Raw genomic sequence first — 144179 nt, forward strand, 5'->3', positions numbered from 1 at the left:
GGTTTTTGAAGAACCTGGAGTGGCAATCAAGAATCTAAACATCCTGCCAAGTAGGCAATCCAAGAGACAAAAGCTGACAAATTTTTCATCAGTTTCCTTCACCTTTTTAAACTTCATGTTGATCACATTCTTGCATTTGTCACTGCAAAATCAGCAGCCTCATTTTCAAAATACTCTTAGGTCATGTTATAATTTCTGTGATTTCAAATCACCTTGCATTAGTTATATTTTGGCCTGGTAAAACTCATGCAAGGGGCATGTTCATTACACCCGGAGAGGCTGAGAACTGGCATTAGTAAGCCAAAGTCACTGCTGACAGGAGTTTGTGTGGTCAGAGAAAGTGTTAAAGGGCAAGTTTGGAGTTAATTATTTTGCATAAGATACAGGAACAAAGGAAAGACTTTTGGGGAGTAGGTTAGTGCAGTAGTCTCCTACTGAGTGCTCTGCTTCCACCCTCATCTTCCTGTGCTCTATTCAACACAGCAGAGAGGACTTTATAAATCAGAGTCAGATTTAGTCACTCTTCTTGGCTTTCCACCTAATTCAGAGAAAAAGGGAATTCCTTACAGTGGACAAAGGCCTTAGGTGATCTGGCTCCTTACTTCCTTTAATGCCTCTACCTCCTCTCACTGTGTTCCTGCCATAGTGGCCTCCTTTTCTTCCCCAAAAAACTTGGTGCGAGCTCAGAGCTCAGAGTCTTTGCCTTTTTGATGCCTTTGCCTATAGGCTCTTCCCTCAAATATTTATTTGGCCAGCATCCTCAATTCTTTTAAGTCTTTTAAGTCTTCTGTCAAATAGCATCCCAAGAAAACTTTTCTCCTCCAAACTGACACTTTATCTTCCATCATCTTATTTTCTTGATTTTTAAATTAAACTTCTAATTAAAATTAACATTTGTAAACTTTTTTTTTTTCTAGAGAAGTGAGGTGATTACTAAAAGAAGCATAAAAATATATTACAATAGGATATGGTTCGGCTGGGCAAGTGAAGTGGAAATACAAGTTCAACAAGAAAAAAGAATAACATAAAACTTCCAATAATTTATTTTTTTAAAATTTATTTATTATACTTTAAGTTCTGGGGTACATGTGCAGAATGTGCTGGTTTGTTACACAGGTATATATGTGCCATGGTGGTTTACTGCATCCATCACCCTGTCATCTACATTAGGTATTTCTCCTAATGCTATCCTTCCCCAATGCCCCCATCCTCTGCTATCCTTCCCCTTGCCCCTCCTTCTACTACCCCCCACCTCCTGACAGGCCCTGGTGTGTGATGTTCCTTTCCCTGTGTCCATGTGTTCTCATTGTTCAACATTCACTTATGAGTGAGTACATGCGGTGTTTGGTTTTCTGTTCTTGTGTCAGTTTGCTGAGAATGATGGTTTCCAAATTCATCCATCTCCCTGAAAAGGACATGAAGTCATCCTGTTTTATGGCTGCACAGTATTCCATGGTGTATATTTGCCACATTTTCTTTACGCAGTCTATCATTGATGGGCATTTGGGTTGGTTCCAAGTCTTTGCTATTGTGAACAGTGCCACAATAAACACATGTGTTCATGTGTCTTTATAATAGAATGATTTATAATCATTTGGGTATATACCCAGTAATGGGATTGGTGGATCAAATGGTATTTCTAGTTCTAGATCCTTGAGGAATCACCACACTGTCTTCCACAATGGTTGAACTGATTTATACTCCCAACAGCAGTATAAAATCGTTCCTATTTCTCCACATCCTCTCCAGCATCTGCTGTCTCCTGATTTTTTAATGATCACCATCGTAACTGGCATGAGATCGTATCTCAATGTGGTTTTGATTTGAATTTCTCTAATGACCAGTGATGATGAGCTTTTTTTCACGTGTTTGTTGGCTGCATAAATGTCTTCTTTTGAAAAGTATCTGTTCATATCCTTTGCCCACTTTTTGATGGGGTTATTTGTTTTTTTTCTTACACATTTGTTTAAATTCTTTGTAGATTCTGGATATTAGCCCTTTGTCAGTTGGGTAGATTACAAAAATTTGTCACTTATCATATCTATTAAAAACTTTTAAGTGACTCATTAAGAACAACAACATAGGCTGTCTAAGAGTAGGGATTGTCAACAGTTTTTCTTCATGGCTCTATTAACCTAAAGACTTAAGTGCTCAAAGAATATTAGCCTAATGAAGGAAATGACTCAGAATCTTGAATGGACAGACTCTTGACTATACCCTAGGATGAAGTTTGGATTTGAGATTGAATATTTCAGTATGTATTAAAGAACATACTCTACCTCAACTTTGAAGTAAATGCTGGATTGAACTAAGTTATGACTAATCTCAATCTCATAAATTTATATTTATTAACAAAATAGACTCTCTTTAATATTTCTTTGCGTTTTTAAAATGCAATGGTAAAAACTATTAGATTTTCTTAACCTCAGCCCTGTTAACATTTTGGGCCAAATTATTCTTTGTTGTGCAAGTGTCAGAGCCCTTGAACCAGAATGACTCCACGTTGAATAGGGGCTGGGTAAATAAGGCTGAGACCTACTGGGCTTCATTTCCAGGAGGTTAGACATTCTAAGTCACAGGATGAGATATGAGGTCATCACAAGATACAGGCCATAAAGAACTTGCTGATAAAACAGCTTGTTGTAAAGAAGCCAGCCAAAACCCACCAAAACAAAGATGGCCATGAAAGTGATCTCTGGTCATCCTCACTGCTCATTATATGCTAATTATAACACATTAGCATGCCAAAAGTCACTCCCACCAGCACCATGATCATTTACAGATACCATGGCAATGTCAGGAAGTTACCATATATGGTCTAAAAAGAGGAGGACCCCTCAGTTCTGGGAGCTGCCCACCCCTTTCCAGGAAAATTCATGAATAATCTACACTTTGTTTGACATATACTGCTAGTGCTCGACTTACGACCACGATTGGTTCCGACAGACCCATCGTAACATGATTTGGTCGTAAGTTGAGTATGTATGTACCGAGTCTGGGATAACAGTTGAAATGGTGCACGCGGAGATGGTAGTGCTGCCGGAAGCTGGTCCGCACTGTCGTACGCCCAGCTGGGCAACATTTGCGCTGCCAGACGTGGAGCAGTCATGGCTAGCGATTGTGGTCGTAAAGTCGAATGGTCGTAAGTTGCATAGGTTGTAAGTCAATCAATACCTGTAATCAGGAAATGACCGTAAAAGTGGACAGCCAGCAGCCACTGGGGCTGCTTTGCTTATGGAGTAGCTAATCTTTATTCCTTTACTTCTCTAACAAACTTGCTTTCACTTTGCTCTATAGACTTGCCCTGAATTCTTTCTTGCAACTGAGATCCAAGAACTCTCTCTTGGGTTCTGGACCAGAACCCCTTTCTGGTAACAAAGGCTGTCGTATTCATTGTAAGATGTTAAACAGCATCCCTGGCCTCTACGTACTAGATGCCAGAGCGACCCCTTCCCCCAAGCTGTGACAACCAAAACTACCTCCAGACATTATTCACTTTTCCTGGAGGGAAAAATTGCTCCCAATGGATATCCACTCATGCATGCAATTTTAGTATATACCTATCTGAATAAAGGGTGATATTTTTGATATAACATATGTAATTGAGTAGAAATCATGGGAATCTTATGCTTACTTTATCAACCCTATAGAGAGCACCTCAATCAAGCCAGCATTGCTCACCTAACTGGTAGCAGTATGTTACATTTGTATATGTTAAGAGAAAGCTGAAGAACAGAAAGAAAATGGATAAGCCTTTTTTCAATGGCTTGGAAATTTTGCCCCGTTAACAAAATGCTGAGACATCTTTTTCAGTAAAGGGACTGGGGAAAATGCTAATAAAAATGATAATGTGCATTCCTCCACACTTTATACAGATGAAATCTGATTAAAACAAACACTGCTTGCTTCATGGGGAAGTGGAATCACAAAAGGAAAATAGATAACTTGAAGCCTGTGTGTAGGAGAAAGGAACACAGCTTCCTTATTTAGTTATTTCATTTGACAATTGTTTGTGGTATGTGTATGAAGAGTTTGGGAAGGGGGATAAACTGTAGGTGTATAATTGCATGTCTGATGCCATTTCTTTTGAATAGTTTGACTACTTGATTGAGTTTATAGAGCCACCTCTTTGGTTCCAGCTGACTGCTCCGTGGGACATTTTTACAGGTAGCAGTCAATATAAGAGCCCCAAATCCCTAAAAACTGCTTGCCACAACAATGCTTCTAATTTGGGGGTTTGGGGATAGCTCTAAGTAAATAAGCTACTTAATAAATATTTGTCAAATTGAAATGAAGGGATGTAACCTCAGAACTATGAAAAATGCAAGCCTATTTTACTATCAATTTGGGAGGATGCCATCAAATGATAAGCTGAGCAGTAAAAGTAAGTGAAAGGATCTAGCCAAGGAGCAGGAAAAGCTGGTAAGTAGCAGAAAATCTCGAAATTTACATTTTGAAAATGTTTGGGTAAATTTGTGTAATGTTATCTTAATCCTTTTATACAATACTTTTATCTCATCTATATCATAAATACTTACCTCTGCATTAACTTAGCATCTTTCCTCATCTGAATGAAATGAAAATTTCAGAGAGACGCAAAGCCCAGCCTCCAACTTTTACGAACCTCAGAGTTTGAGCTACATTGACGAATCCTCTAAATTCTTGGGTGTCAAAGGCATGTTACTAAATAGGTCGCTAAAGGCACCAAGGAAACCAAAAAAGGAAAGAGCTCTCCGTAAAGGTAAGTAGCACTTAATTGGGACTTTTCAGACGTCTGTCACTCTTTGTGACAATTGAGAAAAAGTACTTTGTACATTTTGTGCTTTGCAGGTGAAATGTGACTGACAGCTGGGTAACTGCCTCTGTGTATAGGGAGGGCTTTGGTGGGTGGGAAAGAAGTAGAGGCTGGTTTGAAGAGAGTGCTTTTTCATCCTGAATATCATTAAAGAATTGTGTGGGGCCAAAACGGTAACCTAAAATGCAGTCAATTGTTCATTTAAAATATCCCATTTGGCAAAGTGGCCTTGCACCATCTGAAGACTAGATCATGCATGGAGTTTGGAAAAGAAATACTGTGTTTGGTCTCTGCTAAAAACAAAACAAAATACCATCTCCTGGCCTCTTGGTTCAAATCCGTTTTCTTGCTCCACGGGGAGAGACTGCCCCTGGAGTATTCTGCTTTTAATAAGCTTCCCAATCAGCTCTGGAGCGCAAAGCGCTCTCCCTCCCTCGCCCAGCCTGCGTCCTCCTGGCCCGCTCCTCTCATCCCTCCCATTCTCCATTTCCCTTCCGTTCCCTCCCTGTCGGGGCGTAATTGAGTCAAAGGCAGGATCAGGTTCCCCGCCTTCCAGTCCAAAAATCCCGCCAAGAGAGCCCCAGAGCAGAGGAAAATCCAAAGTGGAGAGAGGGGAAGAAAGAGACCAGTGAGTCATCCGTCCAGAAGGCGTGGAGAGCCGAAGCCAGCCAAGCAGGAGCTGCAGCGAGCCACCCATACCTGGACTCGGCAGTAGCAACCTCGCCCCTTGCAACAAAGGCAGCCTGAGCGCCAGAGCGGACATTTGCAACTCAAAGTAAGTGAGAGGAACGTACGATTTCTCGGAGGGCTCTTCGAGTTTGCCTTCACCCTGTGACACTTTTCTGGGTACCAGCCGATGATGGTGGTAGGACTGAGAGAGGCTGCCTGGTGTCTTTGCTGATAGCACTGCTCTCAAAACTGACTTGCTTCAGGGACCAAGGGAGGCATATTTTGGGGGAGTCAGGTTAGGTTCGTCAGGGAGTGCTTAGGTAAACGGAGGAAGTTTTTGTGATGTTAAGCGTGCATTTGGACCATGTTCCAGCTGCCAGCTGGAGAGCGGGCCAGGGCGGGCTGGAGAGTGCATCTTTGCTTTTTGTAAAACCTGGAGCTTTAGTAGGTGTGTCTGTGGCTGGGTAGTTGGAGATAAAGTAAGGCAGGCTGAACGCAGCTCTCATTTTCCCGTCCTCTCTCCGATTCTCTGATTGCCCCAGGGCCAGCCAGCCCATGACTCTTAGCTGGCATTTCTAGGTAAACTGTGGGGTCTTGTTCCTCCCAGTGCTAGCTGTCATGGAATGTCTCTCACAGAACCACTGGCACCCTTCTTCCCACCTGACAGCCAGGAATGGTTCCAGAAATGGTTAGGTCCAAAGCTTAGAAGACGCCCCTTGAGTCCCATATAAAGAACTGCCCTGCCCATAGATCCTTAAACTTTTAATTTGACCCACATGAATCTAGGGCATATTTGTTACTAATTGACTAGATATTTAGAATTTTTAAGTTGATGTGTCTAATAAGTTAAGAATTTTTTTTTGAGAGGAATATATTGAACTCCTTTCTTACTTAATAGATGGAACGTGAAACCTTCTCTCTCTTCTCCATACACACACACCCCTTTTTCCATGACATAACATGACACAACACACACACACACACACACACAAGAACACATACAATACATGCAGTTTAGATACACTCTATTGTTACCTCACGCTTGTGTCTGTTAAGAGGTGCTTTGTAAGTTTGGGGATGCATTCAGAAAATAGGAGGGGTGGGGGTTCCTAAGAGGAGAGAATATTAAAGTTCCCGTCCTTGAGCATTTTAAGAGTTATCAAGTATTTTGCTTTAGCAGCTTGAGAAACGGATGGGGTGTTTGTGTGTGTGTGTGTGTGAGTGTGTGTGTGTGTGTGTGTGCGAGTGTGTGTGCGCGCACGCATGCGCACTGGAGTGAGAGATCTGGGAGAAGACTTGGGAAATTACCAAAAAGAGCTTTTGAACTAATAACATAATGAAGCAATTTTATGATTCAAGGCAAATGTGGAATTGATGAAACAGCAGAGCCCATTTTAGCCCCTTAATTATCTGGGGATGCATTGATATGTAGAAATATTAAAAGGTAATGAGAATGAAACAAAAGAGAAGTCTCCCAACACAGGAAATAAAGCTTGTATTTTCCATCTTCATTATGTTTCTTTTTAAGTAAATTATGCACTTTAAAGGCCAAATCATTAAAAAAAATATGTAGTTCAGTTAAATTCAGAGGCAATTAGAATGAATATTGTCTTTTTTTCTCTCTGTTTAGGACATGAGTTATTTCAGACTGGAAATATTTATACATTTTCATTTAAATTAGATGATATTTTTTAAAATTATATTTTTTCAAAATACTCTAATGTCATTCTTTTGTGCTTTAAGAAACTTGGGGCTAGAATTCTCTAATTGTACTCTAAATACATAGAAGGTGATCTTTTTTTCTGCCACCGCTCACCGATTCCCTTTGGGACATCTTTTTCTTCATTTAGTGAAAAGCCACTATAAGGAACTCCCATCTGAAGCCACATATAACAGCATTATTAGTTGCTGTGTTCCAGCTGTTTGCTTCTGGATGCAAATGCATTATGTTCTCAAAGGTAGAGCTTGAGATAAACAAAAGTACTATTTAATACATGACTTTTAAATTATCTGACTTTAAATGAGATATTATGGAGAATTAGAGTAATAAAGTATACCTAACTATATTTATAGTCTAATGTATTATGTGTATAATATATAATTCTGTTTTTTTTTCGACTTCTTTTCATGAGATCCTGAGATTTGGAATCATAAACTTCTTAATTTGTTGACATTTTCCATGTGCCTTATTTGGGCTTCACATATAGCAACATGTAGCAAGACCTACATTTCTTTTTAATGAGCATTTTCATTTTTTGAAAAATTTCAGTAAAGCTAATGGCCCTTTTATAATTATAAAATTATAAAATTTTATAAATTTTAAACATGAAACAACTGAAAACAACAGAGAGAAACAAGATGTCCAGATAGTTGAATCATTTTTATTCAGTAAAATTAATCTTAGATGTCAAATATTTTAACTTTAAATCTTTTATTTTTCCTTTGAATATATCCTTGCTTTCTCACCTACATGGCATTCTCACATGAACTCTGATCTTATTCCTATTTGTGACATGGTGTTTTCAATTACTATTCAAAAATTTCCCAGGAAACTGAGTTTAGCTGGCTTGTTCATAATGATGTGATAAATTAACAATAGATTGAGGGCCAGAGTCAGAATTCAGAATACGAATTCCCTTTCTCTAAACAATTATGCTTTTTAATATGGCGGTATAATGATATGGGGAGCTGTTCTTGACTTCTCTCCTGAAGGAGGCATCCAAACTGAACCACCCAATGTGATGAGAGTTCAGATGTGCTCCACACCTGAGTGCACCTCAGCCCGGTTTGAGGTCAACTTTTCACAGGAGTGTGAGGCTGTGTAGGAACTCTCTGATGGTCTTTGTTCCATGGCTTTGCTAGTGATGTTGAGTTGAGTTTCTCCATAAGGGTGAGGAATGTTTTCTCCTCTGGCTTCTGTTCTAATAATCGAAGAGTTTTGTCTCCTGACACAAGGTCATGTCGTTGCTGTGGGAGGGGAGGTAAAATGATACTCAGGTATGAACCTTCTTTTTATGAGCTGGGCTTGCTTTTTTCCATCCAGAGTCAATTGGCTTAAGTGGAATTTGGAGCATGGCCTTAAGGAAAGTTGTCTTTCTTTCTGGTGTTTATGGACAATTGAAGTTTCCACTCGCTGGGCTATTTTTCCATCTACTTCAAGCCAGCCTAGTATTTGGCATAGTTTTCATGGTGTCATTATAATATTTCTAGATTGTAAAATATAACAAGCTTCCTTTTCTTTCTATTTTGGCATTTAGCAAATAAGAGATTAAAACAGTAGCTTAGAAGAGTAACTATGATGAAACATTATCAGAGGGTATTATAAATATGGTAATATTTTGGATTTAATTATGTGGATCACATTCAGCACAAATCCCTATTTTACAGTGACTCCTTCATGTTTGAGACACTTTTAGAAATAAAATTTAATTCATTTTTTGGGCTTTATTTATTGAGCCTCTTTTTCATAGTGAGTTTAGATAAAATGATATCTCAAATAGAAAAGACAAGCATATCCAGTTTTCTAAAAATAGAATTCTTAGATTTTTTTCACACAGAATATAACAAAAAATCAATTGATGTATATTAATCCTGAAAAAAGTGAGTCATAGTAACTGATAATTGGGCCCATAATTCTAAGAATTGTTCTTAGCAAAAGCCAAAACATCATTTTAAAACACAAATAACATTCTGTGTCTCTAACCCTTTGTTCCCTTTCCTTCCTGCTTTTACATTTACCTGTTTCTCCTTCTTTTATCTCATTTATCTATTAATTTGGTTGCCACTATTTCCATCCAGAAGGTCCCAGAATGTCTTACCCAATTCCCTCTACTTATGATAGCATACATTTCTCTATGTACAGATGTACTAGGAATATCTTCCCATATCTTGGCATTCTTGAATACTTGGACCTTCCTAGCTGATATTGTGACATTCTTTTGGACCTGATCTGCTCCCAATCTGTTTTCAGTACCAATGCCCTCCTACTGATTCAATGGTATTTTCCTTTCTTTTTTTTTTTTTTTTTTTTTTTTTTTTGATTCAAGACCTTGGTTAAGGGTCAGCCAACACTTTCATCACTGCGATGTGTTGACCTCATTCTCTTCTCAGCTTCCCAACATAGTGTAAGGGTGCAGCTGGAGTTACGTGTCTCTATCACAGCCTCCTGGGGTCCTACTCTAACAATACAATTTTTCTTGGCTCCTATGGCCAGCTAGTTTAACAATATTTATTGTATGTATGTTGGATGCCTAATACTACATTGTGCTAGACAACGTAGCATGTTTAAGATATAGAACATGGTGTTTATCTCTATGTTCTCACAAAGTATCTAATACTTTGTGTTTGGTAAGTGATGTGAACTTGTGTAATTCTTTATTAGAGATGTCTTTAAAGGAGATCTCAATCAAAATCCATTATACCCTCACTCATCTCTGGACAAGATGCTTTAAAAGTCACAGGTTACTAATCCCAACCTTTTATGATCGTCTTGTACTGTAACATCCTTGATATGTTATCATCTTAATATTTTCCTAATTTCTTTGGATACTCCCTTTTTCACTTTTTGTTTTGCCTTTTTCCTCATCTTCCAAATGTGTACATTTATTTCCAAATATTTCAGTCACCGCCCCCCTTTCTCTCTCCTCTCCAAATGCTTCAGCATTGTCACAACTCTTCTTTGAGTTTTAACTCCAACTTTGACTAGGAAAATTCTCAGACCTCTTCATTCTCTCTAATGAGATCTAGACTCAAATTTTTAATTTTTTTTCAACAAATACGAAAGGAAATCATTTGGGCACAATTCTATTTGGAGGAGGAGATTGAAGTAAAGGACTTCTTATTATTTTATTTTTATCCCTACCAGATTTTATGGATAGTGACTGCCCTACTTTATGGTAGGTAGTGTGATGAGGCACACAGGACAAATAAATAAGTCTTCAAACAGCTAATGATCTACTCATTGCTTACAGGAGAACATTAGAACACTAATTACTACAACACAAGTTAGAGTAAGGTATGTACGATTTTCGCCCTAAGCAGTTCCAACAACAAAGGGATCACATTTTTATGAGAAAAAGAAAAATGGAGCTCACAAAAGGCTAAATGGTATTCAACATCTATTTCAAAAGCATGATGTCTGTTTGTTCCTTTAATGCTGCTTATTCTGGAAGAGAAATTGAACTCCCAATTCCTTCATGTTTTCATTTTACATTTGCTATGTAACATGGCAGAATCAAATTATTGGAAGTGCTTATCTTACGAAATCAGACTGAGTTTATTTAGAATCAATATAATTTTTAAGACATGGCGCTCACTGTGGATGTCCTTTTCAGGAAAATTTATACCAGAAGAGGAGAGAGTCCTTTAATGAATACATATACGTAAATGGAAAGAAGGCAAATCCCTATACTTTAGCTGTGAATTTGGGTGAAATCCTGAGTCAGAAATTGGAGGCACCAAAGGTTTTCCAAGCAAATGCCCCCTCTAGTGGAGCTGTACTTCTCCCCTTCTCTTTTCTTCAAAGTCTTCTCATCACCCCTTTTAGTGAGTTCAGCTCCTCCTCTCTCACCAGTTGACACCAGCCCCACCCCACCCAACTCATGCACCCTATTAAAGTAGAAACTCTCATTCTTTCAAGAACCCTAGCATGTTTAGCATAGAACCATTGAAGGTGGCAAATAACTGAGAAAATAAATAGATAGCTCTAAATACCGTTCATTCTCTTCGCCCGTGTTGATCCACTCACCTTGACCATCTGTGTTCTATGCCTAGCCTTCCTTGCCTTACCAAACAACTTGGCGCCAATTTGCTGTTTAAGCCCAGGCATTCCCATTCTCAACTTCGAACCTCTAGAAACCTCTCCCACTCTTTCCTTTTCTCCCTTCATTCCACATGTCATATTGGCCTGCCAGTTCTCCAGAGTGTCTTCCTAATCATATTTCACCTTGAAAATTTTAAACTTTTCATAGTTTCTGACCCAAGACTACCTCCAGAATGGAGAAACACTTACCCCTTCTTTAACAAACCATGTTATTAAAAGTGACAAAACTAGTGATTTGAAGCATTATTTTCATTATAACTTCTATGTAGGTCTTTTTTCTGGAGTATTTCACATTTATTTTTTCATTATATTTCTGCAACTCTACTCAGGTATAGTGAGTGGGATTTTTTAAAAAAAGATACAGAATTGTAGGCATAGAGAAGTGAAGGGGGCCACATTCAATGACATACAGATAGGATAACAAAAGTCTTAAAATTCCTAGCTTGAGTTTATTCCTCTGTAATATGATGCCATCTCTTTCTTAGGCTAATAAATTACCCATTTGTCTCTCATGTCAAACCCCAAATCCAATGTATGTGCAGTTAGAAGTCAAATAACTGACAGCAGCAGTTCCCTGTCTTCAATGATTATCAGATTAACTAGACTCATGTGTAGGTGCCAGTTGCCTGCAGCCCATCTTCAGCAGTTCTGATTTAAGAGGTGGAATCGAGGAACCTGGACTTATGACAGGGCATGTGGATGCAGATGATACACTAAAAACAGTAGCCCTAATGGCTCAATATTTGAGCTCCAAGGTCCAAAGTGTTGAGGTATAAACCACTATACCTCTTAGTAGCTCTGTGACCATGAGCAAATATTGTGGTCTCCCTTACTTCAACATTCTCCCATGTCTCTAACATGGGAGCAGACTTACATTTCAGGATTGAAGTATGAGTATAAATTGAGAAAGTCATTGTGAAGTACTGAACATAGAGTCTGATTGCTGGAAGTGTTTGAGGAGGACAGTGAAAACAATGATCACAGTGAAGCAGCACCAGATGCAAGTCCCCACTTCCTCCCCCTCTTGAATTGCTTTTCTTTCTCATGCCCACTCGGCATCTGCAACAAACATTCAAGCAGAAACCTGGGTGGAATTCCCTGCTTCTTGAAAGGCCTCACCATTTCCACATGCTCAGACCATTCTCTTCCTTCTCTCTAAATGCAGATCAAAAATGCCTTTCTTCTGGAAGGATACATACTGAGCATATGATCATGATCAAGGCCTGGGGGTTTGGCATGCAAAGTGTCCAGTTTACACTCTTTGATCTGATCCTTTCCCATAAAGTCTACAGGAGCATTTTGCAAACAGGAGGCTTCCAATCCAAGAGACAGGCACCTTATTGCTGATCTTAGTGATGCTCATAATCACACCATCTCTCACCCCTGTTGATGGAGGCTTCAGTTCAGGGAAGGAGTTAAGGTTTGGGTTCAGGAACCAGCATTTCACCACAGTCTGTCTGTTGTTTGGTATGGGCTGCTGCATGTGTCACTGAATTTCCTGGAATCTCAGGTTTTTGAGCTCTAAGTGGGAAATGATGATGATGTTATTTGTTTTACCAACCCCACAGGTGGGTGGTAAAAGTCAATGGTCCTGACGGAACATCTGTAACCTCTAAACTGTTACACTGAACGTGAACTTAATAAAGTCAGTGGGGCAAGTTCTGCCTTTCTGGTTCCCCAATCCTGCTATTGTCATTGTCATTTTCTCAGGACACCCAGAAATTGCCTAAGATGCCTGAAGGTAAGTTTGACAGACAAAGTGAGGAGGAGGTAAGATGTGTGACAGGAATGAAGCAAAAGAAATGAGTCATATTAAAAAAAAAGTGAGAAGACATCTTAAATGAGGCTAAACTGAAACAGGCATGCTTTCTTTTACTTCAGATTGTGTTATATTTCCTTCTGAAGTGTCTTAAAAGCTACATGTCACATTTTTAAAATTGGTTATTCTCACTAAATATAAGCCTTAGTAATTGGCTAGCAGCAGTTCATTTACATGATGGCTGGGTAGTTGTGCTTCTCAAACTTTCATGTGCATACCAGTCACTCAGGGATCTTGACAAAATTCAGTAGGTCTCCAATGAACTCTCAGAGTATGCTTTTCCACCCAGCTCCCAGGTGACAGCAATGCTGCTGGCTTGGGGACCTCTTTTTGAGTAGCAAGCCACTATAGTTTAATTCAACAAACTTGAGGGAACAGGAGACAAATCAGAACTCTCCAGCCATGATGGCCATAGCTTAATAAAAATGATGAGGATCATTGTCAGTAGCACTTCTTGCTCTATGTTAAAACTTCTAAAATTGCATCTTTGTGACCAAATAATATTTACAATGTATGATTATTTATGAAAGAAAATTGCAGACACCACCTGATTTGCTATTGACTTCACTGAAGTTTCTGTAAGCGTAAAAAGTCCCTGGCCAGATGTTGCACTTGGGTCTCTTTACCAGTGCTTCTGCTAGGGTCTTTCTCTGGAGAAGGTGTAAGTGATCCCAAAGTGGCTTCTTCATTTGTCTTAAAAGCTAATGAGGCTGGCCAGGTGTGGTGGCTCACTCCTGTAAGCCACAGTCTTTAGGAGGACTTTAGGAGGCTGAGGCGGGTGGATCATGAGGTCAAGTGATCGAGACCATCCTGGTCAACGTGGTGAAACCACGGTCTCTACTAAATGTACAAAAATTAGCTGGGCGTGGTTGTGCGCGCCTGTAGTCCCAGCTACTCAGGAGGCTGAGACAGGAGATTGCTTGAACCTGGGAGGCAGATGTTGCAGTGAGCCAAGATAGTGCCATTGCACTTCAGCCTGGCGAAAGATTGAGACTCTGTCTCAAAGAAATAAAAACAAGCTAATGAAAGTGTTTGAAAACTTCATTCTTAATATGGAAAAGATATACTGTAATATGCTTATTTAGTGTTGGAGTCTTCCCTTTAGAATCCTAACATCTGTAACTGCATTAGACAGACTCTTTCCTTCCGTACCGTAATGGAACTAGAGCAGGAATCATCCATCTTTGTGACTTCCTCAAAGACGTTGGGCTGCCCAGAGAAAGAGCTGGGGCTTTTTGCTTCAGAGTCCAGATTTAATCAATAAGGAACATATTGTGGTAAGAGTCTTGGGTAACAGAGGAAAAATAGAAGCTATCTTTGTCTGTTTTGTGTTGCTATAAAGAAATATCTTAGGCTGGGTAATTTATAAAGAAAAAGGGTTTATTTGGCTCATCATTCTGGTGGCTGAAAGTTTCCAGACCGGGCATCTAGTGAAGGCCTCTGACTGCATGTACTCATGGTGGAAGGTGAAGGGGCACGGGCAAAACATAGGAGGAGAGGAAGCAAAAAAGACAGGAAGGTACCAGGACCATTTTAACAATCAGCTCCTGGGGAACTAAGAGTGGGAACTCACTCACCCAGCCTTCCAAACCCCAAGAGGGAGGGCATGAATGTACTCATGAGGGATCCACTCCCAGGACCCAGACGCTTCCCATTTGGCACCACCTCCAACACTGGGAAATCAAATTTCAACATAAGATTCGGTGGGGACAAATATCCAAACTTACAGAAACTATACAAAACTTTAGAATGGTGTTTTCATGGCGGCTTTCCTATTTGGTGTGCATACGCTTTATTAAAGACCTAGCCATGGGATCATTGTACACAGTAGCGGAATCGTCTCTGAGGTTTTAACATATGGTGGCCTTCATTCATGAGCTTACGAACATCAGATCGTTGGCTTAGAAAACATACCTTGCATCTTGAAAGAACCTGATTTCAAGGGTCAAGTTAGTGCCTTCAAAAATATTTATTACAAAAAAAAATGCCCTCTGTATGCAATGTATTTCTTTAGATATGTTTCAAGGGATTCAAATGAGCAAAACTGAAGCTACTAGAGGAGAGAAAACAGGTAGTTTATTAGATTATTTTTAACAGTTATCTGTGCTGAAACCTTGAAACAATAAAATAAAGCCTTTCTTCCCATTGTCTTTTTTATTTATAATATACTTTTTTATTGAACAATGTCTCTGGGAATATGCAGAATCTCAAATACAGCACAATGCAGGTCAAATATGTGAAAAGTTTGGTTAATTTTAACCATGTGAAAAATGATGAAAGATTGTTTTTCTCATTACGATGTTTCTTATTACGAAAACACAAATGTACCTGAAGAAATAGATTACTTTCTCCCATTCTAGAAAAATAGATGTTTGTGGTACAAGATATTCAAATTTTATGGAAAAAACTTACTTATAATTATTAAAACAGGAACCACTGTTAGCACTTTGATATACCTTTACAGTTTTTCTGATGTAACTTTTAAAAATAGTTAGGTGCATAATGGGGTGTCCTGCTTTCTATCAGTGTTACTGATGCATGCAATATTTTTTAACAGCTATGCACGTGTTAACATGTGCACTTGATTCTACCAAATGAGCCAATTAGGATGGATATTCAATTTATTTAGCTTGATATGGGTAAATTAGAATCATAAAAATTGCTAAGTAAATTAATGTTATGAAGGCTCATAAAAGAGCCAGCGCTAGAAAAATGCAAACAAACAAACATCTCATAAAGCAAGCAAACAAATAAAAGTCTTTGTCCTTGCGAAGAGTGTGCTGTTTACATGGGAGCAAATAATCCTGGGTAACTTAGTGTGTGCCAATTAAAGGTCAAGCTGAGTACGCATTGTCTTTCATTCTTACTCTAAAGGACCCTTCCATATATCCAAGGGTAAAAGCCTCCCCAGGGAAGACACAGCTGCCTGGTCCCACCCAGGTTGGATCTAACCCCTTAGCGCTTCTCAAGAGCCTGAGAAACTTTGGAGTTGCTGTGGGGCCCAAGGGAGTGGGCCTGATGTGCTGCAGGTGGGTAAACTGCGAGCTCAGCAAACCTCTTTGATGCATGTCGCTCCAGGGCTTGGCATCCTTCAGCGAGTTACTTATTTGCTCTGTTATTATTTGGAATGACTAGAGAACAATTGGCTCGAGTTTAAAGTGAGTCAGATCAAATTTGGGTTTGACTACCACATTCCCAATTGCAGAGGAGGAGTGAAAGTCAAATGCATTTAGTATCTCTGCTAGTGTTGGGATTCCCACCAACTTTGGCCTAAGTGATTTTTAGCCTTTTTAAATTGCGGCTTTATTATGATGGTTTGGGAATTACAGTTAGCCTTCTGATACTTGATATCTGGGGATTTGAAGATGTACTCAAGGCTGTCATAAATGAAACTGGTTTGGAGACGTAGACTAAAAGTAATTCAGCAGGAATAAGTGGGTAGTGTGGATTGCTACCAATTTTTCTCTAAACAGATCTACATTTCCTAAAAGCAGCCTAACTCTGTGGATTTCTAATGTCTCATCCAGTGACCTTTTTTCACTAGACATTAAATGGAAACCCTTTTTGTCAAAGGCAGCAAGACCAATAAGACAAAAGAAACAGCATTGGACTTGAACTGAGGCTTTAGAGAAAACATCCAAGAATCCCATAGATAGAAGGCCTACTATACCTGGAGAGAGGAACGTCAGACCTCATAGGAAATTCTACTAGATAGCATTGAGGCTTCTGCCGCTAAGGAGGAAGTACTGAGCATGCCATAGGGTCCTTATGGCCCATCTGGCTGTGATGGTGCTCCTGAGGAGATTCCTCTCGGGTGGATTTGCCTTGTTTGTTTTCCACATCTCCTCGGCTCCAGGTGCTTCTTGCCATAAAAGTCCCAGCAAGTCACTCCAGCTCTGTGGAGCAAACCTGGCCCTCTTCTTGTTCTTCTCAGAGGAAGTGTTTGATGACAAAGCAAAATCTGCTGTTCTAGTAAAGAGTTCCTTCCCAAAACAGGACCTGAGGAATCTTGGGTACAGAGCCTGGAGTTGGACAGTCTGGTCCCTGAAGCCATCTTCCATAAACCTTTCCTTTAACCCGTTATTTTCACTCATGTCCTCCCCACCTTTAGTGAGGGATCATGAAAGCAAGAGACTGAAATGTGCTTTTCTGGAGCACATCCGTGTTCCTTCAGCCAGGGCTTTCCTGCACACGTGCCTTCTAGATTTGGGGGCTGGTTTTCTGCCTTGATTGTTATTTGCCGTAATGTGTCATGTTCAACATTCTGTTTCAATTCGGAAAAAGTTTAGGTTGGGTATTTCTTTTCTTCCTCTTCTCCTCCTTCTTCTTACTTTTTTTTTTTTTTTTTTTTTTAGATAGGGTCTTTCTCTGTTGCCCAGGCTGGAGTGCAGAGGCATGATTCTCTTGCTTCAGCCTCCCAAACAGCTGGGGTTACAGGAGCACATCACCACGCCTGTCTAATTTTTGTATTTTTACTAGAGACAGGGTGTCAACATGTTGGCCAGGCTGGTCTCGAACTCCTGACCTCAGGTGGTCCACCCACCTCAGCCTCCCGAAGTGCTGGGATTACAGGTATAAGTCACTGCGCCTGGCCAATGTCATTATTTTCATTTGGAGGTTTCCATAGGAAACGACTTCAATTGCTAATCTTGCATCACTGTCTTTTATATTTAAAGAAAGTCACTATATTAATTATGAGTTTCACGGGCTATGTTTCTTGTTGCTGAACCTCATTGTTTGTTCCCACAATTGTGTCTAGGTCTTTCACTTTATCACTTCCTGAATAGGCATTGAGTATGAATATTCCTGAGTGTGGATTGAGGACCCACTATATGCCAGTTGTGTATAGTACTCCATCCATGTTTATTGTTGCATAGAATTGGAGTAACCTTTTACTAGTTTCTATTCCTCTCTTGTCCCATGTCTGGACCTCCAAAAACTCTGGCAAGAATTACTAGTAATCGGCTGCCCTAACGCAAAATTGTGACATGAGTAATCATTTTCTTTAGCATCTCCAGCTTTTTCTTCTTCTCTGTCCTTTGCACTTAGGGAATGGTTTCATCATCAGTGCTCAGGTACCTGGAGCCCAGTTCCTGCTTTGTCTGAAGGCATGCCTTGTTCTTACCTTCACCCTGAATGGTGACATCCCTACCTTCCCTTGCTGCCCTCTGAGGACTCATGGCAATAAGTCAAAATCAAGACCTGCCAGCACCTCTAAGACGTTGTTCCTAGGAACTACCAAGAACAAGGAGACTTGCTTCCTTATCACGAGCTAGTTCTAGAAACCAAAGACCTTGCTTTCTGTTCTTGTTATTTCTCATCATTTTTTCAAATTTCTGAGCACAATTCACCAGCATTAATAATAAAATAATAGCTAATACTTATTGAGTGCTTTCTATACAGTGGGGAGCTCAATACTAGAACTTTACATTCAGTGCTGGGTTAAATGCTCCCAACAACCCTATGGGGTAAAGAAGACTTTTCTTGCTAAATGAGGGAACTATGTCTCAGAACTAACTTGTCCAACATCAAAACCTAGTAAAAAATAGAATTGATCGTGTAGTCCAAATAGTTCTAACCACAAAATTCTTAAATGTCGTATTCTTCTAGCTCCATTCCCCTATTCAATGTCAAGGACCCAGTGATTATTTGAAAAGATATTTTGGTTCACTATTCCTTTCTTTCCTCTAGTCAGTATCCGGGAATATTTCTTCACATTATGTCATTTGTTTCTACCTCCTTATGATCAAGAGAGTCCTGTGCCTGGGATAAGGGATGCTGCCATTAGATTACCCTTCTTGATTGCATATGATTGCACATTGTTTCATTCCCATTGTTTTCTCAAACACCAGTTTGCCTGGCATGGTGTTTCAACATGTCTGAGCTCAGGAAGGGGACAGGCAGGCGTATAAGCAGGAGGGTGTCTAGGAGCTGCTCAGTCTGTTTCTCTAGCCTGCTATCACCTGACTAAATTGTTTGTTGGATTGCTGTGTTCTCTCCCTGGGGGAGGCCACAGTGCTGGGTTTGTTTGTGTATGAGAGTCTCTGGCTTTGATTAGCAGCTAGCTCCAGTGCAGCTGAACATACAATAGGGACCAAAGGATGGGAAAAAAAAATCCTGCTACAGTTTCCCATTGGAAAGCATTCACTGTCAAGCTTGGACATCCAACAGTGGGACACAGATGAACAGAGGCTGGGAAAGGTTAGGTGATGGATTCTCCATGCCCTGCAGCCTGTTGTGTGTGATAGGTCATTCCTTTACATGAGTGTTGAGCCTCTATTTCTCTAAAATGTCTTTTATGATTCAGGTTTGAGACTGGTATTGATGTAGTTTGACAAGGGGCAAAACCTGGAAAGCTGCAAAGCATGAAGGGACCCCAGGATTCCAAGAGCTAGAGCAAAAGCAGTAAAAATGATGTGTCTATCTTAAAAGGCTAGTTACACAGTAAAAATTTGAAAAAAGGTCTTTAATCTGGCAGCATGGAAGAAGTTAAAATAGCTATAATTCTACAGCTGAAACAAGGAAGACACATTTCTTTTATAATATAGTCAGTGATTTCCTTACCACACTTATAATTTTTTTCTTCCTACTGAATTAAATATTAAATCTACAGCAAGTACCCATACCCATCATCCAGTGGCTGAATAACAAGGTGTCCACCTGAGGCCAAGAGCCTCCCATGTATCCTTAGAGGGCTGCTTCAGTTTTCAAGGATTTTTAATCAATAGAATAACTGTCTGAGACACTGTGCATTTTCCAACAAGACACTGTTCATGATCCTGGCCTGTAAGGATCTTAGTTGCATCCTCATAAAAGGGACAAAGTAGACTTAGAGCTAGAAAATCGAATATAAAATAAAATGATAAAAGAGTGGTTTGGTGGTTTTTTTTTTTCAGAGAAAGAAGACATTCTTGTGGTTTGGAGTGGGAAAGGGGGGCTGCATGGAGAGGATAGAATTTTCTTTTCTTTTTCTTTTAGATATGGGGTCTCGCTGTATTGCCCAAGCTGGTCTTGAACTCCTGACTTCAAGGAATCCTCCTCTTGTCCCATCCCAAAGTGCTGGGAAAGGGTAGGATTTTCAAAGGCAGGGTTGCATTGTGTATGGCAGAAATACATGGGGAAAGCATCCTAGGTAATGCATGAAGAAAGAGGAAAGCCAAAGGGATGATCCAAGGCAAGACCTCAGAGGCAGAAAACAGAAGGGCTTGATTTGTACAGAGGGTGAGTGGCCAAGAATGGAAGGGAAGGATAGAAGAAAAATGTTAGGAATGACAGCAAGACCCTTCAAGTGAAAGCTAACCTGCCTGAATCATATCGAGTTAGATAGTAAGGAATCACTGAAAGTTCTCCACAACAGAGAAGAAAAGAATTGGTAAAAGTAAGGCATAAAAAGATTATTTTTAAAGAAGTAACAGATTACAGATGGAGAGAATCAATTAGGTTTTAAAAAAGAATGCTTTGTATACAACACCTCACCGCAAGCCCTTGATGCATTCTGGAAATCCTGGGCATACTTCAATACTTTGCCTAAATATCATCACCTCTGTGAAAATTTTATCTTTATTCCCCTAGTTAAAATGATTACTTGCCCCTTTCTCTGTTTCACAACTTCCTATGGTTTTCCTTTTATAGTCATTCATTCATTCATTCGTGTATTCATTTAAAAATATGCAGTGAAACAATGAGCTAGGCTGTATGTTAAGTATCAGGAATACAGAGATGAATATGACACAGTCCCTGTTTTCAATTGGACAACCTACCTGGGAAGAGCAGGCAGGCACATGAATAGCTAATCAGTGCAATGAACTAGATATGCATTTGTGAAAACCCACTGGAGAGACATTTTAGTCAGGTGAAGGTGGATTCAGGGGAGGCTTCCAGGAGGTAGTGTCTCCTGACTTGTGTTGAAAGATTAGAAAATATAAAGAAGAAAGTGTGAGTTCTGGTGGAGGCAATGGTGTGAATGCTTGCTCATTCTTGTCATATTACAGTTACTTTAAATTACTATCACTCCCCACTTCACTATAGATCTTTTAGCCAATAGCTTATACAATAACAAGTGAATGAATAAATAAATGAATTGCTGATGCCTTGGTATAAGTAGATTGTTAAGATGAATTCTTTCTGGACACACCTTGAGGTAAAATAAAGGCTGTCTGGAGTCTAGACATTATGATGGAAGGTGGATACATGAGGGGTGAGTAAAAAAATGAGATGTTGAAACTGATCGATTTGGGAGAATATTAGTGCCATTGATAGAAAGAGGAAATCTAGAGGAAGAGCTGATTTGGGGCAAGACAGTGTTCCCAGCATGAAGGAATTGTGGAGAAGCAGGATTATCCTAAGAACTGAGCGTGAACGAGGTGCAGGCTCCTGAGGTCTCTGAACTGTGGATACCCTTAACGCCTGGGAAGCCTTTTAACAAGAAGTAGCCTCAGGCTTGTAGCACTTGATAGTTGGTGACTAGACTCCCATCTAAGCTGTAAATTGTCTAGTCTCATTACTATACCTTCCTCCTCTTGAGCATTCACACCATACTTTCACTAGGAAATGTGGTGAGACCATAATTAACTATTTTATTTTCTGAGAACAATTTTTTATTACTTTGCTTCTTACTTTAAATGTTTCTTGGATGCATCAGCTTTCAAGAAAATTCTATAATCATGTCTAGACATTTCACATGCACATGGAATGGTTTGAGGCCATGTCTTCCAAAAGCAGCCCACTGGCCAAGGAGAGCCTTCTGTAATTTCAGTAACTGCATTTTAGATTGGCACTGATTTGCCGGTGCAGAGATGCCAACTCTTTTCTTGAAACTACTCATTTTCCTGTGCTCAAATGAATGATCTGCCAATCGTGCATGGAGTCATTATTTTGGCAGCCAGTGGAAAATGTAGTTACTCATGAAACTCAACCCCAGGGTAATAGTGAAAGCCAGATTGCTATGGCTTGGTAAATATTGATTAAAATATGTGAAGAAAAACAGAATGCTGGGCTGCTATCAGAGGCAGAAACAGTCTCTTATGCTCCTTGTTGAAAGGGCCCCTGTCCTGGGTGGGTGTTTTGTGATGGTGGCGTTGGTCCTGGGTGGGTGTTTTGTGATGGTGGCGTTGGTCCTGGGTGGGTGTTTTGTGATGGTGGCATTGCTTCTTGCTGTACATAGACAGCACCTTTTCTTCCTCCACGTGCCCTCCTAGGATGTGAAGACACCCCCTTCCTTTTCTGTATTTTCTTTATCCCACTCCAGGGATCCTTCTTCCTAGGGAGAACAGAGTCAGGGGTAGATGGATCATTTTCAGTTTTCTTCCTTTAAATTATTTTTTCAGCTTTGCTAAAAGAAAAGAACACGGAGGAAGTAAATATTGTCTGGTTTCCAATCCCCAATTTAATTGTCAGTCGGAAGAGGCAGGAAATGTCCTAGGGACAGAGATCAGACAAGATCTTTTCTAAGAAAGCCGTTTAACACAGGACATATTATATTTAATGTTGTTCCAGATTCAGATTTAGTCAGCAATTCCTGGTCCAGATAATTTGGGGCCTGGGAGAATAAAATCTTGCAATTTCACTGAGACTTTGCCTTATCTGTTTCCTTTGACCAATCAGGAAGCTTCTGCAGGATGAGCTTATTACAGCACAATTAAAACTCTTTTATCTACAGATGTCCCAATTGATATTTCATACTCTGTTTCATACTCTGAAACAATTCATACTCTGTTTTAGCTTTCCATTAACAGCTAACATCCATGTAATATTTTACTATTCACAAATTTCTTCCCTATATCTTGTCTCATTTTATCCTCTAAACAATTCCAGGAGATCCATTTTAGGATTATTACCCTCGCCATAGATGAGAAGAAGGAGGCTTTCAGAATGGAGACTTCTCCAAGATTTCTTCAAAAATGGAGTGTGACAGTTGCCTCATTGACCTTACAGGATCTTTGGAGGGAATTATCATAGCCTGTGAAAGCATTTTGCATATATTTTTTTAAAGTTGCCATTTTGTTATTTTCTGTATATGTATCATTTGGCTTAAAACATCAACTTACACAATCATAGAACATTCCATCTTAAAGAACACTACCTGTTCTTTAGAATCTCATGTGGCCGTGGTCTCAAAGTGCACCATACTTCATCTATGAATCAGAATTTTTAGGTGAGAGCTTAGGAAGGTTATTTTTTTTTCTTTTTTCTTTTTTTCCTTTTCTTTCCCTTTCTCTCCTTCCTTCCTTCCTTCCTTCCTTCCTTCCTTCCTTCCTTCCTTCCTTCTTTCCTTCCTTCCTTCCCTCCCTCTCTCCCTCCCTTCCTTCCTTCTTTCCCTTTCTTTCTCTCTTTCTTTCTTTTTGACATGGTCTCACTGTGCTGCCCAGGCTGGAGGGTAGTTGTTATTCACAGGCATAATCATTGCACACTACAGTTTTGAACTCCTGGGCTCAAGCTATCCTTCTTTCTCTACTTCCCGAGTAGCTGAGACTATAGGCATGCACCACAGTGCCCAACTTAAGACTGTTAATTTTTAGCAAGGCCACAGGACTATTTTCAGACACACTAAAGTTTGAGAACCATTTCGTGTGTGTGTAATGTATTTGGCATATATCTCTTGAAAACAGGACTGAGTATGGCACTAGCAGTCTTCCAGAATTTGTTGGAATATAATAGATTCTATGTTCTAGACCAGCCTCTACAACTGGCTAATTTCTGAATTTTTCAGGCTTCTATTTCTTCATTTGTAAACAAGGGACCTACCCTAAAGGATCTCTAAGATCCCACTAAATTCTTTGATTCAGTGTCTATGTGCTTTGAGATTGTGATCTGTGGATTCTCTTCTTCTCTCTATGGAATACTCTTCTGATTGTGTTTAAGTTGGTGGCTATGCAGCATCAAGATCACCTAAGAACTCATTAGAAATGCAAATTCTTAGCTAGTACCCCAAACTCTGAGGATGGGGCCAGCAGTCTGGCCCTTTAATAAGCCCTTGTTGTGATTCTAACACATGATAAAGTTTGAGACCATTGAGATAATCCTGATTAGTAAATTCAAGCATATAACTACACAATTATAACATGTTGTTTTCTTAAACTTAGGCTATGGCTATGACTAAATATCTCCTGCTGTGTATCTCATAGGGAAAGACATTAAGGAAGCATAATCTTTCTTTGTTTTTAATATGTGACTTCCAAGGGTAAAAACTCAACTATCCATGTTTTGAAAGTAGCTTCTCTCATACATAAAGGTATTCAGATATCATTTGAAAGTTTGGCAGAGAAATGAAGTTTTAAATTACTGACAGTCTTCACTTTACCATAGTAAAATTAATTCACACTAGTCCCCCAATAGCATAATTCACTAGTATATTAACTAAAAGTATATACAATACTTAAATGGCATAAATACAAATTTCACTGCTAGCTACTCTATCTACAAGTCACCACATACATAACAAATTTGCTTTATAGTTAGTGACTGGTCACATCCCCTCTTTCATAGTCTATCTGTAATTGGTCACTGTGAATCTATTATTCACTTTAGGCACAGGCCGAAAAGCATGTACTTTTGTTGCCTCATCTCACGATGATAGATTCACAAGATATTTTCCAAAAATTGGTAATCCAAAGAAGAAATTGGCCAACAACAATGAAAGTACAGGCAATAAATGAGAATTAATTTAACACTGAAAGTGAAACTCAAATCAAACATAAGTGGAGTTACAGAAGTAACTGAAGGTGGGAACATTGATGCTGCTGCCACTTGACAGACTCTCCATGTGCAGCCAAAGGCACTTAGTAAAGGCAAATTAATAGTTATAAATAAGGAAATATAATATGACTAAGAGGATGAAGCTGTCCCGGGGGAATTGTTGCTGGCAGTAACTCACTTTAATGGATTCTTGGATTTATTTTATGACACTGAAAAAGTGAATAATAAAATGTTGGAAGCTAATTTAAATCTGATAATTGTATGATGATTTGTCAAGGCTCACAAAAAAATGCTTATTCTGTATTGTAATGTGTAGCACAAGAAAAGGAAAACAAGCTGTTCTAATGACTCTTGATAAGCATTCTATAAAAACAAAACACCTTACATCTCAAATTTATAATGATTTATGTGGCAATATTCTAAATAAATATCAATTTTACTGTATTTTAATTTTCCTATACATTTATAAATAACAGAGATTTTAATGATAGATCATAGGAAAAGCAAAATTTTCCTGTTGACAATTAAAGTTGATCTTAAAACAAGGTCAGTTTTATGGTTCTAAACTACTATGAGTAGCAAGGACTGCTGGTATATCTCAAGTTTCAAATATAAGCACTTTGAAAGCAAGTGTTTGTATTACTCCGGAACTCACATGCTACTCCTGAATAATAACTATGTGAAATAATATGTTTTATATTTTTAAAATAGGCTATAGATGTCACCAGTTGAAAACATCCATCCATTTATTCCCTCAATCAAATATTTATTGAATGCCCACATATTATTCTTCTAAGCCCTGAAAGCACAGGAGTAAACACTTATTAGTTGCCTGCTTTCATTCTCAATGAGAAGCAAATAAGTGGCCAAAATTTCAGTAAGTAATAAGAAAATAAAAGAGGATAATGAGATGGAAAATGACTGTATGTGCAAAGGAAGGAGAGGTGTTTTAGGAAGGAGGGTGTCAGCAGGCCTCTAAGCCTCAGCCAAACATGTTTCTGTTCCTGGGCTGAGATGAAATAACTGTTTCAGTGATTAAGTCCAAACTTCTTACTTTGTAATACAATGTATTTTTGAAAATTAAATAGTTATCAATATTAAATATATTGTTTTACTTATCCTAGTCACATACAGCTTATTTTAAGTAAAACAAATTTAAAAACTAGTAATTAATTCATAAATAGAACATGCATTCTAGACTATGATAACTTTCCACAATTTAAACATTAAACAATATTTTATTTTTGCTGATTACATATGTTTAAATCTAGAGCCACATATTTGAATTCCAAAGACTGTGTCCATAGCTCTACTGAGAAATGATTATTAAGTGGTGTTGGGACAAGAAGAAGAAGCTATTTTCTGGTAGTGATTAAACAGGAGAAAAGCCACCCAATCTTTAATTAACATCAAGCAAAAATCACATTGTTATAGAGTAATTATAAACCTACATATAAAATATCTCTGAGCGTCTATCATCTAAGAACTTGGCATCAATGATAAACACTATTAATGTCAGCAGAAATATTGCCACTAATTTTGCAATTAGCACATGGGCATGAATAAAGACACTGAATTATCTTTTTTAGGTGATGAAATACGAAATATGAACTGTGAGAGGGAGAAATCAATATAAAAGATGTGGTTAAAAATGATGTTAAAGCCAAAGAAAGATCCAAACCATATTTGGCTTAAAGGATTTTATTCTTTTCAAAACAAACATCTCTTTGATTCTTAGCCAAGCTGTGAGCAGGTATAAAGCCTTCCAGTAAGCCAGTTTGACAAATGGTATTAACCTTAGAGTTCAGAGGAGAGAGAATGTGGTGAACATGCAGGGTCTTTGCTTGTTTAGCTGTGCATGTGTTATATAATTCAGTACCGCCCGGAGCATGAAAACAAGCTTGGCAACAGTAAGGGAGCCCTAATAGCTGTTGAGTCGTTTCCTTCACTGTCCATTAGCCTGGATTCTCTGAATGGGACACCTGTGGACACAAAGTACATTGTTGAATATTCATTGTAGAGCCACAGCACAGTTGACCTCAAAGCTTACTTTGAGTCTGTGAAAAATAAAGCCAGAAGTTGTAACACAGAGGGTTCTTCCAATCCCAGCTTGCGCTGCAGATGAATAACCACCATATGAAGATGTTTGAAGAGGAATGACAAGGTATCCTGTGGGGCAGGTTGACAATGGGCTGCAGGACCAGAGAAGGCAGAGCAGGTTTCCATCAGGCAACTGCTGTTAGGAATAAAATTCAATTGACAAGCCAGTGTCAGAAAATCAAGAGAAAGCATATAATGCAAACTTGGAAAAAAAAAAAAAATCCCCAAACCTATAGTGTTATAAAAGTCTATTTTTCTCGGCTGGGTGCGGTGGCTCACGCCTGTAATCCCAACACTTTGGGAGGCCCAGGCGGTCAGATTGCCTGATCTCAGGAGTTTGCAACCAGCCTGGGCAACACTGTGAAACTCTGTCTCTACTAAAACATTAAAAAATTAGCTGGGTGTGGTGGCATGCGCCTGTAGTCCTGGCTACTTGGGAGGCTGAGGCAGGGGAGTCGCTTGAACCCGGGAGGCAAAGGTTGCAGTGAGACGAGATTGCACCATGGCACTCCAGCCTGGGTGACAGAGTGAGACTCCATCTAAAAAAAACCCAAAAAACAAAAAAAACAACAGTTCATTTTTCAGTATTTGGAGTCCTTTTTGATAAAAAATAACTCTAAATTTTGCTTTAGTTCTCTTTCTCCTATCTAAACACCTTCCCAGGGAATTTTTCCTGCTTTTTATTTCTGTCAAAAATAGCTTTAAATTTGCCAGGGAGCAAAAGTGCTCCAATTTCTGTAATAAATACAAGTCGCTATATATTTATTTGTGCAAGGAAGAGCATTAAACTCTCAGAGGAAAACACAGTGCTAAATTTCCTAGAAGTGTGAAATAATCCAGTTATAGTTGTGTTACAGAAGATAGGCTAGTTAGAAAATGTAGTCTTCATTTTAAAGTTGACACCAAAATGTTCTGCTTTGGAGAAAGATTTTATAGTTCTATGTGTGACTCTAATTCTTTTCATCGGGAAGAATTAGAAGTAAGTCTGAGCATTAGGAAGAGGGAGTGCATGTGAGTGTGTGGGTGAATTGTGGTGAAAGATGAGTAGAAACAGAAAAAAAATTAGAACACTGTTTTATTCTCCCATGTTATAAAGCTATAAAACAATAATCATACAATTGAGGATGCTCAGTGACTGGCATTTAAATATAAACGCATACATTTATGACTTCCAAATGAGCAGATATATATCGTACAAGGGAATTTTGGAGCTATAAAGAAACAGATTATTTTTTGCCTTTTTTTTTGAGATGGAGCCTCACTCTGTCACCCAGGCTGGAGTGCAGTGGCGTGATTTCTGCTCACTGCAACCTCTGCCTCCCAGTTTCAAGCGATTCTCCTGCCTCAGCCTCCTGAGTAGCTGGAATTACAGGCATGTGCCTGCACACCCAGCTAATTTTTGTATTTTTAGTAGAGATGGCATTTCACCATGTTGGTCAGGCTGGTCTCAAACCCCTGACCTCGTGATCCTCCCACCTCAGCCTCCCAAAGTACTGGGATTACAGGCGTGGTTTTCTGCTTTTTTGAATGTCACAGGAACACAGACATGCAGACATGCGGCCTCTTAATTAATGGAATACGTGTGGAAGGGACTACTTAGAAGTATTGAGTATGCACTGAAAAACTGACCAAGACCATGTAAGACACCCTTTGGCCCTTGATGTTACACTATAAGCTACTTGAATGCTGTCTTAAATGTACAAAACCATAATGTCAAGGAGTCCCTGCAAAGCTGTATGAAGCGGGAGTGCAGACACCCGCCCAGCCCATTCCGGCAAAAGTACACAGGTCTTGTCCCCAGCTTCTGGATCTCCAAGTCTTGCCAGCTTGTCCTGCTTCTCATCTGTATGGGTTTGCATACTCTTTGTGGACACAGAGAGACATTCTGAAATCCAGATAAAATGGAAAACAAAACCTCAGGGGGAGACATCCTGGGTTTTCCATTTTAATGACTATAAAGGAAGCTGAATGGCCATAAAAAGGTCTGCCAGCTAAACAAGGAGGACTGTGGTCTTGGTGAAATGACAAAGAGATGTTTGCTTTCAGCTTCTTGGAGTACCTTGATTCAATTTCAAGTTTTAAGGAATGACTCCCCAAAGAACTCTCTCAAAGAAAAGTTGTGGGTATTAAAGTAATGCCCTCTTTGGAGACTTAAGCTTCCTGAGAACAAATGGAAGAAAGTAAAAGGTAACTCTTTGTAATATCTCATATTTTCCAAGCTGGAGACTGATAAATGCTTTAGATGTATGACTCGATTAGTTCTCACAAGAATTCTGTAAAATGTGGAAACTGATTAATCCAATTTTATAGATGAGGAAATCGAGGCTGAGGGATGTTAAATAAACTGCAGAAGGACTTTGGGTTTCAAATACAAACACTGTGAAAACAATTATTTCTTATTACTCCAGAACGCAAGTAGTCAGTGATTGTGCAATATCTGTTGAATTACAGCTTAGGTCTTTTTAGGTGGAACTGATGGATAAAATAGAGAGAAATATAATGGATCAGCAAAAAGTATCCCTACAGAAATTTAAAAAGGAAGAGACACGACAGTAGTCACTAAAATGCCAGAACGCAGACAAAGAAACTTGGTGTTGGTGATGGTGGTGGATAGGGAGAGTTTATTCTACTTATTGAGGGCAATGCTTACTGCTTTTACATACCTTATCTCACTTGAGGCGCTACTATTCCATTATACGAATAAGGAAACTGAGGTCTCAGGCAGGTAAAGTAGATTTCTCAATGATTTCAGCCAGTAATTAGCAAAGGCTAGATTTGAACTGAGGTTGTCTGACTCCAAAATCAATGTTGTGTTTTCAACTTCACAGTGAATGAAGGCAGACACCTGGAAAGATGGGGGAGGAGGATCACATCATTCAAATAAGGCCTGTAGTCATTTGTTTATTCAGTATCCGTTTGCAGCCCACGCATTTACTTGTCTCATCTTTCAAAGTCCTGGAAATAGAAAGTTAAATGAAACTTAGAGCCTGCTATTTGTTTTCTTCAAATTATATATGATGAGTACAAAGTATATAAAAAATTTAACATTTAATGTGGAGTCACAGATGATATAAAATGCTACATGAAAGAATCTATAGGATTCTACCTGACTTTTCTGCTCTTTGAAGTCTCTGGAATTGCTGGAGTTACAATTAGGGCCAGCATGAAAGAGATGAAGGGCTGAAATACTTGGTTCATTCACAGCCTTTTCTCCAATGTGGCCTCTGCCACTAGATTACTCTTTTATTTATTTATTTTTAAGATGAGTCTCACTCTGTTGCCCAGGCTGGAGTGCAGTGGTGTGATCTCAGCTCACTGCAACCTCTGCCTCCCAGGCTCAAGCTCCTGCCTCAGCCTTCTAAGTAGCTGGGATTACAGGCATGCACTACCATGCCTGGCTGACTTTTTTTATTTTTAGCAAAGACAGGGTTTCACTATGTTGGTCAGACTGGTCTTGAACTCCTGGCCTCTAGTGATCTGCCTGCCTCAGCCTCCCAAAGTGCTGAGATTGTAGACCTAAACCACTGTGGCTGGCCGTAATTACGATTGTGAAGAAAGGTTCAAGTCTATCTTGTCTAGAAAATGTTCTTTCAGCTCTCCAGCCTACCTAACCACCCACTCCTTGAACTACCAGGGCACATACTCATACTGACCCTTGCTCACCTGTCCTTGATCACTCATGCCTCAGTTGATGCATCTTCCTGCGAAGACTATAAACTATAATATTTGAGAGAGGAAAGATACCATCCCCCTCTCCCGAAAAAGAAAACCAAAGTCCTCTATAAGGCAGTATTGTTTACATGTTGAATGCGCTACATATAATTATTATTTAAGTGCAGAATTCTTTCCAGAAGGCCCTATACAACTCAGAGACAGAAAGAAAATAAAGACATGATGACCTGTCAAAACATTTGTTAATGTAGGACTAGAACATTTTACAGTTTCTGAGATGGAAAGGAACCCAGTAAAGTTCTGAAGTCTATAGGATTTCCCAAAGATGGCCAGGAGACGTGAGGTATGGGGGTTGCCACATGGGAATCTCTGGGGTTCCTCCCACACTCTTTACCCATGTACTCACTGCTCGGTTAGAAAATTTAAAGAAGCCATTAGGATTTTGGAGGTGCTTGGGCATTTATAAAATTCTTGATATTAAAATTTAACTTTCACTAACCACATGGGAAAAAAACCTAAAAATCACATTCTGATTTCTGCACGGAAGATATCAAAAGGTGGAATAAAGAAAGCCCCCCATAGCTGGAGGCAACTCTCAGGAGCAGAGGAAGAATAGTCTGAATCTGCATGGCCAGCCTCTGCTCTTCCTGACTCACCCAGGCCGATTTTCATCAGGCTTGACATATGGAGTGATGTATTCACTAACACAGCCTCAGAAACGCTCTAGGTGACTGATGTTATTTCTGATGAAGATTGCATGTATTTATAGAAGTGAGAAAGACGGGAGAGAAAGAGAGAGACCACCAACCTGAGAGGAACCCCACCTCCAATGGAGAGGCCGGGCTTGGGGACACACAAAGCAGTTAATTGTGAGCAGTTCCACTAAGGTGCCTAGGAAACTCCAGCATTGACGGGTGGCTGTGACCCATTTGGCACTGGTGTCGCTGCCTTGCATATTTCCACATCCTAGACGGTCAAACACCTGGGTTACCTCATGAGTGCAGCCCTGTTCTTAGAGATTTATGATGTTTGCCAAACCTGGCAGCTGGCTAATGTGGTGGAAAGGTAATGCTCTGACAGTCCAGTCTGCAACCCAATGCTCCCCAGGAGGGCTTTCCTCTCCTGCTCATGCTCTTGCTGAATTGCCCAGCCATCTTTTGCAGAAAGGAAAATAATCTCCACTCTCTTTTGGGACTGATTGAACCTCTGGTGTCTGACATGGGTCATTTTTGAAATCTAACCCCTCTTGTTTGAAAGGCATGAGGCCCCTGTTATTAATGAAAGGTGGCCTTGGCCAGCCTTTGTAAAGTTCTCTTCCATTACATCACTTGACGGATGCAATCATGAAAAATGCCCCACTCTGAATTTCTCAGGAACACTTGTTAGTCCTCCAGAGAGACTTTCTTGTAAGATTTGTGTTCCCCGAATATGGACAATGCCCTCAAGATCAAAATTCTAGGGGTAGAAAATGAGATGTAGGGGTTGCATCTTGCTCCAAGTTTGCACAGAAATGAATGGAGAGACAGAATGGAGCTGAGGCAGTTTGAGTTCAGGATCCTCAGAATTTCGATTTCTAACAAGTTCCCCGGTGACAGTGATTCTGATCATCTGGGAAAAGTATTTCAGACCTGAAGAGAGAATCCTGGATCAGCTGCCTTGAGAATAACAAAGGTCTTAAGAGAGTATTCTATTCAGAGGTTTACTGACTATATTTAGTGGGGCCTGAGGATTCTGAAGAGGTGTCTCCGGGTAGAAGCAGCAGGCAAGAGGAGATCCCCCAACTGGCACAAGAAATGATCAGAGCAGATGCTTTTTATCAATTGTATATTTTGGAGCTTTAGATATGGTTTTATTTGACAGGAGGTTTTTAATCGAGCAGAGTTCATTTTATTTTCAGTATGCAAATGCAGAGACAGAGGCTGAGAGTTAGGATCACAAACTGCATACCTAGGCCATCCCAGCGTGTGTATCAGCTCTGCCATGGGATACTTTTACTACATTCTCTTTTCTTGGCTTCAAAACCCCCTTCTGTACTCTGCCCTGGAGTGCTGGGAATGTGACCCTGCAGAGCACACTTCTGTTTCTCAGTTGGCTCCACAGCAGGCTGTCAGTGAGGCCTGTGAGAGGGAAACCCAGAGTCACTGGGTGGTTTAAGATCTTGGGTGTTAGAATCCAGCTAGATCTCCCCTTTCCACATTTCAGGAGCTCCTTTTCCAAACAACATCCTAACTTGCACACGAGAGAACTGGTGAAACTGACTTCAACTTAATTTGTAATTCTGCAGCACACATACTTAAGTGCTGTGCTTGCTGTTCAATAATACCAGCCCAGAGGTTAGAAGAGATGAGATTCATTTAAGGCTATCACATTAGTCCTCATCTGTGGTCTGTGATAAGAATTTAGACTGGAGCTTGCACTTTTTGTAAGTGTTCTGGGATATTCAGAAGAATTCATCCCTCACCGCAGTCCTCATAGTCATCATTACTTCCGTAATGGTCAAGGACAGCAGCCATCTGGGCTCTTAAGGTACTTTCTTCAGCTGGTAATTTATCACAATCAACCACAGGTGTTCATTCGATTAATGGTGATACCATTGCATGGCCTAATTATTAGCATCCTCTTTTGCATTGGCAAGGAACCCATCACCGTTCAAGCCCAAGAACAGAGCCACACCAATCCCTCTATCCCATCTATGAGAGTCTGATTCCTAACCTTGTGCCGGCTACCAATTTCTAGGTGTCAGGTTCAGCCAAGAAATAAACCACATCAATTATTTTAACAGAGAGAATGAACATGAGTAATAGTTAGCAATGTCTAAAGTTATTAATGATGCAACTGACATAAAACATGGAGGAATCATCTAGTATCACAAAGTGGCATGTAGAAGGCCGTGTTTGGACCTGAGAGATAATACCATAAAAACAGACATAATGTATACTGCATATCTGTGTAGACAATTTCCCTTGACTTCTAAGCCCATCTGGTCTCCTGAGATTCTGTGTTGTTGCAACACTTTTCGCTTGCTTCTGCCATATAGACTTTGCTTGTGTTACACATATTTTTATATATGTCTACCTTCCATCAATTGCTGGTACCTCATTGGTTATCTTATTCGTCTTTTCCATATGCCCTAGTACATGGAAGAAAGTAGGTTAATACACACAGAAAAGAATAATGATCCATGATACTGCTAAAGCCACTTTAATGAATTGAATACTCGATGTATGCCATGTTCTGGAGTGCCTGTCTTGGGGTTGTGTCTTTTACGGTACTATATAGCCTCCTGGAAATTTTAGCAATGTTTCATAGTTTAACACCGAGCCACAGTGACTCTAAAAATAGGTATTTTCTTCTGGCTTCTAATAAGATTTAGTCCTGCTCATCTCTCAGCAGCTGAATAATAGAATTATAGATGGAAATATAATAAATAATACATGATTAAAAATAAAATAAAGTAGTTGAGACTATCTTCTGCTTTCCACATGTGATTTCTCAGACCCTTCTCATAAACCAGCACCTGATGAAAAAGGCTGAATAATAAACCTACATCTGGCCCAGTCCAGTTTGTCTGTGCATGGTGAACATCCAATTCTGAGGAGATATTAAATTCCAAGAAGGTATAGGTTCCTTCGAATTCGTAAGTGGCTTAAATGAAGCTTATCAGTACAACAGATAGGATATCTGTAGTACATTCGCTTTTATAACCTTGTAGGAGATAAGAGAGGACCTTGCCTCATGATTTGCAGATTAGTTACTCATGTGAACAGAATGTTAAAAATCTTAGTGTGAATTTGTTTATTTAATCCTTTGATAGTTATGCAAGCGTTGGCTGGGGGCAGAATTTGACAATAAGGGAAAGAATGAGTATAGGTCAATTTTCTAAAGTTGCAAACAGTAAAATTTCCTCTAGCCATTATAGTTTAAACAGTGAGAGATCGATTAAGGGAATAGCTCCTAAAAACACGCTGCAGAGCCACAGTCCTCACCTGCAAGCCAGATGCCACACACTGTACCTCTCTCTCCTCATGACTCAGTTCTCTTATGAATGCATCTGATGGGCAGTTCCCTAAGTCATCTCCAAAATAGTTGTGAGCTGGGCTGGGACATGTAGTTGTTACTGCTTTTTAAAAGTTTGTTTTGTTTTGTTTTCTGCTTTTGGCTTTTCCCTTTCTGCTTGCTGGAAGAGAGTTGGAGTGGATATTGAGAAAGACAAGACATGATGTATACTTGGAGGCAGGGAAGTCAGATGGCTCTCAGTGAAATATCTCTTTGGAGACATATGTCAGGAATGAGGGCTGCCAGCAGGGCTCAGTTTCAACAAGATGACTGAGGGGGGGGAACCCAAGGGAGATAAAGAAGTCTACTGAAAAACTTGTGGGAAGCACCCAGAAGTACTTTGTAACAATACCGCATTATAAATGAGTATATAAAGTATTAAATATCACAGCATAAAATCTTTTTACAGTTTTCATTATATTCAGTCCCCTTTCTTTTTCATTTGATTATCACAAGAATACTATGTGGCAGGTAAAGAGTAGTAAATTGGTTTGAATTAGTTTTAATATCACCTGATTCATTCACTACCCAGTTTTTATGTTTTATACATTTGTTGTATAGGTAAGTTATTTTACATGGGCGTGTAACTTTATAAGAAATTTAAGATTTTTAATTTTTTTATTTTAAAAAGTGGCATTTTCTAGCCTTTTTATTATTTTACTTTTTTGTCTGCTCTTGGACCAGGTGTTGAAAATCTCTCCAGTGGTTAATAGCTTCACATTTTTCAATACATGTGAGAGAGGGGTGGAGGAGTGGTTAAAAAAATTACATGGCAACAACTTTCCAAAAGACAGATACTTAGGCTGAATTTGAAAGCTGAGAAAGTGTGGTTCGGAACCTGTGGAGACTGCAAGTAAGCATCAGGTGAAGGAAGCGAACAGTCAGAATAAACCACCCAGGCAAAATGTCAGCAGGCATAGTGGGTCTTTGAGCATCTTCTGTTTCTCATCTTAGTAGGCACCTGCTGCTTAGTTCCTTGTCTCTTTTACCTGTTGTCTGTCGCTGGTAGGAAAGCAAGTAAAGCGCCCTTAAGCAAAGCTGTTCTAAGAAATGTATACTGCAGAAACTCCCAAAAGAGAAATGGATGGATTCATTTGACTGCCTCATTGCTGCACAGCCTAATTTATATTCATTTGCACTGGAGAATGATTACAGCTGTATAATTAAAAAATTGGCTTTACTATTGGCACTCAAAATTGACAATAATTAATGTCTTGTCATTTAAATGGGGAGACATCACAGTTCTCTCATTGGCAATGTCAGGTAGGATTCATGGATTCATTAGGGATTAGGAGTTGACACATGTATTTTAAAACCAAGTCCCTCTACCTTTGTATGACATGGCACATTGATGATACACAGGCATACCTCATTCTGTTGGGCTTTGCTTAATTGTGCTTCTTAGATGTTGCATATTTTACAAATGGAAGATTTGTGGTAACCTTGCATTCAGCAAGTCTATCAGCACCATTTTCCAATAGCATGTGCTCACTTTGTGTCTCTGTGTCATATTTTCGTAATTTATACTATATTTCAAATTTTAAAATTATTTTTATTATTATTGTTTTGTCCTTCTCTGTGATCAGTGATCTTTGATGTTACTGTTGTAATTGTTTTGGGGTATCATTAACTGTACCCATATAAGATGGTGAACTTCAAATAGATAAATGCTCATCTGTGTTCTGACTGTTCTGATGGTAGGTCATTTCCCTGTCTGTCTTCCTCTTATTGGGCCCCCTTATTTGCTGAGAGACAATAATACTGAAATTAGGCCAACTATACTGAAAAAAAAAATGCCAACTAGTAACCCGACAAAGAGACAATGGCCTCCAAGTGTTCAAATAAAAGAAGAGTTGAACGTCTCTCCTTTTAAATTAAAAGCTAGAAATGACTACTATTTTGGCATATCAAAAGCCAAAATAGACCAAAAGCAAGTCCTTTTGTGCCAAACAGCCAAATTGTGAATGCAAAGGAAAGATGCTTGAAGGAGATTAAAAGTGCTACTCCAGTAAATACATGAATGAAAGCAAAATAGCCTAATCGCTGATATGGAGAAAGTTTGAATGGTCTGGATACAAGATCAAACCAATCAGAACATTGTTTTAATCCAAAGCCTAATTCAGGGAAAGGAACACTGTTTTAATCCAAAGCCTAATTCAAAGAAAGGCCTTAACTCTCTTCAATTCTTTTTTTTTTTGAAACGGAATCTCCCTCTGTCGCCCAGGCTGAAGTGCAGAGGTGCAATCTCAGCTCACTGCAACCTCCGCCTCCCAGGATCAAGCAATTCTTCTGCCTCAGCCTCCTGCATACCTGGGATTACAGGTGTGCACTACCACACCCAGCTAATTTTTGTATTTTTAGTAGAGAGGAGGTTTTGCCATATTGGCCAGTTTGTTTTCAAACTTCTGACGTCAAGTGATCCATCCACCTTGGCCCCCCAAGGTGCTGGGATTACAGGAATGAGACACTGTGCCTGACCTTTTCAATTTTATGAAGGAAGAGAGAAAAGAGAAGCTGCAGAAGAAAAGTTTTAAGCCAGGAGAGACTGGTTCGTGAGGTTTAAGGAAAGTAACCGTCTCCCTAATATAAAAGTGTAAGGTGAAACAGCAAATGCTGATGTAGAAGCTGCAGCAAGTCATCCAGAAGATCCAGCTGTCACTGATAAAGGCGGCTACACTAAATAACACATTTCCTGTGTAGACGAAACAGACTTCTCTTAGATATAATCTAGCACTTTTATAGCTAGAGAGCAGTCAATGGCTTTAAAGCTTCAAAGGACAGGCTGACTCTCCTGTTAGGGCCTAAAGCAGCTGGTAACTTAAAGTTGAAGTCAATGCTCACTGACCATTCTGAAAATACTAGGGCCCTTAAGAATTATGCTGAACCTACTCTGCCTGTGCTCTATCAAGGGAACAATAAGGCCTGGATGACTGCACATCTGTTTATAGCAGGGTTTACTGAATATTTTAAACTCACTGTTGAGATCCACTACTCAGAAAAAAAATATCCTTTTCAAAATATTATTACTCATTGACGATGCACCTGGTCACCCAAGAGCTCTGATGGAGGTGTATCAGGATTTTATTACTGTTTCCATGCCTGCTAATACAACATTCATTCTGAAGCCCATGGATCAAAGGGTCATTTCAACTTTCAAATTATGTGTAAGAAATACATTTTGTAAGGCTATAGCTGCCATAGGTAGTGATTCCTCTGATAGATCTGGGCCAAGTAAATTTAAAACCTTCTGGAAAGCATTCATCATTCTAGATGCCATTAAAAACATTCATGATTCATAGGAGGAGGTCAAAATAACATTAGCAAAACTTTGGAAGAAGTGGATTCCAAACCTCAGGAATAACTTTAAGGGGCTTAGGACTTCAGTGGAGGAAGCAACTGCAGATGTGGTGGAGATAACAAGAGAAACAGAATTGGAAGTGGAGCCTGAAAACATTGCTGAATTGCTGCAATCTCACGATCAAACTTGAACAGATGAGGAGTTGCTTCTTATAGGTGAGCAAAGAATGTGGTTTTTTGAGATGGAATCTACTCTTGGTGGAGATATGAACATTTTTGAAATGACCAACGAAGTATTTAGAACATTCATAAACCTAGCCAATAAGGCAGTGGCAGGGTTTGAGAGGAGTGGCTTCGATTTTGAAGGAAGTTCTCCTGTGGGTAAAATGTTATCAAACACCATCACATTCTACAGAGAAATCATCATGAAAGACTCAATTGATGTGACAAACTTTATTGTTGTCTTATTTTAAGAAATTGCCACAGCCACCCCAGACTTTAGCCACCAACTCTCCTGATCACTCAGCAGCCAGCAATATCTAGGTAAGACCCTCTGCTAGCAAAATGATCATGTCTCATTGAAGGCTCAGATGATAATCAGCATATATTAGCAATACAATATTTTAAAACTAAGATAAACAGTTTTTAAAGATATACTACTATTGCACACTTCATAGGCTACAGTGTAGTATAAACATAAATTTTGTATGCACTGAGGAACCAGAAAAAATGGTATGACTTGCTTTATTGTGACATTCTCTTAAATTGCAGTGGTCTGGAATCCAACATGCAATATCTCCAAGTTACGATGGTAAATCAGTTCCCTCGGCCATTCCAATCCTCCGGGTCATAGAGAAATTGTATCTAACCCTCACTCTTTACTCTTTACTTCGGATCCTGTCTTTCTTATTTTTTCTTTCAGTTCCAGCATCAAATGGTCATTTGAATTGGTAGAATAAGTGAACCACTTAGGTTTAGAGGTAAATTAATTTTCATCTGGGTCTGGCAGGTGTCAAAATGTCAGTCTCAGACAATTTAGGGAAACCAAGTGAGATCAAGGTTATCTGATTGATTCTAATCTTCCTGTCCCTGGTTAATCTTTACAATTCATAGAATAGTGTTTATGCCCTAGGGAACTTATTGAGAGCCAACATGCTGGGGGCAGATGGACAGATGAAGGCTGGATCAGGGGCATCTTGTCCTTGGTCATCATCTGCCTGTCATAAGGTTTAATCCTCACCACATCTAAGGATATAGACTGTGATTATTACCAGATCACCCTACCATGATATTAATGTCTGTCACAAAAATTGACCTTACCAAGATCTGAACCCCAACACCCACTAGCAGCCTGGCAGAGTCTACCACAAAAAAGAAATAAGGTAGATGGATAATCCCTCAAGTGGTTTCAAAAGGTTTTGGTCATCCAAATTGAGAAACTAGTTACCACTGTAATTTGTATATATGAGTGTATGTATGTACCTTTGTATTTCTGTGACATGATGATGTTAAATAGCAGAATTTATTCTGCACTGATTTTTCTTTTTTAAAAAATTTATTTATTTTACTTTAGGTACTGGGGTACATGTGCAGATCATGCAGGCTTGTTACATAGGTATACACATGCCATGGTGGTGGTTTGCTGCATCCATCACCTCGTCATCTACATTAGGTATTTCTCCTAATGCTATCCCTCCCCAATCCCCTCACCCCGTGCTATTCCTCCCCTAGCCCTCCAATCCCCAGCCATTGTGTGATGTTTTCCTTCCTGTGTCCATATGTTCTCATTGTTCAACACCCATTTATGAGTGAGGACCTGACGTGTTGAGTTTTCTGTTCTTGCATCAGTTTGTTGAGAATGATAGTTTCCAGTTTCATACATATTCCTGCAAAGGACATGAACTAATCCTTTTTTATGGCTGCATAGTATTCTATGACGTATGCCACATTTTCTTTATCCAGTCTATCATTGATGGGCAGTTGGGTTGGTTCCAAGTCTTTACTACTGTTAATAGTGTGGCAATAAACGCATATGAGCATGTGTCTTTACAATAGAATGATTTATAATCCTTTGGGTATATACCCAGTAATGAGATTGCTGCATCAAATGGTATTTCCATTTCTAGATCCTTGAGAAATCACCACACTGTCTTCCACAATGGTTGAATTAATTTACACTCCCACCAACAATGTAAAAGTATTTCTATTTCTCCACATCCTCTCCAGCATCTGTTCTCTCCTGATTTTTTAATGATCATCATTCTAACTGGTGTGCGGTGATATCTCATTGTGGTTTTGATTTGCATTTCTCTAATGACCAGTGATGATGAGCTTTTTTTCATATATTTGTTGGCTGCATATATGTCTTCTTTTGAAAAGTGTCTGTTCATATCCTTTGCTCACTTTTTGATGGGGTTTTTTTCTTGTCAATTTGTTTAAGTTCTCTGTAGATTCTGGATGTTAGCCCTTGCCAGATGTGTTGATAGCAAATTTTTTTTTCCATTTTATTGGTTGCTGATTCACTCTATCAATAATTTCTTTTGCTGTGCAGAAGCTCTTAAGTTTAATTAGATCCCATTTATCTATTTTAGCTTTTGTTCCCATTGCTTTTGGTGTTTTAGTCACGAAGTCCTTGCCCATGCCTATGTCCTGAATGGTATTGCCTAGGTTTTCTTCTGGAGTTTTTATGGTGTTAGGCCTCATGTTTAAATCTTTAATCCATCTAGAGTTAATTTTTGTATAAGGTGTAAGGAAGGGATCCAGTTTCAGCTTTCTGCATATGGCTAGCCAGTTTTCCCAACACCAGTTATCAAATAGGGAATCCTTTCCCTATGGCTTGTTTTTGTGAGGTTTGTCAAAGATCAGATGGTTATAGTTGAGTGGCATTCCCTCTGAGAACTCTGTTCTGTTCCATTGGTCTATATTCCTGTTTTGGTACCAGTGCCATGCTGTTTTGATTACAGTAGCCTTGAAATATAGTTTGAAGTCTTTCTTTTCCTATTAGTAAGTGCAGTTTTCCTATAACCTTTCTTCCTTTGGATGGCTAGACAAAACAATAATTTAGTTCTCAAGAGAGGGCAGAATACAGGAAAAGAAAATAAAATTCATGACTTTTGAGTAACAATTCAGTACTTTTCAAAGCATGAAATCCGTAATGATAATAAACAATGAATTGGCTCAGTGAGAAGTAGTTCTTCCTCCCTCTGGGCTAAAGATACAGGCTGTAAGAAAACAAGTCAGAAAGAGTAAGATTGCAAAGACATAGGTGTGTCCCTCAGTAGGGATCCTGTATCCTTCCCTTTGAATAAAAGAGGACAGAAAATATAATCCTAGGTGCTTTAGAGAGTTCATGAACAGATGAAGCTGTTTCTCCCTTCCAAAGAACACAGAAAATCTTATAATACCCTTTCCCTTCAACTCATGGCATCAAGCATGGAATAAGGGCAGGAATAGAAGCAGCTGTAGAGAGGGTTGCAAGAGGAGTTCAAGAGTACATTCTGCCTCTGGCTCTGCCCTTTATCAGTGACTTTGGGCAAATCACTTAATCTATCTTTCTATTGGGCAGGGTTGAAGCGGAGGCTCTCCATAGAGAAGATAAATGTCAACACGAACCAAAGCCCAAACTTTAAATTTGATATTCAGAGTAGCTGCCATGTATGCCGCTTATACCTCATTGGGTTTCAGTTTTTCAATGGAGCACTGACTGCTTGTGGCATGTATGGAAAATTGGCACACCTCAAAGGGTTGCTAGTGGATGTCAAACCCATTATTTGCATATGAGGAATCTGAGGCACTGGCAGGTGAAGTGACCACCCAGACTGTGTGCCAGGGAATAGTAAAGCCAGCACTGAAAGTGGACATCCCTGTTTCTAATGCAGTGATTTTCCCACCACTTTTAGCCCTGGCTACCTACTAATGGGTTGCTCTCATGACATGCTAACATGAATGTGATCTTACCAAAACAGTAAGTCAGATTTTATTTTGAAGATCTGTTTAGCTCAAGGGTTGTCATATTTAGTGATGCAAAGTAAAGATAAATAAATTCTAGGGAGGAGGTAAATAAATTGTGAATACATTTCCAAATCTGCTGGAAGATGAAAACTCAGCTATTTTTGTTATCCTTGGTTCAGACTTTTCTACTCCTACAAAAAAAAAAAATTGGTGAGTTGAGCTGTATTGGCTTTGGCATTTTTTCAAAGGGGTTCTTTCATTTTGCAGAAGACCTCATTTATTCCTAGCTCTCACTGCCCCCAGGGGGTTGGAAACTCAGCCAGGGCATTTGATTTATATAATTAGCCTTTCGTGAGTATGGATGGCCTCTCGCTCCAGCATGAAGTGAGGTGAATTTGAGGAAAAACACTCTTCCTTTATCCTTCTTTCTGCCCTCCCTCCCAACTCTCGTTCTCATTTGTAACCTGATTTACCAGGGAAAGCAATGATTCTGCAATCCAATGTGATCTCACCCTGTCAGAGCTTTCAGCCAGAAAGACTTAGAGCCCATCAATTTCATAATAATGGGTGAATAATGACAGTCTCTTTGGTATTGCTCTCACCCAAATCCTCATTTAAAGAGGGCGACTGGAAGGACAAAGGCTAGTGTTTCAGGAAGGGCAGACTTAGGATAGATCAGCCATGGAAATCAGCATTGGCTCACATGTCCAGGACCTAATGAGAATCTGGCAGTGGCCCAAAAGTAGTTGAATCCACTTTGCCTCTGCATTCTAGTCCCTATTTGGGTTCTTTTCATGAGAATCTGTAGAATTATAAGGGGAGGAGGTGAGGAAGCAGTGCAGGGAGAGGGCAATCTCAAGACTATTTGCTACAGATTCGTCTCCAGTGTCCTTCTTATTACAGTGACAATGGATAGAATCTCTGATTCTTCTATGAGGATTTCTTCCACACTTTTCTATGTCCTATTTTGTAATTTTTGAAGATGCCCGATTTCCCTGCTCCAGGTGGTGGTAACTCTGTGTACTTGAAGTCCATAAGGTTGCCAGTTGATTTGAGCACATTTGAATTTGCCAATTTGATTGTCAGCCTCTTTATCTTTTTCCAATCATAATACATCATCTTCTTCATGCATATTCTTATGTTCATGAAATCTGACAGTCCTAGGAAATGTAGTCAGAGAGTGTCAGTAGAGATGAAATAAGAGGAAAAGTGCAAAAAGATATTTAGGACTAATGCCGCATATCCTGATGAAATAATTTAAAAATCAATTAGAAAGTAGCTAGAATATATATGTTAGTGAGGAAGTAGGGGAACTTTATTTTCTGCAGGAACAATCTTTATCCAGCCATAATGGTGTAGATGATGTCCTTTTGGTAAAAGGAGAATAGTCCAAAAGGTGATAGAAACAGCTTCTTGCCCAACCATATTTGATCTGAAGCATGTGGTGATTACTCTGATTCATATGGAATGAAAACACTTTGGAATACTAATCTCAGAGCCAGCTTTCATATGCTAAAAACAAAACAGGTTTTCAGATATGATTAATAAGTTAAAGAATGTTTACATCTTGTGGGGGAGGGGAAAAGATGGTGAATGCTATAGAATTGTTGAGCTCTACTTAGTTTTGAGGTTGATCTGAATTTGGTGCTGATTTTCATATTTTAATCTCTAACATTCTCAGACTGAGTGGGTATACTCTGTGTTTCAGGCTCTGTGTTATTATCAAGTTGAACCTGAGAACATTGGCCAGTCTGATCTGAGTCACTTATGTTGTAATTTGATTCTTTCTGAGCACAGCGAATTGTTCAACCATGCTTGTTAAAATATAGACTGACTGCTTGAATGGTCTAATTATGGCCACTATAACTTCCTCTCTCATATATAAAATAATTTCCTTTAGATAAGTGTTGGGCTTTATGAAAGTTCTTAGTTCCCAACTCTTAGCAAGTGTCCTTTTTCTGTCAGTTCCCAAACAGTGTCACCAGGATGCTTAAAGAAGACAAGCTCAGATGTTCTGTGGCTTTTCCCTTTTGCTTCTCTGGGTGCATACCTTTGTTTTAACAAGATGTAAAACAGGTAGTAGGCATTCATTTTTGAAACTATTAGCCCCCTTATATATAACTTAGTGTGGAGAGATGTGCAATGCTGCTTTTCGTCTTCTGCATTTTTATTTTTGAGACCTTGCAGCTTGCATTCCACATGAACTTCCTCACTCCTCTCCATTTTTTTCCTTGGCATTCCTTCTCTTTTGCCCTCCCTGTTTTTCAGCTCCCTTTTTAGGCAATAAAGCTTTCTTCTTCATCTCCTGCTTATTGATGAATGAGTTTCATTCATCTTTTTTTCTCTCTTTTTTTTTTGATGGGGAGGGGGAGCGGGTGGTCTATGAATAGCTATAGACTTTGCCTGCTCCCATTTTTCCACTTGGCTATTCAGTTCCATGGAGACAGAAAGTGGAAGAGAGCAGCAGGGTGGGAGGCACCGGGGTCAGAGGTCAAGAGTGGCCACCTTTTGAATTAAAGCTTCTGATTTCCACTGTGGATAACATATTGTAACCCAAAGTATCTGTGCAAGTACTTGGCTGTCAGAAGGCTCAAAGCCAAGGGAAGGAGGAGAAAAAGAAGAGAAGATCAGAGTAAAGGAGAAGAATGCAAACCTTGGGGTCAGTTAACAATATTTGCAGTGTTTTTTAAGATTGTGTTTAGTAACTCCATATGGGAGTCATTATTCTTTGAACCACACTGCATAACTTCTCAAGTGTTGAACAGAAATACATTGTGCAATCTAGGTACAGAAGATTGCAGCTTTTCCACTTTATACACAACTTTATTTAAAACAATTTAATCATGTGGCAAGCTATCGTACAACATCAAATCTTTTTTGTTGGGGAGAATGCTGCATATGCAATTTATTGTCACTTCTTGCAGACTTTGTAGGACTAGCGCTGAAGAGGCTATTTGTATCCTATTGGGCGTTATGTATGAACTTAAGCTTAGCTGATTTTGTGTCGTAGTAATTGTCTCATAAACTGCCAGAAATTCCATAGAAACAGTCAATGAATGAAACTGGTTTGTCTTTTCAAACTAATTTGTGCTGTTTTACACCATAAATATAATTTTGATGAGAAATGGATTAACATCAGAAACTAATTACAATTTTTCTACTGACTTTTAAGGGCAGACTCTCTGTTTTATTTGTCTTTATGCCAATTACAGAGACATCTACAGTGTTTAATAACTGTATGTAGAAACGGTGAATGATGAAGAGAGAAAATGTAATAATTTTTTTGTATCTTAGGCACTTTTATATGCTAGGATAGGACTTGGTTTATATCAAATAATCTCAATATAAATTGGGAGCCATACCAAGAGAAGTCTCATGTGATTAGGCTTCTAGTTTTGTCTGCGGAAGGATTCCATAATAATAGTAATTATAATCTGGCTGAATCCTAAAATACAGTGATTCAACCTGAGTCTACAATAAAATAAAAGGATGTTACATAGAAGAGTTCTTTTCAAATTGTGTGGCTCATCAGAATTACTTGGGACATAAAAATTTTTCTTGCTGGGTCTCATTACTGGTGATTCAGATGTGGAACTTATTTGTAAACTACTGTCACAGGGAATAAATCTTGTAAGTAAACTCTTCAAGTCTGAAACACATAGTGGAATTTAGAGCCATATACAATAAAATTCCACTATGACATCAACAACAATGAAAAATACAGTGAGAATGTTGTAAAACAAAACATTTTCATGTCTCATGCAGCTGGCCCATAGAAACAGTGCCTTATTGATATGATTACAATAAATACCATACAATGAACAAACATGAACATCAAGTGCTTTCTTTTTGAGACCATACAAGTAGTAATTATTGTTTGATGAAGGAACGAAATTGCATACAGCTTACATTGAGAATAGGGAAAGAAGAGCTGAACTGATACCCTTTTGAGTTATTTTGAACTATTTATGCAACTCTGTCCTACCATTAAATGGCACATCCTATATGTTCCAATCACCTGCCTACACAAGATAATGAGAAAATTCAAATGGAAATGCCTTAAAATTATAAAAGCATCAGAAAAGTATAAGATGGAGTCCACTATTACATTGTTCTTAACAAAATTTCACTACAGTGACAGCATCAACAATATTGGACATCTTCTGACATTCCTTGTCTAAAATATCAACCTGGAAAACATGCCCAGAGAGTGGAGAGAAGGGCACTGATAGTCCCATAAAAATCCTTGTGATATATGGGGTATAAGCTGGTAATAAACCCAATTCTTTTGCATCCATTTCTGATGTCCTTTCTTCATTGCTTTATCTAATCTTTCCTTCTGATTTTTTTTGTTGTTGTTCTTCCTTGAATTTTGGCTGATTGCTAGAACTGCTTATTTTTGTTTTAAAAGCAACCACATTCTTCCTTTTACCAGTAGTTAAATATTATGTTACCATACTGACAACATTCATGCAATTTGGCAACTAGGACTTGACTTAGAGGACATGATATGTTGCCTCTGTTTTGTTTCTTACTAGCTGTGTGGAATGTTTGATGGCTTTTAGCTTCTCTGAGGATTAGGTTTCACGTCTGGAAGATGGGGACAATACAAGCTCCCCTGCATACTTCACAAAACAGTTCGGATCAAATATGACAATATGCACAACATCTTTGTAAGTCATGAATTACTATATAAATATAGAGGGTTTACTTTATTTCTTTACTAAACTGATTTATTTTAAATCTCCAGATAATTTTTATTTTATACGGAGATAACTGTTAATGCTATTGATTTCTTGAAAAGAGTGCTTTTAAGATTTATTGCTGAAAAACAATAACAAAAACAGTTACTAGAACCCTTAACATAAACCAACATTTTAATTACTATCCTGAATTTTTGACAGGCAAGAGTAGAGGTTTACAGTTACCTCTACTTAGCTAGGTCTTGGTCTTCAAATGATAAGATATATTTTTAAATTTTTACATTAATTAAAAAGCAAACAGAACAGGATAAAACATACTATTTGTACTGAGTTCAGAAAACAAGCAAACTGTTAGCATGTTTGAGTTTTTGTTTGTTTTAATCTGAGTTCGCAGAGTCCTGCTCATTCTACATCTATACATGAGCTCATTGGTACTTTCCATGAGAGTCCAACATTTAAGCTTCTGTTCTGCATGGTGTTCTGGACTGGGTAGCTTTGCTCTACATTTTTTTTTTTTTTTTACTTCATATACACAATTTCTCAGCCTGTCTTGTCATCCTAGGGCAAAGCTCTGGACCCTTTTAGTTGTTACTACACTCTCTGGATGGACCAAATATGGCTCGTTATTTCTCTCTTAATACATGTGGTCCAATCTTTATATGAGCCGGTTCACCTGTCATAGTTGTTCACGATGACAACTCTCACTGCTGTCTCCTTCCTGATGGATTTGTGAGCATTTACACTAAATGCGCTGTGAGCCGCCTACTCTGTCTACCACATCCAGTGGTCTTTACAGTGCCCTTGGGTTGTTCCTGGTCACTTGGGGACCTCCCTTTTCTGCATTCTCCCCATGTCAGTCTTCCCTATAACCCTGCTTTAGTTTCTCATGCAACTCCATTCCCCACATTGCCTGTTTTATTTTTCGCTCTAACACGTATTGCAAATTGTTTAGGAGACTCTAGTCATGTAAGGATGCTGTTTGCAGAAGCTACATTTTACTAAATACTGTACTACACTCTTTATACATTTTCTCTCTAGAACCTAGGCCTGACTTCTTGGTAATTACTCAAACTATCCTTTAAGAGCCTAGTTGGAAAACGTTAAGAATGGGGAATGAATGAGAATTCAGCTTCAGGCACAGGTGAAGGATTAAAACATAAAAGAGCTGATCCCCAATAAGATGGCAAGAGTAGGTTAAGTGAACTTTGTGCCATATCCAGAATGAGATTTCGAAAATGGAAACTTCAGCAGGTCAAGGTAATACTCAGAAATTGCAGTTAATGGTTCTTTTGGGCTGAAGCAGGGTGGAGTCAGGGAAAAATCAAAGCCCTGTGAAGAGAATTTGAGATATAGAGGAGATATGTCTTGATAAATATTCATAAAAATAAATTCATAAAGAACTAATCAAAGCTGTGTAAGGATCATTTGAGACATATAGGAGATATACCTTTGTATTGTTACTAGGGGAGTTTGTTCTGCAAACTCCCATAGCCCCTGCTTATTGTTTGGGAGACTCGCCTGTGCTGAGTAGGTCTGCCAGTTCCAAGCACCTTTTTGTCTCTACTATTAGATTAGCTAATATCTGCTCATGTCTTCCAAATTCAGCAGGCTTCACTGTCTCTGAAGAACTCCTTAATTCACCCCTGACTCCCAAGGAAGAGTTAGGTTCTTGCTTCTGTCTCTTTCCATAATGCCCCAATATCCTCTCTGCTGTTGTCAGCTTGTTTGTCAGTTTCTTCTGCCAGCGTGTGATCTTTGAGGGCAGACACCACACCGTGTTTTGCCAGGTCTCTGATCCCTAGCACCTGGGCTGACACCTACAAAGCACTTGATAACTATCCATAAGAATGAATACAAGAAGAACTAAGGAAAAATTAAGTTCTTATGAAATAGCTGATAAATTTTTATGCTCCTCAAATTATGCTGGTTGAACCAACCACCTGTGCCTTAGGCCCTAAGGCCACTCTGATAGTCACAAAATTCTGAGTCAAATGCAGTAAAAGACATAAAAATGTTTACATTGTGAATTTTAATGTAATACCAATGTTCCATCCACCTACCTATTCATCTATTTATCATCTGTCTACCTGCTGAGAAAGAGAGATTAGTGTTCTAAAGAAAGAAGCAACATTGCTCCTGTGGAGAGTCAGCCACTCATCTTGGACTTTTCTTCCTTGTGCGCTTAGCCCAAAGGCTTGGGATAAAAAGCCATGGCTCTCCATGAAAGAATTTTACACCTAGACCCAATGAAGGGGACTTTTGAGTATTTGGCACGTAGGAGGATTTGGGTCTTCCCTGGTTTTTTAAATGAGTGATGCCTCTTACTTGGGGGCTACCATGATTCGACGGTCAGGACAGGGTCTCTGGCAGAGTTAGATTTTAATTCTTCAGGGCTGATTCTCAGGCACAGAAGCAAAAACCAGGAGTGTACAATCAGAAGAGATAAAGATGTTTGTCTCTTTCACAAGGTCAGGCACAGGGGTGAGGAGTCAGGGAAGGTTGTGTTGAAGGTTAAAGCTTGTACATTTGAGGGAAGTATGTTTTTCATACCAGAGCATGGCTTTTAGTAATACTGGCACTTTCTGCCTCCTCTTTGGAAATAACTGCCCATCATGTTTGGTGATGTCATCAGGAAGACTTCTTTTTATTCTGCACTGTGCCATTAAATGTCCTCAGAGGAGGCTACCATGGGGACCTTATGGTGAGTAGCGTAGCACTGCCTACTTCAAGCCCTAGCTCTGTTCCTGATGATAAACTTGGCTTAATGACTGGATCTTTCTAAAACTCACTTTTCCCATTTGTAAAATGGAAACTAAGTCATCCCCTAATGGAGTGCTGGTAAAATTAACTGAGATACAAGCATATAAAACATTTGCCCAAAGCCAAAAAGAATAACCACCACCATGGACAACAACAAAAAATCCAGTAAATGTTAGCTATGATTGTTGGGAGCTTTGTTGTAGTTAGACAGCATTCATTTTAGGCACCGGATGCGTAAAGAACAGGCAGGGAAAGGCCAGGGAAGACCCAAACCCTCATACATGCCAAGCACTCAAAAGTCCCCTTCGCTGGATTTAGGTTTAAGATTCTTTCATGGAGATCCCACGGCCTTTTATCCCAAGTCTTTAGGCTAAGCACATGAGGAAGAAAAGTCCAAGATGAAGTGGCTACCCCTCCCTGGAAGCAATGTGGCTTCTTAAAGAACACGACCCTGGGAACTCCCAAAGGCTGGAGGTAGGGCTAGGCATATTAAAGATGAACAGTATTCTGACTGTGAATACGAAATGCTCACAGAGGTATAGCATGGATCCATAGAGGAAGTATGTGGGAATGCTCAGTGCAATTTTTCATTAAACTCCAGGGGTAATGAATATTTTCTTTGCTATTGGTACTTAATAAAACACTCTTTAGTGTGTTCAATTGCTTCCAATTAGTCCAAAGCTCATCGAGTCTTTCCTGGAACTGATTCTCGCAATGAATCTAGCCCCAGCTCGGTGCTATTAACCAGGACTAAGGCCATGTGATTTCTCCAAATCCCTGGCTATATTATAGATCTTACTCTATTTCTTTGCTTGCAAACTGAATTTTGGATGAGAAACCAAAACAGAGTTACTTTTTTGAAATTCCTGGCAGGAAACCTTAACCCCTGCAGAGAGGTGGTGCCAAGAGCAAAGGGAGTTGACAGAGTTGGATGCTTCCTGCTATTTTGGGCAGGAAGGCAGGAAATAGTCCTGCTTTACAATAATTATAGGCAACAGAGCTAGGAATAAAGCAGAGCCTCTGTGGAAACAATCTGTTCTCAATATGGTGTGCTGAGCCACCAAGAGTGTGCACAGAATTTTGACCAGATCTCACTGTCTCAGTGACCAGCCACCCAGTGCCCGTGCATTTTTTAACATGAGGTATAAGAGGTTTATAACTTTAGTTATTTATATGTTAAAACCTGTAGAAGGATTAGAAGATTTGAAAAAAATAAATGTTCACATTAGAGAAAATGCTATATTAAATAGCTGGGACTCAGTTTTCTGTTTAATATTTAATCAGAAACTCAGTCAACTTTTGGAGAGTTTCAGGTCAATATTTGTCTAAGTTAAAAGAAGAAGAAAATCTAAAGTATATTTACTAAACTAATGAATACAGAGTTGAGGATTAGTTCAATCAGAATTTAATCAAAATTTGGATTAATACAAACCTCAGGATTGACAAAAATTCAAGATTAGAAACAATAATGTTTTTTTACTTAAGAATCCTTACAGGCTCTTAAAGTTGCGTGTAGACCCATGTCTCATCAATTCTTGCTCCTTAATCCTTGAGCCAGGTGCTTTATGTTGGAACACAGTAGGACCGTGTCTGGTCACTATGTTTGCAGAGTGTGCTATTTCTGTCATGTGGACAATAAGAGATAGATACAGCGCACACTTGTGACAGGGTTAGTGGGTGCAGACAGTAATCAGTGCCTGTAAACATTCCCCTTTCCTGCCCACCATGGAAAGCTTCTAGCCCCTTGGATATCCTCTTGATCTAACTTACCAGCTCTCTGAGTATCTTCTATTTGTACCTCCAGCCCTACTCTCCTACTGCCTTTATTCTGCTCTGACTACCAGAAGGCTGACCTCCTTGGAAAATCAATCATGGCTTCCGCTTTGCTTTAGCCCATGGAGGAACCGTCATGAATTCGAAGTGTTGGATAAGAGCGCGCCTGGGCTGTTTATTTCTCTCCCTGGCTGCCTGGTTTTGTTGTTGCTGCTGTTATTGTGTGTATTTAGAGGTTGTTCCTCAGGCTGCTCTCTCCTTCTCTCTGTAGGTTCTGACAATGACCCCTTCTAGTTTCCACCTCAGATCTAAAGGTGGTAAACCTTTTTTTGTTGCTCATCTCAGTATGTTCCAACATCTCTCCTTGGTGTTCCTTAACTCCTCTCATGCAATTTTAAATAACGCATTCATGAAATTGTCCTCAGTGCATCCATTTGAGTATGCCATCTGCTTCCTGCTGAGACTCTTCTTCCAGTGCTGCTATGTAAAACCTCCCTTCCATTTAGACAGGTTTACTCATGATGTCTTAGATATCCACAGTGGTTTCCCCACCTCCACATGTGTAATGCCCTATACCCCTTCATCGCACAGACTATAACCAAATGAAATTTAACTATGCTTATGTGACTTAACTGGTAGTACAGGTTCTTTGGAAAAAAGTGCTATTTTATAACATGTCTTATTGTTAAAAGTATTTTAGTCAGCATTATTTTATCTGCCCATATCTTATGCAAGCTTCTTTGGGCAAAGTCTGTTTCTTTCCATTTTATGCATTTTTCTGTGGCATCAACCTCTTTGCCATGCACATTGGAACATGTATTTGCTGATTTAAATTAGCTCTGATTTGGAATACTTTTTGAATCTTTTGTGCATTCAAGTAAGCATAAAATAACTCAACTTTCCACACTATAACAAATTTCCCAGGCAACTACAAGCATAACCTACATCTATATAGGACTTCTTAGGCCATCCGATCTGCCCTGATTTTGGGGGTTTGGTGGAGAGCCAGGAATGTTAGGATCAGCTCCGATCCTCGGAAAAATAATGGAGCCTCTGTGTTTCACTAGTGTGCAATTATGGGCTAAGTGGTATGGTGCCTGGTATTGCTAAGCCAGAAATTGTACAGAGTCTCCTCTGTTTCAACAAGCTTCAACTTATGCGGTGTGAAATCAGAGTTCTACTCTCCACCCCTGCCACCACAGAAATCCCCAAACAATGGCCACAATATAAATAGGGTGAGGGATTTATTTTTGATCAGTAGTTTTTAAATGGAGCCTAGAAGAGAATGCTCATTGGAAAGGCAAAAAATATCAAAGTGACCTCCTGACATCTGGCAATTGGTAGAGATGTAAGCTCCAAAACCAAGTTGTCTCCACTCTTTCTCCTGCCTTCTCTCTAGTTCCCCATTCCTTTAACTCTCTTCTTCTTTTGTCAACCTTTCCATTTATACATTAGCAGTTTAATATTTCTATTTGGATTTTTCTTGGTTTTGAAATTTCCCCAGGGGTATGGTATTTTAATCTTAGCTCTCATAATTTATCTTGATTGCTTACAGAAGTATTTATTATCATGATTATTATAAATGATGATAATGGCAGTATGGTTTACAGCTTATCAGATAATTTCACATATGTTTATCTCACTTGCTACAATTCTATCTGAAATAGCAAGGACAGATTCTTTTTTTATACTTAAAGAGATGGAGATGCAGCAAGATCTGATGATTTGCTTTTGATTTTTCATTAAGTAAGTGAGAAAGAACTCTGAGACCAGAGAAACGATATTTGCCAATTAAACTCTGCTGCCTCTCTGTGGCATCATGCTACCTAGGCTTTTGAATCTTGTTCACTAATCACTCAAGGTACTACTAGCACTTCAAGTGATGCTTTTTTTCTCCTTCTATTCAAGCAGAAAAGAAGAGGTGAGAGCAGGGACTGCGGCAGCTGATAGTTCACTAGCTAGGTTGAAGTTCCTTCATCAGTTTGCTCTATAGCTTTCTGGAGGGCAAAGCTCCATTTAATGTACTTACTGGCACTGGTGAAGTGGAAAAAATTAGTATAGTGAAGTACTGGCCAGCACAAATATTATGTGAGCAACATGTGTAATCTTAATTTTTTCATAACCATGTAAAAAAAGGAAAAGTAAACAGATGAAATTAATTCTATTTTATTTAATCCAATATGTACAAAATATTTTACCATGTAAATCAGTATAAACTGAAGTATGATATACCTTATATTCATTTTTTTTTTCCTTCTGGTTTTGAAGCTCAGTGTGTATTTTACACTTACATCATCTCTCCATCCAGACTAGCCACATTTTAAGTATTCATCAGTCACATGGGACTAGTGCCTATTTGATTGAAAAATGAGGCTCCAGAAGAGATGGAAAATTGCATCTTGGCCAGGCAGCAATTGGTAAGCTACTCCTAGTTCACATCCCAGTCCTTGATATTTCAGCAGAGCTGCAATGGTGTCTGCCTTGAGAATATCAGATATCTAATCAAAATATTTATCTGAAAGTCCAAGCAATAAGAAAAGAATATTTTGAATAATATCTACTATACTTTAAGCTCCACAAAGACCAGGACTGAGCCTGTGTTACTTATTGTTCTATGTGTAATAACTGATTGAATGAATATTTGAAACGTTTTTACGTTCATTTTTGTTCACAGAGTCTCTAAACTCTGATGTGTGTTTCACACTTACAGTACATTTCCAGTCTGACTACTTACATTTCGTGGACTTGATAGCTGCAAATGGCTAGTGACCGCTGTGTTAGACAGGAGAGGTCTAGATCATTGGGATACAGGATTGACTCTGTCATCAACATAAGTCAGCAGATGGGTGACCCAGGGCAAATTATTTTATTTCTTTTTTACTGTTTGCCAAATTCTCTGAAAGCATGAGTTCCAGCTTAAAATTCCGTGAGTCACATTATATGAAAAAAGAAAAACAAAACAGCAGTGATATCTGACACCCATACCTAATCCCATACTCACTTAATCAAAACAGCCATCTTTATCACTATTTCAAATAATTTGGCTAATGGAAATGGCAGACATCTTTATTTGCGTTCCACGTCTTCCTCCAAATGTACAAATACACATGCTGCAAGGATATGTTGCTAGAAGCACTGAGCGGAGTTCAAGACACAATATACACTGGGCTTTTCAGTAACTACAACTTGGCCTGTTTTCTGGTGGCTGAGGTGGATGGCAGAGAAACTTGCTACCAGGCCAGACTCTCTTGGTGGGGCGTGAGATGGTCTGGTAGGGAGTGGGTGATTCTAATTTGGCTTCTGACTAGATACTTGACTGCCAAGCAAAGCGGACAGAGTCTAAGTTTAAAAAGGAAACTTAAGTGTCAGGACCAAGGCTGTTGTACATCATGATGCAAACTGTGCCCTGCACAAAGCTGCCCAAGCCAGAGAGAGAGTTTGGAGGAAAATATATGCCCAGTGTACTCTTCTGTGGGCTTGTGTTCACCTGGAGGAAGAGGTGCCTTCTTAAATTTTATTCAAGCAGTTCACGGACCATCCACAGCCCTGTTAAGGATCTAAGAAGAATGTATTAGCAGCTTAGCTGGATGGAAGAACTCCCCGTCCAGCTAAGCTGAAAAAAATAACAACCACCACAACGATAATCATAAAAAAAATCAGTTTGAGACTAAGGTCTTAAATATGGAAGCCTTAATATATCTACATTTTTGCCTAAATAAGTATTATTTCTTTCTAGGAAATAAAATAAAAGGGGAAAAAAGACAACGAAACTCTGTAAATACATGTATAAGAACAGACTCAAGATACAGTTGTAACACTCCATTAACAGTTTTTGTTTGCACAACATATCAAAACTTTTTTTTCCTTCCATTTTAAATTATTCAATTTAAAAAGGAAGGTCATAGCACAGAGAGTCTTTAGGGCAGTGGAACTTCTCTGTATGATGCTATAATGGTGGATACATTCTACATTTGTCCAAATGCATAGAATGTATGACACCAAGAATGAACCCTAATGTAAGTATGGATTTTGGGTGATGACTTATCCACATAAGTTCATCAATTATAATGTCTGTATCACTCTGGGGGAGATGCTGATGATTATGGGGGAGGTTATTCATGTGTGGGGGCAGGGAGTACACAGGAAATCTCTATTTCCCACTCTGTTTTGCAGTGAACCTAAAACTGTGCTAGAAACAAAGTCTATTTTTAAAAAAAGTAAAGTCAGGACATGAGTTTGCCATCTTTATGATGCTGAGTATGGTAGAATCATCCACAGCTTCACATTTCAAGATGAAATATTTCTGTCTTCCTCAGCACCCCGAACAAGAAACTCCACTCTAATTACTACCATTTCAAGTATGCTAACCCAGAAACTTTATCAATCATATAAGGACTAACTTCTAAAGATATTTAGGGGTGTTTTCTTTTTAAATTCTTCCTCAGTATAGTGATACAGCTTGGGAGGTGGAAGGATGGCTGCCCCATATGCACATACACTAGCTTCAGTCACCTGTGTCTCATCACATCAGTCAGGAACTAGGAGCTAGTTCCATTCCATTTATTTATGGGTCCTACCTTTTCTCTTTCATCTCTCAACTTCACTGTTGAGCAGTTTTAGGCCTAAGCCAATTCAGGTGTTCAGCTCCATCACAAGACCCATCTTATGTTAACCCATTTAGAAGTCCAGGAAAGTCTTTTATCTTGTTACATTTTGAGAAGAATGCAAAATGGCAAGTGTCGTGACACGGAAACTATGTAAAAATGAATGAATATGTATGTGGGTAAAGGATGGAAGGTAATTAGGAATTAAAACAATTTTGATAGAGTGTTAGGACTAAAGATTTAGTTATTTTCTTTTTCAAGTTTTAAAAATATTGTGCTATTTGACATTTTGATTACTTTTCCATTTAGAAAATGACCCCACCAACATGCCAAAGCTTACCCATCCACATGATCTTGAATGGAATACAGTCAGCCCTCCCTTTCTGTGGGTTCCACATGTGGGGATTTAGTCAACCCAGAATTGAAAATATTCAGGAGAGAAAAATAGATGGTTGCATCTGTACTGAACATGTATGGACTTTTGTTCTTGTCATTATTCCCTAAACAATATAGTACAGCAGCTATTTACATAGCATTTACATTGTATTGGGTATTTCTATTATTAGTCTGTTCTCACACTGCCAATAAAAACGTACCCGAGATGGGATAATTTATAAAGAAAAAGGTTTAAGGGACTCACAGTGCCACATGGCTGGGGAAGTCTCACAAACATGGCAGAAGATGAAAGAAGAGCAGAGGGACGTCTTACATGGTGGCAGGCAAGAGGGCATATGCAGGGGAGCTCTCCTTTATAAAACCATCAGATCTCATGAGACTTATTCACTAGACAAATTGATCTTTACTTTTTCCTCTCCTCTTCTCAAGCTGAAGAAAGGAGTCCACCCTAGAGCTATAAGTTGCGTGAGTTGCACTCCCTGGGGTTTGGGGATGGCTAATGCAAACATTCTCTCGGCCACCCTGGCTGGTGCACCCCATGTCCACTGACTCTAAGCCCAACACACCAGCAGAACTTGCGCAGAAATTGCAGTTCTTGTGGCCTAGACTATCCTTTAAGTTTATTTAGGATCCCAGAGCACTTTACTCTGTGACTTACGAGTTCTGGGCTAGCCAAAACTCTGGTTCTGAACACTGGGATAGATGATTCCCCTCTGAATAGGCATGGTCTACTCAGCAGCAAATACTTATATAGGACACATGTATTTCTCGTCTGGAAATATGTTTCTAGTAACTATTTTGAATACAAAGCAGTTCTAAAAGTTTTGAATTTCAACACAATTTCTGTTAATAACTTTATTTTAAATATGTTAATAAAAGTTTTTTCTAATATAAAAAGAGTAGATTAGTTAATTTTGATTCTTTAATATCATAGCAAAGTGTTCAATGTAACAAAACCCACTGGATTTTTGTATAATAAATATGAGCACCTAGTCACCTAAAAAAATCATCGGTTATTTCTGTTCTTTTACATTTTAATATTTCTGAAAGTTAAATGAAGGCTTTTTGCCTGATACGGCAGATTGTTCCCACAGCAGGGCAAATTTTTGAGAAATCTGGGTGCATGATTAGACATCACAGTCTTTCTTACACATCAGATACAAATGGTTAAATTATCTTCATGACTATGATATTATGCATGCAAAATAAACAAATTTAAATGTGTATACAATTACCTGTAATCTGGAAATAAAGTACCTGTTGCTAATGAACTGTAATTATTTGTTCTCACACTAAGAGATTTTTGTGTGGTAACTGATGTCTCATATTAGAAGCGGTCCATGAATTGCCATTACTGAAACTCAACAATTTTATGGTAAATGGCAAAAGACCTGTTTCTGTTCTTAAGAATTTCAAGGTTTTGAAATCTATTTTTCTCGGCACAACGTGCAGAGACTTGATTTTATGGGCAGTTAAGATAAATTTTATTCAATTATGGAAATTATACTAACTGAGAAAGCATGATGTATTTTTCATAATTTTCTGTCATTCTTTACCTCTTCAATAGTAAAGACTTCCAACCAACTACTAATGGGTTTCTTTCAATGCTAATATTTCAATATTTTGGCTATTCTAAGAGAAGTTTCTCTAGTGATAATATAATTTAAAATATAATTTTTGCACTCAAATATTTATTTTATTTTCTTGAACTGTTGAGTGTTCATGAGAAGCTCATAGAATCTTTTGTTTCATGGGCCGTAAATAAACCCCAATCCACCACTTCAGCACGTTTCTTATTATAATGTACCAGGTAATGTTATAGACCATTATACAGATGTTTTCTGTTATTGTAAGGTGGCAGACAGCAACATTGAAATGTCTGTTTGTTTTAGAGAGATTGTGTGAACTCAATCTTCACTCTTAAGGTAATCATTTTTTAACTATAGAAACCTAAATGTATTCAAGCATGTTTGCCCTTGGAGTTAACTGATCTATTTAAATGTTTCAACGTAACAACTCAGTGAAAGATATGATCTTGTTTTTCTTAATTTGATACAAATAAAAAGATAGGAATATTTCTCTAATTTGTACTTCACTATGTATCTTTTCTGATGAGATTTGACAATTGATAACAAGCACACTGTGTATATAGGAAGTTCCTAAGTTACATTCTTTGGGTTTATGATTATAAACAATGCTACTCTCTTTTTCAATGTAATAAAACTAGAGTCTAAATTTGTTAGTTTTTTGTTTTCAGTATATGGTTGTAGTCCTCTTTATGTGGAATAGATGAACCCCAAGTACAGATGGCGGTATCTCCATTTAAACAACATGGTGCACAATTTTGTTTCAAGACTAACATTTTCCTTAGAAAGGGAAGTTGCTTAGATCTGAATTTTTTGCCTAAAGATCCAAATGTTGGATGTGAGTAATCTACTTTTTGTAGGATGGAGAAAGAATTAGACTCACTTTAAAGCCAAAATATACTGGCTATTAACTTTGATCCAAAATTAAAATGTTCCCCCAAAAAGAATATAGACAACACTAAGAAGTCTAACGAAACTCTATGTTAAATGTTTTCCTGTCTAACAATAATATTGATGACATTGTTATATTACTAAGTTTCAGAAATGATGATGAATACTTTGTAGATACCACTTCACTGAATCCTCAAAACAACATGAAGTAGCAACTTACATTTATTCAACATTTATCTAGATATTTTATTTTAATTATAGCATTTAATCCTCAAAATACATTCAAGATAGTTCTGTTATTCTCTATCTACTGATGAGAAAACTGAATAGTTGTATAATTTATCAAAGATCTTTGTAGTGGTTTTCTGCCGCCACATAACAAATGACTACAAACTTAGTTGTTTATAACAGTGTCCGTTTATTAGTTCCCAGTTCTGTTGATCACAGTTTTAAATACAACATGGCTGGTTTCTCTGCTCAGGGTCTCACAAGACTAAAATTGAGGTGTCATTTAGACTGAGTACTTGTCCAGAAGTTCTGTGGTAGAATCGGCTTCCATGCTTATCAGGTTCTTAGCAAAATTCAGTTCCCTGTGAACAGCCAGGAAATGCCATTCATTCCCCATGATTCACTTACCTTCCACCAGGTCCCTCCCATGTCATGGAAATTACTATAATTCAAGGTGAGATTTCTGTGGGGACACAGAGCCAAACCATATTAGTATTATAAATAATCTAGAAATGATTGAAATATACAGAAGATGTATAGAGGTTATATGCAAATACTGCCCTGGTTTATATCAGGGACTTGAATATTCATGGATTTTGGTTTCCATAAGGGTGTGGGAACCAATCCCCCACCAATACCAAGGGATGGCGGTATTTTACATCCGTGGTAATGAACATAAAGCAACGAAATTCATGTGCATTTTTATTAGTTCAGGGCAGGCAAAGACTGATGGCTTCTCACACTTTGTCAGAATACTAATTTTATTCTGCAGATATAAGGGAACACAGAAACTGAATACCATTGGATTACTAGAGGAGGAGGCCAAAGGATAGAATTCCAATAAGGGTGGGAGGTTGAAACCTGGGCCAAGTTACATCTACTTCTCAAGTATGTCAGAAGAATCCACTGTCATTCTAATCTCACTGCCTCTGGCTAGAAATTTAAGTTCCAGCAATTCAGATAGGACATTCAATTTAGAGTATGGCATTTTCATAGGCCATGAAGTAGAAAATAAAGTTTCCCTCAACTTGTTTTAATAGGAGCTTTGAAAAAATGGAGTCAGCGCTTACATCAGAGGACATAAGTGTTCCCCCAGGCTCACTTGGGTACTCTGAGGGTCTGACCAGAGCTGGGATGCTGTTGGGGATGTCAGTTGGCACTTGATACTCAAGACAAAACTGGTGGTCAAGGACAATGAGAGACCCATAGGCAGTGGTCACTAAAGCTGTAGATGCCCAGCCTGTGAGGTACAGGTGCCCAGCTGCCTTCATGTGAACAAATAGTGATCTGATGAAGACGTAAGCCTTGCTCTACATTTAATTCTCAACCTTCATAAAGACTATTGGATATTTAATAATAATAATATTGCTTTGATACAACTAGACTGAGGCACAGTTTCCATCAAATTATTTCGGGAAATGAAAATGACCATAGTGCCGTTTTTCTGATAATAAACATATACTATAAAACATAGTATTTACAAAATGTAGAAAATTTTGAAAAGTATTTTTTAAATGCTCCGCATTCCACAGATAACTTCTTTCAAAAATTTGGTATACTGCATGTATGTGTGTGAATGTGTGTATATATACGTACTTTCTTTTTAATAAAATGGGTTTGTAGTATACAGACAAAATCAACTTCTCATGGGAATAAATATATATCACAATTTTTTGTGCATAACTATAAGTCACATTTTATAGATGTATTTAATAAACCCTATATTGGTTATTGACAATTTTTCATCATTCAGCTTCAATCATTTTGAAGTTATAGTTCAAACTTTTAAAAAAACAGTTTGAATGTTGCTTAAATATATCTTTAAAATGCTCCACATTGTGTGATGAATAGAAATGTTTGATGTGGGGAAAAAATCCACTTATTTCAAGTAAAAAATATGCTATTTTTTACTTTTTTGAAATCGGAAGAGAATAGGAAAGGGGAACATAACCCTATGTTTTGCTGAAACATTTTAAGTCAGCTCTGAAAATAAAATGTGGTTTTGAGGGAAGTCAGAAGCCCTTGAATGTCATGTACTGGTCACCCACCACACCCCCAAATTCTTGAAGTTGGTCTTGAGTCAGTCACTTGTCCTCTCTATGTATTCATTTCTTGTACTATAAGATGAGATAATAATAATAATTTGTCTACTCTCTTTGGTTATAATAAGGTTCAGGTGATATAATGAATGTGGTAATACATTGGACACTCTAAAGCATTACTTACATAGTATTATTAATTATTAATATAACCATTAGTTATTTATAATTCCATATGATCAGATGACCAGAGGAATTTGATGAACCTACTACTATTGATCTTTTCTTGCAAATGTGTTTGTAAAAAATTGGATTATATTTTTTACAGATAAAGTAAGCTCATTTTCAAGTTAACAAGAAGTACCCATTAAAGTCCTAATCACAGGTTAACACTTGTTTTCTAAAAGTGTTTATAATACCATTTGTTTTTATTGCCTTATGATATGGTTTGGCTGTGTCTCCACCCAAATGTCATCTTGAATTCCCACGTGTTGTGGGAGGGACCCGGTGGGAGGTAATTGAATTGTGGGGACAGGTCTTTCCCATGCTTTTCTCCTGATAGTGAATAAGCCTAGCAAGATCTGATGGTTTTAAGAGGGGGAGTTTCCCTGCAGGAGCTCTCTCTTTTTGCCTGCTGCCATCCATGTAAGATGTGACTTGCTCCTCCTTGCCTTCCACCATGATGGTGAGGCTTCCTCAGCCATGTGGAACTGTGAGTCCAATTAAACCTCTTTGTTTTGGAAATTGCCCAGTCTCGGATTTGTGTTTATCAGCAGCATGAAAATGGACTAATATACCATGTAACAAATTACTAGAAACGTAATGACTTAAAACAGCTCCAATTGATTAACTCACAGTTATTTAAATCAGAAGTTCAGGTATGATGTGGTTCAGTCTCTGCTCAGGGTCTTGAAACTGAAATCAAATGGTGGTGGGACTGTGCATTTTTTTGGAAATTTTGGGGAAGAATTCACTTAGAAGCTAATTCAGATCATCAGCCATATTTAGTTTGTTGCAGTTGCAGGAATGAGGTCCCCCTTTCCTTGCTGTCAGCTGTGGGCCACTTAGCTCATAGAAACCGTCCTTGCCATGTGACCCTTCCATCTCAAAGCCAGCAGGAGAATTTCCTTGGGCCAGCTTCCTCTCACACTTGAAATTTCTGACTTCCTCTGTCTCTGACCCCAGGACCCAGATTTAATGATCTCAGGTAATTAGGTCAGGACCACCTAGATAATATCCCTATTTTAAGGTTGCCTGATTTGGAACCTTAATATCATCTGTGAAGTCCCTTTACAGCAATATTTGGATTCATGGTTGCATGAATGATAAGAGAAGTTGTGTGTTCTTGGGAGTATCTTTGAATTCTGCCTATGGCACATCTGAAAGCCAAGGTTATCTTCCAGTGATTCACAGGACTGCTCTTTCCCTTTGATAAAAAAAGAAACACTCCAGTGTAAAAGTCATTTGAAGTGCTAGGGTGCTGAGAGACCATATTGTAATACCAGTGCTCTAATCTCATGACAATAGCTGTGTTCCTCCTTTTATCAATCCTAAGAGAATAGGTTTAGAAGTTCGATATACCAAGTTCAAATCTTGCTTTTACCACTTCCTGTATGAGGTGAGTGACATGCTGAACCTGTTTAATTCTGTTTTCCATCTGTAAATGGTAATAATACTACCTACTCTGCAAGGTGATTGTGACTATTAAATAAGGATATGTGTGCGTATAAACACATCTTACTATAGCACCTGCATATATATGCAAAATAAATAGTAATCTTAACATTGCTTCAGTGGGGAGGTTTACATTACTATCCAGTGTGGAGGCTTTCATTATTATCTGGTTTGAAATATTTTCTTCTCTTGGCGTTTTAAAATTAAATCCACCATCCAGCAGAAGGTTTGATTCTGCTCCTTTTGTAGTTTACTGAAAGCATTTTCCAATAATATTATTATTCATAAATATATTATGTATAACTTTAGTTTTCTTGAGGAACAATAGGTCTAAATTTTCAAACTTCAAATGAAAGTCCCCCCACCTCCTCAAATAAAGGTTTATTTCCGTCTCTGCACTTGGTTTTAGCCAAAAGGCCAAGAAGCAATTTTTTTTCTTTCCATCTCTATGCAAATATGCATTCTTTGATTTTAAGGTCCTAATGCTAAATTTAAAAAATCATGTTTAGCTTTAGATAAAATTAAGTAAATACATCTGATGATAAAAATCTGTGCTGTTTTCATTGGAGGCCACTGGAATGTGGTCAGATATCCTTTAAAGTACAGAAAATAATTACAAGTCACATTGAACATATTGGAGAACTGGGTGGGAAAGGTGTGCTTCATGTCACCTGAGACCTGTGGGACAAACTGAGATGAAAGCCAGCCAGAGCTCCTGAGTTACTCTTATTATTTTAGGAAATGTTTGGCCAAGAAAATGAGACAGTATCACCAATTCATAACTTTCTTACATCATAAAATTTTTGAAAGCCAATATAGCCAAAAAATGGACTAATCTGAGTAAATTGTTCAGGGTAACAGCTTATTTTTTATTTTATTTTATTTGAGACTGAGTTTCACTATTGTTGCCCAGGCTGGTGTACAGTGGTACAATCTCAGCTCACGGCAACCTCTGCCACCTGGGTTCAAGCGATTTTCCTGCCTCAGCTTCCCAAGTAGCTGGGATTACAGGCACACAGCACTGTACCTGGCTAATTTTTGGTAGAGATGGGGTTTCTGCATGTTGGTCAGTCTGGCCTCGAACTCCCAACCTCAGGTAATTTGCCCACCTTGGCCTCTCAAAGTGCTGGGATTACAGGCATGAACAGCTTGTTTATTAAACAATTCATTAATTAAAACTCACTGTAAGACTTCTACCTCACTAAACTATTATAATATGAACTTTGCTGAATCCTAATCAATTCCCTGCTTTGAAAGCTTCACCTTATATCACTTGAGACCTGACCCTAAAGCCCTGGGAATACCCTCTTTCACCTATTCCACCTGAGACACTAAGATGTAGCCAAGGTTATCCTATTTGTTGCTGTGGTAAGTTTAATAATATTAGCTTTGCTTAGTCAATAGATTTTTCTGGTTGGGTTTCTAGGGAAACTCAACTGTTGAAAGTAATCATCATATATATCTTTTATAATCTGGAAAAAACATTATTAAAGAAAATAAGTCATTTAATAGGCCCCGCTGGCTTCAGAATGAACTGTACCATAGACATTTTTGAGCACATAAAATGTAAGCCTTTTTTTTCCTATCCATTTTTGACACTATATCAATCTTTTATTGTCATCAAGTAATCAGTGAGAGAGTTTAAACTGAGGCAAGATCATCATGTATTTGTAAGACTTTTAATTGCATGGAACATTTTGTCATATTGAATATAGGCATTATCACATTATCATGAAAACCTTCAAATTTTAGTTTAAGTTCTTTATGGATGAGGGTCATATAGTACATTTTATATGTTCACAGAATCTTGTATATAACAGAACTAAACAAATTCTGGTTGTTGGATTAGGAGTTTAAGGACCGATTTAAGGTCATTCCCCCTTTTAAAATTCTCTGGAAAAAATGCATATTTTGTTTTACTTATTTCACATCCTGGGTGACTCTAAGCAGAAAGAAACTCCATGTCATACCAACAATAGCTGACAAGCTTTAAATATACATAGTAGTGATCAGGTTTGGGCCACTTAAATTACTTTTTACAAGTCCTTTGGAAATAAAAGTTATTTGAAAGAAGCACTAAGAGTAGAGGTGACAGCTAATTGTTTATAAATTATGCATATGAAATGCCAAAGGAGGCAACAGAAATATTTTTATGAACCAAACAGCAAATATCACATCATTTGGGGAACAAGCCTCAGTTATTCAATGTGCTGCTTTGTAAACATAGCACAGAGATTTTAATCTATAAAATGGGATGGCTGATCATTACTTTCATGAAACACGAATGAGAGTTATTACATAATAAACAGAATAATTAAGACTCAATTCAAGTTAACTTCTTATCTGGCTTCGGTATTAACTATCTGTGTGGTTGGGAGTAAGTTATGCATCTATTATGTCTTCAATTTTATAGTCTATTAACTGCAAATTAACAATGCCTACCATGTTTATCTCACAGTGATTTTGTAGAATTGAGCAAGATTGAATCATACTATTTGGGGATGAAAAGTAGTTAAGGCTTATTTAGTCCAACTAAGTATGGAAATATGCTCTGAAGAAGAAAGTTTAGTACCGTATATATGATACCTTCTGATTTTTAACTCATTCTGAAATTATTCTTTGAAATATTTATGTACTTTCCCAAGAGATATGCTTATCTCTACATTTGCATCACCCAGCCTGGTACCTGGTCTTTATTGTGCATTCATACTATAAATTTGTTCAGTCTAAATGAATAGTTAAGTAAAAAAGAAATTCTTTCTCCTTCGATGAATAGAGTGGCTCACTTTTCTCCTGTTTTACTCTTCTGTGTGTTAATTTGCTTGACATATTCATAAGTTGGTTATGATGATCTTATTCTACCACTCTGAGGTATTATGATAACTTAAGGTGAAAATGGGAATTGATCATAAGAAAGATGTCTTGCTGGAAGCTGGTAACATGAGTTGCTATCGAGGTTTTCTAAAAGTTTAGTGAAACAGGAGGCCAGAGGGAGCAAGTAACCATGAATAGTGGGGTTTATTTAGAGAGCTGAGGGCTCATACCTTTATGTAGTAAGTTTTCCAACTAACAAACTTTGTAGGTACAGTTTTATAAAAAGTACTGCAATACTTTCCAATATTGCTGATTACATGCCTTATAACTATACCTCAATGACTTTATCTTAATTAATATCAATATTGTAAACTCCGTGGGTGCTTTTATTAGGGTAAACTGAGTTTTTGGGATTTACTTGACTCCTCTCTAAATGACTCTAACCTAGGTGCATATGAGCTTTAAAGAATAATTTCCCCATGTTTTCCTTTATTTTTATTGGATGCCAATACATTTGACTGTAGCATGTATTTTCCTTCTATTTTCTACAGACTTGAAAACCAGATAACCAAGACTGTAGAATATATGCAAAATTCAAAAGATAATGATTGATAGACATTCTAAGAGTATCAACCACATGATGTTGTTTCACTGAGTTTGGCTGGTCAGTCTTTTAAAATTAATTCACTTATTCACCATTTGCCACATGCCTAGGCACTTTACTGGAGACAGGGGTAGAAAGATGATATAGGACACATACTTCTAGATACATGAGGTAGCTGGATTTATACTCCAATTAAAAAAGATGTTATTGTATGGTCTAAAGGAAATACTGTGATCTAGGTTAGCAACTACTTTATTTTTATTTTTATTTTTATTTTTGAGACAGTGTCTGACTCTGTCTCCAGGCTGGAGTGCAGTGGTACCATCTTGGCTCACTGTAACCTCCACCTACTGGGTTCAAGTGATTCTCCTGCTACAGCCTCTTGAGTAGCTGGGACTACAGGGACATGCCACCAAGTCTGGTTAATTTTTGTATTTTTAGTAGAGACACGGTTTTATCAAGTTGGCCAGGCTGTCTTGAACTTCTGAATTCAAATGATCTGCCCACCTTGGCCTCTCAAAGTGCTGGGATTACGGGCATGAGCTACCATGCCTGGCCTAGGTTAGCAACTACTTAAAATTCAGTTAAAATTTGTAACTGCAAAGTAATATTTTCTAATCTGTTTGAGCGTTAGTTCCTGATGTCATAGTCATATCAGATTCATTATAATCAGAGTTAATTCTGTATCCTGTTATCTATGTATGAGTTGATAGGAATTCAACCTCATTTCTCACTGAGAAAAAATAAATGAAAGTTAGTGTATGGAATCCAGCTCAATATCAGGAAGAACTTTCTAACAATTTGAAATTCTCAAAAATGGAATGTACTGGTTTGCTCATAAGCTTTGCTTTCTTACTATTTATATATATTAAGCTCGTAGTCAAGTAATACCTTCAGTGTAAGCTATGAACCAATGTGAAACAAGTTGTTTTCTAATACTTATTTAAGCTGTTGATTTAAATGTATTCAAATGTAGGATTTTAAAATTATTGTTAGATGTTAATTTATTTTAGGTCAATATTTATTTCATTGAGAATATAGTTAATATTGATTCTATCATCACTTCAATTCCACATTTATTCCAATTTAACATTCCTGCTTGAACTAGAATCCTTTTCATGTTTTTATTCTAATTACAAAGTCTTTACAGAACAGATGAAGAAGGGAATCTTCTATCAGTTCCTTGTAGGCACCTCTCCAAGTTGACTTCTCCAGAACGTAGTCATCTAACAGTGTATCTACCTCATAATATTATTGTCTAACTAAACACCACTATCTTAGTGGTATATTTCAGAGTATTTGCCAGATCATTTCCTGAAACCAAGATACTCTAAGGCAATAAAATCACTATCATTAACCACTTTCTTGTAGAACTAAATGAGGTTTCTTTGGCATGACGAAACCATTTTGATCTTTTAGTTTACTCTTTGATGAATTTCCATGGTAGTTTTAGCCTTTAGGCTAATTATTTCTGAGAAGGAGAGAGGTCAGTGAGTGGGAGCGTTTGATGCATCTGAGGAAAGAAAGTTAAAAAAAAAAAAAAAAAGACCTTCTTCTTTGACATGGTAACTGTGCAGAACTTCAGAAGACCTCTGAAGGTTCAGGAAGCAATTGATTTGTACATACCATTATAAAATCTTATGCTCATTTGCACATTCATTTACCAACACTACCTGCATTGAATCATTAGGTAAAAGGAGACTGAGGAGGGCTATTTGTATGAGGGAGGAGGATGATGTAAATGAAGTCCAAAAGACCATGTTAGAATAAAAGAAAAGTGGGCTTTTAGAGGATACAGTGAGTGATCAGAATCAGTGTCCCTGATTTTTGCATTTCTGATTTCTAATAAGTCACATTTCTTTCTTTCTTTTGGCATATTTTTTAGTAGCAAACCTTTCATCATTGCCAAAAGTATGATGAAGAATGCAAAGAATATAGCAGAGTGGATGGGGATGGGTATCCTTATCAAACTATAAGTCCACTAGAAGTTTTAAACTAACCTCATGAAATGTTTTAGTTTTGGAAGATGTCACTAGGTCTCTAATGAAATAAGTTTGCCAGGCTTCTAACAAGATTTTTCTCTTTCCCAAAGCACCACTCTGAATAATCAATGAAGCCTTTCCTTGATTTCTTTTCTCGTTTTTTCCTTTTTTTCAGCTCTTCTTTATTTTTTTAGTCAATGAGCTCAGCCGTAAATGAAAGCTGGAGTTGTATGAACTGAATCAGCTGGAAATAGTAGCTGAAAGGCGTGCAAATCAAAGCTGGCAAGTTCAGCTCTTCCGTTCTTGAAGGAGAAGCTAACTTCAGTCCAAATGGCTTCCTGGGCAATTGTTTGATTATTCTAGGGTTTTGTTCCTGGTATGGAACCAGGCATTAATAACCTAGTTTTTGCCAGCTAAACCAAGCAAACACACATCTCATCTTTACCTAGCAGTGCCTTAGTACCCATGTGGACACTTCCTAACAGTGTGGGAACTGTGTGGGAAGGGATTTTACATCATTTGTGGAGTGGAGGTGGGAGTGGAGAGGGTAGCCTTCAGGCTCTTTGATATTTCCTGCTCTGCTCTAGCCTAGCACACAGTAGAGAAACTAGGAGCTCTGGAAGTCAAGCAGCCTCATCCTCATTCACTTTGGTACCTATGCTAGGGGCCAGGACTTCTAATATTTTTGCTGGAGATAGATATGCATCCATACACACCCACATTTTCTGGAGTAGAAATTATTCGTCTTTGATTAATTTATTTTTAGATCATCACAAAGTATATTGAAAAATCCTTGCAAAGAGGGAAAAACTAAATAGTACTTTTAAATATAGCAAACTTTCTGATTGTTAAATATTATACTTTATTACATTAATATAATGCTTTGTTACGTAGCCATTATTAATCACATCATTAATTCAATGGTTGGTATTTTCTTGTCTTAGTTACATTATTATTTTTTCTTAGTATCTCGAATATTTTTAAAGGCCTCCAAACGCCCAAGGTGCTGGATACTCTGACGCTCATGGCCGATGGATAAAGTGGACATGGTGAGGAAGCGAATTCCTGACTCTGTTCTGCTTCTGTGCCACTGCTTGTCCACCTACCTCCTCATTTTCTAGTTCAGACTAATAAATTATCAGTCATATATTTAAAGTTTGTATAAGATTATGCTACAATATTAAAAACTCTCTGGATATATTTTATATACACATTAGCTAAGAAACAGAACCTTAAATCTATGGTATGCATTTCATTTTGTTGAGGTTTTACATAGCTCACACTTTTGTAAGAATACATAGCTTCTCTAAAAACCAAAGTGACACCTCTCTTCTATCACTCAATTAATGCTATGATAGGCAGACAATTAAATACAGACTTTCTGAATGTTGTAATCACTGATATTTTCTCTTCACATGAGTTTCTAGAAAGTTTAAAGCCAAATGTAGGGTAAGTTATTATAAATATATTTGAGTACATAACAGGCGCTTTATCTTTTGAATTTTGTGATTAAGAGCACGGGTGTAGTTTGGTGTTGAGCAGGCCTGAGTTCAAACCCTGCTTATAGCACTTTGTAATCTTAGGCAAGTTACTTAAATTCTCTAACTCACAGTTTCCTCAGCTGTAAAATTGAAATAATATTGATTACTTTCTAAAGTTATTGTGAAAATAAAAGTTGGATATAAAGCTCTTAGCACAGGCAGTCTTTAATACATGCTGGTTATTAAATGTTCCTATTCTTATTACTCTTGGTCTTCAATTTTTTTTAACTTTTAAATTGTTCTAAAGTGCATATGTCTTTAAAAGGTGTCTTAAACACTTATTGGAAAAAGTTGGGCTGTAAATAAATTAAATAGGTCAACCAGCAAATAATTACCAAATATTTAAATATTTTATTCTGAAAGAAATTGTGGTTTAGAAGAGTTTCTCAAACTTTCATGTGCAGAAATAAGAATTCACCTGGGGATCTTAATCTCATTAAAATGGAGATTGTCATCCAAAAGTTCTGGAGTAAGGCTTGAGCATCTGCATTTCTAACAAGCACCTGAGTGAGGCCCACACTGCTAGCCCTGGGAGTGGCCTTGCATAACAAGGGGTTCTGAAGAGAGATGTGGGTATCATCTTTAGAGCTTTATAAAAGCACATAGTAGCTGGCTCCGTTTCTTGAACTCCTTGAATCATAAAGCAGTGAGATGGCCTCTTATTTCTTACTCTTTTAATGTTTTTTTTAATTTAAATTTTTTAAAAATGTATATATATATATATATATATATTTTATCACATTTTAGGTTCTGGGGTACATGTGAAGAACATGCAGCATTGTTGCATAGGTACATACATGGCAATGTGGTTTGCTGCCTTCATCCCCATCACCTATTTCTCCCCATGTTATCCCTCCCCAGCTTCCTACCCCCTGCTGTCCCTCTCCTAGTTCCCCCCATCACAGACCTCAGTGTGTGATGCTCCCTTCCCTGTCTCCATGTATTCTCATTGTTCAGCACCCGCCTATGAGTGAGAACATAAGGTGTTTGATTTTCTGTTCTTGTATCAGTTTGCTGAGAATGATGGTTTCCAGGTTCACCCACGTCCCTACAAAGGACACGAACTCATCGTTTTTTATGGCTGCAAAATCTGAAAGAATCACATAGGATTCTGTTTCTAAACCTTCATCGCTTTAACCAAAATCTGAAAGAATCACATAGGATGCTGTTTCTAAGTGTCATGGTTTTTTCTGTTCTTTTGAGTGATAACAGCCCCGTTAGTTGGCAGTTGGCCCCTTGGACAGTCTTTTCCCTTATATTCTATGAACTCTGGAAGACTTTCATTAGGTCATACGGCATATTTCTTAGGCTCTTCTAATTTAACTTGGCTGAATCACATAGGCTATCCAGTAGCCAAGAAATAGTCTCTAAACCAATGTTATCTTAAACGAATGATTGTTTCTGAGACAGCTATATGATCTTTTAACTTCATAATTTCATTAAAACTCCTCTCATTAAGGTTATTAGTGACTTTATATTGCTAATCCCTATGGAAACCTCTCTGAAGAATTTGGCTTTGCTCATCATTCTTATTTTTTGAAAATTTCTTTTTTTTTTCTTCTTTTTTTGAGACGAAGCCTTGCCCTGTCACCCAGGCTGGAGTGCAGTGGGGCGATCCTGGCCCACTGCAGCCTCTGCCTCCTGGGTTTAACAGATTCTGCTGCCTCAGCCTCTCAAGTAGCTGGGATTCCAGGTGTGTGCCACCACACCTGGCTAATTTTTTTTGTATTTTTAGTAGTGACAGTGTTTTGCCATGTTGGTCAGGCTGGTCTTGAACCCCTGGCCTCAAGTGATCCACCTGCCTCGGGCTGCCAAATTGCTGGGATTACAGGCATGAGCTACCACATGCATTCCCAGTTTGTGTGGTTTCTGTTTGCTCTCTTTCATTGCCTCTTATTGCTCTTCTGGCTGCTACCCCTAATTCCCTAAATCACTAATATAAGAATTAGAATTCTTGCCTCTTGCTTACTTCTTCAGTTCTTGCTCTATGTCTTCTTATTTTATGGTCTCCTCAGGCAATGCCAAATCCCCCTACTTATTCAAATATATTTTTGCAATGCTTTAATTTCTATCTCAAGACTAGAGCTCTCTTCCAGATCCATATCTACCAATTATTTCAACTCAGATGCCCTACTGGCACCTTAAATTCAGTATATCCAAACAGAACCTTACTACTTTTCCTTAACTTTACTTACTTATTTAAGCCATAATTATTCATATTAAAAGTGGAGAGAGTAAAAGAACATAAGTAATTAAATATTATAATAGTTAAATCACATTTAACAGATGTTAGATGCTTAGACTGTTTTACTTAGGATAGATCATAGCATGCATTACTTAGGGAACTACTTATGAACCCATATTCTATCTGTTGACAACTTATCTCTGGATTGAGGATCAGAAATCTGGGAGATATACTAGGTTTCTCCTTTCATCAAATATTCAATTAATTTTATAAGTCCAACACATTTATCTCCTAAAAAAATTAACTTATGTTCTTCTCAGCGCACTTATTTTTCAAAGTCACAGTTTAATTCTGTAATGTGTGACCTGTACTATGTCAAGTGGCCCTCTGTCAGCCCCTCTGGCTTTAGCCTCATTGACCTCCACTCACTCAGCTTATTTATTGCCTGCTGAGTGTTCTCTCAGAAATTCAAATCTAATCGTAGTCTTCCGTTGTTCAAAATTCTTCATGGATCCATATTTCTTAAAATATTGCATCACCAAATTTTTTACATAACCCTTGTATATGACAATCAAGAAACGTAAGCTTAGTCTTTTCTATCTCTATATAGAAAATATTTCATATTTTCAACTTTCCTCATGGATGTTCCAGCAATATTTAACTAATTGTTGACTTCTGAAATAGATTACACTTACTCAAATCTACAACTTTTCCTGAAGGTTCTTTCTCTTCTAACTTAATTTGCTATTTTAGACTAAACTCAAAATTATGCTCCTCTGGAAGCTTTTCTTAAATTCTATGAACATACTTGGGTAAATATTCAATTCCCATTTAAAATAAAATTTCAGTGCAGCAATTTTCTAATTTTAGTGCATCTTAATTTCATCAGGAGATAATATTGAGTTTGATCAAATATTTTTATTGTAACTGATTATATGACCATGTGATTTTCCTCCATTATTCCAGTATTATATTAAAGTGGTAAAATATATGGACATTCAATTGTTAAGTTAACCTTGCATCCTTAAGATCACTAGTTATGATTTACTAGCTTTAGTTTTGTATTTATTGGACTTGGTTTAATAATATTTTAAAAAGATTTTGATGTTTATGTTTATTAGAATATTGGCATACAATTTCTTGTAATGTCTTTTCAGGTTTTGGTATCAGGTCAGGTTCATTCATACTGAGTTTTTTCTACTCGTGAATTTCTCTGTTTTTAGACTTCAGATTATGATTCTGGATTGATCTGTTTCTTTATTTAATTCTTTTTTTTTTTTTTTTTTTGAGACAGAGTCTCACTCTGTCCTCCATGTTGGAGTGCAGTGGTGTGATCTCGTCTCACTGCAACCTCTGCATCCTGGGTTCGAGGAATTCTCCTGCCTCAGCCTCCTGAGTAGCTGGGATTATAGGCATGTGCCACCATGCCAGGCTAATTTTTTTTGTAATTTCAGTAGAGATGGAGATTCACCATATTGGCCAGGCTGGTTTTGAGCTCCTGACCTCAAGTGATTCACCTGCTTCTGCCTCCCAAAGTGCTGGGATTACCAGCATGAGCCACGGCACCTGTCAAGTTAATCCTTGTATTTTGAAAGTTTGTTATTTGCAAATCCATTTGGTATTGTTATGTTTTTCAGATCAATGTAAACCTTTCTAATTATAAAATAACCCTCTTTATTTTGTTTATTCTGTTTTGAAGTCTAAATTGGCTAATAGTGCTATAGCCACACCATCTTCGTTATGGTGACTATCTCTGTGAGATTATTTCTCTCATCCTTTCAAATACAACCTTTTAGAAAATATATATGTTTAAAATACCTCTCTCTTAGATAGCATACAATGGAGTCTTGCTTGTTTATCTAATTTGACAATCTGGCATTCTGATTAATGTATTTATTCTACATGTATTTAATGTAATTATTCATACATTTTGTTTAAATATTCTTTCTTGCTATTTGTTTATTTTGGTTTAAAAGGTCAAAATATTGCCCTTGCTTTAAACAGTTACCTATTTTAAAAATTAACTAAAAGTTTATAATTTATATATTTGCATGTTTTTCTTTGTTTTCTGCACATTTTATTCTATCTCGCAGATCTGAGTTTTCATGTATAAAAATATGGATACATATTACATATTATACAAACTAATATAAGGTATATAATACATATACAGCAATGGATGATATAATACAGCATGTAATATTTTCTTTCAGTCTAAATAACTTTAGGATTTATTGTAAAGAAAGCTTGCTGATATAAAATTCTTTCAGCCACTTTTTCCTGGGAATATATTTATTTATCCTAAACTTTTGAAATATGTGAATTATAGTTTGCTATTTGTCCTTCTGTCAGATGTTGTTCTATTGTTTTTTAGCATCCATTGTTTTAATTGGAAGTAAGCAGATGTTCTTATTGTTATTCTACTCTCTGTATCTCCTTCTCTGATTGCTTTTAAGATTGTTTTGTTTGTTTGTTTTCTTTTTATTTGCTTTTCAACAGTGTGAATATGAAGTATCTATGTGAGGTTTCTTGGTATTTATTATGCTTGAGAGTTGCTGAGTTTCTTGGTTTTGTAGATTGGTGTTTTAATTAAATTTTAGAAGTGTTCAACTACTATTTCTTCAAACACTTTTGATGTCACAGTCTCCTTTTTCTCCACTTTTGGAATTCCCAACTGGAGTATGGTAGACTGTTTAATACTATCCCAGAAGTCACTGAAGTACTATTCATTTTTATAAAAATGAATTTATTGCTGAACATTTTAATTTAGATCATGCAACATGTTGTTGCATGTCTATCACCTATCTATGTATCTATCGATCTATCTAACTATATATTTTGGATGAGCATGGTGGCTCATGCTTGCAATCTAAGCACTTTGGGAGGCTGAGGCAGAAGGATCACTTGAACCCAGGAGTTTGAGACCAGCTTCAGCAACATAGTAGTAGCCTGTCTATACAAAAAATAGAAAAATTAGCCAAGGGTCGTGACATGTGCCTGTAGTCATAGCTACTCGAAATGCTTAGGTGGGAGGACTGTTTGAACCTGGTAGGTTAAGGCTGCAGTGAGCCATGATCGTGCCACTCCACTCCATTCTGGGTGCCAGAGTGAGACCTTGTCTCAAAATGTTTTTCTTGCTTGGGATAACATTGTATGACTATACTACAATTTATTCATCAGTTTACCTGTTGATAAACATTTTGGTTATTACCACTTTTGGTTATTACAAATAAAGCAAGCTTCTATAAACATTTGTGTATACCTTAGTGTAGACCTCAACTTTTATTTTTTCTTGGGAAAAGTGGCTGGGTTGTATGATAGGTGCATTTTCATATTCGTAAAGAACTTCTAAAATGTTTTTAATAGTGGTTGCAATGATTTTATAGTCCTACCAGTAAAGTAGGAGGGTTAAAGTTCCACATTTTTGCTAACACTTGGTTTTGTGAGTCTGTAAATTTTGGTTAGTTGAGTGGGCTGCATGGTGGTATCATGTTGATGTTTTCCTAATAGTGGTGGGCATCTTTTCATCTGCTCATTTGCCATCTGTGTATGTTCTTTGATAAAGTGTTCAGTTTTATTTGCCCATAATTTTTATTAAGTGTTCTTATTACTATTGAGCTGTAAATATTTTTTATGTATTATAGATAAAATTCATTTGATATATATTTTGTAAATATATAGTTACATAATTTATATATGCACACTTACCTTGAATCCTGTAACATTACTAAGCTTGCTTATCAATTCTGGTAGTTTTTTGAGTGATTCTATTGAATTGTAAATATAATACTGTTTCTTTAAGGCTCTTTGGTAATTGTAAGTATCAGATTGAGAACACTGGTACAGCTTTTCAGACACAATCACACTTTACTGAGTAAGTATTTTCTGTGATTTTTTTTTTCTGTCAAAAGGAATGATTACGAAGCAAATTCACTGTGCACTGGTATACATCCTAGAAAACTCTAAAAACTTCACCCATACCATGCACCGGTGTCAATCAACTTGCATGAGTCTGGTGAAACAGAACACTCAAACAAGTGAAGCAAAGCAACTGTATTACTCATGGATAGGCAGTAAGGGACAATAGAAGCCTGGAATCAATGGCAGGGCAGGCCCCCAACCTCATGAAAACTGCCCAAGACAGATGAAGTCTTGCATACATGTGCCCCATATCATACTGCAGCTGAGGGGCCCTCAAAACCCATTTCACCCTGGTTTTATATCCAGGGGTAACTGGAATTTCTGAGCTAAAGCATTGCAGGACATCCTCCTCTTCTAGGAGGAAAGGGAACAGAGCCTGGACTGTTCTAATAGTTTCTCTTTATCTCAGGATGCTGCATTCCCAGCACATTCTGCAGTTGTCCTTGAACTACATTAGAGAAAGGAGGAAGAGCTGGGTCTCTAAGGTCATCCAGGGACTTGTCTTGCAATAATCAATTCCCTTCCTGGCACAAATTTAATAGCTTGTATCAAATCAATCAACAAATTTAGATCCATCTTCAAAATTCTCACTTCCCAGATGGGCACTTTTATTAAGTGTTTGACCTTTGTAGAAGAGGCTTTTCTCTGAGTCGGGGCTTGATGCTGCCCTGCGACATTTGTGCCTCACACACATGACTAAGATCAGCCATCCAATAATTATTTGTTACTTCCTCCCAAATATATAATAATGTGGGACACTCTTCATTTGCTTAGTTGTATGCAATGAATTTGAAAATATGCATGCTGTTTTGTTAATTGTGTTTTTAATTGAGTCACTTCATCTGAACAAATAAAGCCACCAGTTATTAGAAATGCCATCTGAACTCCGTAGCTAATAAAGCTGTACTGAGTTGTTTCAGAAGTGTATGAAAATATGGTAGAATTATGATAGAAATACCTTTCAATTTGAAGCTGAGATCTATATATTTTTAAATGTGGTTTCCTACTGATTTAGGATGAATGAGTATGGATTTATGTTTTTAGTCAACATGGGCATTTATTTTCAACTTGTCGATACTAGAGAGTCTTGCTTTGAGAACCTAATTCAGTTTGCCAATACAGGCAATTTTTTTTTTCAAAAAGATTGACTGCCAAAAGTTGAGAAATGTCCTTTTGATTTCCCAAAAGAGATTTTGGTAAGAATATTATCATAAACACTTTGCTTTTAGTTACAATGTTTTTATATCTTGCGCAAAGTTGTAGTATATAATCTTAGTGTCTCAAGTCTCTTAATAAGCCTGTAATCTTGTAGGATTTCTAATATCATATATAATTTCCAACTGTGTCTCCCTCATAACTTGGGATATTATCTTGCATATAGCAGGTGGTCTACGAAATCATTGCTGATACTAATTATAATTCCAGGGCTTCAGCTTATTTATACCATATTTTCTTCTTTTATTACAAAACTGACCTATATACTTCACATTCGTCTTTTGATTTCTCACCTGAAACTTTGACTTATTCTATTTCTTCCATTGGAAATGTTTTCCATTCTAGACTTCCTTATCAAAGTGCAAACCATCTTAAAAGGCTGCATTACCACCCTCTGTGCAAAGCTGCCTCTGATATTTTTGGGGGAGATATAGACTTCTTAACCTCCCCTTTCTTCCTCTAAGAACCACGAGGGAGAGAGCCAGTAATGGAGAGCCTAATACATGTCTCACAGGATGCCAGGCATTTTATATGTTATCTCACTGTACTCTTCAAACAAATTATGAGGGTGCATGTTAAAACTCTAAGTTTCCATAGATGAGGACACTGATAGTAAAAGAAATCGACTGCTTTGCCTAGATATAAGAAGTGATGAAGCCAGTGTGAAAAATTCTGACTTCAAAGCCTTTTCTTTTTCCACCATGTTGAAATATGCCTCTAATGCCTTATGATTTTCTGTCATAAATTCTTCATGATTATAATCACCTTTGTTAGGCTGTGTGTTTGATCCTTGATGACAAGATGAAATCATTTCAGACTTTATAAAGTATAGAATAATTAGATATACAATTTATATTTTAAAATATAATTTCACAAATATTTATTGGGTACCTAATATGAGCAAGGTATCTTTTATGCTAATAATAGATTTCATATTTACATCACCATCTGTGAGGCATTTTTCCTATCCTACCTTTTTAAAAAATATTGTTTTACGTCACTGTTGTATCTCCTAACTAGATAGATCTTGTTATTGGCTAGACGAGTGGCTTTTAAATGTATTTTCCTTTCTTGACCAATGGAATTTTACAAGGAAGTCAATGAGTAAAGCAGTGAAGGAGGAGCTGCTCTAGGCAAAGCTGAGGTAAGGTGGGGTGCTACCGGGTGTGGTGGTAGATCAGGGCACCTTCTGAGGCCCCTCTTAATGCCTTGCTGCAGCCCTCTGTGCTTCCTGTGGAAACATCAGTGCTCTGTTTTCTAATGAAAATAAGAGGAAATTTGTGTGTGTGTGTGTGTGTGTGTGTGTGTGTGTGTGTGTGTGTGTGTGTGTTTCTGAAATTTTGTGGCCTTAGTGCTTATTCTGGAGTCCAAATTATAGTACTGTTGTAATAAACAAATAAGCAAAAGTGAACTGAAGTACCTAAAACACCCACAAAACTAATAAAAATAGAGACAAATCCAGGACAATAACCACAGAACTATGCGAAGGGTATCTTGATGAATTCTTGAATACGGCAGCTGACCCTTGGTGGTAACTTAGGGTTTTAGTCATGTTCATACAATACTGGCTTTTCCTAACTCCACCGTCTTTCCTAGTCTCTTCTCCAGACTATTTAATGACTCTCCCCCTCCCAGCTCCCAGCTCCCAGGATTAATTCCTTTCCAGTTTCTTCTTTTCAGGTCCATCCACTGTTCCTTGTTACTGTGTGCTCTAGACTCTACACATTTGTCACTGAATATTTTATGAATGCTACTTCCACACATTTGCCTATGTGGTCCTTCTACTTGAAGTTTGCTTGAAGTTTCCTTCCTTCCTTTCCTTCTTAACTTAGAACACCTCAACTAGCTTTTATTTTCAAAAAGCAGATAAATATTCCCCCAACCTCTACCGTGCTTAGCCCTATTAAGCAAAAATGTCACCTGGGTTTATGTACTCTGATAGCACTGTATGTATAATTTTTCATATTTATCACAGTGCATCCTCATAGTCATTTATTTATCTTTTCTCCCAATTAGACAGAGTGCTTTTAGGGAGAGAGCTGTGTTATATTCATTTCTCATTTTTTTTTTTTTTTTTTAGAGACAGAGTCTCACTCTGTTGCCCTGGCGGGAGTGCAGTGGCACGATCTCCACTTACTGCAACTTCCGCCTCGTGGGTTCAAGCAATTCTCCTGCCTCAGCCTCCTGCGTAGCTGAGATTACAGGTGTGCACCAGTAAGCCCAGCTAATTTTTGTATTTTTTTTTTTTTTTGGTAGAGACGGGGTTTCACCATGTTGGTCAGGCTGGTCTCAAACTCCTAACCTCGTGATCCACCCGCCTCAGCCTCCCAAAGTGCTGGGATTACAGGCATGAGCCACGCACCCAGCTATATTCATTTCTCATATTTCCACTCCCTAAAACAGGCCAAGCCTGTCCTTGGTATTCTAAAAATTGGTGAATAAGAAAGGTATAATTTCTCCAGCAAGCACCACCATACCATGGAAATAGTTCAGCCAGAAAGCTCTCTTTTTTGGCACAGAGTCATACAAAATTAAGTAAATGTCTTACTTGATTCATCAAATTGACATGCACTTAGTGAAAATAGGGTGTACCTGAGGTTGTGGATGCATATACTGGGACACATGATTTTCATGACTTAGTGTTCAAATAAAGCAGCTTAAGAAGGCCAAGGTGAGTTGCTGATTTAGCAGCAGATTCCATCATAACTATAATGCCTGCTTATGAGATACTGTAGGTATCTACAGGCAATTGTCAAACCATTTGACAATAAATCCATATGAGGTTTTTGTGATTTAAAAAAGAGTTAATGAACATAAAGAAAGAAAAGTGACAGGAGACAGAAGAAATAATCAGTTTTAAGTTAATTTATAAAGTAGAAAGATAAAATGAAAATGGAATATTGCCTAATAAAGTTTTTGGCTTGTAAGCTGAGAAGAAAACTACTGACGAGTAGTTTTAAAAATGAGCTATTCTAAAATCAAAGCCCTTTGACTTAAAAAAAAAAAAAAGGAATTAAAATGTATGATTGTTCATATAGCAGATAATGCCCAGCGCTCTGCAGATCTCTTGGGATGTCTTTTCATATTTCTGTGTGCCTCCTCACCTCTAGTCCTAAATTTTATTGTAATGACCAGCACCTGTTTCTGTTCTTTAAAGGCCTACCCTCAAGAGGAAGATAGACAATTAACAAATAAAAATAAAGACATAATACATCTGGTATGATGTGGCTGTGTCCCCATCCAAAATTTCATCTTTAAATTGCAATCCTCATAATCCCCATAATCCTTGTGTGTCAAGAGTGGGACCAGGTGGAGGTAATTGGATCATGGGGGCAGTTTCTCCCATGCTGTTGTGGTAATACTGAGTTTCCTGAGATCTGATGGTTTCATAAGTATTTGGTAGTTCCTCCTGCATTCATTCTCCTTCCTGCTGCATTGTGAAGGAGGTGCCTTGATGTCCCTTTGACTTCTGCCGTGATGGTAAATTTTCTGAGGCGTCCCCAGCCATGCTGAACTGCAAGTCAATTAAACCTCTTTCCTTTATAAGTTACGCAGACTCAGGCAGTTCTTTAGAGCAGTATGAAAACGACTAATACAACATCCAACATTAATTCATGCCAAGGAAAAAGTAAAGCCCAGTAAGGGAACAGGGATGTGTAGGTGAGTGTTATTTTAGATACTATGTTCAGTTATTACCTTGACTACCAAGGCTATTTTTCTTTTTCTTTATCTTATTCATTGATTTAACAAATATATAGATGAAATCTATGTGTCAACACTGTTCTAAACCTTAGAAATGAATAACAGAGAGATAACGTTCTCTCCCTTAAAGGATGTGTTGATTACTGAAGGAAGATGAATGCATTTGTATATACACACACACACTATTATGTATACACATACACATTGTATGACACAATCACAATCACACATTCATGCACAGAAAATTACAGTATTATCCAAAGGCTTTTGATAGAACTTCATCAGTAGACAGTATTCTAAATGTCAGTTATTCTAATACGACCTCAAACATCCATGACTTGTGTTACTGGTAGTTTCTCTCAGATGAGAATTTACTTATTGGCTAGTGTGTGTGAACCAATTAATCAGCTACTAATAAACTATAGTGGAATTCCAGTATCTGCCTTTCAGGAGAGCTTTGTTATTCTCTACCTCCTTTATGTATCAAAATTATAATGTGGGACTTTATTTTATTTTACTTTTAGTTTTTTAGAGAGAAATAACTCTTTAAAAGAGAGTCAGTTGCTAGTATTGATAATCAAAGAAGAGAAATTGAAGAGGTTTAAAGATATAATGGTTACTAAATATAATGGTCTAGATGGCTCATGTCATTTCCTTTTCAGTTTTATATGCCACATTTTATGGAATCAATAATTTGCCATGTGCACATTAAAGGTTGTGAATAAGGAGGGTCTGTGGAATAGAAGTGGCACAATGTGCTCCAGAGACAGAGGTACTATTTTCTTGGCAAACGCTTTGTTGAGAGTGAATGCCTTGAGCTAAATCTTGGACGATGATGAGGATTTGCCAGGTAAATGAGTTTGGGAAAGAACTTCTAATCACACAGCATATAGCATGAGCAAAAGACCAGTTAATTAAAACGTTTCTGGGCTTAAATAATTATAAGTACTTCTTTCTGGCTAAAGATATATAGATTGGGTGCAGAAGGGGAGAAGATAGATTGAAAGAGTGACTCCAAGAAAGAAAGTTTCTAAGATAGTCTAGACCTCTTGGTCTCAGCGGATTGTTGTTTAGAAGGAAATAAGAAAGGCAACGGGAAGATGAATTAGGAAGATAGTACAATAATCTGGTAAAAGGAAGAATTGAATTACTATTTTTACCCAGGGAACATGCAGTGTTTTGCATGCAGGCATAGGGAAATTTAATCCACAGTGTCCATTTATTGACTTTGTACAATTAAAGATGAAGGGGCAAGGAGGCTGCAATGGAAGTTAGAAAAGCTTATCGAGAAAAGATCTTGTGTGTCTGCTGTGTTGCTTAATTTTCATATGTAATTTCTAATTCCAAAACTTTGTGGGGAAGATATTATTCCCGCGTCTGTTGCTAATAAAAATAATTTTCAGAGAAACTAAATGTATTGCTTCAGATTCCCTAGCCAGAGTTGAGATTCTCACTCAGGTCTGACTTGGTCTAAAACACTTATTTGCTTCCCTATACCACATTGTAGCAGATAGACATGGAAAGGATTAGGAGAAAATGAAACAATTCTGTAATTCTCAAATTCAGTCTCCAGTTCCTTTCAGTTGTAATAAATTAAAGCAGTAAAGGAATAATACAACCAACCCAGTGCTCCTTGAACTCATTTAGCTCCCCAGAATAATTGAACAAAGATACATTTACTACCACAGTTATATTATAAAGAGAAAACCCAATGCATTTCCTTTGAATACTTGTTTTCATTGATTTATTTGTTCCTTTCTTATGCCTGCATGCTTCTGTATAATTAGAGATGAATTTGTAGTAGAAGACAGTTCTCATGAAACCCACTCATCCTTGTAATGATTAATAGGGAGCAGAGGTGAAAAGCCTCCATGCTTTTAGTCAAAATGGATTTTCTAGTATATTACCAAGTCAGAACACATGAGAAAAGAACACTCTGTGATATCATGTTTAAATTTTAAAAGAGTCATTATTTTTCTTGGGAAATGTAAAAATTTCTTAAAACTATGATTTGTTTGTTTTTATTTCTGAAATCATGACATTATATATTAATACAGATTATGAATTGGTATGATTTCAGGTTTGATCAGGTTGCCGACTAGTGAGCCAATAAGAGTGAGAAATTGATGTTGGTCAAAACTAGGAAGATTATGTGGCTGCAGAGCCTGCAGTAGAGTGGGGAGAACAATGTCAATCAGGAGAAATGGATGGCTAACTATTGAATTCTAGAAGAATGTTAAAAGCTTGGAGGCCTTCTAGTCTCAGAAGAGAATAGCAAGGAAGGAAAAGTGATAATTGGGAATCCATGATGCCAAATATTATCAGTAGAGATACCATGCTTCACTGGCTCTTTCTTAGCCATAGGTACGAAGCTACATATAACCCCCTACCTAAATCGTCCTCCTTTCGTCACTCTTTATGATATCATTTTAAATTTTATTTTAACATATTTACCACAATTAGAAATTACCTTGTTTATGAATCTCTTTACTCGTCTATTTGTTTACATGTTATTTTCTAGCTTGTCCACTAAATATAAGCATTGTGTGGTCAGAAATCCTGTTTGTGTTGTTCAACTCCTTATGTTTATTGCCTAGAATAATGTAGGCCACAAAGGACGCAACTCTTACAAATACATAATTGTTGAGTAATTTAGCAAATGGCAACCCTATTTGTAATGATCCAAATATCAGTTAATATTACCATGAGTCTATATTTGTAAACTGCTTAAAACAGATCCTTGAATATGGTAAGTACTATAAATAAATTTGTTAACTAAATGAATACTGTACTTTCTTAAACTAAATTAAAATTATTTCTGGTGAGTAAGAAAAGACAGGCATTTGACTGTATGACTAAAATAATCAGGACATTTATTAATGGTTAATACCTTATAAAAGAACTTCTACCTATAAGTGGATTTGTTCACTTTATAGGGAACTTCAGGGAAATTAAGTCTTTGGCCTTAACGGAATCCCTGTCTTAAAATTAATTCACAATCCAAAAAGGGAAATGCAAAATAATTGCCCTTCCCTTATATTTCATGGCATCCTGTACTTCTTATGAGAGGACAGTGAATTATAATTGGCTATTTACTTGTCACCGATGCTTTATTGGAGTGCACGCTTCATGAGAACAAGCTAAAACATCTGTCTTATCTCTTGTCACTGTTGTGTCTTGAGAATAGCAACCAGTGGCTGACATAGGGTAGGTGACCCCAAAATGTATAATGAAAGAACATGTTAATTTGGGGTGGAAAGAGGTGTCAAGATAGTTTTGGAAACTTCCTGAATCTTCACATAAAAATAGATGGAGCAGCTTGACAGATAGTAAGACCAAAACCCATGGTCAAGATTCTCAGCAAACTGACAGAAGAGCAGAAGATCAAACACCGCATGTTCTCACTCATAGGCAGGTGTTGAACAATGAGAACACATGGACACAGGGAGGGGAGCACTACACACTGGGGTCAGTTGGGGGGAAATAGGGGAGGGAGGGTGGGGGGTGGGAAGCTGGGGAGAGATAGCAAGGGGAAAAATGCCAGATGTAGGTGATGGGGAGGAAGGCAGCAAATCACACTGCCACGTGTGTTCCTATGCAACAATTTTGCATGTTCTTCACTTGTACCCCAAAATGTAAAATGCAATAAAATAAATAAATGGGAAAAAAAAAAAAAGATTTCAAACAAAAATCATGATAGATTTTTTTCTCACAAACCTGAAAATAAAAGTTGATGGGAACAAACCACTAGTAACCACAAGACTTGCATGCTATTGGTGTTTGAAAAAACAAGACAGGGAGAAGCAACAAAACATCAGACAGATCTGACAAGGGGAGAACCCAGAACAGCCCACACAAGTGCACTGCAGATCATGGTGAGCCAATGTGAGAATAAAAGCTGACCCACCAGGACTCCCTTATGGGACAGGAACCCACTGTAAGGATAAACTGCTGTGAATAAAATCAAAATTGATCAAGAAAGCAACAATAGAAACAATACAGAAAGAGAGAGACCAGATAAAAGTAAGAAGAGAACAGAACCTGAATATCTCAGAAAGAGAGATACCGTATTTTTTGCCATTATATGAAATAACAGAAGAACAGATTTTATGAAATTAGAAAAGTTATGTGAACACACAGATGAACAAGAGAAATGTATTGAGGTCAAATCTTATACAAAGTAATTTAAAAGGAGAAAATGAACAGAAAAAGGGGCAGACCATTATTCATGTGGGCAATACAAGAATTTCTGAAGGTGCTCAAGAAACAGAACAACAAAAAACTTTGTATCCTACTGTTTCAAAATAAGCTAGAAAACATTAACAAATGATATAAAATGTAAAAGGACATCACAAATCATGATCAGAAAAACTCAGCAATGAGGTGACAAAACTAGGAAAGAATTAGAATGATAATCTATTTTGGAAATAAAGCTAAACGAGAAGGAGCACAAGATTGAATAAACACAAGTAATACCTTAAGATAAGTTGAAGATTAAAAAGGCAATTTCTTTTAAATAAAAAATATAAATAGGATTTGAGATAAAATGACAAATACTGAAAATAGACAAAGCAAAGATCCTCAGATTCTCAGATCACTGTCTGAGACTATTTACCCAAAATGAAAATTAGCTAGTTAATTTTCAGGAAAATTGTACTTTAAAGAAAAAAATCTTTTGAGCGTCTCAGCTAAAATAATATTATATTTATAAGGAAAAGTAAAATAGATGATGAATAGTCATGGAAACTCTTCCATAAGGCATGTCATTCCCCAAAGCCAGCCGTAAAACCTGAAGATAATACTCTTAACTTCCCTAAAGCTTTCTGTGTAATAACTGGCCATAAAGACATTATCTGACCTACCTTGTTTGAGGATAAGTCATAAGATCTCCATTCCGGAGAGGGCCCTGCCCCACATGCAGAGAAACGAAGGGTACAGAGAGACCAAGAAGAATCTAAACAGGCAGGCCTTGCCGGGTTTCCTCCTTCAGCCTGTTGTTAGCACTAGATTACACCTTTTGCCCAGTTGTACTTATACACAGCTGTCCATATTTTGTTGAGCCTAGGCATAAAAATAGATAGCTTTTCTTCTGAATCTTTGGGTCTTTATTCTGAATACTCCCATGTTACATAGAAATATGATCAAATAAATTTATATGCCTTTTGTCCTATTCATTTACCTTTTCTCAGTGATTTTTAAGTAACCTTCAGAGGGCAGAGAGGAACATTTCTCTTGACCCCTGTAAGTATGTAATGACTAAAATGTCTGATTACATAGATGTCAAGCAACTATCAAAATCAGGGCCAAAAGGAGATCACCTATGTAAAATCATTTTAACTGCTTTTAAAATTCATAATTGGTGGGTTTACTATTATTATCATGAGACTAATGTTTATGTAATGTGAGATAATCAGATCATTAATTTATATTTAGTTCTATCATTTCCTTTGTCCTTTCCTCACTCTGCTCACAGAAAATGGCCTGGAAATAAAGACCAACTCATCGAAGCTGAACATCCTTAGTGCCCAGATTTTGGTCTTAAAACATAATTTATGATTATAGAAATGAACAAACAAGTATTCTTGAAGGACAGACCTGGAAAATCTTGATATACCAGATAGCAAGTAACTTATCAAAGATTATAAAGCTAGTGTTAAAATAATTCACAAGACAACTTAATTTAGTGAAGCTTACATAGGCCAAAGATGGGACAATTAGAGCCTCAATAAAGATGAAAAGAATATGATGGCTTAAAACCTGTCAAATATGAATAAATGCATGAATTTATAATAACATTAAAAAAGAAAAAGTGATTGGCAGTATTTTAATGATGGTAGAGAGCAAATTCATAATCTTGAAAGCCATAGTCTTGAAAAGTAAAGAAGCATTTATCTCATATATCTTTATGGACTTATGAACTTTATGAACAGCTTAACAAAATATTAGATGAAGGAAAACATTTCTTTATGGGATTATGTCAAGTATTGAATGAAAATGAAAGACTAGAATAAGAATATCACCATTTTGCAACCCTTATCCATACTCATTCAGTACTAGTGGCTTTTAGCATCACAAAAGAGCAAAACCTAAATATCTTGTAGCTCCTGGTGAAAAAACACAGTGCTATTTATATTCTTGCCAAAAGAATAGCACCTGAGTCTGACTAAGCCTCTGCATCCAGTTGCCAATTTGCAGCTGAACAAAGGAATATTGAATTGCACCATAGATTTGCAGTCATCAAAATCTGGAGTATGGGATACTAATAATTAAATGGCCTGGGTTTTGTAAAATGTAAAAAGCAAGAAAAAGAAAATGATGGGGGATAATCCTGTGTAGTAAAAACAAATTAAGAGATGTATCAGTTTAAAAGTTTAAAATAAAATTAGACAAGTCTAGAGAAGCACCCTTGAATAAAACCTTCAAATAATACAAAGAAATAATTACTACATTAGTTACTTTTGGAGGGATGGGACTGCCATTGTGATGGGGAACATGTAAAGCCTTCTAACATGACTGGAAAAATATTTTATCTTATAATAATTTGCTAAGCTTTTTAGTGGGTTTGTGTGGTTTTTCTATAACTTGTGTTTTGTTTTACAATAAAGAGGTCAGAAAATTACTATTTCATGAGAGTTTATGCAACTTAATCGCACAATATCTAAAATGATCTAACAATGTGAAACAAATAATGCAGAAGCATCTCAAATCATTTACTGTCATACAATGCTGCTGTCAAAACTGATGGTTTCCAGCATTGCTTTGGTAAATTATATCTCCCAGGTATTGACAAAGGGCAGAGACAGTCTTTTATTATGACTGTGTATTCCTCTATTTAATGCCATGTTTTGGTAATATTTTTCACTAGCAAAAAGTGTAATGAGTATTAGCTATTTTTAAATCTTAGGTGTTTTAAATGAAAAGTAGGAGGTGGAATAGTTTTATCACATGAAGGGTATAACATGTAGTTGCAAAGTGAGATGGTTTTTCTCATTTCATACAGGTTGAACTGCATTTACACATTTGCTAATTCTCGACATTGCAACATTGGACCTCTTGACTTCAGCAGACTTAAAAGAAATACTGGGGATGAAGGTCCTGGAGCTCTTATTAAGCTTCCAAGAAGTAAAAGCAGAATTAATCTGTGCCCTGATAAGGCTGAACAGAACTTTAGTTGGTCTTAATTAAATCATGTCTCTCTCTGTTCCTTTTTGTTTGTTTTATTTTGCTTTTGGATAATACTAGATAAAACAAAGTATAATGCTTATTATTTTTAATCAAAACTTCTTTATAGTAAGTAATAAGAGTATAGGGGTATACTAATTTTATTCAGCAACTAATACTATATTTCTTAATATTCTGAGTTATCTCTATGTCTGTATCTTGTGATCTTTATGACAAGTCTCTCAAGAAATTGTTATAATCACCCCCATTCTGCAGATGTCATAACAGTTCAATTCGTTGTGATTTGGTGATTTGCTCAGGAACACTCTCAAAAAGTAAGTGGTATAGCTGAAGTTTGAGCTAAAGCTTCTGCCTCCAGATCCTGTATTAATTCTTCCAAATAGGACACTGAAGGACAGTTTCCAGCATCCTTTCCCTGTATTTACTTTAGATACTACCATCTTGAAAATTCTAGATCTCATTAAAATGCTAAGGAAAAGGGGAGCTCTCTTCATCTAAACAGTTAGAAAAGAGATTGGGATTTAATAGATAAACACATTCCCCTAGAGCTGGTTTCTTTAATGTCCTTTAATCATTCATTGAGATCACAATAATTTTCAGGCACCAGCATCCAAATATGGTATTCTTCAATCTAATTGTTATTATGCAATTAAGTCTATTGTGGCAAGTACAAGAATGATGGCAGTAGAAAAGGAGGGTAAGAAGTAAATTATTCAAAAGAATGGAGCCAATTTAGTAAGCCTTTATTGTTGCGCTACTTTATTTTTCCCAGTGTAAAAAAACATTCCATGATCCTTATCACTTCCTTAGGATCAATGTTTTTGCCTCTGCTTTCATGGCACACAGTCTGTTGGAGAACAAGCAGGGTCAGACATCATACAGGAAGGGTTTTTGCCCTCACTTGGTGCTAAGGACAAATAATCAACTATGCAAATATCACAAGCAAGGGGAACTGTTATCTACCCATATACTAATTACTCAAGTATTTACTATAACAGCAAGGCACCGGCAGGCTAATTGGGTATTGTTTTGGGCATACTTGAATTTTTGGATAAATTTAGTCATTCCGTTTCTAAACCTCCTCACTCTCTTCTTTTAAATAACCTTTTTTCATTTTATCTACCGAGAAATATCTAAGCTCTGAAAATATAGGCTTAAGTAGAATGATGGGCAAAATAGAAGGAAGGGGAGAAGAGGTTGAGAAGAACAATGTTCTTTAATTTAAAGTTATTGTTGAACACATATTGTACACAGGCGACCCACTGTACACATGGACATGTGTTCATTTTTTTCTTAGAAGATTTAAGTGCTGGAATGCACCATTTACTCAATTCTTAATATTTCTAATTATTCTAAATTAACATCAGAGGCCAGTAGAGTGCATTTTCATTCTATCTCTCCAGTTCCCATCCAGTACCTATCTTCGCTTCTTTCCAGTCAGCTCATATTTCAGTTACAATGACTTGTTCAGTAGACCATTCTATACTAAAAATTTTATTTGATTTGGAAATTCTGGCCAGTGTGTTTTTTTCCCTTGAAATACATGAATAGAACTGGATTAAGAGAAATCTTTTTGAAAATAGTGATGAAAACAAGAGTTTAACAATATAAAACAAGAAATGCAGAGGTTAAAGCTTGCCAGTGATAGCACCTTGGCATTAATACCTCTGTGTGTGCGTGTGTGTGTATAGATGTGTTATAGTATTACTTATGGAAAGTAGAGTCTTTCTATTTCTGCCAGGTAATCATGTTTCTCCAGTGGGCTCTGAGGTGCTTCTGACCTCTCTTCCTGCTGTAGTTGTTAGAGGACTATGGGGGGGCATTCTTTGTCTTGGGCAGAAATTTCTCTCAAGAGCTGTGCTTTCTCCATGGGAACTTTAAATTCTCACAGTAATTCACAGCCACCTAAATACTTCCGACATTTGTAAGTCATTGTTGAAAATGCAGATAAATTCTAAATTGGAAAGAAATACATTATAATTTAAAAGTTCTGAATCAAAAAATTAATTTGCCCTCTAAAAATATTGAAATGAAAAGATTCTGCCAAAGTGGCAGAAAGAGGCTCTCGGACAGACTCTGGGGAAAGCTCAAAGACTTCCGCTTTGCTTTACTTTACACTGAATAATTTTAAATGACATTTGAATATATTTTGAAAAGATAGAGTAGTACAGATGTACCAGAGCGCCCAACTCAGAGAACTCTGACAAGACTTGCAAACCAGTGAGTCTAGATTGGCTTCTTTTATCATTCACGTGCAATTAAAAGCACAGAAAAAGCCTCAGAGTCAGTAGAAACTTTGCTGTGTGACCATTCATGAGGTATTAGGTTGGTGCAAAAGTAACTGTAGTTACACTCTGCAAAAAGAATATATAAATATATATATTATATGTATATTTTTATTTTCTTTGAGACAGAGTCTTCCTCTGTCACTAAGGCTGGAGTGCAATGGCACAATCTCAGTTCACTGCAACCTCTGCCACCCAGGTTCAAGGGATTCTCCTACCTCAGCCTCCCGAGTAGCTGGGATTACAGGCATGTACCACACCTGGGTAATTTTTTGGGTCTCTGATAGAGATGGGGTTTCACCATGTTGGCCAGGCTGGTCTTGAACTCCTGATCTCGTAATTTGCCCGCCTCAGCCTCCCAAAGTGCTGGGACTACGGGTGTGATCCACTTTAAGGGCAAAAACCATGATTATTTTTGTACCAATCTAAAATAATAAGAATTTAGCCCCAGGAGGAAGAACAAGAAAATGATCTTATGTTGCAGAAAGTGCTGGAACTAATGAGTAGCTATTTTAGGCTACTGATTCAGGGAAAAAAACCTAAAGGAGCAAAATATTAATTTTAATTGATAAGTGAAATATACTACATCCGTATGTTGGAATCCAAAATCATCAATTTTATAAAACAATGCTAATTTACATTCCCACCAACAGTGTAAAAGCTTTTCTATGTCTCCACAGCCTTGCCAGTATCTATTGTTTCTTGACTTCTTAATAATTACCATTCTGATTGATGTGAGATGGTCTCTGATTGTGGTTTTGATTTGCATTTCTCTAATGATCAGTGATGTTGAGCTTTTTTTCATATGTTTGTTGGCTGAATAAATGTCTTCTTTAGAAAGGTGTCTGTTCATAACCTTTGCCCACTTTTTGATGGGATTGTTTGTTTTTTTCTTAAAAGTTTGTTTAAGTTCCTTGTAAATTCTGGAAATTAGTTCAACCATTGTGGAAGACAGTGTGGAGATTCCTCAAAGATCCAGAACCAGAAATACCATTTGATCCAGCCATCCCATTACTGGGTATATACCCAAAGGAATATAAATTATTCTATTATAAAGACACATGCACATGTATGTTTACTACGGCACTGTTTACAATAGCAAAGTCATGCTATTGTAAAATAGCATGTAAAACCAGCCCAAATGCCCATCTGGATAAAGAAAATGTGGTACATATACACCATGGAATACTAGGCAACCATAACAAGGAATGAGATCATGTCCTTTGCAGGGACATGGGTGAAACTGGAAGCCATCATTCTCAGCAAACTAATATAGGAACAGGAAACTAAATACCACATGTTCTCACTCACAACTGGAAGTTGAACAATGAGAACACATGGACACAGGGAGGGGAACATCACATACCAGGACCTATTTGGGGGGTGGAGGGTGGAGCGGAGGGAACTTAGAGGATGGGTTACTAGGTGTAGCAAACCACCATTGCACACATATACCTATGTAACAAACCTGCAAGTTTCACACATGTATCCTGGAACTTAAAGTAAAATTAAAAATAAATAAATAACACTAATAAGAGACAGGTTATCCAATGCCACAGAAAAGGAGAAAATTCACTGGCAAGGATATCATTTCATAGATATATTTGAATGAGAAAAAGAAATTAGAGAACAGAATAATCTCAATCCCTTATATACATGAAAAGTTTTATTGTTCACACTAAAGAGAATGTTAAAACACCTAAACTAATGTTACCACTTCTGTAAAAAAAAAAATTATCAGGTGATGATCATAGGTCATTACTATCGTTTTTATATGAAGTATAAAACACCACTAGCACAGTAGATGGAGCTCAATAACTGCCAGGCAAATTGCTGCAGCCATGATTTGGTATAGCCATTGGGAAGTGGGTTGTCCTGGAGCTTGGGCTGAGACTTTCTCAATGGTGTTTTGACCAAGTGACCATATTGACACTAGGCTGCTGTAGGTCAAGGTCTAGGAGAGTCTTTCTAATGATATCTTGGGGTTTTGATTCACATCAAATGTGAGCATTTTCTATTATGAGCAAGTGTAAATACTTCACCATATCCTAAGATTAGAGGATCTTTAACACATGTGAGTTTATAAGTGTGTTTGATATGTATCACAGGTGTGCCGGCTCTACTTCTGGGATTCACTCTTTGGTAGATGAATAAATAAGGGAAAAATGATAAGATGATAGTAATGATTGTGACAATGATTTTAAAAAGGGCAGAATGTTGGCTTATATATATATATATATATATATATATATATATATATACATCTAGATAGAAAGAGTAAGCATATACTTGTATAGATAATTCATTCATTATGTCTACTCAAATTGGTCTTGTGTACTGTAATGCCATTGCCATGGTTGTTTCTAAGATTGTCAGAATTTTGAAGATGGCTATAGTCGTTGGTATTACCAAATGATGCTATCAGCAAGACTATAGGAGTGTGTTCAAGTGCATGCCTTCAAAGTTCTTTTGCCTCCTTAATTTCTGAGTCATACTTAGCAAATAGTTGTGAAGTCTTATGTGGAGAACTGTTGCGTTTTGTTGGTGAATATGTGATTGATTGCAGAAGAGCACTTATTTCAGTGGCTGCTGGTGAGAAAAGATAAAATTCTACCCAAGATAATTGATCTGAGTGTTCCTGAAATCTAACATTCCAGAAATGGAAAGGGGAGCCTTTCATCAAGAGGTTCAATGAGTCTTCCTCTCTGACTTAGGTTAACGCCACCTTCTTCTCTCTCTCTGTTTATTCCTAGAATGCAGGCTCAACAGTACCAGCAGCAGCGTCAAAAATTTGCAGCTGTCTTCCTGGCATTCATTTTCATACTGGCAGCTGTAGATAATGCTGAAGCAGGAAAGAAAGAGAAACCAGGTAAGCAGTAGGGTCCTGAAGGCAAGAGGCTTCATTGATTAATGTCCATCTAACCCAATTACCTGCTTTTCCTTCCTCTTTCTTACTCTGTCTCCCTCCCTTTCTTTTCCTCTATTCCTTCCATCTTCCCTTTTTTTTCTAATTATTTAGAGGAAGCTAAGAAATATGCTGTCTTATTTTTCTCCCATTGTAAGTCCTGGATTGTGTAACGTTGATGATCATTAATATAATGATCACATTAGCAGCTACTGTGTACAGCACACTGACAAGCAATCAGGTGCTTTACTTATATTACCTCTATTCCTCAAAAAATGCACTCCAACTTGTTTTTCTCCTTAATCTCAGATTTACAGAGGAGGAAGCGAAGGCACAGAGAAGATAAAGCACCTTCTCTATGACACTCCCAAAGTCATAAGCAGGCTGTGGAACTGGGAGTCTGTTTAAATCTGTGATTCACCATATTTGTATGATGTCATTCCTTCCACAAGACAGAGAAAGGAATAGTAACTTGCATTGAAATGGCTCATTTGACAACTGTTATTTCTTTCTTTTTTTTTTTCTTTTGAGATGGAGTCTCGCTCTGTTGCCAGGCTGGAGTGCAGTGGCATGATCTCAACTCACTGCAGTCTCTGATTCCCGTGCTCAAACAATTCTCCTGCCACAGCCTCCTGAGTAGCTGGGATTAAAGGCATGCACCACCACGCCCGGCTAATTTTTTTGTTATTTTGAATAGAAATGGGGTTTCACCATGTTGGTCAGGCTGGACTTGAACTCCTGTCCTCGTTATCTGCCCGCCTCAGCCCACCAAAGTGCTGGGAGTACAGGTGTGAGCCACCACGCCTGGCTGACAACTGTTATTTTTAATAGAACATTTTCTCGATTTTTAGGCTTAACTATTTTTTACCATCTCTTCTTTTACAGAAATGTTTGCTTCTAAAAGGAGATGCCACTAAATCACTTAACACAGTCTCTGGCACATAGTAAGACAGAATTAAATTAATATTAGTTTTAGCTCTTTTCTCAGTTTTCTTTCTCTCTTCTCTTGATCATTCATTGATTCAATCATTTGGTTAATATCTATCATGTTTCTCTTATTCACTAGACAATAAGGATAGAGATAAAAAGCATAGATCCTGCAATGAAGGTGTTCAGGAATGAACTTGGTTATATCTAGAAGTTAAGGAGTTTTCCGTGTGTTGATTAGGCTTTCTTCCTTTCATTCAGAAAAAAAAGTGAAGAAGTCTGACTGTGGAGAATGGCAGTGGAGCGTGTGTGTGCCCACCAGTGGAGACTGTGGGCTGGGCACGCGGGAGGGCACTCGGACTGGAGCTGAGTGCAAGCAAACCATGAAGACCCAGAGATGTAAGATCCCCTGCAACTGGAAAAAGCAATTTGGAGGTAATCCTCAAGCTACTGAGTTAATCTCCTACTCTGAGATAATTCTCAGATGTTTCCACCAATCTTTTTAATGTTGAATTTTTATTTTAAATAACTTTATCTTATCAGACACAAAGAGACCAGACATCTTTTCCAACCCCAGTGTTTCTCAACTTTGACATTGGTGCCATTTCAGGCCAGGCAATTCTTTGTTGTAGAGGCTGTCTTGTGAATTTTAGGGTATTTAGTAGCATCCCTGGCTTCTACTCACTAGTTTCCAGGAGGATCCCTCACCCACTCCATATGTCAAAACTAAAATCGTCTCCATATATCTATGGCCAAATGTCCCCTGCTGGTCAAAATCATCCTTGGTTGAAAACCATTGCCTTTCCAAAGGGACATAAAATATATCCTTGATTTCTCCTAATAATGTTCATTGATCTATCTTCTCTCTCCTTTCTATTTCTATGTTCCTTTGATTTTCCTTTCCTCTTTTCTTATTTATTCTCCTCTTTCTCCATGTTTCTCCCTGTCACTTTCAGGCCTTCTCTCTCATTTGATCCCTCCCTACCCTCCACACAGGTTCACAGATTCACTTACTGAGTCCAGCAGGGATGCTCATAACCACTTTTCATAGATCCTTCTCCCACTGACTAGAGTCATTCTTATGCTGGCCTGATCTATCTATCTGAGACAGGATCTCTCAACACTTGCAACTTTATATCTAGTATTGAACCCTCAAATAACCTCTTTCATCCACAATCCACACTGTTTGTCTTTCTTAGCCATGGTAGGACATGATGCCTGAAATCTTCTCCCTGTGTTCTGTGGAAATGCACTGTGGCCCATAGGCAAGTGAGGAAGGACAGTGGGTGTATACATGTTTATCTTTTCTCCCTCTATAATCTTTGGGTTATTTTTATTTGAATGGAGATAGATAAATTCTACAAAAGTGTGATGGAGATCAGGTACATTTGGTCTTACATTGTATATGGGTACCTTAAAAACCCACTTACAAAAAGTTTAAAAGGTCTATCTTAAAGGGCTTATATTGAGAATATTAAAGAACTCTCAAACTCAACAGTAAAACAAACAAACAAACAAAAAACACAAAACAAAATAAAACTTAACAGTTCAATAAGAAAGTGGGGCAAAGACATTAACAGCATTTTACCAGAGAGGATATATATGCAACAAATAAACTCCTGAAAATATATTCAACATCTTTCCCTTATTATGGAATAGAAATTGAAACCATAATGGGATATCACTCTACATCCAGCAAAGTGACTAGAATAAAAAATAGTGACAAGACCAAATGCTAGTGAGGATGAAGGGAAACTGGACCCCTCATATGTTGCCAATAGAAATCGTAATGTGATACAGCCACAGTAGAAAAAAAGTATTGCAGTTTTTTACAAAATGAAACATACATTTACCATGCAGTTTCTTGGTCATTTATCCCAGAGAAATGAAAACATATGTTTTCATAAAAACCTATACATGAATTTATATAGCAGTTGTATTTGCAATAACCCAAAGCTGGAAACAACTTGGATGTCCCTCAACTGACGAACGGTTAAACAAAGTAGAGTGCATTGGTACTATGGAATACTACTCAGAAATAGGAAGAAACAGACTATTAATACACACAACTTGGATGGATCTTCAGAAAGCTATGCTAAGTAAAAATGAAAGCCAATCTCAGAAGTTTACATGTTGTAGAATTCCATTTATGCAACATTTTTAAGCTAGAAAAGTGGTAGAGCTAGAGAACAGATTAGGAGCTGCCAGGGATTAAAGAGGTGGGGAGGGAGGAAGGTGGCTAGGCCATGACTATAAAGAATGACCCACTGGTGTGTTGGGACTGTCCTATAAATTAATGGTGATGGTGATTATATGCATCTACACATGTGATAGAATTGAGCAGATCTCAATACACATGCATACATTCTGTATTATTTCTTATGGCTGCACATGCCTCCATGATTATTTCAATGCAAAAAGTTACAAATAAAAGTGTGCCTTTGTTATCATGGAAGTACAGTAGAATCTTTCAAGGATTTCTGTTTGGTTCGACCCTGCCTTTAGCGGAGTGCAAATACCAGTTCCAGGCCTGGGGAGAGTGTGACCTGAACACGGCGCTAAAGACCAGAACTGGAAGTCTGAAGCGAGCCCTGCACAATGCTGAATGCCAGAAGACGGTCACCATCTCCAAGCCCTGTGGCAAACTGACCAAGCCCAAGCCTCAAGGTAAGTTGTTTCCATTATACCACAATTCTGATGGATCAATGGACTCGGGCAAGATCTGGAAAACCCACATTTTCCAGAAGGAAATGTTAGGTGAAATACCTGAAGGAAGTGACTGAGGAAGTCCTCTATACTGAGAATCACAAAAATACTTTCAAGCAGGCAGTCTGTGAGTTCAAACTGAAGTCCTCTGCATAGATGAGGAGATTGGTACAGTCTCCTAACCCAAATAAATAATATAGCAAAAGAAACCAGCTGAGACACTTGTTATGTGCTGACCATATATTCCAAGCTCTTAATTGGAACTGTATCCCGACAAAAAAAACAAACTCAGAATGTTCATGAAGGAGATAATTTTAAATCAAACTTCCCCCAGATTATCTGAAATACAGTTTTCACAAAATCAGGAAAATTATTTTACATTTTCCTTTTATTCACTGCATAATGAATGGGTTCTGCACTTCTTTTCAGAGCCTTTATATTTTTTTGAGTTCAATTTGATTACCAACTACATTCATCACAGACTTTTTAAATAACACTCAGAAATTCACGCTCTGCTCTCTTGCTGGAGTGGGCGAAAACATTCATTATGGCCATGGATTCATACATAGAAGGATCCCAATTGAGGGAAATAATATCGTTTATTTCATAGATGTTATGGTCTGAGTTGTGATTCCCCAAATTCATATGCTGAAGGTTTGACCCCCAGTACCTCAGAATGTCACTGTATTTGGGGTCAGAGTCTTTAATTAATATAGAATGCAGCCACAAGGATAGGCCCTAATCCAGTGTGGCTGGTGTCTTTATAAGAGGAGATTAGAACACAAAAATACACAGAGGGAAGACTGTGTGAAGACAGAGGGAGAAGAATGCCATCTATGAGCCACAGAGAGAACCTTCAGAAGAAACCAGCCCTACAGATGCCTTGATCTTAGGCTTGTAGCCTCCAGAACTGCAAGACAATCAGTCAATCAATCAATCCATCAATCAATCAATTTCTATTGTTTAAGCCACCAAATCTGGGGTACTTTGTTATGGCAGCTGTAGCCAACTAATACAATAGGCCTCCATGAACTCTAAATTCAAATACCCTCTTGGGCTGTAGTCATATATTTTAACTCTAAGGTGGTCCTGAAAATTCATACTGTCAGAGAAATTATAAGGAGAAATTCAGAAAAATGACCATGTAAGAAATGTTCATAATGAATAAAAACAGGAAAACAAAATTTTCAGAAGCTAAGGGAGATTGGCTAGTTTCCTGCTGGTAGCCAGAAAGGACTCTATTTTTCATAGGCCTGGCTTTTTGGCCTCTGCTGGCGTTGTCCATAGAAATGGTTACCTGCAGATTCAGGATGGCCAGGCACAGGCTGGACCTGCAGATGGTGAATCTGGGATTCAGGCTGCCCTTTCCAGATCATGGAAATCGCTGCTGTTGTCGTGTGGTTTTTGGAACACATAAAGCAGGGCTGGGGTGACTGCAGTGAGCACTTGTGCCAACTTTCCAAATATCACTTGTCCAGAGACAACCACATAAATCTAAGCAAAATCAGTGCCATATCTACTAAGGGAAACATTCCCCAAAATGGAAGAATTCAGAGTTACTGTCATCAAAATAATTTATTTTTAATCCAGCTGTAGAACCAAAATATTCAGCATAAATACAGAACTGAAAGGAAAAGAAATTAAAGAAGCTTCCACATTCTAGCACAGTGGTGCTCAACCTGGGCTGCACATTAGAAGATTCTGTGGGTACTTGCAAAATTCCCAGTGTCCAAGCATAAAACAGACTAACCAAATCAGCATCAGTAGTTTAAAAATTTTAAATGCATCTCAGAAGGTTTTAAGATGCAGCCAAAATTGAGAACAACTGCTCTAGTATAGAATCCATTGATAAGAGACCACACACACATGCATACACATACAACATGCACACACACACACATACACACACACATACACGTGCACTGTCTTGTTATTTCCTATGGGAAAGAGAAAATTCAACTTAATAATAGGGGGAAAAAGTGGGGACATGATTAGGTAGAAGATGGCGGGGCTGGGTGAACACAGAAAATGTTGAAAAGTTTGGAATAAATGGGACAAAGCAGAGAACATGATTAAGAAAGAACTCTAAAGGATATTTGGTAAATAAGTGAATTTTTTTAAAATACTTGAACTGGTGTATATTTCATCTTTTTACAGTACCTCATCTAATAACATGTAAAGAAGGGTTAGTTTGTTCCAGGTTTTCAGCTTGAAAAAATGACAGTAAAAGTATTTCAAATGGATAGACATTCTGTAATATTTATGTGTAAATAAATTATAATATACAATTAATTTAAAATATGATTACTGAGTGAGTTTTATGTTTCAAACTACCAGTTATGCAATTTATAGGTCATTAAAATTCATCCTTCCCTTTGTGTATGACATGCCTTTGTTAAAACTAACCAATCTTTTCCATCTCAACAGTGGAGAATCTTAATACTGTTCTGGCACTGAGGCACTCGCAAAAAGAATAATATTCTTTTTTTTTTTTCTTTTTTGAGACAGAGTCTCGCTCTGTCGCCCAGGCTGAAGTGCAGTGACAAGATTTTGGTTCACTGCGACCTTCACCTCTTGGGCTCAAGTGATTCTCTTGCCTCAGCTTCCCTAGTAGCTGGGATTACAGGCATGTGCCACCACCTACGGCTATTTTTTTTGTCTTTTTAGTAGAAATGGGGTTTCACCATGTTGGTCTGGCTGGTCTTGAACTCCTGACCTCGAATGAGCCACCTGCCTCAGCCTCCCAAAGTGCTGGGATTACAGGTGTGAAGTACTGTGCTTGGCAAAAAGAATATTCTTATTGTAGGAGTTGAGCCAGGAATATGTGTCAGATAGAAAATTTTCTTAGAGGACACACACACACTCACACACACATACACATTCCATGGCATATTTTACTAGTGGCATATTTAAGTTGTATATGTTTTCATACTATTTTTCTCAAATAACCTGGGATAGATACTGCAGCTTTTCCTTTGCAAGTCTCTAACTTTAAGTTAGATCACATTCTTCTGATCAATGGGAAAGCAAATAATAATGAATGGAATCTATACTATCATTATCATTATTCCATTTCAACTGCTATGCATTGCTCTAGATGTTTTCCACATAGTAACTTATAAAGTCCCATATATTCTTGCAGGTGGGTATTATAAAAAGGAAACTGAGGAACACTGGTTAATTTATTTGACCAGGGGCATATCTCTAATAAACAACAGTGCTAAGATTTGGCTAACTCTAAATTCATGTTATCTTTCCATTTGTATTCTACTGATTTCTCACCTAAATCACACATAGGTATAAACTAACCTCCATGGGTTTTAATAGGGACGGTGGGGGGTGGGGAGCTGGGGAGAGATAGCAAGGGGAGAGATGCCAGATGTAGGTGATGGGGAGGAAGGCAGCAAATCACACTGCCACGTGTGTACCTATGCAACAATCTTGCTGTTCTTCACGTGTACCCCAAAACCTAAAATGCAATAAAATAAATAAATGGGAAAAAACATATTATACATTATAAGTATAGTCAATTAAAAGAAATTTAGAATTAAATTTTAAAGTTTCTACAGTCCATTAACATAAAAAAAAAAGAAATAGGAGAAGGTGAACTTTATCTTTTTTTTTTTTAATTTTTCTGGATATATGGTGCTTATATATTTATGGGGTGCATGAGATGTTTTGATACAGGCCTGCAATGTGAAATAAGTACATTATGGAGAATGTAGTGTCCATTCCCTCAAGCATTTATCCTTTAAGTAACAATCTAATTACACTCTTTAAGTTATTTTAAAATGTACAATTAAGTTATTATTGACTATAGTCACCCTTCTGTGCTATCAAATAGTAGGTTTTATTCTTTCTTTCTATTTCTCATACCCAGTAACCATCCCACCCCCTGCTCACTACCCTTCCCAGCCTCTGATAGCCATTCTACTCTCTATGTCCTTGCGTTTGTTTTGATTTTAGATCCCACAAATAAGTGAGGACATGCAATGTTTCTCTTTCTGTGCCTGTCTTGTTTTACTTAACCTAATGATCTCCATTTCTATCCATGTTGTTGCAAATGACGGAATCTCCTTATTTTTTATGGCTGAATTGTACTCCATTGTGTATATGTGCCACATTTTCTTTACCTGTTCCTCTGTTGATGGACACTTAGGTTGCTTCTAAATCTTAGCTATCATTAACAGGGCTGCAGCAAACATTGGGGTACAGATATCTTTTCAATATACTGATTTCCTTCCTTTTGGGTGGAAACTGCAGTAGTCATTTAACGAAACTTTTCTCAAAATGATGAATTTATAAATTATTTTCTTCCTCCAGGAAAGAGTACATCATCAACATTTTTTCCTATTTTAATTCAATATGTGAAGGAGATAGAAGTAGGGAACTCACTAATTTTGAATTGGGCACTGGGGTAGGAGTGCCTAGTCATTTAATTTAAGCCTTAAAGCAACTCTAAGCATACATTTTATTTATCCTGCTTTATGTGTGAAAAAGCATAGGCTCAGAAATGTTAAGCAACTCATGCAGGGTTTCACAGCTTGTAAGCAGTGAAACCGGATTCAGATTCAAAGTCAGACTGATAAAAAAGACCCACTGCCTTTTTAATTGCACAGTGCTGCCCCTTGGTATTATAAACTCATGAAACTCTGTCATATTCATTAGATGAATCTTTATGTCTAGAAGCTTTAAATGGTAGAGCTTCTGGGAACCTTGCCTAATGTCTGATCTTATACCCATGTAACAAATGAGGACAGAGAAAATCAATGACTTACCCATGTTCATCCTGTTTTCTGGTAGTAGAGTCAGTTCCTGGTTTTGTTCTCTGTTGATGTCATTTTTTCTGCCTTATTTCAAACATGAGAGTGGTAGGAAAGGGACTTTTTATAGTGATGATTAAAGGGCATTATAGTCATGAAGAAAATCAGTAATTGTCAAACTATGAGTTTAATTACAATCACGTGTCACTTATCAACAGGGACATGTTCTGAGAAATGTATCCTTAGGTGATTTCATTCTCGTGTGAACATCGTAGGGTGCACTTACACAAAACTAGACGTGGAGCCTACTGTGTACCTAGGCTGTAAGGTATAGTCTATTGCCCCTAGGCTGCAAATCTATACAATTTGTTACTGTACTGAATACTGTGGGATACTGTAACACAATAGTTATTCCTGTATCTAAACATGTCCAAACGTTGAAAAGGTATAGTAAAAATATGGTGTAAAAGAAAACATGGTACATCTCTGCAGGGCATTTACTATGAACAGAGCTTGCAGGACTGAAAGTTGCTCTGTGTGAGTCACTGCATGAACAGTGAGTGAATGTGAAGGCATAGGACATTAGTGTGCAATACCATAGACTCTGTAAACACTATACACTTAAGTGACATGAAATTTATGAGAAGATATTTTTCTTTCTCCAACAATAAATGAACCTCAATTTACGGTAACTTTTTTAGTTTATAAACTTTTTTTTAAGGCCGGGCGCGGTGGCTCAAGCCTGTAATCCCAGCACTTTGGGAGGCCGAGGCGGGTGGATCACGAGGTCAAGAGATCAAGACCATCCTGGTCAACATGGTGAAACCCCGTCTCTACTAAAACTACAAAAAATTAGCTGGGCATGGTGGCGCGTGCCTGTAGTCCCAGCTACTCAGGAGGCTGAGGCAGGAGAATTGCCTGAACCTAGGAGGCGGAGGTTGTGGTGAGCCGAGATCGCGCCATTGCACTCCAGCCTGGGTAACAAGAGCAAAACTCCGTCTCAAAAAAAAAAAAAAAAAAAAAAAAAAAAAAAATTTTTAACTTTTGACGCTTTTAAAATAGCACTTAAAATTCAAACACATTGTATAGCTATACCAAATATCTTCTTTCTTTATATCTTTATTCCATACACATTTTTAATTTTTTAAACCTTTTTAAAGTTTTTGTTAAAAAAAAGACACGAACACACATTAACCTAGGCCTACACAGGGTCAGGATCATCAACATCACTGTCTTCTGCCACTGTACCTTGTCCCACTGGAAGGTCTTCAGGAAGAGTAATATGTCATCTCCTATGATAACAATGCCTTCTTCTGAAATACCTCCTGAAGGACTTGCCTGAGGCTTTTTATAGTTAACTTTATTTTTATTTTTTAGTAAGTAGAGGAGTACACTCTAAAATAATGATTAAAAGTACAGTATAGTAAATACATAAGCCAGTAACATAGTCACTGTCAAGTATTATGTAGTGTACATAATTGTCCGTGTTACACTTTTACAAGACTGGCAGTGCAGTAAGTTTATTTACATCCTCATCACCATGGGCATGTGAGTAATGTGCTGCCTTCCACTACTAATAAGTGATAGCAATTTCTCAGCTCCACTGTACCCTAATGGAACCATAGTTCTCTATGTGATCTGTCATTGGTTGAAACGTGGCTAGGTGGCTCATATATTTCGTATAATCCAGTCACTCAGCTTATTGACAGAAAGTGCCCTCTTTTTCTGTCTTTATTATTCTAATTAAACATGTGATCAGGATCTGTTTTTGTTTGTTTGATTTTTGTTTCTTTTCTATTTTAGAGAGCTTCTTTGCTTAGTTTCTGACCTCTTTTTGGGGGGGCTGGAAATGGCCATGAATTAATATGTAAACTGCTTGGTTTTCAGTTCAAAAATCACACTCTTTAAATTTTAGAATGACATAAAGATGGTAGCAAGTCTGCGAATATCCAGCATTAAATTGAGGAAGGCTGGAGAATATCTTTGCTACTCTATTTGTAATAATAAGGCTAAGAGATTAAGTGACTTGATTAGGAGGTAGGGGGAGGCTTAATTTGAGAGTTGCTAACCAAACACCAGAGAATTACTAAATATCCCACTGACTTTGGTTAAAAATTGCCTTAAAATTCATCGTAGTCCATTGTAACAGCATTACCTCTTGAGGTATAGAAGCAATCCTTCCTATTGCTATGTCAATGTCATGCAAATTCCACACTGTAGCCTCAGTCTGCAATTTCAATGATACTAGATGTGAATTTGGAAACCCTTGTTTGAAGATTTCCTTTGGCTGGAATCCTTCATCTGAGGAGACCTTGTAGCTATCTATTTCGATATTCTATACTGAGAATCAAAGAGAATATTGATGCTCTTATGCAGAAATAAAAATTGAAAGGTACACATCTGGAATTTAGCTTTCCCAGGGATGGAGGCAGTATTACTCTGGGAAAGGATCCTTCTTGACTGAAGGATTGTAGCTGGAATTTGCCTGAAGATTATTAGAGTCTGGCAGGGATAAATGGGTGAACGATTGTGTTGGACACTTGAGATTCTAATTTCTGAGGAAAAGAGATTGAGTTTAATTAATATAGATTAATTAAATTAGTTAAAACATTGTATCTGTCAAGAGCTTTTAGATATACTCTAGCTTATTAAGCAAAAGAGGTCTATTCAAGGGTACTAAACAGTTCAAAGACTCTCCGGGAGGGCCAAGGATCTGGCTTGGATGCTGCAAGACCAGGAATAAATGCAGCCAAAGTCAACAGATCCAGGAGAAATCTCTACTCACACCACATGTCACTGATCTAGCAGAAACCCTTCTGCTGCATTTACTGTCTGCTCAGCACATATAATGCTTAGAACTGAACACTGGAAAGTCCACCACAGGTGTCCCTCCAAGACCAGATACTTCTGCCCCCTTTCTTGTGGAAATATCCAGTCTCCCCACATTTGGCCCCTGCTTCTAGTTGGTCACTTCTACCTCCACATCTCATTTAAGCAAGCCTGCTTGATAGAAACTTGGTCATGTGGAAAATTCTGCTACAAAAAAGTCTGGAAAATGGGTGTTTAACTTTCCAGATTCTACCTCTGAATTCAAGAAGGGAAGCTTCAAAGGTCTTGCATGGCGTGTAGTGAGCAAATCTACCACAATGTGCAGGAATGCCAGAATGTGATGGGGTATTATCGTTTGAATTTCCCCCCTCTCCTATGGGGCTAGATGATGCATTGATGCCACTCTATGGAGAAAAAAGTTGCCAAGGGTAATCTAACATTAGGACTGTTGACTACACCATTGTTCAGAGAGTCCGGTCTCTCCTCACTGAAATTAACAGTCACTTTTTATTTTCTGCAGGAATAATTGATCTGCAAACAATGAAGAAAGTTGGAAATGAGAGTCTCTCTCTGCTAACAGCTTTGTCTAAAATGTCAGAGCAGAGAACTCTTCAGAGGGCAAATAACTCTTCTCCAAGCCACATGTGTTTTTCAGTGGTCCCCTTAGATGATGGCTCACTGTGGAATTAGAAGATGGCAAGGATAAGCATCTCTTCCAGGATGGACCCATCTGTGGGGGTGCTGCGGCTCTATAGGCAGCTGTGTGCATGGGTTGGGGGGATGGTGCAGCCTGTGGAGCAGGCTTCTGGTATTTATTTGTCACTGGATTGCAGAGCAAAGCTGAGGCAGGAGCTGAGGCTTGTATGGGAGGCTCCAGTGGGAGCTGAGAGGTTCCTTTGGGCCACAGATGACATTGCCTAATGATCATCTTGGAACATTCTAGTATCTTCAGTTATTGTTCAACTGGCAATTGTTACTTGTTGCTTTTTAAATCAGATGCATAAATGAGGGGTGTTGTGGAGCCCTGTTTAGTACAGGTAAACCAGTCTTTTAAGTTTGTCTGGAAACGGGGAATTCTAAAATCGTTTCTGGGATGAGCAGAGATGGGAACACACGGAGAGATGTCTGTGCTACACGCGAGTCAGGGGGTGAATGCCATTTCCTCCTGCTGTCCATACCAAGCCACATTCTGCAGTTACTAGATCCTTGTTCAATATCCCTGCTTTCGATAACCTCAATTCCTTTTCTTTCTTCCCAGAGATTTCTAAAAGTTTTGCCATCTTGCTGCTCTTTTTTGGAAAGCCGCCTAGCACTCTCTTATGTTTGACAATTCATCTTTAAAGATCAAAGGAACAGAAGCTGTTTAAGTGCAAGACTCAGCTGTGTGCAGGACACAGCTTTTGGCAGCTGATGATTAAATGGGAAAAAAGGGGTCAGGAAAGTGATATTCCCAGCATTCTCAATTCTCTCTGCTGCTAAATAGATTCTTTTGTTAGTTCTTTTCAAGATACTGTAAAAGAAGCTCCCCCAACATCTCTGTCTATGTTCTGGGCTCTGGCATCCCTTAGGAGTGAGCATGGCAACACTGTATGGAAGGGCTTTGCTAGGCTGGGAGACTTTTAACTGTGTTGAGACAGGTGAGGGGGCAGAATCCCACCACAGGCTGGCCTGGGACTGGCTCCCTCCCCTCCGAGGCCCCCTGACGAGGTTGATGATTACTGTCCTTGTACTTGGCCAGAAGAGGCAGCATGGGGTGCCCTGTGGGAATTCTGTTCCTCTTGATCAGAAGAAAACACTTGTACTTCGTTTGGTCTCAAGTTTTTATTTCTTTTTTATTCTGCTTGTGAAAACATCTTTCAACACCTATGTTTTATTTTCCATCCATGATACTGTACTTGAAGTTGGGAGATCTAATTCTGCCTTTTTCTTATTAGAGTGATACCTATTTGTCTTCTCTAAATTAGAATTGACAGTGAATACACCACAGCATTGTTATAAAGATAAAACGAAGCACTGTAGGCAAGATTGCTTGGTAAATACACAGTATTTGAAAGACTATTTCCTTTCTTCCAAATGAATTTCTTAAAGTAGATATTTTTCCCTTAACACCTTTTTAGACAAAAGGAGAATTATGATGATTGCAACAGATAGTGATTATAGTTTTTATTTATGGAGAGCCTAGTGTGTTTCCAGTAAAGTATAGTGCATTGCTCACACAGGGTGTCACTTAATATTCACAAGATTCTGTGAAATAGTTACTGTTATATCCAATTTTACATACAAGGAAACTGGGGCTATAGAGAATTTAGACAATGATATGGTTTGGCTCTGTGTCTTCACCCAAATCTCATCTCCAATTGTACCCCAAGTATTGAAGGAGGGACCTGGTGTGAGGTGATTGGATCATGGAGGTGGTTAAACCTCTTTTGTTTATACATTACCCAGTCTCAGGTAGGGTCGTTATAGAAGTGTAAAAATGGACTAATACATAGACCTAGCTTACGGTTATGCCACTAATAAGTAGAGGACTTAAATACAAGGCAGTCAACTCTAGAGCTCCTGCAGCATGCACAGCTCCTTCCTTTGTGTCAATTCCATACAAGTATCTAAATTTCTTATTTAAGAAAGTGAATGCATTTTAGACCTGTCCCAAATCCTTAGGGGGATGTCTGGCTCATGTTTCTTCCTTGCTGGGCACTTGGCTGATCCTTTCCCTAGACATTGCTTACAAGCTCTGTCCCAGCCATACCAAACTACCAAACTCCCAAACTCCAGGAGATGGCTGATTGGGCCGTGATTTCTTATGTGTTCATTTCTGTGCATCTGTAGTTCCCAAAACCTGGAACTGTTTTCCTTCTTCTATTCTTTCATACATTTCTACTGTTCATTCAGCAAATATTTTAGTGAGCAAGTGCTATGTGCTCTAGTTAACACCAGGGATAAATCTATGATTTTACTTGTCTTAGTGTAGTAGAAGAACAGAGGGATAAATTCCAATGTACCACACAAAGTGGCAAATGCTATGAGACAGAGAAATGGAGAGTCCTTTGGCATCATTTCTAATGTATTTATGTTTTATATAATCTATTAAGAACCTGCAATAGAGTACACAGTATGTTAAGTGCTAGGTATACTAGACAAACGTGGATCCTTCCCTCCGACTGCTGTGTTCTAGTGGTGGTGGTTGTCAGTAGACAATGAAGGAAAAAGAGAAATAAATAATAACTAAAACAGTAAATGCATCTCGGAATAAGTGACCTTAAAAACTAAACAGCCAAGTGACAGAGTGATGGGAAAGGAGTAGAAAAGAGAGAGTAATCAGCGAAAGCATCTTGGACAAGGTAGCTTTTGAATTTGGTTTGGAAGAGAGAGAAGAGGCTAGCCATACTATTGTTCTAAATAAAACAAGGGGAAGTTCAAAGTCCTTTAGGTCAAAAAGAGGTTGTTTTGCTCAATGACTAGAAAAGGGATCAGTGTTAAAACTTGCCAGACTTCCCTTCCCAAACATTAAATCACTATCTCCTCTGAGAGGTGTCACTTCTGTGATAAGGCATCCATTATGCTGTACCAAGGGCATGTTTGCCTCTCTTAACAAGCAAACTCTTTGTATACCACATTTTATTCACCTTTGAAAAATACATTTCATAGTCCCTTGTCCATGAGAAAAACTTAAGGAAGAATACTGACTTGAATGAATGAATGAATGAATGAATGAATGAATGACGTATCCAAATAAATTGTCCTGGTCTAGCTAACTAGGCTACATCATTCACACTGGCTTCAAAAATGTATAGAGAAATCACTGTTAAGGCACAATGATCTCACCTGGAATCAGAGTCATTGGTGTGTTTTACTCCCCTCCTTATTAAAGAATTTTTGGCCCTAATTGCTGGGGCAGAAATGAGAACCAGGAGCTATAAATATTTTTAGGTTTCCTTCACACTGTGTGTCTGCTTTCATCTCCCTGGGTACATTCCATGTGCAGAGGATCATTAGCTGTGTACTCACAGAACAGCTATAGAATAATTAGTACTAAGGAAAGCTACATATTAGTTACTGGGTTTAGGGACCTCCTTTTTCCTTCCTGAAGATTTTGCCTTTCTCCCTTCTAACTTCCAAATTGAGACTTTCTACTTGTATTTTAAATTGTACCTCTGTTATTTATTAAGTATTGTAAAATATATCCTATTTATTGTCTATTTATGATATGACAGGCATTATACTGAGCCCTTAGCATGCATTGTCTCACTTAAGCCTCATGGCAGCCTAAATTAATTTTATTCATATTTTTAAAACCAACACACTATTGCAACTTGCACAAAGTTACCCAGGCAGTAAATGATCAGACTTGAAGTCAGGACAATCTATTTCAGACTTCTTTTCCACTGTACCAGTATTTCTCAAACCAAGGGATCACTGTGGGATCTCTTTGGGTATTCTAAAAGAAAGTAATAATTGGTTTTTTGTTTCCTTGATAATTCTAAACATTCATATAAGCATATTCAGAGTTATTTATGACTGATTGAGTCCTTTCAGATAATTTCTGGCCTGAGCTTGTCTTAGTATAAAAATTACTCTGAAAACATATGATCGCTTTTAGTGCTGCGTTTTCAAGCTGGGGTTCTTTAAAGAAGCTATGTTCCTTGAGAGTAAGGGTGAACAGTACAAGGGGCCTTGTTAACCCAGAGCTCTCCCAGGCTGGGACCTGCCCTGAATTCATGATTGTCTTCCCTGTGCTATGAGATTCATAGCAATTCTGATGCTTCACCAGGATCCAAGGGATGGCTGTCCTGGTAACTGGCACTGCTCATGAGGATACTTGGCACACTCCCTGTCCGCTCTGCTTCTCACTGATGCAAACCTACAGGGAAATCAGAGCAGGCTGGTTGTTGCTCAGTGCACAGAGGCCATGAAAATAAAATAATAAAGACATTTTCTAGAGGGGAAAGCAATATTTGTAGAAGAACTCATCAGGAATCCAAAGAGCAAGAAGGAAGTAAAATTGTTCTAGTGTCCTAGTGTTCACGCATGCAGGCAGCAAGGCCCATAGATATCGATGGCAAGACACATTCATGGCCCTCTGTCTTGCTAGGCTTTCAAAAGTTATCTTTACTCTTACAGAAAATAGAAACAAAAATATTTTCAGATCTTCACCTAGATATAATAAATTAAGCTGCTCTGAAGTCTGCTGTCTAAAAAATGTAAAGTATAGAGAAAGATCTTCAGATTTACCTTTTGCTGCTGCTTGCTATAAATGGATTGCTGGGTCTCTTGGGGCAGAAGAAATCATGTGTTGGGGAAATAGCTCACCTACTTAGAGCTAGGAGGACATGTTTGAAGGGGGGTGAAAGAATTAATGCAGTAAGATTTGTGAAATCACTGATAAGCATAAAACCTTATATTGCTTAGTACCTGTTACATGGTTAAATGACATAAAATTTAAAAATCAATTTAATTCTGGAGGACGCATTGAAAATAACAGTAAACTAACATCCTATTTTGCACTTCTACAGCTAATGAGAGTTCTCTTAAGGATATACAAAAATGAAATATAGTCTGAAATCTAATTCACGGGTGCATTAGTTTGCTAGGGCTGTCATGACAAAGTACCATAGACTCAGTGAATTAAATATAACTTCATTTTCTCATAGTTCTGGAGTCTGATAGTCTAAGATCATGGTAATGCCAAGGCTGGTGCCCTCTGAGCCCCTTCTCCCTGGTTTATAGACGGCTATCTTTTCCTTCTGTCCTCACTATATGTGTTTGTGTTCAATTTCCTCTTCTTGTAAATGCACCAGTCATATTGGATTAGGGTCTATCTGAATGCCCTCATTTTAACTTAATTGCCTCTGTAGAGACTCTATCTCTAAAATATGTTCTCACTCTGAGATACAAGGGTTAGGACTTCAGCATGAATTTTCAGGAGGGATGCAATTCCAGCCATAACAACTGATTCTATTTAACTATATCTATGTCTATAATTTTTTGGACCAAAAGAAATATTTGTTTGGTAGTGAATAGAAACAAAGAACTGTGCCTACTAAACATTTAGATATACTAGAGTCCAAACTTTGCCCTTTTTCACAAATTATAATTTGATTTCCTAGTTGCACTGGCTATATTATATTAAACATTATATATGATCATACAAAATAGTGATATGCTAAGTAGGCACTTCTTATTACTGTTTACAATACTATTTCATTTCTAAGGGAGGCTACCAATATAATTTACAATACTTTATAATGAGGCAAATTTTCTACCTGTGCCCTCATTATTGAAGAAATAAGCTCTTAAATGTTTGAATGTCATATCAGAGATAAATCGTTCTTTTGTGTATAGAAGTTAGTGAATCTGTGTGGTATGGGATGGTCACTGTCAAGAAGTGTAACATCTTGAGAGTGGTCTACAGATTGAGGAAGGGCAGAGGCTTTTGCTAAACAAAAGAAACTCAGCATTAATTCCACATCTGTTGTTTTCTCTCTCTCTCTCTGTGTGTGTGTGTGTGTGTGTGTGTGTGTGTGTGTGTGTGTGTGTGTGTAAATAACAAATAAATGAGGATGATATAGATGTTTTGGGCTAAAAATAGAATAATTGACAGTTTTCTACTTGGTATACATGTGCATTTGGGTCAGATCACGGACAGATCCCAACATGCTCATGTGTGGCTAATTCTCTCACCCCTGACTCTACTGTATTAAGAAAGTGCATCTTAAAAAGGCGCTTTATGATATGCAGAAGCTATAGATACCTCAATAGCTTCTTATAAAGAAGAGGAAATGGAGAGACAAGAGTGGGAACAAGTTGAAAAGACGGTAGAGAGGAGTGTTTTGGTGAAGGGAGATGGATTAGTCTACTGATCGAATTGGTTTGTTGATTTGAAAAATAACTGACATGTTGGGGACTTTTATTAATTTTGTTCTGCGAGGTTGATGAAGTAATTTCATTGTCCCCACTAAACTTTCTATTAAATCTACTTTATTAGCTAGTGCTTTCATAGCTAAACTTTTGATTTTGAGGAGATGCAGTCAAATATTGAGCCACCTCCCAAAGTGAGTGGGGACAAAAAGGGTTCCTGAACATGTCTAGACATGGTTTAATCTGCATCTAGACACAAATATGTGTACTGTTGTTTATTCCCGTATACTTGATATCAGAAAGCAAATGAGTGCAGAAGGACAGACAGTTGAGCAGGCGGGGAAGGCATTGCTATGAAATAGAGTTGATGAGTGAAGAGGAAGGTGGACAGTGAGGGCAAGAACAGATGTGGAGGAAGGAAAGTATCAGCGTTTGGGTAGCACTGAGGGGCAGTATGCGTGTACACACATATTCCACACATATCATAGAAGTAAATGCATTGAGTCCGTAAAAGAGGAAATTAAGCAAGTGTTACTATAAAATAAGAAATCAAAGAAGAAACAAAATTATTACATAGGCATTGTACTGAACTATATCTGTGAATAATATATTAAGCAAATGTTTAAAAGATTATACTTCTGATTTTTAACAGAAATACCTTTCTGTATTGTGCCACTTAATTTATGCTACTCCAATATAAACTGAAATATTTGGAAATTGAATGAATAGTTCCATGTTAGGCAGCCTAGCCAACCAGTACTGGATTTTAGTTCCTGAATCACTGAGTTGTGTGTTCACAATTGGACAAGCGTTGTTATCAGTTCTAAGGCATAGCTGACATGGGGTGAGGGATTAGGTAGTTCTAGGTGACTAGACTTAATTCTTAAGCATGGTGAGTTACTTTAAATAGGTTCACAAAGCATTAAAAGGATCTTGGTGATATCCAGGCTTTTGAACATATTTACTTCACGAGAGTACTGTTTGACAGAGATATGATCCTTTTTCTGTAATGAGTTCTCGTGATTTATTGAACAAGACTCCAGAAGTGAACTTTTAGTGGTCTCTATGGCACGCCTCCAGCTCCTCCTTTCCAGCTATCTCTCTTGGCCTCTGCAGTGTGCACTTCTGAATGATTTTAGCTTCTTTTAGCTAATGTGAGTTCTGTCTCTTAGAAGGTGCAAATTTTGTTTTTCCATTCTAATCAGTACTTTCTCCCACTGCTTTAATGACCCAAAGATACTGTATTAAGTCAGCAGCAAACAGAGGCTGACTCACTTTAGTTAAAATCTGGGCTCCCATCAATCTGAAATCATTTTGATCTCCTAATTTCCTCTTTAGTTTTTCTGTATACACAGCAGGCCATCTGAAAATAAGTAATCAAAGCAAGACCTTTTATTGAGAAAATGAGATAAGCTTATTTCAGAATTCTCAACTTTCTTACTTCTTGAAAAACATCTCCCCTTAAGGTCTTTGAAAAATCTTTTTAAGTAGATGTCTTTCCCTTAAGGCCCACTTCCAACCTGATTTCTCCCAGATTTTCTTAATAATGAAAATGAGGAATTGATGTTTACTTGTACCAACCACATGGCAATTCTATTTCCAAAGGGCCTGTGAAAAGATGGAAAAGAGATGATGCATGTTGTTTGATTATTTGCCTTTCAAGAGTAACTTTGCTGTGATAGATTCTCATATAAATTGCTTATAAGAATTTAAATTACTACTTCCTTTCAAAATATAAATTTGCCAATACATATCTAGAGTTTTAAAAATGTCCTGTCCTTGGATACAGTAAATCCTTTTCTAATAATCTATAATAAAGCCAAATTTAAGCATTCAATGATTTGTGAACAAAATTAGCATTGCACCATTATTTATAATAACAAGAGGTCAGAACTATCCAACTGACCTACAAAAGATGAAATGTTACAAAATATCTGGAGTAGGATGATATAGAAGAATATTACTTAATCATATTCCAAAGTATATGCAATGGCATGAAAATAGATGCAAATGAATTTATAGCTGATATATATTTACAGCTGCTATAAAATACTTACATATATTTACAGCTGACATAAAATACTCTATCAGCTGTAAATATATTCCTAAAAATCATAGAAAGAAAACAAAAATAGAACTCATTGTTAAAAATATTGTTTCTATATTATGAAGTTATGAGTAATATATCTCTCTCTATGTGTATATATGTGTGTGTGTGTGTGTGTGTGTGTGTTTCTTTAGTTTTCACATGTCTGTAATACTTTTTAAATGAGAAAAGTAATTAATATTTTTTAAAAAGAATGAAATAACCCTGTAAGGAGGAACCCTCCTTTTCCTTCAGGGTAAATCTGCTGTAGGTCTATTCTTTCTTTCTAGTAATGGCTGCTTTATTTTTCACAACACATATCTCAATAAATTAGCAACAAGAAAAATAGGTCTCAAAACCATAAAAATAGCTGCCACATACCCATGATCTTTAATATAAATATGTACTTTAAAGCACTTTACATTTTTGAAAGACTCTCCCATAAAGCTACCTTGAAAGTGTTATTTGTAATGTCAACTCTGTGAAGGCAGAGTTTTATCTTATTCACCTTTATACCTAGCATCTAAAACAGTGGAGGTGGAGTACATATTTGCTGAATCAATAAATTAATGTGTTTTGAACAGTAGTGGTAAGATGAGATTGCAGAGGACACAATCTCACATGATACTAACAATGGCCCTCTGAGGAGGGTATAGGTTTTATTATTTCTAGTTTATAGGAAACAGAAGAAGACTGATTGATTTGCACAAGATCATAGAGCTGGTAAATGGCAAACATATATTTGAGCTAATTTTCTATATTAGGACTTAGTTCTTAGTGTGATTCTAACAACATTTCATGATTTTCTCATTGTCTCAGTGTACCTAAAGGCCATGGCATCACTTAATACATCAGCATTTATCAATATTTTGTTTTCTATTCAGCATAGAAAAAAACATATGGGTTCAGAACTTATTGTAACATGGCTCATGTTAATTTCTACGCATTCTTCTCACTGCATTTACTGTATTAATCCATTCTCATGCTGCTATGAAGAAATACCCAGGCCTGGGTAATTTATAAAGAAAAGAGGTTTAATTGCCCCACAGTTCCACATAACTGGGAGACCTCAGGAAACTTACAATCGTGGCGGAAGGTACTGCTTCACAGGGTGGCAGGAAAGAGAATGAGTGCAAGCAGGGAAAATGTCAGATGCTTATAAAACCGTCAGTTCTCATAAGACTCACTCATGATCACAGAACAGCATGGGGGAAACTGTCCCCATGATCCAATTACCTCCACCTGGCCCCACCCTTGACACATGGGGATTATGGGGATAAAAATTCAAGGTGATATTTCGGTGGGGATACAGAGTCAAACCATATCATTGCCTATCTTCTTTCTTGTCAGGAGTTCTTATGCATTGAAAGAATTTCCTTGGATAAATTCTAAGTTTTCTAGATAGAATATGGTGAACATGGCCCTTTGGATCCTATGATTCACAGCAATGTATGAAGCCTGAATCCTTTCTAGAGCACTTTTTCTTAGGAAAGCTTTAGGACTTTCTGAACACTTTCAAATGTATCTTAAACAAAACAATGCATTTCTATTTAAAAAAATATGAAGTTTACACAACTACTATTTTTTCTCATCTCTGTATCCCAGTTACTGTGTACTAGCCTCTATCAACTCAAAAACTGGCCAAAGAAAGGATGAAAGTTTGAAAACCTAGGAAGTTAAAATGTACCCAGGGCACTGCTGTGAGATTTATGAGATTCCAGTACAGTGATGTCCTGGTAGGAACGGAACAAGTCACCTTTCAGGCAGATGCCCTTAACTTTCACATGTTCACAATGGCTCATTCTCTGTTGGCATCCATTTCTGCTTTGCAGCCTCAATCCAGGCAGGGACAAGAGACATGTGGCCTGGGGTGTTATTTGATGTGTGGTGTGTGTATACTTCCTTCTCTTGATTTGGCTCTGTTCAATGTGAACTAAAGTGCCCTACTGTTCACATCAGGGTAGGGATCCTACTGGCTATTAGAACCTGCTAGAGTAGCCGTTGTATGACTTCAATAAAAAGCGCTTGGCTTTAACTAATTATAGCCCTGCTCCAGGCTAATTTGTGACCCACATCTCATAGTAAATATTTCTCTCACTCTAGCCAGGAAAGGCAACTAACTAAACTGGGACAGTTTTACCCACAGAGTTTAATCAGAGCTCTATTCTAAAGACAAGACAAAGTATTAAGAAGTCTGGATAAATTTCATATACGTATTTTTGTAAATTTTCTTCTTCATAAAATATTTATCTTTAAAGATAGACTGAAATAAGACAAGATTCTGATTGGATTGACGCTCCTTATTTTCCTTGAGAAATACTCTTTCCCATGTAGCAGTGGGTTGACTATTTCCCATTCAAACATTCATTTATCCACTCTGCATACAACAAGTATTTCACGAGCACTTGCTATGTCCCAGGCACAGAATATACAGATGCAAAATACAGATAGGGTCTCTACTATCATAGAAAGGGAAAACACACACTAAATGATTAGGCACAAAATTAATAGCTCAATTCTAATTGTGGAAAAAAATCAACGAGAGGCACAATGAGTGTGTCTGTGCATGGAATCTGCTTATGTGAGAGCTCTTGGAGGGCTTCCCTGAGAAAATGAAGCTGAGGCTAAGATTTTAAGGATGACTAGGTATTGACTAGGTAAATTAGGGTAGTAGGAGAAGGAACACTCAGGCCGAGAGGAAATAATGTGAAAAAACTAAGATGGAAAGGAGCAAAAACAAATTCAAAGAACCTTCATAAGGAAAATGGGTGAGACATATTATCACCATGTTATGGATTCATGTATTTTCACTAAAACTTTACTAATCAGCTTTCATACACAAGGCTCTGGGCTACGGACCTGAAGTACAACAGAGAGTAGAAACAGCTTGTATTTTGGTGGCAATTACAATGCTGGAGATAGGTGCTCTAATAAGAGCAGGAAAGATAAATAGCTTCTAACACAGACTGAGAGATCAGCAAACTAGAAGTGTTGTCAAAGCTGGTACCTGAAGCATGGGAAGCATTAATGAGACAAACATAGCAGTGGAAGTGTGGGGTTGATGAAATCAAGAGTGAATTTGAAGGCCAGAGACTAGAGAGAAAGACAGAGACAGAAACAGAAAAGACGTATTTGGGAAACTAAAATAAGCACAAGTATGAAGATGGAAGTAAAGAGAGGCAATGTGAATGTTTCGTTTTCTTCGTCTATTACATAAGGGAGTTGGACCACATTCTTTCTAGATCATAGGTTAGATACTATCTTAAACCCCTTATGTATACTAGGTAAAGATTCATAGGTTGTTAATAAGTTTTTGAGGGCGCAGAGATAAACAGGGACAAAGCACATTTAGTCTGGCAGTTGAACGTGCATAAAAGACAAAAAACTGCTTTTGATTGGAAGTAATATTACTGACCTGATGTTTTTTCACAAAAATTTGAACATTTTGTTATGTAAGACCTAAACTGACCTTATTGCAAATAAAAATTTTTCCCTCCTTCCACACTTTTTACTGAAGGTGCCTTATTTTTCTCTTTATATTGAGCCCATAATGGGCTCAAGGTCTGCAGGGTGTCTAGGCAGTGCCATGATGACTTGCCACTTGTGTCAGAAGGATAAGTTGATTGACATTGTGCAGATTTGATAAGCATGTGGTTGATCTCCTGGCATTCAGAGAGTTGTCAATTAATAAATAAAACACAAATGTCAGGTTCAGGTAACAGAGAAAGTGTGCTCTTGCCTTTACCAAGAAGAATGTGGTGAAAGATTATTAATACCAAAGTGTTCTTTGAAATGGACAACCTTACATTAGCTGACAAAATAGTGTCCAATGTTCAGAATAATTTTAAGTTTTGTGAAAATTTTATACAAAAACCTGATTAGTATGTTATCAACTCAGACTTATGTATGAAATAGGAACATGTTAGCTAAAATAGGAAAATGCTACTCAGACATTCACTCTACTGGAGATCTAGAAGATAACAAATTCCTGAGGGTTTCCCAGGAAGGGACACCAGGAAACAAAGGCAAGGAAAACCAGAGTTAGGTCTCAGTTGAAATATTACCTTGTTATCTGAAGATACCATCCTAATGTACAGCTGTTACCTAAAATGTTGACCCAAAACTGGAAATTATCCAATTTTCAGAGATTGAATATTTTTTCAGAACTTACACAGAGTATCTCCTTTGACCTAAAAGATATCTTTCAATTGGGAATTCTGGTCATTACACCTCTCATAGGGTGAAAGGAAGATATTTGAGAAAACAAAACTAGAGAGAGTGAAAGGTTAAAGTTCTTTAGTATTTTGCAGCAAACTTAGGAAGGCATGAATGGAATGTATACAGTTATGGCCAACAATTTAGCCTGGGTTTAGAAGCTGCTGACCCAATTGCATAGGGCATACCCTTAAAGTTTGGGTAAAGGAAGATTAGGAAATTACTGTTGAACAAAAATACTACTAGTATGTAATGGACTTTGGAACCCACCTGAAGAGGTCATGGAGATAGTACATAGAAATGGAAAAGTTTCTGGCTCTACTCAAGTATAAGCTGAAAAACACACAATATTTCTGGTTGGCATCATATCATATCTTCTGTCATCATAAGTTTTATGGTCCTCTTGGACATAGGCTGTATGCTCCAGTGAACAATGACCTAAACCCTGCTGGTCATTGTTTATGTCCCAGTGACCCTATGCTGCTTAGCACATTTATTGACCTGCTCAATCAATAAGTCTTGATGATTATTAAGGATTTAAATTATACAGGGTAATGATTTCTTGTTCTTGGTCTATTATCACATTAATGATAATTGCTAACCTTTATTGAGCACATGCTGTTATATCATGTTCTGTTCTCAGTGGATTTTATGCAACATGTTTAATTTGGATATAAACCCTATGGTTGTTATCATATGCTATGGTACTATTCATATGCCTATTTAAAGATGAGTAATCTAAGAAACAAATACATTAATTAACCTTCTCTGAGTCTCACAGTAACTTAATGATGTGGCCAGGATTTAAACTTCAGCAGTATGGCTCCGCAGCCTGTACTTAACCAGTATGTGTCTACCACTACTGTAGACCAAATTGGAGAAGTGACTCAGAAATATTTAGCAACATCCCGTCACTTACTAGGCCGTTTTTTGTCTTTGGAGCCAAATTAGATGTGTTCTATTCTATATTGCATTCTCCTGTTAGGAAAAGAGAAGTGGAAAGCTGATTGAATGGGAAAGAATGGAGTCTTTTGATTTAAATCCTCAATGTTTTACTTTCCTAGAGCCCACGTTGACATATTCCATTTGTTTTACCCCACGCTAAGAGTTCCTATAGGCAAGGTCCAGATAGAGTACATGTGGTTTATAGCTGTTCCTTCTTATACAGGTAGCTGGTCAAATATATAATAAGCAGAGGGCTGACCTGCAGTGGAAGTACTTTGGAATTGTTTGCTCAGAAAATATACTACTAAAGAGTCCCACAGACAGGGAATGGGGGAAATGAGGTGCCAAGCAGGGCTCTCATATCTTTCCATTGAGCAGTGACCTGGGTCATTTACGAAGAGATGTCTGCTGTATTTCTATTTTCTAAGCAGGACCCCAAGTCAGTATCTTGCATATCAAACAAAGGCAACCAGTAAGATAAGAGGCATTAATGGAATTCACACAGAAGCTGGCTATGTTCCTCCTGCTCAATCTCGTGGGTACTCTCTTGGCAAGAGCAGACAGACAGACACACACACATGCACACACACATAGTTTTTTTTCCTCAATTTATCAAGAGAGCTACCAAGAGCAAGCAACTTGTGTATCAATCTGATTTTTTCATTCCTGGTCAATTATAAGAAATGTGGCTATTTCTTCCCTGCCATTTAATAACTGACATTTTTCTCCTTTTTTTTTTTTTTAATTACAGCGGAATCTAAGAAGAAGAAAAAGGAAGGCAAGAAACAGGAGAAGATGCTGGATTAAAAGATGTCACCTGTGAAAAATAAAAAGGACATCAGCAAACAGGATCAGTTAACTATTGCATTTATATCTACCCTAGGCTTTTTATTCAAAAATGATCTATAGCTAAGTACACAATAAGCAAAAACAAAAAGAAAAGAACATTTTTGTAGTAGCGTTTTTTAAATGTATACTGTAGTACCACTAGGGGCTTATAATAAAGGACTGTAATCTTATTTAGGAAGTTGACTTATAGTACACGATAAATGATAGACGATTGAGGTAAGTTTTTTGAAGTTATGTGACATTTTACATTAAATTTTTTTTTTACATTGTTTGGCAGCAATTTAAATGTTGTGACCATGTCAACTACTTCTCCTGTTAGGTATTTTTTTTTTTCACCTAGACTTTTTTCCCAATTGAGAAAATTGTATACTAAACAAAGTAGCAATAAAACATAATCACTCTATTGGAAGAAAATACCTTGTTTTCTGCCAATAAATTTTTTTTTAAATGTAGTCAGCAAAATGGGGGTGGGGAGGCAGAGCATGCCCTAGTTCAATGTTGACTTTTTTTTAAGAAAAGCATTCAAACATAAAATTCTTTCACTTTGGCAGAAGCATTTGTTTTCTTGATGAAATTATTTTTCCATCTGAGGAAAAAAAGACTAGGAAAATAAATCAAGGTGATGCTGAAAAAATGTTGCTGTTGTGTTGAATAATTTGATTTTGTAACCCTACTCCTTTAGTCGTTTATGATCCCCCAGTCAACTTATTAGCATTGAGAAATCGTTGTACAAACTAGCTAAGTCACTCTTGGGCACCAATGTCACACAGTTTTTGTTTGGACTTTCTATCAGTAATTAACAGGTTAAATTGGTATTACTGAATTCAGCAAAAGTTTCACAGTAGTCTAGGGTTTGGTGGAACAGGAACATGCTCTTATAGTGGATAAGTTTATGCTAGCACCAGTCCAAATCAGGATCACAGTAATAACATGCAAAATGATAATTTGGGCTTCGTTTCCATAAACCAAAAGTTTTCATTTTGTTATATGCCATGAGTGTCAAAGGCTCTCTGTTCAACTCTTTATCTGTTGATCTCTAAGCACAATTTTTAAGTAAACAAATCTGTTCTCCTGTTATTCAGTGAATAATAGAAAATTCTCTGGGATTCTCTTTAAAGTATTTCTCGACATACTCTTTAATTCTAAAGTGATAAGGCTCAATAAACAAACACCTATCTACCAAGATAATTGCTAGGTCCATTTTGGGAAATGATGATTTCGGCCTACCCTGGGCTAACTATAAAATACATAATTACATGCTGGTCTAATGGTGCAGCCAAAGGCCTTGGCAGCTAAACTACTTTTGCCATCTAGCCTAAGATTCTACTTGAGCCAGGAATGGTGAGCAGATCCATTTCTCCCCTCTACATCAAAGCCAACTGTCAGTGGGGAAGAGAAAAAAAGGATGAGCTTTCAGGCATTTTATGGACTGGTGCTTAATAAAAAGAGTACCTTGTAAAGTGCAAATGACAGAAACATGAATAGTAAATGTAGTCCTTTTATAAGCTGACCTTAATTGGAAAAAGTACTATGGGATGGATGGAAAAGAAAAAAGAAAGGCAGAGTCTTGAGTGGATATTTTGACAGCAAAGTTCCAGTAGGGTAGGAAGATGGAAGAGCCTGTTGCAAATGTTGCTAGCCTCTCAGCTAACATTGCTCCTCCAACACATTTAGTCAAAAACAGCAGCCCCATGAATCAGTAATGAGTTAAGGTGAAGTAGAACTAAATCTCTCAAGGGAAAAACAGTCCTGTAAATCCTGTAAATGACTGTGGCATACTCCTTTATTCACAGGGCATGGCGGGAAGCCAAAAGTGAAAGGTTTCTCTGCTGTGTCAACTATGATACTTAGCAAGCCCTAGAATAACTCCCTGATTCTCCCCTGAAGCAAAGATTGGTATGCTAAGCTCCCTTATATAGAGTGTGAAATTCAACATCCCTTAAGTCTCAAGAATTATTCTACCCCAACCTCAACTTTAAACATCTTGTTAAGTCACACTGAAGTGTTGAAACATAAATGCAAAAAGACAAGCTGTCCAAATCTCTGATTCTCACAGTAGGAAAAAATAGACCGTCATCAGGTGCTTCACAGTGTTCCCAAGCAAGCTCTCTGTTCTGGGCTTTATAAACTTCACCCTAAAGTTCATTAAGCCTTGAAGAAGGGAAGGAAAACATAAAGACATCATCTGTATTCCTTTAAATGGCCTTAAGGGGAAGACAAACTTTCCGTTCAACAATTGAGAGGGTTAAAAGGAACTTTACCAACACTCAGGCAAAAACAAAGCTTCCCTGATGAGAAAGTGTCCTTATTGAGCTAAGGGCTGATATCCCTCACACTTGTTCTCTGATAGACTTTCTAATTTATCCAGGATATATGAATGCTGTCACATTCTTCTATATATAAGTTGTGAAGAAGAGGATTTTGGATAGACATTTTGACTTCATATATTCCTGGAATGACATATTAACATCTTGTTAATTTAGAAGTGTAACACAACCGGAGTTTAATACTCTGAATATTTTTAAGAGAAGTTCTCCTAAATTGGGTGGATGGGAAGATATAGGTATGAAAAAAATTGAATAATTATACTTGACTGTGAGAAATCTTATTGAAAAAGGAAAGGCTTTAGTTCTTTTCTATTGAGGAGACAGATATTTCTTTAAAAATAAGAGATACAGATCTTTTTTTCCATAACATCTATTGACTCCATAATTCTGTAAGTCTTAATTATTTTATAATTTCCTTAATTGAAGAACAGAGGTAAATAGGCTATAGAAAACACTGAAAGAAGAAATAGAAAATATTATCTTTTGCAAATTGAATTATTTTAAAATGGTTTTCAAACATAAAAAATTAGAACTTTACCTACATTGAATCATGGGGTTTTCTAATAGAGTGAAGCAAAGGGACTTTCTTTTCATTAACGTTCTCCAAAAATAATAAGGCATTTCAATATCCTTGGATATAGAATATCAAAGCATGCAAGCTACTTTTTAAACAGCGATGAGACCCTTGGAATACATTAATATAAGAAGAAAAGGGCATAATGTTATTCCAAGCATCCATCAAGTAATGCCTGCTTCAAAATTTGCAGACTCTAATTTCACCAGAAATAAAAGACATGGAGCATTTTTACTCAGAGGAAAACGTGTCTTACTCTTAGAAACTCACCTGTCCCCTATTGTTTCTGTTCTTCCCAATACTTTATTCTTCTAAGCGGAGAAACAAAAAGATAATAGAAAAGCTTCATCCTGTTGGGGTCACAAGTAAAATTGTGTAATTCATAAGCATTTCAGTATGAATAAGAAAAGCAGACCTAGTTTTAAAACTATTATTATTTAAAAAGACAAATAAAGTGTAATTAGCTCCCAATATTTAATTTTTATAAAGTGATTTTTTTTCAAAAGAACAAAACCATAACAGGCAGAACATTGACGTATTCTTACACATTTAAATACTACAATGATTGTACTAAGTTACTCATAGGGTTGGCTAAAGAGGTTTATATGTAGATTATCACTACATATTTTCTTTTGTTCTTTGAAAATGTGCATGGAAACCATATTATATCTTATTAGAGATGAAAACATGAACAACTAACCATCCTATCCCTCAACTCCTGGGATGACTTGATTACATATAGAGATTGTAACCACACATTCAACTTGCTCTTAGTGGAGATACAGATATTTCATAAAATAAATAATCACAGAAAATATTGTTTCCCTCTTTTGATTGTTTGACTGTCAGGTCCAGCAAACACAGGGCAAAGGTTCAAGTATCTTTGTTAATGAGATTCTTGGATAATTAAATGAATGCATCCCTTACTGTGAATAATCAACAGATTGAAATAGTTGCAATGAATGACATGAATTTTAGACTTCTAAGTCCTAAAAGTTGCATGCTTTTAAGACAATCATTTTTGCCTGATGATCTTTCTGTTAAAAAAAAAAAAAGGTACCACACTGTCTTTTAAAGAACATGATAAATGTAAATTAACCTGCTCTTGAAGACTTATTCCTGTCACCATGAAAATTAGGTGATTATTTTTTTGTTGTTTTTATGGCAGCTATAGTTGTAAATACTTTCTAATGTGTTGCTCATGGATCATAGGATTGAATGAATACTGCACCAGGATATAACCCTGAGCTCCATTTGAGGGAGAACAAAACTAGCAACAAGACTCTTCAGAACTAATGGACTTTCTTTTAAATTTTGTCTCTTCATAAAGATAGAATAAAGTGTATACTATTCTCTGAGCTATTGGATAATATTATGTGGTGACCTTTATAAAGAAATATACAATTAAATTTCAGGATTAAGCAAACATTATTTTTCCTTGCCTTTTAGAAAAAATCATCTTTGCTGTCCTTATCCTTGGACTTGTCAAATATATTCAGGCAATATCTATTATTTCTATGTCAGTAACCTCTGGTATTATGAGCAATCTTTACCTTTTTCAACCTACTTTTTACCTCACTTGTATTTCATGTGTGGGTATGCAGGAGCACTACTAAGCATTGACTATGTTCAAAACATAAAGAAATTATTATTAGTCATCATAATAAAACTTTTCTAACAGAAAAATGTACCATCATAGTTTGTAAAGTAACATTTTTGTTTTAATGCCATACTATTGAAAAATGAACATTTTTTAATACCATAGAGCTAGAAAGTCCATATATAACCTACAAAATGGGGCAACTTCCTTGTAAAAACTTGTTTGTAATAATACACCATATTTTGAAAAATATTTTTATAAGGTTAGATCCATTGTAATATTATAACATGAAAAAGAAGATAAAGGTAAAAATAGTAAAATGGCCTGACTAATCCTTCTGTTTATTAATTATCTTAATGATATAATCAACATATTCAGTTGAATTACAATTATCTTCATAATGTGATGTTAGGCAATCTGGGGCGTGGGGAACAAATAAAATTTAGAAGTCCTAGGTCCCAAACTCATTTATTTGTAGATTATGAATATATAAAGATTTTTTTAAATAAAAAGAGTTTGTAATGTAAAATAATAGAAATATAAGGTTAGTAATGATAAAGATTGGGCAAGACCTAAGAATTTCAAAGGAATTACCAGGCTGGAGTAGTTGAGAAAATTCATAAAGAATTGAGGGTTGATATTTCCTTTGAAGGGTAGACTAGAATTGATGGAGGATAAAAAGGGGCATTTTAAGAGTAAAATTATGAAAAAGATGCAGTTGTAAATATTAGCAGCATACATATATTTAGTATAGCTAAGCAATTTCCTTAAAGTTAAGGTAGTGTCTTTACAACATTTTCTACCGTCACATAAAATTGAATTTGGCATTGTCAGGCAGCATTCCTACAACACACACACACACACACACACACACACACACAATTTATTAATGAAATACAAGTTTCAGAAAATAATATTTATCAATGCTATGCATTATGTACACTGACATTTTTTCTGTCTTGTATTTCATTTTCTTAAAGTTGTTTACAATCCATCAAATTTAATTTATGATCGACATATGGATCAAAATCTATACTTGAGTGGTTGTTTTTTTTTTTTACAAACACTTGACTTTTAGCCAGACTTTATCTCCTGTGCAACAATTGGTGTAGATACTGATTTCAGGACACCTTTCCTTTAGGGAAAGAAATACGCTGGTGCAACCTGTGCCCACTGAAAGGACTTTTCTTTTGCACTGCTTTACAGAATCATCCCTAGTGAAACCAACCTATGTGGGCAAGAACCTAGAGTTGATCTTTCCTGGTCCATTGGGCAAAAGGAATCCCCAAAGGGGCCACAGAAGTGGGAGGGAGGAGAACAGCAGTCCAGCAGAAATTGATCATTCCTCTTATTAAGCCTTCTAAGGCGGCTTGTGGCCACATATAAATAAGTTATGTATTTATTTATTCTAGTGGATGGGTGTTGCTAGACACACCGTAAATATGGCCAGAGGGATCACCATTTACTAAAATCATGCTGGCCAAGTCAGATCACATGGTTATCTGATGTCCTGTGGATAGTAATTCAGTTTCCAGGCTTAAAAGCAGTCAGGAGATGTTCATCAAAAAGAGAATAGTTATTAGAGAGATGTTGTTAAATGCCTTCCATCTGCCCATACAGGTCCACTCTGCACCGTCTACATTCTGCTGCATGTCCTCTGACCCAGGTGAATTTCATCAAGGGGCTCCCTTGCCCTCTACTTCCAGCTGGGTCTAGCAAATGAGGAGTATCACAAGGGAACAGAAGAAAAGAGGGAAGAGAGCTAGTGGTGTCAGGGTATTTATATTCCCCCAACGCCCTCTGTGTTGGGTTCCATAGCTGTATCTCTTGATTAAGTTCTTGATAACTATGAAGAAGAGACTCCTCTCCTCTCTCCTCCCCTCCCCCTCTCCCCTCCCCTCTCCTCCTCACCTCCCCTCCCCTCCCCTCTTCTTCTCCCCTCCCCTTCCCTCTTCCTTTCCCTTCCCTTCTCCACCCCCCCTTCCTATCCTCTTCCTCTCCTCTCCTCTCCTCCCCTCCCCTCCCCTCTTCTTCTCCCCTCCCCACCCCTCTTCCTATCCCTTTCCCTTTTTTTCTCCCCTCCCCCCCTTCCTCTCCTCTTCCTCTCCTCTCCTCTCCTCTCCCCTTCCTCTCTCTCTCTCTCTCTCACTGTCTCTCTCTCCCCCACCAACCTGATTGTATTTCTGGTATCTTCTCCCTCCTTACACTTCTTTGTACACAGAAGAAGTAAAGAGCACTCCTAGTTACTGCAGTTTCTGGCAGCATAACCATATATTTATAAATAGCCCTTTGATTAAACTCTTTATTTGAGCATGCCATCTATTACCTGCTGTGACTGTGACTGAAATAGGAGTGTGATTTACTTTGAAACACTAAATTGTTCTGCTACTTATTTTCTATTGGCACTTTCCTGGCATGTACATTTCCTGCATCATTGGAACTGCCAGGTCACACAAGACAAGTGGAAAATCTACTTTTATAAACTGGAGCCCCTGCTTCTGATTTGGGACTCATTCAAATGTGTAGCCTTTCAGATAAAGGTAAATAGGGCAATTAGGATCCCCAAATATTGCATATGTTGCCTCCAAAATCCAAAGAGGCCTATGCAATAATGTGCTTCCTTTCCAGTGTGGTTTGTGAAGTCCGTAAGTAATTCTTCATTTTGAAGGGAATCTCTTCACATGTCCACGCTTATTGCACCCAGGAAAATTCACTATGGTGACTGGTATTGTGAATGAGAGCACGAACTTTGAATATACAAATGATACCTTTTGAGTTAAAGGAACTGAATTGCAGGAAGATAAGAGAATAACTCTCACCATTAAGGGGCTAGGGAATATCATGCCCTACTTCTTTAACACCCAATCCTACAAAGTGTATATGACATCTGCGTTTAATACCAGATATCCTCCTAGATTTACCTTGTGGTCAGCAGGGAATGAAGACACGTATGACAGTTAAGGAATATTAGATGAGGAAGATGCATAATTATAAATTAGCATACTTCAGACATGCTCTTTGAAAAGGGTAGCCATAAGTATATGAGAAAGGACCTACTGGCAAAATATTTAGAATTTATAAAGAGGCTTCAGTATTCATCTAGGGGAAGAAAACATTAAAGATCTATAACAGAACAATAATGTTTGTTCTGGGGAGCAAATTACTATGCCTCTCTTCATTTTTGGCATGTTACATTTGCTGTTACTTAAAGAAGGGATGTCAAAAACCACAATTGCTTTTGGACTAACCAAATAGATAGGACGTTCTATTGACTATTGTCAAGCCGTCTTCATTTATAACAAGCTTCTTTATTTTTGCAAGATTTGTCTCCTGCCCTTTGCACCTTATCTTACCATTCCATCTGGAATATTTATTCTTTCCAACTTAAGTCATATCAGCATGTTGCTGTAAAAACCGTAAAACTTTATATTATCTGGAGGTATGTTGAGGGAGCTGATGAATTAGATTGTGACACTGAGTCAAAACACGGATGTTTTCTGTGCCTATGGCAAAAGTGAAGTACCATGCCCACCAAGCAAAAGAAATCCTTCCTCATGTGGTGTGCTTTTAAGATTAGCAAGCCCGCAGAAACTCAGAAATTAACTGCCTCCTTCTGGCCTGATTAGCAGAGTTTCTCCCCTTCCTGCTAGGATAAAAGAGCTTATTTTGATGGAAACTTCAGTTGAATTTCTAGCATTCTAGATTTCAAGCTTTCCAGACCAAAAGAGAATAACCAATAACTGAAATTCTTTCTGATTTATTTAGAGAATCATCACTCTATGGTCTCATAGCAAAGATGAAGGGAGAGATTCTGAGATGTATTCAAGAGAAGAATGGGCAAGATGTGATTAATTGCTCTTACCTAGCGTTCCTGAAATCTTTGACTGCCTTCCCCTATATTAAGATTAAATCTATCTGGCCATCTAAGGTAATTTTTTAGCAATATTCGGGTTAGGTTTTCATTAATTAAGTGAGGAAACTTGACTAGAGGTGGAAAATTGAATTCAGACTTTCTGGTGAAGTCACCCTTATTAACAAATTTAAACATATCCCAAATAAGAGTCCATCCTCTTAGAAATTCTCTTCTTCAAAGTCTACTTGAACAAATACAAGTCTATGTTAATTACTTAGATTATGGTGATTAATTCCTGAAAATCTCTGGGTATATTTCCTTTTCCAAATTCTGAGTATGCATCTCACCCCATAGATTACTACTAGTAGTTTAAATTCATTAACTAATCCATGCATTCCTTTAGTCAACATGTTTATTAAATGCTCAGCACTTTCTAGGTTCTGAAGATGCAGCCTGAAAAGCCACACCTTAGGAGTAACTCGGTGCAGGTGTTGCTTTCTCCTCCCCCAGCCCTCTCCAATTTCCTCCAGATAGCCTCTTCCCATGCAGACCTAGAGGAGGAAGCTACCTCGCGCTTCTAGAAAGGCTTCTCTCTTCCCCAGCTCTGAGGACAGACACACCTGGGGAACCCAGCCATCCCAAGCTACAGAATGAGAAGGCACCTGCCTTGCCCTGGGGCTGAGGGAGAGCTCTAGGAGTTGTCTTGAGAAGCAGGGAGTTTACTTGTTAGGCGACCCCAAGCCCTGACTCAGGCCTCTACGGGAGGACTCCGAGCAAGGAAACTGGGAAAGTTCTACAGGTGCTTGGGAAAACCTGGCTGGCCAGCTTTCCAGGAAAAATGGACAAAAATCCATGTTCATGGAATTTACATTTCTGTGGGGGACGCAGAAGTAAGTAATGCTTTGTTTATCTACCGCTGCATAACAAACCACCTAGTAGTTTAAAACAACAGTCATCTTGTTACTGCCTGATTCTCCTGGTGGTTTGACCAGACTCTTTGGGGGGGGCTCTTTTGCTTTTAAAATGTCAGCTTGAGCGGCTGGGATATCTCCATCACATTTCTAGGTTTTTTTTGTGGAAATAATTGAAAATAGGACTCAGGTGGGATACTGGATGGCTAGGTCTCTTTCTTTCTCCATGTAGTCCCAAAGCTTCACTCTTTCTATGTGGCATCATCTCTCTCTCTCCATGATCTATCTGTCAGGGTAACCAACCACTTTATGTGGCAGCACAGAACCCTTCAAAGCACACAATTAGCAGCCACCAAGCTTTCTTAAGGCTTAGGCCAAGAACTGATGCCCACACTGTTTCTGCCACATTGTAATAATTAAATGGAGTCCCAGGTCCAGCCCAGATTTTAAGAGAGGCAACTACACAAGAAAGTGAATCTTGGAAGGTATAGTTAATTAGGGGACAAGCTTGGGAACAAAGTATACAAAAAAGTAAAACATACGTTAGACGGTGGTAAGCACAATAGAAAGACAGCAGCGAAGAGCCATGCATGGTGTTGGGCAAGGGTTGGAATTTTAAATGCAGTCACCAAGCAAAGCGTCCTGGAAAAGATGACATGCCAGTGACAAAAAGGCTGGGGGAGGCGAGGGAGCCAGTCATGCGGTTACCTGGGGAGAAGAGCATTTTAGGCCGGGAGAGCCATAGGGTAGTGAGTGCAAAAGCCCTGAGATGGACATTTTTGGCAAATTCCAGGAATAACAAGGAGCTAGTGGATGAAGTAAAGAGAGCAAAGGAAAAAAGGAGGAAGAGATCATAAGAGTAATGAGAAATGAGGCCCCATTGAGGTTTGGGTGCTAGAAGAACCATTTTACTTTTCTTGTGAGAGATACTGCTTCCTTATGCCAGGGAGGCAAAGGAGGGATGTTGATAAGAGGTTTGGTGGTTCAGGTTTTCTGGTTCCTAGAATCCTTACTAATAAAACTGCTAAACAGCTTATATCCCATTATTATCTTCAAGATTCATGTAAGGTATGTGTCAGAGTTCTCAATTCACCTTATCAAATTTAACAAGTGGCATGATTTATTTCTGAGTTTGGTTTTCATCAACCTCCATTCACCTGACAGGTGTCAAAAGAGATGCTGAGGCCATGGTGACAGGAAGGCTCTGGATTTTTGTTCATGCCTCAAGTTGAAAATTTTAACATTGAGGTCATCATTTTCTCAGTTTAATTTATCCATCTATTGCAACAACTACTAGTTCTGAAGGATTTCATCCTTAGTATTCCAGGCAGTCTAGTCAATAATGTTATTTACCAGCTCTCTACCATATGTCAATAGACTCTTATTTTCCAGCTTAAAATATTGATATCAGTTCTGTGGCTTTTTCTAACATTTTAGCTCAATAATTCCATTCTCCACCCTTATGCTTTTGTACTCAGCGTTTTTCTGAAACAACTATTCTCAAACTGAAATGTATGTGTGTGTATGTGTGTAAAGAATTTCCCTAAAAGGATATTAGGTGGCTCACAGAATTGAGTGGAGAGCTGAGGGAGGGATAGAAGATCAGGAGCACTGAGAAAGATAAAAGACACAGGTACTCTGAGCATCTTAGCATCTCGAGAATTTCTCACATGACTCAGTTCCAATCAATTTTGGTGCCCGTGCATCTTTGCATGCTTGGAATATTCCTTCTGGGAAAGCAACTCTGGTAAGCTTAACTTGGACTATGTGGCACCCCTGTTGTCAAAACTTGACGGTGTTCAGATTGGCAGCTGTATTAGTCTGTTCTCATGCAGCTAAAAAAGATATACCTGAGAGTGGGTAATTAATAAAGGAAAGACATTTAATGAACTCACACCACATTGTGAGGCTGGAGAAGCCTCACAATCATGGCAGAAGGCAAAGGAGAAGCAAAGGTACGTCTTACATGGCATGAGGCAAGAGAGCAGGTGCAAGGGAACTCCCTTTAATGAAACCATCAGAGCTTGCGAAACTTATTCACTATCATGAGAACAGCATGGGAAAAACCCATTCCCATGATTCAATTAACTACCACTAGGTCCCTTCCATAATACATGGGGATTATTACAATTAAAGATGATATTTGGGTGGAGATACAGAGTCAAAACAATCAGCAGCCCAACAGAATTAGACAGAAATAAAGTAGGGCCATTATTCAAAGAAAGTCACACTTGTAGAAAAAAAAAAAGGAAATATTCGAAATGAAGTATTAACATATTAAACATTTAAATTATTTTAAACATTCAATATAAAAATATTGAACAGTAAGAAATAGCGGGAAGTACACATTGACAGGAGTCAGTGTCTGTCCTGTACAGAAATGTGAGTGCAAAGAAAAGGAGCTTATTAGGCAATGAAGAGTTATTAGTATTTCAACTAAGAGTGAAGTGAGTGAGTGTTTACACTTGAAGAATTTTAGTCTGTCACCTGGAAGTGGCTTATGATATAAATTTGAATAGTGAAGCACTTAAGATGGGAAGACAATTTAAGAAGTCATAGGAATTTTCCAACTGAGAAATAATGAAGGCCATTTGGAACTGTCACAGATTTTGCCTCCGGCTACCCAATTATTTTCTCACTCAATTATTGCTTTTCCTCTGCTTTCATCACTCCTTCCGAACTATTTTCTTTTTGATTCAAGGAGATCTGACTTAATGATACACTTTGCTTCATGCACTGGGGGCCTAATGTTATAGAAAGTCGATATTGCTTAGAGAATGAAGCCGATTTCCAGAGCTGACAAGTTGTCATAAACTTCCTGGTGTCCTGCTTCCATATCCCTCCATTCCCATTAACATAAATCAGGTCACCTAGGCTAACAGACTCAGTTATAATGTGAACTTTGTGAACCGAACCGTCATATCCTCAGTTGTTTAAATTGATTTGATTTAATAGGAAATTCAGCATCAAGCCAATCTGACTTCCGTGATGCTCACATTGTGCCCCAGGTATAAGAATTAGGATCATGTCTTATACCTGAGAGAGTTCCTAGCTTGTTACCCTTTTCTACTCTGTCTTTAATTGACTTTCTTATATTCAGCCCAGTATTTGAATCCTTATAAGACTGGATTCTGTTTTTTCTTTTAATTCCCCCTCCCCTCTGGTATCATCACCATCTCAGGGGCCGGCTTGCTCTGAATCCCTTACCAGATCTGGACACACTGGTGTGATGCAAATGTATCTCCAGGTTAAGGTATATCTCTGCTGTGTTTTGCCTGATCTTAGAATACCTGCTGCCATGTCCTCTGGGCTACATTTTACTTCTTGATGGACTTCCTTGGTATCAGCCTCTGGCCAACTTCTTGATGGACTTCCTTGATAACAGCCTCTGGCCAACCTCTGACTAGAGGTTGATACAACCACCTGTATTTTCCAGTGCTGTGTTCTGTGTTCTGTCTGCTCTGCTGGTCTTTCCTCCTGTGGTACTTTCTGAAACTCCTTCTCCTCCTTCCTAACCCATCTTTCTTTTCCTACCTTTTGACAACTTTCATCCATTTGTGGAGCTCCCTACTTTCAAATATAAGCTGTTCCAAATCTTCCCTAACTTCTTGATCTCTTTTCTCTTCAGTTATGTGCTGAGATAGGGAATTTATTTTAATGGAATTAAAATGAACAAAAGAGAGAGTAAGGAAAAAATAGAAAAAGGTGATGTAAAAATTATTAATCTTGTCCACACATACAACAATAGGAACCAGTACCCAAGAATCCTAGAGATAGATAATCCTAAGTAATAGCTGGAGCTCAGTGGAGACTTTTGGAGAACTAATTTAATAGGGGGAGAGGTGGGAGTTGCTAAAACCAAAATTCTAGTTCTAATGTACAAGTTCTGAGCAATTTTTGCTCTGTAACCCACTTTGGCAGTCTGGAAAAACCTACATACTCCTTCACAGAATAGTTTTTTTAAATGCTTGAGATAAATTCCATGGGATTCTAAATTATTTCGATGACATCAAAATACAGTTGTCACCATATTAAGAAAACACATTTTTGAAATGGAAATATTTTGCTTCACTATTAACACATTAAATGACAGGGTCTAGAGTTAGGCCAATAATTACTGAAAGTAGTGATACATATAAATGGTACTTTTATATATATTTGTGACAACCATTACATGATAATCTACAACTTTTATGTATGACAAAAATCAAAAACAGTATTATGCTCTTGTGGTTTATTATCCACATTTCCAGTGGAAGAAAATGTTGAATTTCAGTTTAGTTAGAGATGAGTGAAAATAAGCATGTTCTCCCCCCGCCCCCGCTTAAATCATGTGCCCCAAAATGACTCCAGGTACCCATTAGTTTCTTTTTTTTTTTTTTACTTTAAGTTCTAGGGTACATGTGCAGATCAAGCAGGATTGTTACATAGGTATACACATGCCATGGTGGTTTGCTACCTCCATCCCCTCATCACCTACATTAGGTATTTCTCCAAATGTTATCCCTACCCATACTCCCCACACCCTGCTATCCCTCCCCTAGCCCCACAACCCCCTACAGACCCCAGTGTGTGATGTTCCTCTCCCTGTGTCCATGTGTTCTCATTGTTCAACATCCACTTATGAGTGAGAACAAGCAGTGTTTGGTTTTCTGTTCTTGTGTCAGTTTGCTGAGAATGATGGTTTCCAGATTCATCCATGTCCCTCCAAAGGAGGTGAATTCATCCCTTTTTATGGCTGCATAGTATTCCATGGTGTATATGTGCCACATTTTCTTTATCCAGTCTATCATTGATGGGCATTTGGGTTGGTTACAAGTCTTTGCTATTGTAAACAGTGCCACAATGAACATACATGTGCATATGTCTTTATAATAGATTGGTTTATAATTCTTTCGGTATATATCCAGTAATGGGATTGCTGGTTCAGATGGTATTTCTATTTCTAAATCCTTGAAGAATCACCACACTGTCTTCCACAATGGTTGAACTAGGTATCCATTAGTTAAGGGCCCTGTTCTAATGAAGGCCACAAGCATAGGGAAGACTAGAGAGCTGTAATGCAACTATGTCAATTGCACTTTGTAGTGGGCCTATTCACTACTTTTTCAGAGTGGGGTCTGCCTTTTTTCCCTAAATACTACACTGTCTTCCATGCCAGGCCCCAAATACACCACTTTCCCTTCTCTCTAGTGATCTTATTTATTTGTTTCTTCTGTCCTCTTTGCAATAAATTAACCATGGTGTTTTGTTCCAATTCTCTCTCTCTCTCTCTCTCTCTCTCTCTCTCTGTCTCTCTTTCTTTCTTGATGGAGTCTTGCTCCGTTGCTCAGGCTGGAGTGCAATGGAGGAACAATCTCAGCTCACTGCAACATCCACCTCCCGAGTTCAAGTGATTATCATGACTCAGGCTCTTGATTAGCTGGGATTACAGGTGTGTGCTACCACACCTGGATAAGGTTTGTACTTTTAGTAGAGATGAGTTTCGCCATGATGGCCAGGCTAGTCTTAAACTCCTGGCCCCAAGTGATCCGCCCACCTTGGCCTCCCAAAGTGCTGGGATTATAGGCTGTTTTAATTATTTAGCCACCTTCCTTTTTACTCATTTTGTCTTATATATTGATTTAGTTGTTAACAATTTTGTGCTCTAAAAAGGTACACTAAAATCTCTGTTCAGACTAGATTTCATAATCCGATCCCCATCTGACAATTGTTACACTTTACCATTGAATTGCTTAATTCTCAATTCTAATAACATTTCCCATGTTCAACCTTTTAAATGTATACAAAGTTAGTTAAACTTATATGTTATGCATATTTGCAGATGTGACAACTTCTGGTGGGTAGACATTAATAATGGTAAATAATACTATTATTTTAAAATACTTTTCTTACAAATCAAATTCTAGAATGAATTTCAAAAATGTGGAACACTTTGAGAGCAATAATAATAACAACTTTATTGAGTGCCTACTATGTTCAAAATTCTGTTAAAAGTACTTATTGTGGATTATCTCCTTAATTCTAATAATAATTCTGAAAGATGAGGGCTATTAACAGCTTCATTTTATAGTTAAGAAAACTAACATGCAGAGTGATTAAGTAACTTGTCCAAAGACACTCAGAACTGAAAAACATAGGAATCATATCAATAATGTCTTAGTTGCTTTTCTGCCCACCATTATGTGAAATAAAAATCATATAAGCTGAAAATTATATAAATATATACTATAGTATTTAGCCATATTTAAATAAAGACCACTGGACTCCATTCGGCTATTTATATATAAATTACTGCTGGAAATTATTAGGTTGAATCACAGGTATAAAATACAAAATAAGAAAAGGAATCTTCCAATGCCCTTTAGCAGGTAATATGTACAGATATCATCCTGCAATTGTACCTTGTACTTACTTCCACATTAATATACCTTAATGCATATAATATATTAATAGCAGCTATGAATTTTGCCATATTACATTTTCTGTTGTATTAAGACTTTGTACTTATAAACATGTTTATGTTCTGCTTTTTAAATATAAAGGGATTGTCTTCACTTCAATGATAAGGCAAGAATTATGAATTGTTTTACAATAAAATAATAATGATTATTTGTTTTTTAGGTTAATTCAAGAATTGTATACTAGGGAAACAAGAAAAACTACCTAAAAATTATAAATGAGATACTAGATTCTTAGTGGAAGTTCTCACCTTGTTTCTTTCTTTTTAAAAGAAATTCTTTCTTTTTAATGGACCTATCAAAATGAAAATACGTTAGGAAAAAGTTAATAACTCCTTGATATTTTCTTGAGGTAATGTTAACATTTTTATGTGTATTCTTCCAAAATATTCTCCACGTAAACATATGTTGAGGGGCCCTGAAGTATGCAGCCAACTCAGATTGGAACAGGACATTTTGCAAGATCCAGCCAAGTCATCATTGTTCACATTGCTTCACATCTTAAATATGAATTTATCTTCTCTCATTTGCAAGGGCTCATAGAGTGCCAGGTTTACTGACAATGCTTATAATATTGCCTCAAACAAGGGACCCAATTATCAGCAAAAAACAACGGGCACCACAATAGGTAAATCACCCCAGGATTCAATGGTCCTAACATACACAGCATTGTCTGAAGCTGTTCCTCCAATGAAAGCTTGTAATTACTTTTTAAAAGCTTAGCTAAGGAGTTTCAGCACTGGATTCTAGGACATGTAAGGTTCCAGGTTTAGCAAATAAAATACAGGATGCCCACTTGAATTTCAACGTCAGATAAATAGGGAATGAATGTTTTAGTATAAGTACATCCCCACTGTTGGCTGGAACATACTTTTACAAAAAAATTTTTATTCATCGATCACCTAAAATGTAAACTTAACTGTGCATCCTGCATTTTGCCTGGCAACCATAGGATATAGTGTATAAATGGAAACGATGGTCTTTTATGGTGTTGTGCTTCTGTGGTGGCTGGGAGAATGTACTACTCAGATACTCTGCTAAGGAGGAATATGATATAATACTGGATAAGCAAGATGTCAATGATTTGCAGGAACTTTCTCGGGACAAAGGATTTAACACCCTGGCAAGAATCCCAGGAACGAAACTCACTGATAGCGTGGCTCTTAGAAGCCTGTAGAAAGCAAGGATTCAGTTTGCAATGAGTGAAGCAAAAATGTCTGAGGTTTCAAAGCAGATATAAAGAAAAATATTGAGAATCTTAGAGAGGTACAAAGCTGAAATCAATATGATATGTGAGACCAGACGAGCCCCAGAGGATCATGTTACACTTTGGGCCCAGGGGATGTGCCATTTACCAAGGCCATCATGAATGTACTGGTAAGAGGAAGCAGCTTCACTGAAAATTTCAGTGACAGCTCATGCTTAAAAGTCAACAGCCAAGAGAATGCAATTACCTAATGATGAGGAAAACCCAAGGGAAAGCCAATTGGACTTTACCTTCAGAGAATTTAGGAAATGGTTAATGGAACCTGGTGTGCTTAGTAACCAAATGGTAAGGTAAGCCAGGTGACGTGTATCAGTGACACTGAATGTTTACAACCAGGAAAAGTTATGAATAGAGCTGGGGGTGCCTGTCCCTCAAAATAGTTATGATTCCTCGTTCAGTTCCTAAATCTGAGCTAATTTTTATATTTGGAGCCCAGTGACTGAAAACATATTCAGGGCATTTGACTCACTTGAAGGAAATTCTTTGCCACACTGTGGCAAGAAAAGACCAGGATGATTCCTTCAGTTCTTCCTACAGTGGATCAATGGGCACTAAAAAGGGTGACTCTGCACTGGAGAAAGGAGATTGCACAGGCATTTTGAGAAATATTGAACAAAACATTTGACTTGGCAGTGATATTCCAAAGCATCATCATGGCCCATTGGCTGAGTTGGGGCTTACAGGAACAAGTAAAAATTGGCACCCTGGGTAAAGTCTCGGTCTGCAGATGGGCCATTCCATCTGCAGACCCACCCAGTGGCCATTTCCTGAGTCCCAAATGGAGACTTGAAATGGATATCCTTAGCTGTCAGAGTAATCCCTACATTGAGTTCTTGGGTTCAAGTTAACAGGAAACCTCTGAAACTGACCTCCCACCACCATGACTTTGAACAATTATTGTAGAAGACTGCAAGAAGCCCAAATTGAAGTGGTAGTGTCAGACCTAGGGTCATCGTAGAGCAGATGAGTAAGGCTTCACATACACTGCAAGCAGTCATTGTTTGACAAACGTGTTCATTTTGATTCCAATTAGGAAACAGATTAGAAAGAGTTTGGATTTGTGAAACACATACTATTCATTTATAGTTTCACTGCAGGACCATATAAATTATCTCATTCTCTGTCATAGACTGAAGGAGATGTGGACTCCCTGGACATTCCATAGATTATCAAGCCAATCTAATATATCAGTGATATTGAGGAAACTAGGCAGGATGAACAGGAGGTGGCTAGTATGTGGGAAACCTTGCTAAGACACTTATATTCCAGAAAGTTGGAGATACACCCTGTGAAAAATTCAAGGAACTGAAACGTTGGGGATCCAATAGTAAGGGACTTGCCAGGATATCCATCAGTCTAAAGTGAAACAAATTATTTCATCTTCCATCTACTACCACAAAAAAAGAGGAAGACATTGTAGCCTTCTTGGGTTATGAAAACTACACATATTTCACCTCACAGTTACTTCTCTGGTCCATATATCTAAGCTCTATTTATAAGCAAAGAGCTTAGTAACAGGTCCAGGAGTAATGCACATGGCCCCGAAGCTTGGGTGTTATAATCTTGCAGATGCTATGGCAGTGCAATATATGTCTATAGTGAGAAAAGATGCAGTAAGCACCTGTGGAAAACTCTGGGGAAAGAATTACAAGACAGGCCATTGAGATTCTGAAGCAAGGAAATTTGCAGATTTGTCATATAAAAATTACATTCTCATTGATAAAGTATGGAAGTTTCAATTACTCCTCTTTTTGTCAATGCTTGGTGTTGTCACACTTTTCAATTTTCTTAAGATATGAATATAAACATGACTGTTTTATATATTATTCTATACTATTCACATGGAAAAATAGGAAATAAAATTTTTATCCAAACATCTTTGTCTCTTTAGATGGCAGTCTTTTATTAGATAGAGGAAATGTAGCTCAGATCCAAGATTCCTTCCATTAAAATAATAGTTTTTTTTTAAATGAGGGAAATGTATTTTTATAATATGGAAGGAAAGAAACTTCACAAGTTTTTATAACCTTTATGCTAATTGATACTTTAAATTGCCTATTTTTCTATAGTGTATGATTATCCCTAAACCCAGATTCCTTGAAATATACAATATCCCAATTCTCGAGATTAGCTGCTAGGTCATAAAATGGAAAAGAAAAGAAAAGAAGAAAAAGAGAAGAAAGAGAGGAAGGAAGGAAGGGAAGGAGGGAGGGAGGGAGGTGTCTATGGTTCTCACAAAAAAAGTCATATCATCTACAAGAGTCATGAAGATGTTTTGACATCCACCTTGAACTCAGCTTCCTTATTGGCTGTCATGAACCCTGCTTTATAATTCATAAATGTTTCCCTTTTCAGATTTATTTTATGCTATCAGATTTAAATTTAAAAATCTGTTCAATTAGGTAAATTTGTTTTTTGCCTATTGTCAGTAGTTAGATTCTGAAGAGAGGCAGTCTCCAAGAATTGGAAAGTATATTTAAAAAGAAATAGATTACTTTCTGAAAGTTAATCTACAAAGTCAGGGCTCAGTAAGTCACATGCAAATGCCACTTAAGAATGTCTATTAGATTAAGGAATTGAGTGGCATAAGATTGACACCACAATGTTGTCAAACAGGGATTTTCCAATTAAAACTAGGAGAGAGGAGGGTGTGAGAGGGAGGTGAGAAGCATGGCTACCAGCACAGGGATAGGGGAGTGGGCAGCCCACACTTCAGGGCAAGCATGAGGAGGGGCAAGAGAGGGAGACCCTTCAGTGAAACACCTACCACGTTCATATCCATGGAAATGTCAGAGCCAGTTTCAAGGAGAATATATTCATACTGCATTTAGGAAGAAGATTAGTACCATGTCAAAGTTAGTATTACAGCCCAAGACACAGCTATTTTTTTTAATCACAATTAATACATGAAGATCATGATTTTCTTAAATCAGCTCTACAACATGGTTCATGCAAGCCCACATTGCCATATGTCGTCAATATTAGCATGCTGATAATTCAGTCTTTGAGCTAGCTGGGTCACTTCTTGAGCCATGGAACAGGAGCCAATGTAATGCCATCCCATAGGTTGATTTCTAATGTGTAACATGCTTTTTCCAAGTAACAATTATATGTCATGCAATTGTTTTTGAAATTTCTACAGTAGATATACATCATTAAAATTACCAGACTAGAAAGTGCTCTATATTAAATCATTTAAGATATATCATCAACTTTATGGTAATATAGTACATATTCATAGAAATATGTACCTCTTTATTCTGGCATCTGTTGAGATGAATAGAATGACACCCAAGTGAGGAAACACATCAAATTTAAATCACAAGGAAATCTCATTCCCAGTGAGTGGACTACAAAAGAAACTTCAATCACCTGCTGAAAGACGTCTCTTCTCATATTTTATGGGAGTAGAGAGAAAAGAGAGATTTCAAGATAAATAAGGAGAGGAGAGTTCTTACATATCAAGAAGAATATTCAAGACTGAAATGGCACTTCTCATGGTATTCATATGAACTGCATAAAGGTTCATAGAAAATGTGTGAATGGATTGTGTCATTACCACAGTGTGAGGCTGTGTTCCGGCTACTTAAGAGATCAGTTTGAGAAGGAAAATTCAGTAGAAGAGAGATGGGGAACATGTAGCAAAGGAAGATTTATTTTCCTTCTGCCATCCTGTTGCATAATGGGTTAATTTTTAGTGATCCTCAGTACAAACTAAGCACAGTAATTATTGTTAAGGAATAAAATATCTGGGCAAAGTGAAAAAATATGACACATGGTATTTCTATCAATAAATGTCTTGACCAGTTGGATAAAATCTACAACAAAGTGTATTAGCCCTCTGGGCTTTCCAGAAAAATCTCTCACGTATTTTTCTTATCCAAGAACACAAATCGAACTATCCTATTTTATTTGTGTAAATTACTATTTATTTTAATGATATTTCAACATATTGCCAAATGAGTGCCTGCAAACACACACACACACACACACACACACACACACACACACTTGGCTGCCTCAAAGAACAAAGCATGACCTATATTGCTGTCTCAGCCAGCTCAGGCTGTTACAACAAATTACCATAGACTGAATGGTTTAAGCAACAAATATTTATTTCTGATTGTTCTGGAGGCTGGAAAGTACAAGATAAAGATTCTGGTGGAGTTTTGCTAATCACTAATATCTCTCTTCTGCAATTTCTTTTTAATGTTAATTGCAGGTTGTTTTGAAACCCATAATATCATTACTAGAGGGTACTCCATTACCTGAAGTAGTTGAGAACGGTGTCTGTGCAACCGTGGTTCAGTTAAACTCTCAGCTTCACTTAGTAATTGTGGTGATTGTAGTCAGCGTCTTTTCACTGAACCTGGGTTTCTATTTATATAAATTAAGTAAAACTTTAGTAGGATGTCCATGTGTAAATATATATATGAGTTCTAGGGATACCAGGAACAACTAGCCAGTACCAAAACTTTCTGCCGACAAAACTCTTCCTATTACTTATGTTGTCTCTATTCTCATCCCAGGATTCATCTCTTTCTTGTTTTGGGTAAATTAGTGCCTCCATGTGGCTTATGACACCCAGGAACCACATTAGCCTCATTGAAATCAGACTACACCGTCTGATAGCAGCAACTTCCCACCACCAAACCTGGCCCATAGAGAATAGCCACAACAGTATGCCAAGACTCCTCTCACTGATGTATTTTATACACCCCTAAGTTGGCTTATGATTTGACCAAATCCAAACATGTATTAATTGTGTAGTCCGATTTTAAAAAGGATCAAATTTTCAAGGATCAATTTGATTAGTTAATATTGCATATTCTGCTAGTGTAAATCTCTCTGTTTCTACTTCAAAAGCTCAGTATTCAGTAAATTATACTGCCTTTATAAATGCTTTGGGACCTCTAGAATAAGTGGATAAATGAATAAATAAGTAGATAAGTGATTTTTTTTGAGACAGAGTCTCACTCTGTTGCCCAGGTTGCAGTGGAGTGGAGTAATCTCAGCTCACTGCAACCTCCGCCTCTCGGGTGAATGCTTTGACTGAGTAGATCAATACATGCATAGCTTTGTAGGGGTGTAGATGTATACTGTGAATATAGATGACAAAATGTGGCTGAGTTTACATTCTAAATTCTAATACTATGGAACAGTGAAGTATTTACAGAAGCAGGAGCTGGAGAGAGAGGGAACCTCACAACTATGTGCTTGGGAAATAATTCTTGATAAGTGTTTTCTCATTTGTACTAGATCCCCATGATAGCTGCAACAAATTCCCATAAAACTGGTGGTTTAAAACAACACATTTGGCCAGGCGTTGTGCTCACACTGGTTATCCCAGCACTTTGGGATGCCGAGGCTGGCGGATCATGAGCTCAGGAGTTCAAGACCAACCTGACCACACATGGTGAAACCCTGTCTCTACTAAAACAAAATATAAAAATTAGCCAGGCATGGTGGCACACTCTTGTAATCCCAGCTACTCGAGAGGCTGAGGTAGGAGAATTGCTTGAACCTGGGAAGTTGCAGTGAGCAGAGAACGTGCCCCTGCTCCAGACTGGGCAACTGATTGATACCCTGTCTCAAAACAAAACTAACAAACACACACACATACATTTACTCACTTGCAGTTCCAGAAGTCCCAAATCAGTCTTACTGGTTTTAAATCACGGTGTCACCAGTGTTGTATCTCTTCTGGAGTATCTTTGTTAGAATCAAAATTTGGGCCAGGCGTGGTAGGTCATACCTGTAATTCCAGCGTTTTGGAAGACTGAGGCAGGGGGATCACTTGAGGTCAGGAATTTGAGGCCAGCCTGGCCACATGGTAAAACCCCATCTCTACTAAAAATACAAAAATTAGCCTGGCTTGGTGGTGGGCACCTGTAATCCCAGCTGCTTGGGAGACTGAGGCAGGAGAATCACTTGAACCTGGGAGGCGGAGGTTGCAGTGAGTCAAGATCATGCCACTGCACTCCAGCCTGGGTGACAGAGTGAGACCCTGTCTCAAAAAAAAAAAAAAAAATTGTTTTTCCACAATTCTGGAGGCTGAGGCATCCAAAACAAGGTACCAACAGATTCAGTATCTGGTGAGGGCTGCTCTCTGCTTCCACGATGATGCTTCTAGCTGCATTTTCACATGGTGGAAGGCAGAAGGGCCAAAAGAACTCAAGGGAAATAGCTAGTCATGGAGATCTCATGACTTAATTACCTCCTAAGGGCCTTACCTCTTAAAACTATTACATTGGGTCTTAGGTTCCAACATACGAATTTTGAGGGGACACATACATTCAACTATAGCATGCAGGCTCTATAGGGCTATCTGTTCCTTTTCTGGCTTCAAGAAGATGCCTGCAGCCCTTGACTTATGGCCACTTTCCAACTTTTGCATCACTAGCTTCTGCTTTCATTGTCAAATCTCCTCTCCTGACTCTGAAGCTGCTGTCTCCCTCTTTCACTTAAAAGAAGCTTTATGATGAACCTGAGTCTACTTAATCAATCTAGAATAACCTCAATGTCTCAAGATCCTTGACTTAATCAAGTTTGTCAAGTCCCTTTTGCCATGTAAGGAAACATGTGTACAGGCTCTGAGGATTAGGATGTGAACATCTTTGAGGGGGCGATTATTTTGACAATAGCACAAATTAAATACAGAAAGAAATATAGTAAATATAACATAATGCGCCCATCCATCATAACATAATATGACAAAATTTAGATCAAATTTACCAGAAATTTCAATAAAAAGGGAAGTTTTTATAAGCCAACTCTAGAATTGGCACACAAATCAAAACTCAACTCTTTGTTCTATATAAGAGATACACTTAAATTATAGTATTTCCAAAATGTTAGTACTAAAGGAGTGAACAAAGATTTGATAGAAACGGTGAAATAATAAGAAAGAAGTGTTTTCAATCTTGATAACAAAATAGAATTTACGTTAAAAAGTATTAAAAAGACAAAGACTGGTACATTTTAAATGCTAAAAACCACACTTCACAATATATATTTAATGCTAAAGGTCACTTTTCAAAACACCACAGACATACTGGTTATGAATACCTATGTGTCAAATAATAGAACAACTGCAATATCACACTGGCACAACTTGAGATAAAAGAATTTATAAAAATCCATTAATAATATGGGATTTAACACACCACCCTCAATGTAAAAGAAGCCAAGTAGACACAAAAATAAATGAGGATATAAAAATGATGTAATAACACAATCAGTAAAGTAGAATTTTTCAAACATTTAACAAACATTATATTCTTACAATAGAGAATATATCTTCTCAAACACACCTAAAGCATTTCTGAAAATTGACCCTATATCAAGATTCATCATTAGTTTTCATAAAGTAGAAATATTACAGCAATTTTGTATTATTGCAATGCAATAAAAATAGAAGTCAAATATAAAATCAATAATCAAAAACATCTTTCTACGTGGAAATTCAACTGTTTTTCATAATAGAAATGTTTAACAATTGGAACTAACTGTTGTAACATTAACACTTATAACTTACTTATGTCATAACAATAACACTTATATTGTTATAACAACTGCACTTATAACAATAAGTGTGAGAAGTAGCTTTAGTATTTGTTTTTAATTTTATTTTAATAGACTTAGAGGATACAAGTGCAGTTTTGTTACATGGATAATTCGCGTAATGGTGATGTCTGAGATTTTAGTGTAAACAGAACTCAATGTTTTGCCCACTAGATAAGAAATTCAGCTTTTTATTAAGTAACTAACTCTTGAGTGAAAGAAAACAGATGCCATACATTTAATTTATTTAGAAAAATAATTGTAATAAGCATCCTATTTATCAGAATCTATGGGAAACTTGTAAAGCAGTAACCAAAAGAAAATGTGTAACACTGTAGAATTCTAGCAATAAAAGTAAAAATAAGTAAAGCATTGATATTTAATAAAGAAAAGAAAATCAAAAGAAAGCACAAGAAAGAAAAAATGAAGAATAAAAGAGTAGAGAACAGGAAAACTTTAAATCAAATTTATATTCTATTAAAATGATAAATAAATCAAAATAGGCTAATCACTAGCTAACAACTAACATTCTAAAAAGGATAAAACAAATTTGCAAAATGAGAAATGGAATGAGGGAAGAA

The 144179-nt window shown here is 37.6% G+C and overlaps 1 protein-coding gene and 1 non-coding gene across 5 annotated transcripts; one reads left to right on the forward strand and one right to left on the reverse strand.

Annotated features, from left to right (window-relative positions):
- Positions 1–5146: 5146 nt before the first annotated feature.
- On the forward strand, positions 5147–119679 carry PTN (pleiotrophin). Of its 4 annotated transcripts, XM_032275893.1 has the most exons (6): positions 76913–76917; positions 91059–91062; positions 92713–92828; positions 94053–94226; positions 96297–96458; positions 118945–119679. In XM_032275893.1, exons 3-6 carry the CDS (start codon positions 92714–92716, stop codon positions 118998–119000), a joined length of 507 nt encoding a protein of 168 aa, XP_032131784.1. In that variant the 5' UTR covers positions 76913–76917; positions 91059–91062; position 92713; the 3' UTR covers positions 119001–119679. The 4 variants fall into 4 exon arrangements, with proteins under 4 accessions (XP_032131783.1, XP_032131785.1, XP_032131786.1 ...); XM_032275892.1 differs by lacking the exons at positions 76913–76917; positions 91059–91062 and adding an exon at positions 5147–5570; XM_032275894.1 differs by lacking the exons at positions 76913–76917; positions 91059–91062 and adding an exon at positions 5147–5570 and having other exon boundaries at positions 118948–119679.
- Positions 64125–64199, reverse strand: LOC116550468. Its single transcript, XR_004268432.1, has one exon. It is a non-coding gene; the product is annotated as a small nucleolar RNA SNORD81 (small nucleolar RNA).
- Positions 119680–144179: the final 24500 nt, after the last annotated feature.

This window comes from Sapajus apella, unplaced genomic scaffold (genome assembly GCF_009761245.1).
Source record: "Sapajus apella isolate SASKATOON/1434 unplaced genomic scaffold, GSC_monkey_1.0 scaffold7, whole genome shotgun sequence".
NCBI classification, from domain to species: Eukaryota; Metazoa; Chordata; class Mammalia; order Primates; family Cebidae; genus Sapajus; species Sapajus apella.

Bases quoted from the DNA above. Each gene is read 5' to 3' on its own strand.
- PTN (XM_032275892.1), top strand. From the start codon at position 92,714: ATGCAGGCTCAACAGTACCAGCAGCAGCGTCAAAAATTTGCAGCTGTC. The intron at 94,227-96,296 runs GTAATCCTCAAG...CCCTGCCTTTAG, and splicing joins CTGGAAAAAGCAATTTGGAG to CGGAGTGCAAATACCAGTTC. The intron at 96,459-118,944 runs GTAAGTTGTTTC...TTTTAATTACAG, and splicing joins GACCAAGCCCAAGCCTCAAG to CGGAATCTAAGAAGAAGAAA.